This window comes from Schistocerca cancellata, chromosome 8 (assembly GCF_023864275.1).
Source record: "Schistocerca cancellata isolate TAMUIC-IGC-003103 chromosome 8, iqSchCanc2.1, whole genome shotgun sequence".
NCBI lineage: Eukaryota > Metazoa > Arthropoda > Insecta > Orthoptera > Acrididae > Schistocerca > Schistocerca cancellata.
This window is the reverse complement of record NC_064633.1, coordinates 7,740,667-7,884,845: the sequence shown is the minus strand read 5'-3', so window position 1 is coordinate 7,884,845 and position 144,179 is coordinate 7,740,667. Positions and strand designations below refer to the sequence as shown.

The 144,179-nt window shown below is 42.2% G+C and overlaps 1 protein-coding gene across 2 annotated transcripts; it reads left to right on the top strand.

The window, feature by feature from the left end:
- The first annotated feature begins 59,073 nt into the window (after positions 1–59,073).
- LOC126094541 (protein roadkill-like) lies at positions 59,074–133,672 on the top strand. Of its 2 annotated transcripts, none has more exons than XM_049908972.1 (2): positions 59,074–59,224; positions 131,004–133,672. In XM_049908972.1, exon 2 carries the CDS (start codon positions 131,015–131,017, stop codon positions 131,381–131,383), a length of 369 nt encoding a protein of 122 aa, XP_049764929.1. In that variant the 5' UTR covers positions 59,074–59,224; positions 131,004–131,014; the 3' UTR covers positions 131,384–133,672. The 2 variants fall into 2 exon arrangements, with proteins under 2 accessions (XP_049764929.1, XP_049764928.1); XM_049908971.1 differs by lacking the exon at positions 131,004–133,672 and adding an exon at positions 107,917–108,409 and having other exon boundaries at positions 59,129–59,224.
- The last annotated feature ends 10,507 nt before the right edge of the window (positions 133,673–144,179 follow it).

Genomic DNA, 144,179 nt, shown 5'->3' with positions numbered 1-144,179 from the left:
AAGGCAGAATGGGGAGTTAAGTGACAAAAATGAGCATTTACGTAAAGAATTAGCTAACACCAATGCACCAGATGCACTGGAATGAATTCATTGTCTGGAATCAGAAATAACCAGTCTCAAATCAGAAAATCAAAGATTGAGAACCGAAAGAAAGTCAACACCACTGTCCTTTGTGGCAGTTGCGGCTACTGGCTTAGTTTCAAAACTGAAGATCAAAGTAGGAGAACAAATAGAGCAAGCCAAATCAAAAAAGTCGAGTGTTGTCTTCTTCAAATTGGAAAACAATACAGACGACAAGATTATACGTGAAACAAGCACTGAAACAATCAGTCCCAGACGAGACAAAGTAAAAATAAAAGCAATGAGATCCACAGCAAACAGTCAGCTTAGAAACAGAAACACAACCACATAAAAGGAAAATCATAGAAAAGACAGCCCAACTATAAGATATTAGATGTGAAGAGCTGAGAAAATTCTGACCTTTCCTTGCAGTATATCAGGTCACAACTACTCTAACTGAGCAGGACTTCCAGGAAGAACTATATGAGATCAAATCTATAAGGAAGAGTTCTACGAGGAAGTCAAAATAAAGTTCAAAACAGGCCCAAAAGGTAAATGAACAGTTAATAACGTCATAGAAGCTACTCCAAAGATTCGTTTTCTGCTGCTCCAAAGGGAAAGAGTTTATATTCAATTTGAGTCATGGTACATCAAAGATTTTTTGGCTGTTCAGAAATGCTTTAATTGCTGGCACCTAGGTCACCCACCAAAATGTTGTGATAAAAAACCAGGCTGTGGAAGATGTATGAAGTCAGGCAACAAGAAGTCAGAAAGTTGAGAGGAAGCCACAGTTGGATGTATACCTTGCTAATATAGAAACAGAACATATGATAAGGCAGGGGGCCTGACTGCTCTGCCTACAACCAATTGTACGAGAGGCAAATAGAGCGCACTGAATATGACATTGCCAACAACGTTCACTACCACGGAGTACAACTACAGTGGCCAGACACTAAAGCCCTCCTTAAATACAAGTATAGGTATGCAAAGAAACATTACAAGCAGATGCAAACCTAAGTCTCCATCAACTAAAACAAGAGACTAGTGACGTGCACTCGCTTGGTAACAACATGTAGGTATAGAATGGATCTAGAAATAAACAGTCTTATATAGTTGCAAATGTGTGACACAATGCAGCAAAGATACTTTAAGATCACTAATTACATAGATGATGTGTGTGCAGGGAGCCTTTGACTACCAAGTAGGAAGGCAGATAAAACATGAAATGTTCCAGTGGGCAATCTTCCAGACCAGACCTGCTACGAGTGGAAGAACTGTAAGAGGATGTTTTATATCAATGTACCATGGAATGTAACAAAACAAGCAGAAAACAAACACAAAGTGATACCATAGGTTTAAACATAGATTTTATAAAGTTTATAAGGACATTGTCAGGGTGCATGGACATATTTATTATGACACTAAAGGGACAACACCCAAGTGTTATGCCTTTACTAGTTACCCCCCACAGTAAACATCTTGCAATTTAACTGCTATGGGAGCACTTTGGTTGGAGTGGGACTGGGTAGACTTCTGAACAAAGTACAGGCAGATATAATCTGTCTCCAAGAGCCATATATGCAAGGTGAGAGATTCCAGGCCTTCCCAAACATCTTATAACAATTACCAGGACCCAAAATAACAATGACGATGATGACGACAATGATGATGTTTGGTTTATGCGGCACTCAACTGTGTGGTCATCAGTGCCCATACAAAGTAGCAATTTTTACACAGTCCAATCTAGACACTATCATGAATGATGATGATGATGAGAACACAAACACCCAGTCCCCGGGAAGAGAATATAGCCAACCTGGCCGGGAATCGAACCCGGGACTCTGTGATCCAGAGGCAGCAACGCTAGGGACCCAAAATGCCAAGACTGCAATTGTAATAGGGAACATAAATTACACAGTCACGAAAATAACACAACTTTGACCTGAATGTGTAGCTGTAGCTGGAATTACACATGGAGACATTGGAGTGTCACATCCACAAATGAATAGTATTCATATGATAAAGAGCCTTTTGCTGACCAAATGAGAGATATAGCACAATTTTCTAGGGACAAAAGATTACTCACACACAGTGACGTCAATGCACGGTCAACTCTATAGCACGCAGATAGAACAGACAATAGGGGACAAATCATAGTTGACACAATAAATGAATGCAGCCCCTTTGTTCTAAACAAAGCAGGACACATGTCTACATGCTGCAACAATGCTGGAGGATCCAGCAATATTGACATCTCACTAACAAATGTGAAATCCATAATATACATCAACAAATGGTAAGTGCTAGAAAATGCCACACATAGTGACCAAAATGCCATACTCATCCACACAGACACATAAACATGAACACACAAACTTCATATCAACAAGAAAATGTCTTCTTATAAACAAGGTTGACTAGCAAAAATTAAGGGACATGGTTGAAGAACTTTCCCTCCATATAGTCAGTGGAAGCATAAGCTATAAATCTCACATTCTGATGCATCTGCTTCAAAAAGCACAACAATTAACTATTCCAAAGACCAACTGTGCACCGAAACAGAAACTCCCCTGCTCTACTGTGTTGACAAAACTAAGGAAAGATGCTAGAGAAAAAATGGAACATTGTCAAAAAGCAAAAACAGCACAAGAATAGCAGTTAGGTTGGAACTATACCATGACGCATAGCAAAAATATAAAAACAAATTATACAAGACCAGACAGGATCACTGGAACAATTTTATCAAAATTCAGTTGCAAAACAATACATGGGGGAAACCATTTAAATTTCTAACAGATAAGGTAAAGATGCTGACAGTACTGTCAACTCTTAGGTGCACAGACACCACTTCTACATAGGGCTGCAGATGTTCACAGAGTACCTGCTGAACCAGCTTCTCCCTGCTGACAAAAAGGTGAATGACCAGCAACATCACACAGGCTTATGAAGACAAATGGACCACACTTACACAAATGGTCCCATTACTGTCTCATTTTCCCAAGAAGTAGTAGCAATAGCAGTAAATAATTAACGAATAAGAAGACTCCTGGACCAGATGGCATACGCTCAGAAAAACTAAAAAAATAATATTGCACAGGTCACCCCCTTCCTAACAGAGTTACTGAATGAAGCACTGCTGCAAGGTAGAGTAATCACCAAAAATTCACAGGATTGGGACCCAACAGACCCAAAGACTTACAGGCCCATCTGCTTCTTTATCACATTGGCTAAGGTGCAGGAGACACTCCTGTGTAATCAACTAGTCACACATTTGGCCTTAGTACACATCAGTATGGTTTTAGACCAAAAAACTCAGTAGATGATGCAGTTAACTATGTACTGGAAATAACACAGGACACACAAGAAATATACGCAGTAACAGTAGCAATAGTTACAGCAAACGCCTTTGACAATCTCTGATGGCCTGCCTTGTTTGCAAGACTATGAGGGATACAGACACCAACACTCTTATACAATAGCTTATAATATTATTTGTTAATGTTTCATTTAAATTTTTATAATTTTTTTTCTTTAAAATTTTCGCATATTTGTACTACATCTTCTGTACATCTAAAGTAATGTGTGCTATACCGGAGTTTGAATTTCTTTGCATTACGTGTGAGTAATGTATGTAAAATACTATGTAAATTGTTTATTACATTAAATAATTTTCTGATGACATTTTGTATTAAAAATATTTGTGTGTATAAATTGTTCACGTTGATGTAAATTTGACAATTTAAGAAATGGTCCCACTTAGGAATAATGTAAGAAATAGGTGTTATGTAAAAGCCAGTGTGCTTTTGTTTGAAACGAAAGTGGCTCTGGAGAGTGGAAAAGGTGGCAAGGGTGAACTGGTGCAAGTGTGGGAAGTGAGCCACACAGTGAGTAGACAACAGTGATTGAGGCGACACCTTTGTGGAGCAGGAGAAGCTTTGCCTGCAAATTTGCACAAAATTGCCTCAGATGAAGACTGCAAATGGCTTACTGTTAAATCTTCAAATTTAACACATATTTCGGACAACACAACAACACATATAAGTCACTGAGTAAGTTGACCTGTGTACAAGTCGGCATTCGATTAAACACTGTATCTCAGTCTAGCGGCCGCTGCTCGGCTGGCCGCTTAGGTGGCGCAGCTGCTGCGTGGCTGGCAGACAGCGCCGCACGTAGAGGACGTGCGTAATTGCGCGGCGGCACTTTGAATAATCGGCGAGTCACAACACTTACAGCATACCTTCGAGTTGGTGGGCTACTGTATGTAAAATTGAATGACACCAAGAGACCAAGAGAGAAATTGAGCCCATACACCAAGATATTTGCAGGTCGTACTGTGGGTAGTGTAGCCATCATAATTGTTCATCACACCCAAGCCTACAGCCACCAGATGAGATTTTTTTTGTATTTTTTCTTTTGTACAGCATGAACTATTAATTTAAATTGTGTTTTAATAATCATTCTTGAACTTTAAAGAAACTGGTTCGCCCTGTTATTTCATCCTAATCATACACCTATATAGGGTTCCTTCCTGGAGTTTGTTAATCCAAGTCTCCTGTTTTACAGACTTATGAAGTGCCAGTTTAATATAAAGAGGCACTATTTAAATTATTTTTGTGTTCTTAACTACTGCAATGTGTTATAGTAAAAGTTTCATTATGCAAAATTCAATCAGAATGTAACCAAGTTACTAGAATCTGTTAAATAGCTATACAGAGTTAGTTCAAAGAATAATAACTTTTGAAAGTAAATTCCTGTAAGAAAGAGGTTTTCTTGAAGTGAAATCTTCAGTATAAAAAAATGTGTGCTTTAGTATTTAAGTTTGTTGATTATGGAAAGTGCTTTTCTAAAGGTTCCCCCGGGCCAAATTTTTTTAGCTTCCTTGAAGTTATCTACTGGGTTTTTTCTCTTTTAAAAACATAATGTACAAGGGTGTAGTCCAACAGTGTTTAAGTGGAGTAATATTTATTTGAAAAACCAAAGTAAACAGTAGCAAGAAAGTAAACAAAATTCATACTTCTGCTTTTCCAGTACTTCACTGTTTCATTGCCTGGTTAGGCTGATGACCATTAGTACATATTTTAAACCACTAAATGAACTTGGAACTGAGTTGTCCTAGCTTCAACGTAATACTATTCATACTGCATTTCTTTCTAACTGCTGGGTAAGATCTTAGGAAAAGAATTGAATACGCTGATTTACTTATGATTAGACACAACATATGGTAAAATCCCGTAATAGGGTAACTCTATTGATTAGCTTTCCTGTTAACAGGACTATCCTCCCATAATGTATTTTATTTGGAAACTACGCTAAATTTCAATAAGAGGGTATAGTATATGTGGAAACATAGAGACAGGGTTTCTGTTATTTAGGTAAAAGCATACTAAATTGCAATAGTAGTTGTCAAGTTATATGTGGCGCCTGGTGACAGGACCTGTTACAGCAGTTAAGAGTCCCTCCCCCATGAACCATAGACTTTACCGTTGGTGGGGAGGCTTGCACGCCTCAGCGACACAGATAGCCGTACCGTAGGTGCAACCACAACGGGGGGGTATCTGTTGAGAGACCAGACAAACGTATGGCTCCTGAAGAGGGGCAGCAGCCTTTTCAGTAGTTGCAGGGGCAAAAGTCTGGATGATTGACTGACCTGGCCTTGTAACATTAACCAAAACGGCCTTGCTGTGCTGGTACTGCGAACAGCTGAAAGCAAGGGGAAATTACAGCTGTAATTTTTCCCAAGGGCATGCAGCTTTACTGTATGGTTAAATGGTTTAATAATGAATAAAAAAATAGGAGTTCGGGTAAGCTACTAAAAACAACATAATGAACGCATTATTATGGCCAAGACAGACATGAAGCCCATGCCTACAACAGTAGTACAAGTCTATATGCCAACTAGCTCTGCAGATGACGAAGAAATTGAAGAAATGTATGATGAGATAAAAGAAATTATTCAGATAGTGAAGGGAGATGAAAATTTAATAGTCATGGGTGACTGGAATTAGAGAGTAGGAAAAGGGAGAGAAGGAAACATAGTGGATGAATATGGATTGGGGGACAGAAATGAAAGAGGAAGCCGCGTGGTAGAATTTTGCACATAGCACAGCTTAATCATAGCTAACACTTGGTTCAAGAATCATAAAAGGAGGTTGTATACATGGAAGAAGCCTGGAGATACTGACAGGTTTCAGATATGAAACTTCCTGGCAGATTAAAACTGTGTGCCCGACCGAGACTCGAACTCGGGACCTTTGCCGTTCGCGGGCAAGTGCTCTACCATCTGAGCTACCGAAGCACGACTCACGCCCGGTACTCACAGCTTTACTTCTGCCAGCACCTCGTCTCCTACCTTCCAAACTTTACAGAAGCTCTCCTGCGAACCTTGCAGAACTAGCACTCCTGAAAGAAATGATATTGCGGAGACATGGCTTAGCCACAGCCTGGGGGATGTTTCCAGAATGAGATTTTCACTCTGCAGCGGAGTGTGCACTGATATGAAACTTCCTGGCAGATTAAAACTGTGTGCCCGACCGAGACTCGAACTCGGGACCTTTGCCGTTCGCGGGCAAGTGCTCTACCATCTGAGCTACCGAAGCACGACTCACGCCCGGTACTCACAGCTTTACTTCTGCCAGCACCTCGTCTCCTACCTTCCAAACTTTACAGAAGCTCTCCTGCGAACCTTGCAGAACTAGCACTCCTGAAAGAAAGGATATTGCGGAGACATGGCTTAGCCACAGCCTGGGGGATGTTTCCAGAATGAGATTTTCACTCTGCAGCGGAGTGTGCGCTGATATGAAACTTCCTGGCAGATTAAAACTGTGTGCCCGACCGAGACTCGAACTCGGGACCTTTGCCGTTCGCGGGCAAGTGCTCTACCATCTGAGCTACCAAAGCACGACTCACGCCCGGTACTCACAGCTTTACTTCTGCCAGCACCTCGTCTCCTACCTTCCAAACTTTACAGAAGCTCTCCTGCGAACCTTGCAGAACTAGCACTCCTGAAAGAAATGATATTGCGGAGACATGGCTTAGCCACAGCCTGGGGGATGTTTCCAGAATGAGATTTTCACTCTGCAGCGGAGTGTGCGCTGATATGAAACTTCCTGGCAGATTAAAACTGTGTGCCCGACCGAGACTCGAACTCGGGACCTTTGCCGTTCGCGGGCAAGTGCTCTACCATCTGAGCTACCGAAGCACGACTCACGCCCGGTACTCACAGCTTTACTTCTGCCAGCACCTCGTCTCCTACCTTCCAAACTTTACAGAAGCTCTCCTGCGAACCTTGCAGAACTAGCACTCCTGAAAGAAAGGATATTGCGGAGACATGGCTTAGCCACAGCCTGGGGGATGTTTCCAGAATGAGATTTTCACTCTGCAGCAGAGTGTGCGCTGATATGAAACTTCCTGGCAGATTAAAACTGTGTGCCCGACCGAGACTCGAACTCGGGACCTTTGCCGTTCGCGGGCAAGTGCTCTACCATCTGAGCTACCGAAGCACGACTCACGCCCGGTACTCACAGCTTTACTTCTGCCAGCACCTCGTCTCCTACCTTCCAAACTTTACAGAAGCTCTCCTGCGAACCTAGCAGAACTAGCACTCCTGAAAGAAAGGATATTGCGGAGACATGGCTTAGCCACAGCCTGGGGGATGTTTCCAGAATGAGATTTTCACTCTGCAGCGGAGTGTGCGCTGATATGAAACTTCCTGGCAGATTAAAACTGTGTGCCCGACCGAGACTCGAACTCGGGACCTTTGCCGTTCGCGGGCAAGTGCTCTACCATCTGAGCTACCGAAGCACGACTCACGCCCGGTACTCACAGCTTTACTTCTGCCAGCACCTCGTCTCCTACCTTCCAAACTTTACAGAAGCTCTCCTGCGAACCTTGCAGAACTAGCACTCCTGAAAGAAATGATATTGCGGAGACATGGCTTAGCCACAGCCTGGGGGATGTTTCCAGAATGAGATTTTCACTCTGCAGCGGAGTGTGCGCTGATATGAAACTTCCTGCAGATTAAAACTGTGTGCCCGACCGAGACTCGAACTCGGGACCTTTGCCGTTCGCGGGCAAGTGCTCTACCATCTGAGCTACCGAAGCACGACTCACGCCCGGTACTCACAGCTTTACTTCTGCCAGCACCTCGTCTCCTACCTTCCAAACTTTACAGAAGCTCTCCTGCGAACCTTGCAGAACTAGCACTCCTGAAAGAAAGGATATTGCGGAGACATGGCTTAGCCACAGCCTGGGGGATGTTTCCAGAATGAGATTTTCACTCTGCAGCGGAGTGTGCGCTGATATGAAACTTCCTGGCAGATTAAAACTGTGTGCCCGACCGAGACTCGAACTCGGGACCTTTGCCGTTCGCGGGCAAGTGCTCTACCATCTGAGCTACCAAAGCACGACTCACGCCCGGTACTCACAGCTTTACTTCTGGCAGCACCTCGTCTCCTACCTTCCAAACTTTACAGAAGCTCTCCTGCGAACCTTGCAGAACTAGCACTCCTGAAAGAAATGATATTGCGGAGACATGGCTTAGCCACAGCCTGGGGGATGTTTCCAGAATGAGATTTTCACTCTGCAGCGGAGTGTGCGCTGATATGAAACTTCCTGGCAGATTAAAACTGTGTGCCCGACCGAGACTCGAACTCGGGACCTTTGCCGTTCGCGGGCAAGTGCTCTACCATCTGAGCTACCGAAGCACGACTCCCGCCCGGTACTCACAGCTTTACTTCTGCCAGCACCTCGTCTCCTACCTTCCAAACTTTACAGAAGCTCTTCTGCGAACCTTGCAGAACTAGCACTCCTGAAAGAAAGGATATTGCGGAGACATGGCTTAGCCACAGCCTGGGGGATGTTTCCAGAATGAGATTTTCACTCTGCAGCGGAGTGTGCGCTGATATGAAACTTCCTGGCAGATTAAAACTGTGTGCCCGACCGAGACTCGAACTCGGGACCTTTGCCGTTCGCGGGCAAGTGCTCTACCATCTGAGCTACCGAAGCACGACTCACGCCCGGTACTCACAGCTTTACTTCTGCCAGCACCTCGTCTCCTACCTTCCAAACTTTACAGAAGCTCTCCTGCGAACCTTGCAGAACTAGCACTCCTGAAAGAAAGGATATTGCGGAGACATGGCTTAGCCACAGCCTGGGGGATGTTTCCAGAATGAGATTTTCACTCTGCAGCAGAGTGTGCGCTGATATGAAACTTCCTGGCAGATTAAAACTGTGTGCCCGACCGAGACTCGAACTCGGGACCTTTGCCGTTCGCGGGCAAGTGCTCTACCATCTGAGCTACCGAAGCACGACTCACGCCCTGTCCTCACAGCTGTACTTCTGCCAGCACCTCGTCTCCTACCTTCCAAACTTTACAGAAGCTCTCCTGCGAACCTTGCAGAACTAGCACTCCTGAAAGAAAGGATATTGCGGAGACATGGCTTAGCCACAGCCTGGGGGATGTTTCCAGAATGAGATTTTCACTCTGCAGCAGAGTGTGCGCTGATATGAAACTTCCTGGCAGATTAAAACTGTGTGCCCGACCGAGACTCGAACTCGGGACCTTTGCCGTTCGCGGGCAAGTGCTCTACCATCTGAGCTACCGAAGCACGACTCACGCCCGGTACTCACAGCTTTACTTCTGCCAGCACCTCGTCTCTTACCTTCCAAACTTTACAGAAGCTCTCCTGCGAACCTTGCAGAACTAGCACTCCTGAAAGAAATGATATTGCGGAGACATGGCTTAGCCACAGCCTGGGGGATGTTTCCAGAATGAGATTTTCACTCTGCAGCAGAGTGTGCGCTGATATGAAACTTCCTGGCAGATTAAAACTGTGTGCCCGACCGAGACTCGAACTCGGGACCTTTGCCGTTCGCGGGCAAGTGCTCTACCATCTGAGCTACCGAAGCACGACTCACGCCCGGTACTCACAGCTTTACTTCTGCCAGCACCTCGTCTCCTACCTTCCAAACTTTACAGAAGCTCTCCTGCGAACCTTGCAGAACTAGCACTCCTGAAAGAAAGGATATTGCGGAGACATGGCTTAGCCACAGCCTGGGGGATGTTTCCAGAATGAGATTTTCACTCTGCAGCGGAGTGTGCGCTGATATGAAACTTCCTGGCAGATTAAAACTGTGTGCCCGACCGAGACTCGAACTCGGGACCTTTGCCGTTCGCGGGCAAGTGCTCTACCATCTGAGCTACCGAAGCACGACTCACGCCCGGTACTCACAGCTTTACTTCTGCCAGCACCTCGTCTCATACCTTCCAAATTTTACAGAAACTCTCCTGCGAACCTTGCAGAACTAGCACTCCTGAAAGAAAGGATATTGCGGAGACATGGCTTAGCCACAGCCTGGGGGATGTTTCCAGAATGAGATTTTCACTCTGCAGCAGAGTGTGCGCTGATATGAAACTTCCTGGCAGATTAAAACTGTGTGCCCGACCGAGACTCGAACTCGGGACCTTTGCCGTTCGCGGGCAAGTGCTCTACCATCTGAGCTACCGAAGCACGACTCACGCCCGGTACTCACAGCTTTACTTCTGCCAGCACCTCGTCTCCTACCTTCCAAACTTTACAGAAGCTCTCCTGCGAACCTTGCAGAACTAGCACTCCTGAAAGAAAGGATATTGCGGAGACATGGCTTAGCCACAGCCTGGGGGATGTTTCCAGAATGAGATTTTCACTCTGCAGCGGAGTGTGCGCTGATATGAAACTTCCTGGCAGATTAAAACTGTGTGCCCGACCGAGACTCGAACTCGGGACCTTTGCCGTTCGCGGGCAAGTGCTCTACCATCTGAGCTACCGAAGCACGACTCACGCCCGGTACTCACAGCTTTACTTCTGCCAGCACCTCGTCTCCTACCTTCCAAACTTTACAGAAGCTCTCCTGCGAACCTTGCAGAACTAGCACTCCTGAAAGAAAGGATATTGCGGAGACATGGCTTAGCCACAGCCTGGGGGATGTTTCCAGAATGAGATTTTCACTCTGCAGCAGAGTGTGCGCTGATATGAAACTTCCTGGCAGATTAAAACTGTGTGCCCGACCGAGACTCGAACTCGGGACCTTTGCCGTTCGCGGGCAAGTGCTCTACCATCTGAGCTACCAAAGCACGACTCACGCCCGGTACTCACAGCTTTACTTCTGGCAGCACCTCGTCTCCTACCTTCCAAACTTTACAGAAGCTCTCCTGCGAACCTTGCAGAACTAGCACTCCTGAAAGAAATGATATTGCGGAGACATGGCTTAGCCACAGCCTGGGGGATGTTTCCAGAATGAGATTTTCACTCTGCAGCGGAGTGTGCGCTGATATGAAACTTCCTGGCAGATTAAAACTGTGTGCCCGACCGAGACTCGAACTCGGGACCTTTGCCGTTCGCGGGCAAGTGCTCTACCATCTGAGCTACCGAAGCACGACTCCCGCCCGGTACTCACAGCTTTACTTCTGCCAGCACCTCGTCTCCTACCTTCCAAACTTTACAGAAGCTCTCCTGCGAACCTTGCAGAACTAGCACTCCTGAAAGAAAGGATATTGCGGAGACATGGCTTAGCCACAGCCTGGGGGATGTTTCCAGAATGAGATTTTCACTCTGCAGCGGAGTGTGCGCTGATATGAAACTTCCTGGCAGATTAAAACTGTGTGCCCGACCGAGACTCGAACTCGGGACCTTTGCCGTTCGCGGGCAAGTGCTCTACCATCTGAGCTACCGAAGCACGACTCACGCCCGGTACTCACAGCTTTACTTCTGCCAGCACCTCGTCTCCTACCTTCCAAACTTTACAGAAGCTCTCCTGCGAACCTTGCAGAACTAGCACTCCTGAAAGAAAGGATATTGCGGAGACATGGCTTAGCCACAGCCTGGGGGATGTTTCCAGAATGAGATTTTCACTCTGCAGCAGAGTGTGCGCTGATATGAAACTTCCTGGCAGATTAAAACTGTGTGCCCGACCGAGACTCGAACTCGGGACCTTTGCCGTTCGCGGGCAAGTGCTCTACCATCTGAGCTACCGAAGCACGACTCACGCCCTGTCCTCACAGCTGTACTTCTGCCAGCACCTCGTCTCCTACCTTCCAAACTTTACAGAAGCTCTCCTGCGAACCTTGCAGAACTAGCACTCCTGAAAGAAAGGATATTGCGGAGACATGGCTTAGCCACAGCCTGGGGGATGTTTCCAGAATGAGATTTTCACTCTGCAGCAGAGTGTGCGCTGATATGAAACTTCCTGGCAGATTAAAACTGTGTGCCCGACCGAGACTCGAACTCGGGACCTTTGCCGTTCGCGGGCAAGTGCTCTACCATCTGAGCTACCGAAGCACGACTCACGCCCGGTACTCACAGCTTTACTTCTGCCAGCACCTCGTCTCTTACCTTCCAAACTTTACAGAAGCTCTCCTGCGAACCTTGCAGAACTAGCACTCCTGAAAGAAATGATATTGCGGAGACATGGCTTAGCCACAGCCTGGGGGATGTTTCCAGAATGAGATTTTCACTCTGCAGCAGAGTGTGCGCTGATATGAAACTTCCTGGCAGATTAAAACTGTGTGCCCGACCGAGACTCGAACTCGGGACCTTTGCCGTTCGCGGGCAAGTGCTCTACCATCTGAGCTACCGAAGCACGACTCACGCCCGGTACTCACAGCTTTACTTCTGCCAGCACCTCGTCTCCTACCTTCCAAACTTTACAGAAGCTCTCCTGCGAACCTTGCAGAACTAGCACTCCTGAAAGAAAGGATATTGCGGAGACATGGCTTAGCCACAGCCTGGGGGATGTTTCCAGAATGAGATTTTCACTCTGCAGCGGAGTGTGCGCTGATATGAAACTTCCTGGCAGATTAAAACTGTGTGCCCGACCGAGACTCGAACTCGGGACCTTTGCCGTTCGCGGGCAAGTGCTCTACCATCTGAGCTACCGAAGCACGACTCACGCCCGGTACTCACAGCTTTACTTCTGCCAGCACCTCGTCTCATACCTTCCAAATTTTACAGAAACTCTCCTGCGAACCTTGCAGAACTAGCACTCCTGAAAGAAAGGATATTGCGGAGACATGGCTTAGCCACAGCCTGGGGGATGTTTCCAGAATGAGATTTTCACTCTGCAGCAGAGTGTGCGCTGATATGAAACTTCCTGGCAGATTAAAACTGTGTGCCCGACCGAGACTCGAACTCGGGACCTTTGCCGTTCGCGGGCAAGTGCTCTACCATCTGAGCTACCGAAGCACGACTCACGCCCGGTACTCACAGCTTTACTTCTGCCAGCACCTCGTCTCCTACCTTCCAAACTTTACAGAAGCTCTCCTGCGAACCTTGCAGAACTAGCACTCCTGAAAGAAAGGATATTGCGGAGACATGGCTTAGCCACAGCCTGGGGGATGTTTCCAGAATGAGATTTTCACTCTGCAGCGGAGTGTGCGCTGATATGAAACTTCCTGGCAGATTAAAACTGTGTGCCCGACCGAGACTCGAACTCGGGACCTTTGCCGTTCGCGGGCAAGTGCTCTACCATCTGAGCTACCGAAGCACGACTCACGCCCGGTACTCACAGCTTTACTTCTGCCAGCACCTCGTCTCCTACCTTCCAAACTTTACAGAAGCTCTCCTGCGAACCTTGCAGAACTAGCACTCCTGAAAGAAAGGATATTGCGGAGACATGGCTTAGCCACAGCCTGGGGGATGTTTCCAGAATGAGATTTTCACTCTGCAGCAGAGTGTGCGCTGATATGAAACTTCCTGGCAGATTAAAACTGTGTGCCCGACCGAGACTCGAACTCGGGACCTTTGCCGTTCGCGGGCAAGTGCTCTACCATCTGAGCTACCGAAGCACGACTCACGCCCGGTACTCACAGCTTTACTTCTGCCAGCACCTCGTCTCCTACCTTCCAAACTTTACAGAAGCTCTCCTGCGAACCTTGCAGAACTAGCACTCCTGAAAGAAAGGATATTGCGGAGACATGGCTTAGCCACAGCCTGGGGGATGTTTCCAGAATGAGATTTTCACTCTGCAGCGGAGTGTGCGCTGATATGAAACTTCCTGGCAGATTAAAACTGTGTGCCCGACCGAGACTCGAACTCGGGACCTTTGCCGTTCGCGGGCAAGTGCTCTACCATCTGAGCTACCGAAGCACGACTCACGCCCGGTACTCACAGCTTTACTTCTGCCAGCACCTCGTCTCCTACCTTCCAAACTTTACAGAAGCTCTCCTGTGAACCTTGCAGAACTAGCACTCCTGAAAGAAATGATATTGCGGAGACATGGCTTAGCCACAGCCTGGGGGATGTTTCCAGAATGAGATTTTCACTCTGCAGCGGAGTGTGCGCTGATATGAAACTTCCTGGCAGATTAAAACTGTGTGCCCGACCGAGACTCGAACTCGGGACCTTTGCCGTTCGCGGGCAAGTGCTCTACCATCTGAGCTACCGAAGCACGACTCACGCCCGGTACTCACAGCTTTACTTCTGCCAGCACCTCGTCTCCTACCTTCCAAACTTTACAGAAGCTCTCCTGCGAACCTTGCAGAACTAGCACTCCTGAAAGAAAGGATATTGCGGAGACATGGCTTAGCCACAGCCTGGGGGATGTTTCCAGAATGAGATTTTCACTCTGCAGCAGAGTGTGCGCTGATATGAAACTTCCTGGCAGATTAAAACTGTGTGCCCGACCGAGACTCGAACTCGGGACCTTTGCCGTTCGCGGGCAAGTGCTCTACCATCTGAGCTACCGAAGCACGACTCACGCCCGGTACTCACAGCTTTACTTCTGCCAGCACCTCGTCTCCTACCTTCCAAACTTTACAGAAGCTCTCCTGCGAACCTCGCAGAACTAGCACTCCTGAAAGAAAGGATATTGCGGAGACATGGCTTAGCCACAGCCTGGGGGATGTTTCCAGAATGAGATTTTCACTCTGCAGCGGAGTGTGCGCTGATATGAAACTTCCTGGCAGATTAAAACTGTGTGCCCGACCGAGACTCGAACTCGGGACCTTTGCCGTTCGCGGGCAAGTGCTCTACCATCTGAGCTACCGAAGCACGACTCACGCCCGGTACTCACAGCTTTACTTCTGCCAGCACCTCGTCTCCTACCTTCCAAACTTTACAGAAGCTCTCCTGCGAAACTTGCAGAACTAGCACTCCTGAAAGAAATGATATTGCGGAGACATGGCTTAGCCACAGCCTGGGGGATGTTTCCAGAATGAGATTTTCACTCTGCAGCGGAGTGTGCGCTGATATGAAACTTCCTGGCAGATTAAAACTGTGTGCCCGACCGAGACTCGAACTCGGGACCTTTGCCGTTCGCGGGCAAGTGCTCTACCATCTGAGCTACCGAAGCACGACTCACGCCCGGTACTCACAGCTTTACTTCTGCCAGCACCTCGTCTCCTACCTTCCAAACTTTACAGAAGCTCTCCTGCGAACCTTGCAGAACTAGCACTCCTGAAAGAAAGGATATTGCGGAGACATGGCTTAGCCACAGCCTGGGGGATGTTTCCAGAATGAGATTTTCACTCTGCAGCGGAGTGTGCGCTGATATGAAACTTCCTGGCAGATTAAAACTGTGTGCCCGACCGAGACTCGAACTCGGGACCTTTGCCGTTCGCGGGCAAGTGCTCTACCATCTGAGCTACCGAAGCACGACTCACGCCCGGTACTCACAGCTTTACTTCTGCCAGCACCTCGTCTCCTACCTTCCAAACTTTACAGAAGCTCTCCTGCGAACCTTGCAGAACTAGCACTCCTGAAAGAAATGATATTGCGGAGACATGGCTTAGCCACAGCGAAAGGCAAAGGTCCCGAGTTCGAGTCTCGGTTGGGCACACAGTTTTAATCTGCAGGAAGTTTCATATCAGCGCACACTCCGCTGCAGAGTGAAAATCTCATTCAGTTTTCAGATAGATTATATAATGGTAAGACAGAGATTTAGGAACCAGGTTTTAAATTGTAAGACATTTCCAGGGGCAGATGTGAACTCTGACCACAATCTATTGGTGATGAACTGTAGACTAAAACTGAAGAAACTGCAAAAAGGTGGGAATTTGAGGAGATGGGACCTTGATAAACTGAAAGAACTAGAGGTTGTAGAGAGTTTCAAGAAGAGCATAAAGGAACAATTGACAAGAATGGGGGAAAGAAATACAGTAGAAGAAGAATGGATAGCTTTGAGGGATGAAATGGTGAAGGCAGCAGAGGATCAAGTAGGTAAAAAGACGAGGGCTAGTAGAAATCCTGAATTTAATTGATGAAAGAAGAAAATATAAAAATGCAGTAAATGAAGCAGGCAAAAAGGAACACAAATGTCTCAAAAATGAGATCGACAGGAAGTGCAAAATGGCTAAGCAGGCATGGCTAGAGGACAAATGTAAGGATACTGCCTACAGGAAAATTAATGAGACCTTTGGAGAAAAGAGAACCACTTGTATGATTATCAAGGGCTCAGATGGGAACCCAGTTCTAAGCAAAGAAGGGAAAGCAGAAAGGCGGAAGGAGTATATAGAGGGACTATACCAGGGCAATGTTCTTGAGGACAATATTATGGAAATGGAAGAGGATGTAGATGAAGATGAAATGGGAGATATGATACTGCATGAAGAATTTGATAGAGCACTGAAAGACCTAAGTTGAAACAAGGCCCCTGGAGTAGACAACATTCCATTAGAACTACTGACAGCCTTGGGAGAGCCAGTCCTGACAAAACGCTACCATCTGGTGAGCAAAATGTATGAGACAGGCGAAATACCTTCACACTTCAAGAAGAATATAATAATTCCAATCCCAAAGAAAGCAGGCGTTGACAAATGTGAAAATTACCGAACTATCAGTTTAATAAGTCACAGCTGCAAAATACTAATGTGAATTCTTTACAGACGAATGGAAAAACTGGTAGAAGCCGACCTCGGGGAAGATCAGTTTGGATTCCGTTGAAATATTGGAACACGTGAGACAATACTGACCTTACGACTTATCTTCGAAGCTAGATTAAGAAAAGCCAAACCTACATTTCTAGCATTTGTAGACTTGGAGAAAGCTTTTGACAATGTTGACTGGAATAATCTCTTTCAAATTCTGAAGGTGGCACGGTTAAAATACAGGGAGCGAAAGGCTATTTACAATTTGTACAGAAACCAGATGGCAGTTATAAGAGTCGAGGGACATGAAAGGGAAGCAGTGGTTGGGAAGGGAGTGAGACAGGGTTGTAGCCTCTCACCGATGTTATTCAATCTGTATATTGAGCAAGCAGTAAAGGAAACAAAAGAAAAATTTGGAGTAGGTATAATAAAATCCATGGAGAAGAAATAAAAACTTTAAGGTTCGCCGATGACATTGTAGTTGTGTCAGAGACAGCAAAGGGCTTGGAAGAGCAGTTGAACGGAATGGACAGTATCTTGAAGAGAGGATATAAGATGAACATCAACAAAAGCAAAACGAGGATAATGGAATGTAGTTGAATTAAGTCGGGCAATGCTGAGGGAATTAGGTTAGGAACTGAGACACTTAAAGTAGTAAAGACGTTTTGCTATTTGGGGAGCAAAGTAAGTGATGATGGTCAAAGTATAGAGGATATAAAGTGTAGCCTGTCAATGGCAAGGAAAGCGTTTCTGAAGAAGAGAAATTTGTTAACATTGAGTGTAGATTTAAATGTCAGGAAGTTATTACTGAAAGTGTTTGTATGGAGTGTAGCCATGTATCGAAGTGAAACATGGACGATAAATAGTATGGACAAGAAGAGAATAGAAGCCTTTGAAATGTGGTGCTACAGAAGAATGCTGAAGATCAGATGGGTAGATCACATAACTAATGAGGAAGTATTGAATAGGATTGAGTAGAAGAGGAGTTTGTGGCACAACTTGACAAGAAGAAGGGATTGGTTGGTAGGACATGTTCTGAGGAATCAAGGGATCACCAATTTAGTATCTGAGGGCAGCGTGGAGGGTAAAAATCATAGAGGGAGACCAAGAGATGAATACACTAAACAGATTCAGAAGGATGTAGGCTGCAGTACGTATTGGGAGATGAAGAAGGTTGCACAGGATAGAGTAGCATGGAGAGCTGCATCAAACCAGTCTCAGGACTGAAGACCACAACAACAACAACAAGTAGTTAAGCACAGTTATACATTTTACAGATAGGTAGGATTCTTTTTGAAGAAGGGGCATGAATTTGTTAAAGCAGTTAGGAGAAAGATACAGCAGTATAAATTGTTATACATATGGTTAAGCAATTATTAAAATGGATAAAGGTAAGTATATACAGTATAGAAAAGTAAAGCAGGATGATAAGAGTGGTGACACTTCTGTAAACAGTGATCAGGAGCAGGACAGAGAGGAAATGAGTTTACTGATGGAAAAGCAGGTAGAAAATATTGATTTGGCAAATGAGACTTCTATGCTGTTGAGCCCATCTCATATGAATAGAGAAGTAGATTCAGTGGAGGAAGGTAAGGGGGTAGACAATAATCAACAAAATGAACAACAACCTATTGATTTGTGTGCATTACTACACAGTATGCACACACAGCTCATAGCACAAAACAAGAACACTTCAATTTTAAGCAAACAAATGTATGCTCAAAATGAAAAACTTGAAAAAAGTCTATCTGAAAAAATGGAAGCACAGTCTAAAACCACTGCCAGTATAAATGTAAAACTTAAGAAACAGAGTGAACAAATGGAAAGGAATAATCAAAAGTCAGAAAAAGTTAATAATAAAATAGGTTTTCTGATTGAGGAACTTATTAGTATGAAGAAAGATGTGAAAGATTTACATGAAACTGTTAGTAATATAAAGGCAGTAATTGTGGACACTGACAAGTTTGAAAACAAAGTAGGGAAAATACAGGAACGGGTCGAACCTATGGTAGAGTCAAAGGTTGAGGAAAAGTCTTCCAATATTAAGAGAGCAATAATGAAAGCGAATGAAGAACAGATATCTCAACTGAGAATGACTGTTGAAGAGACTGAGAAAAACCTAGAGGGGAAAGTAGAGCATTGTGAAGATGGTATACAAGAAATAGTTAGTAGCCTAGAAAGAAAGATTACATGTAATGACCCTTATGTGGTAGACAGAACACCAATTTACAAGTTACTAGAGGGCGAACAAAAATTCGACCCTTACTGAAAACACAGTGGATTATCCCCTGTGGAATTTATTAAGAACTTTGAAAGGCTGTTTCCTGAAAATATCACATATCAGTAAATATCATAATTAGGGGTTTAGCTGGAGATGCTAAACGATGGGGAATTAACTTAAGCATGGAAGCAATGATCTTCAGCGAATTTAGACAGAAGTTCTTGGACAAGTATTGGTCTGAGCAGATACAAAATAGCCTCTGGCATGGCTGAATGAACATGAAAGAATTTTGTGAGTCATAGTATAGGAGACTGGCTCACTTAAGGAATCGAAGGAGTGATTCTGAAATTATATGGCAACTCTGGAAGAAATTACCCGAAGATTCCAAAAGACATGTAGGCAGTAACCACTGTACATTATCTGCATTTTTAGAAAAAGTGATTGATGAAAACCACTGGCGAGAAAACAACTTCCATCAGAATAATAACTGTCAGAATGGAAGGAACGATTGGAATAACAGTAATGATGAACAGAACTATAACCAGTATCAGGTTAATACTGTTTAAAGAGAAAGAGGCAGAGGAAGATTTTCCTCTAATCATCATGGAAGAGGACCTAGAACATGGAATAACTCACATAGAAAGGAGTTAAACTAAATAACACGAACATTACGGGTTGGATGGACGCAGGAAATAGATATGGGAGGCCCAAGAAATATTCTCGACATAGAGAAGCTTCAATACACTGCAGTATAATGCAGATGAGAGGCCGAGCACTAGGCCTGCTGCAACAGATGGTACTGCAGGTGAATGACAGTCAGCTAGCAATGGACGTATTTCATGCACTAACAAGTCGCTGCAGCGGACCGCTTTAGTGAGAATTAATTCTATAGCAGTGCAGATGGAGAGTGACGTCACAGGGCAATCAGCTGAAGCTGTGAATAAGCCAATAGATGGGGCACTGCCCACTGTAACCAATTCAGAAACTACGGACAGACAACATGCAGTAACTGAGATGGAGGAGAGTTTGTACGAAATTGATAAATTGGTGTAGACAGATGAGTAATCTGTATGACAGTATAAAGCAGTGTAATGAAAAGGAAGATAATGATACTAAAATGTAAACTTTCACGGCCGGAAATATCATGTCCATTATAATTATCCGGGCTGTTATGCCATGGTCGGTTGAAGAATGCTGTGGTGATTCCCAACGTTTCGTCTCCGACTGCGGGAGACATCTTCAAGGGGGTCCGTAGCTTGATGGAAGGTCCAACACACACATGTCAATAGTGAGCCAGTGTGTGTGTTGGACCTTCCATCAAGCTACGGACCCCCTTGAAGATGTCTCGCGCAGTTGGAGACGAAACGTTGGGAATCACCACAGCATTCTTCAACCGACCACGGCATAACAGCCCGGATAATTATAATGGACAAGGAAGATAATGTTACTACAACTGGAAAGGAGGTAAAGGACAAAGATTTATTGTCTGGAGCCACGCAGAGTACATGAGCTGCCAATGTAGTTGAATCAGAAAGCACTGTGCAGAGGATGTGTTTCACTAATGATAGGGAAAATGAAGAGGTTGTAAGTAGACACAAAGGAGTAGATGCAGATTTACACTTTGCTGAAGAATCAGTCTGTGAAAATGAATCTGCAGATAATGTTTCTGTCACCTATAAGCCTGATTTGAAGGAAAATGAATTTGTGCGATTGATAGAAATCCACAAAGATTAAAATGTTTATGAAGTGCAAGCTGATGACATCAGGGAAGATAAGGAAGACAGTTCTGATGAAGAAGAACTACCAACAGAGGAAAACAATCTGCCTGCTACAAAAGATAAACAAGAGGAACTCGTTACTGTAGAACGAATCCAGAAATGCATGAATTACAAGACTAGTGACAATCTAGAGTTCTCAAAGAAATTAAGAAGGGTATTCATGTTAGAAGCCAACAGTGAAAGCGAAGATGCCGGCTTAAATGAAAATTAAGAAATCAATCAGTCTCATGATTCAGAATTGGAGGAAACAAAGCTTACTGAAAAACTATCTGATAGAAATGAAAATACCAGGAAATGAAAATATTTTATGTGAAAAGTTGGCGAAACTGGGCAGTAAACAGGGAAAAGAAGTTAGTCAAGAGGAAATAAAATTTGTAAATGACGAGACCTGTGAAGAAGTAATAATGTCAATACAGGATCTGGAAGACATAACGGAATCTAAGAAAAAGGAACCACACGACAAAATGATTACTAAGCAGCAACAACTAAAGATCATAAAGGATTTTGCGATCAGAAAGAAGAAAGAACCACCAGACTTAGAATGTAGAGAGATGAATACCACTTCATGGGAAGATGTAATGGCAGACCAAGACTTATTGTGGGAGGAACAAGAGGACAATGAAGTGAAATTGATAGAAACCGATGAGGATGGAACTTTTAAAATGTTATACTTAAAAGAGGTAACTGGTAGTAAAAGAATAGCCAATATATGTAAAAATATTAGGAGATTCCAAAACGAAGGTGAAGTGTGGAAATTAGTGAAGGTCAAATTTGACAGTAATGATTGTCCACAGACACCAAAATTTTACAAAATATTTAAAGGGGTACTGTTTATTATAAAAGGGAAAAATAGTGAAGAATGGCAAATCTGTTGGTCATCTCAGTTTGTAATAGAATTAAATAATAATTTTCATTTGGCATATGCACATTGTGGGGTGAAAAAGTGCCATGAGAAAGTTGCAAGTATAGTCAAAATTGGGAGTAATGCTTTGAAAATGGTTACAGAATGTTAAAAGCAATGCGATGTTTGTCAAAGGGCTAAAGTGGCCAACAATACCAACAAAGGTGCTATGCAGAGTCTCAAACCATTAAATAACTTAAAGCTACTGTCTGTGGACCTATATGGGCCCCTTCATGAAACCACCGGAATTTTTCCTACATTCTAGTTATTTTAGATGTATTTTCAAAATTTATTAAACTGTATCCAATCAGGAAAGCCACAGCTAAAGTGGTTTTCCATAAAATGTTGGAATACTTTAATGAGATAGGGATACCAAGGAGAGTACTATCTGACAATGGTCCACAATTTATTGCAACATTATGGTTAGAAGGAATGGAGCAAAAAGGAATACAAGTCACACACATTTCAGCATACCATCCATCTAGTAAAGCATGCTATATGCATGAATTAGGAAGACTATCCAGGAGATACTGTCACCAAAACCATAGAACCTGGGGCAAATTTATTCCAAAATTTGAAGTAATCATGAATTCATGACAACATGAAACCACTGGTTTCACACCGGAAGAAATTATGTTAGGTCATAAAACTAAAAGTTTGATGTAAGAAGTGTTAGAATACCCACCCAGTAAAGAAATAGATTTAGTAAAGAAAAAGGAACTGGTGAGAGAACTACGTAAACTAAAAGCAGAAGCAAGAGCCAAAGGCACAATGAAAAGATGAAAAGGTAAAATTTTCAAAATTTAACATTGGTGAACTGGTACTTGTTAAAGCTCATGAAAAATCTAGTGAGGGAAATCACGAAATTTCAATATTTAAATATGTTTACTATGGTCCTTTTGAAATTCAAGAAATACCACACCCTAAGGCATACTTTCTGGTTTATCCTAAATCCAGAAAACCACTAGGAACTTGTTGACATATTTTAGGTTCTGAGACACTTTTGTATAAATGTGAAATGATGCCAAATTGAAACAAATGTGTCACTTAGAGGACAGTTAAGTGAAATAATGCAGCCTAAGGAGCATAACAAACCCATGGTTTTTGACGAAAAAGTAGTGTCAAAAATTATGTCAAAATAAAAGGGGCAACCCACAACGAAGAATGCACAAAGTATTCTTAAAGAAAATGTAAAATGGGCAGCTTTTGATGTCATAAAGAGGCAGCCAAAAGAAAAGCTTATGTTATTGGTTCACATGAGCCAAGAAGGACTGCCATAATACCCACACTGGGGGCAGCAAATTGTTCTATTAAAGTGTAGTAATTTTGTGTTATTAATGTTAAAATGTTAATGTGCAAAGTGTGTTTTTATTATGTAAGTTCTAACAGACTTAAGTGTATGGTATTTGTTCAGGAGGACAATACTTTAATGTAAATGAACACTACCCACAGTATGGCTTGCAAATATCTTGCTGTATGGCATCAAGTTCTCGTCTTGCCATCATTCAATTTGACATACATTTACATACAGCAAGATATTTGCTGGTCATACTATGGGTAGTGTAGCCACCATAGTTGTTCACCACATGCAAGCCTACAGCCACCAGGTAAGATTTTTTTGTATTTTTTCTTTTGAACAGTGTGAACCATTAATTTAAATTGTGTTTTAATAATCATTCTTGAACTTTAAAGACCCTGGTTCATTCTGTTATTTCATCCTAATCATACACCTATATAGGGTTCCTTCTTGGTGTCTGATTAATCCGAGTGAACTGCGAATTTACTTTCTTCAAGAAAAACTTTTCTTAAAGAATTTACTTTATTTACTAGTGATTCATCAAGAACAATAACACATTTAATCACACTATGTGAGCATGGAAGTAGTTGCCGGTGGGTAACTGATGGAAACAAATTTCTTTCAACAACTGGAAATTTTATTCCTAAAAACCCTTTCTTTTAAAAAAAAAAATTAAAATTATAATCAGGAAGCACCCTCTAAATATCAAGTTACAATTTATTCGGAGGCAGAAATAAGAATTTATTTTTTTGACTGTATGAACTTTTGGGCTGAGAACCTTTCCACTCCCTTTTAACACGGCTGTAGTCATGACCACTCACAACAACCTCTGAAAGACTACACTGCAAACCTGCAACACACCAGATTACTTTAAACTAAAAATTTTAGCAACTCACACAATCACACAAACTATACACTCGTAAGAGAGATTGAAATGGTAAAAACACTCACATTAAAAAAATACTTGCCACCGAAGGTGCAACTTGTTTTTAAAAGAAAACTCTTACGGTGGAAGGGTGGCAACTTTATATACTAAAATGACCATTTAAATAAAAACCCATTAAATGCAGTCTTACATAAAATGAACAAACATGCTCTACATTACACATATACCACCTCTCAAGATGATAGGCAAGATAAAAACATATTTCAGGAATTCGGCCTTTACAACTTAAGCAATAAATTCGTTAACATCGAATCCGACAAACGTGACAGAGGCAGCTATTAACATACGGCAGACCAACAGAGAGACACTAACTGCCTAACAAATGCAGACAGGAGACAGATGAGCAAGCTGGGGATGAGAGACTGACCATGCAAGTAGAATCTAACAAGTAAATGAAACAACATATCACAAATCACTTAACTTCTAATAAACTATGACGTCTGGTGAAGACCTGGCGCAGCCCCCCCCCCCCCCCCCCCTCAAAACACTCTCCCGAACCGTCTGCTGCCAGCCACTTGAACGGACGCAGGAAGGCACGCCGACTTCCCGCCTCACGGTATCACAGCTCACGCCGGCCAGACCGATATCGTGGGTTGACTCCTGTTGCTCTCGTGTCAGCCACGAAGCCACTACCCCTCGCTATACAGTGCAGCCCACTGGACTCACGTGGCAACCTCACATGCGCCGATGCTTAAGACAGACAAGTCATCTTGTGTCTCAGTGCACGATTGACCAACCAATTCATGCAACTGCCAATAACCATTGCCTGAACGAACTCAAGCAGACTGGCGGCCTAACACATACTAGCACTCTGGACGAAAGACAGACACTGACTGCCCTACACCGACCCAGCTGACCAACTGTCTAGACTTGCTGCCTAGTGAGCTCATAGTGCCCGTAAATGCACGTGAGCAGGCTACCTTTCCCCTTTCCAACCAGAGGGAGACACCAAAGCTGCAATTGCCACAGCGGCGCCACCGCCAGAAACGGAGGGCGATTGCTTCACACAACGCACTGCGGCATGCTCTTCAAAACAGCAATTTTTTCCGTGGCTCACCAAGTGTCCTGTTTTACAGACTTATTAAGTGCCAAGTTAATATAAAGAGACACTGTTTTTGTGTTCTTAACTACTGAAAAGTGTTCTAGTAAAAGTTTGCTTATGTAAAATTCAATCAGAATGTAGCCAAGTTACTAGAACCTGTTAAATGACTATATAGTTAGTTCAAAGAATAATACCTTTTGAAAGTAAATTCCAGTAAGGAAGAGGTTTTCTTGAAGTGAAATGTTCAGTATAAAAAGTGTGTTCTTTAGTATCTAAATACACACATCACAAAAAGTTTTGCATCACCCCGGTTCCCAGGGCTCCTGAAGACAGACGTTGCCTTTGGAAATTGTATCACAGACACAGTCCATTTGGCTGTTCAGAGATGTCACTCAACCCACCCAAAGATGTAAACAACCATGCATGAGCAGCACCTATTAGATGGAGGGGTTCCGACAGCTGATCAATTCTACTCATTCCACCAGGATGAAGGTATACGGCTCGCATTATCTGTAGTTCAACCATGCCTAGCCAGTCAATACCACGGTTCTATCGTGTCCATATTGTTACTTTGTGCCAGGAAGTGCTCTCAACAAGGGAAGTGAACCAAAGCAATATTGTTCAGACATGAAGGAAATACAGAGAGACAGGAACTGTCGATGACATGCCTCGCTCAGGCCGCCCAAGGGCCACTACTGCAGTGGATGACCACTACCTATGGATTATGGCTTGGAGGAACCCTGACAGCAATGCCACTATGTTGGATAATGCTTTTTGTGCAGCCACAGGATATCATGTTACGACTCAAACTGTGCGCAATAGGCTGCATGGTGGGCAACTTCACTCCCGATGTCCATGGCGAGGTCCAAACACGACACCATGCAGTGCGGTACAGATGAGCCAACAACATGCCAAATGGACGCTGAGTATTGTCTTCATATTGTCTTCACCGATGAGTGTTGCATATGCCTTCAACCATACAATTGTTGGAGAGGCCTCAGACACACTGTCCAGCAAGTGAAGCAAGGTGGAGGTTCCCTGCTGTTTCGGGGTGGCATTATGTGGGGCTGACGTACGCCACTGGTGGTCATGGAAGGCACCATAACGAATATAAGATACTTGAATGCTGTCTTCCAACCGACAGTGCCACGATATCGGCAGCATATTGGTGAGGCACTCCCCTTCATGGACAACAATTCGCGCCCCCATCGAGCACGTCTTGTGAATGACTTCCTTTGGGATAATGACATCACTCGACTAGAGTGACCAGCATATTCGCCAGACATGAACCCTATCGAACGTGTCTGGGATAGATTGAAAAGGGCTGTTTATTGACAAAAAGGGCTGTTTATGGATGACATGACCTACCTGTCACTCTGAGGGATCTACGCCAAATCACCATTGAGTGGGACAATCTGGACCAACAATGCCTTGATGCACTTGTGGATAGTATGCCACAATGAATACAGGCATGCATCAATACAAGAAGACATGCTACTGAGTATTGGAGGTACCAGTGTGTACTGCAGTCTGGACCACCACACTGAAGGTTTTTGCTGTATGGTGGTATAACATGCAAATGTGGTTTTCATGAGCAATAAAAAGGGCAGAAATGATGTTTATGTTGATCCCTATTCCAATTTTCTGTACAGGTTCCAGAGCTCTCAGAACCAAGGTGATGCAAAACTTTTTTTTGATATGTATATTTTAGTATTTAAGTTTGTTGGTTATGGAAAGTGCTTTTATAAAGGTTCCCTGTGGCCAAATTTTTTTAGGTTCCTTGAAGTTATCTACTGGGCTTTTTCTCTTTTAAAAACATAATGTATAAAGGCATAGTCCAACATTGTTTAAGTGGAGTAATATTTATTTGAAGAATCAAATTAAACAGTAGTAAGAAAGTAAACAAAATTCATACTTCTGCTCCACCAGCCTCATACTTTTGCTCACCAGCCTCGATAGGCTGGTGACCAATAGTACATGTTTTAAACCACTAGGAACTGAGTTGACCTACCTTCAACATAATACGATTCATACTGGGGTTCTTTCTAACAACTGAGTAACAGCTTAGGAAAAGAATTGAATAGTCTGATTTACATAACTATTAGACACAACATATGGTCAAATCCTATAAAAAGGGTAACTCTATTGATTAGCTTTTCCTATTAACACGACTATCCTCCCATAGTGTACTTTATTTGGAAACTGAACTAAATTTCAGTAAAAAGGTACAGTATATGTGGCAACATAGAGACAGGGTTTCTGTTATTTAGGTAAAAGTATACTAAATTACATTAGTAGTTGTGGGGTTATAAGCTTACTTGACTGCTGCTAAGATAGGGTTGTGTAATGGCAAGCAGGAACACAAAAGGTTATGGAGAAAATAACAAAGGATGCCCACAATGCTGAATTTGTGGGACAATTATCTGGGATATTGCCACAGAACCGCACTTAAACAGTCTGCATGAAGATGATAGGGTGAAGGGTATAGTAGCCTATGCTGACGACCTGCTGGTGGTAATAACTGCAAACTTGAGAATGCAACTCGAAAGCAAGGCTACATGACTCCTTATAAAAATAAGTGACTGGTGGAGCTGTAATGCACTCACAATTGCAGCAAACAAGCCGGTATATTTACTGATCAAAGGAGCCCTGCAGAGAAACTCCACCATCAGGCTGAACAACAAACCAAAAACATCACAGGAGCTAAGTGGTTAAACCATAAGCATAAATGCAGACACCTGCATAATGACATACTATGTCACCATTGCTGTTCTTGTTTAATACTTTTCTTATGAGCCACACTTCATATGCTCACTACCATTTAAGTGTTAATTTAGGCTTGATAAGAGAAATGGAGATGCATAAAAACTGATGTTACAAGCTTATTAGAAGTCAGCTCAGTGAATTTCTGTACACTGTGTAAAATGTAAATCTGAAAAAAAAGTGCTACAGTTTTGCTTCATGTCCTCTATCTCTGTTACCAATCTTTACAATATACAGTGTGTGGTGTGCGTGGTGCAAATTATACACATGAGTAGTATATGTAATTGTTGCAACTGTATCATGTCAGATATGAAAATGAAAGTCATTAAAATATGCTAGCACAAAGCCCTTGTTCTATTTCCATGCGACATCTCTGTCATAGCACATCGTCTGTAAAAAAGTATATTTTCAGCACTTCACAAAATGCTTTCACTGCTACCTGCACTCCCATCACTGAAGGGCCACTCCCCCTCTCCACACTTCCAGTGAGTGAGCTCTTTTTGTGTGTGTTAGTGTGGTGTGGTGGCTGCCCTGGCTATTGGGTGACTTAACAAGTCCCCAGCCAATAAGAGTTAACTAGCAGGAAATGGGAAGCATTCTCTCAATTATAACCGAGCATATTCTTCAAGACTCAGTGTTTGAATTTAAAAGGTTGACAATATTGTTGCTGAATACATTACATTGGAAATACATGTAAAAAAATAAGTCTGAACTGTAAATGACACAAGAAAATGTGGTGGCTGGGCCTCTTCATCACATACTGGCTCGGTTTGGAACTCTTCATGTTGACTGTCTTGTTTTTCCATTACTGCTGCAACCTAACAGTAGATGTATCATAATTGCTTGGTGGAGCTAAATGTTCCAAGTTGTGTTGGCAACACCGATCATGGATTACATCAGCATTTCCTCTCTTACACCTCCGCTCTCCACATCGGCCTAAAATATTCCCTTAATTCTGCCACCACCTGTGATGTGAACCATCTGTCTTGTGAGCTACTTATAACTTGTTCACTCACATTAAGTGTCAATGTTGAGTAAGAACTTAGAATTAAGATAAACCTTACTAGGAAGAAATGTAAAATTGGGGAATTTTTAGCAGTAATCTTATGGGTTTTTCGCAGGGAATTGGTGTAGAACTGCAAAAAACATAAAATTTGGAGAATGTGAAATTGAGGTTCTACTGTATACACTGCAGTTAACAGTAAACAAGAGCTCACTCATGGCTTGAGTCCAAAAACAGAGTGAGAGCAGAAGACTTTCAAGAACATACACTCTTGGGACGCAATAAGAAGTTTAATGTATTCTCAACTAAGAGCCAGGGTGGACCTAGCTTACTCACTAGGAAATTTCAGCCAGTTCTCTCATAATCCAAGCATACCCTACTCTTGACAGCCAATTAAAAGGTTTTTTAAGTATCTAAGAAGTATCTGGGATATAAAGCTACTGCCTTAAAAAAAAAAAAGAAAAAGAAGGTGGAGGACTACCACATAATCAATTACTGTGATGCTGACTGGGCTGCAGATTCCAAGAACAGAAAGTTGACAGCTGGATATCTGATTAAACCTCATGAAGCAGTGATATCCTGGCAGAGTGTAAAACAAACCAGCAGCTTCATAAAAAATTGAGGCATAATAAATGGCCCTAATGCAGCATGTCAGGAGACTCTATGGCTTCATAGGTTAGATAGTGAAATACCTCTGAACTCCTAGAAGAATCCATTCATACTACCTTGCTGTCAAGGTAGCAATTTACTTGTTTAAAACAAGTGGCTACAAGAGTCAAACTAAACATATAGACACAAAAAACCACTTTATAAGACAAAGCAAAGTCAGCCAAGCAAATGTGCAGTATGTACCATTAGGCCAAATGCTGGTAGACACAATGACCAAACCTTTGCAAAACCTCATAATCATCTGCTGCTTCAAGACTATGGACTGATAAATGCAGTTTTTGGTTTGTTTTGTGATTTTTTGCAGCCAGCAATCTAATGGTGGTGCAAGAATTTAGGATCTACGGTTCACTTGTTAAACAATCTTTTGCATTGCTGAAGTGTAACTATGGATGCTTTGACTTTTTTAATCCGCATAATATCTTTAGTTACAATTTTACTATGTTAATTTTTGTGCAATAAACGTGTTCATTCCAATCAGATATATCTGTAAATTACTTGACTAACCATTGTATATACATATAAATGATACATTTTGGCTCTGAAAACATAAATGTTAACAAACCTAATGTAGTGAATGAAGGAAACCATGTAATCATTAAAATTAAAACCATAAAAAAACTTAATGCTATGAAGAAAAAGGAACTGAATAAGAATGATAATTAAAAAAACTTAGCAACATAGTCTATGCTAAAATAATATGTAATTATATTTAAACCAGCATAAGAGTAAACATAAACTATAAAAAATAGAAACAAAAGCTACAGAATATACCACTCATCAAAATTTATTTAATAAAAACAATGGGATAAAAACTGTTATAACTGAATATTTTCACAAAAAATAAACCAAAAGTTTTTAAAATCATTACATCTACATGTATATTTTAGAAACCACCTTGAGGTGCAGGGCAGAGAGTATGTTCAATCATAACAGTTATTAGGGTTTTTTCTCATTCCATTCATGTATGGAGCATGGGAAGAATGATTGTTTGAATGTCTCTGTGCATGCAATAATTATTCTAATCTTATCCTCTTGATCCCTATGTGAGCAATATGTAGGGGATTGCTGTATATTCCTAGAGTCATCATTTAATGCCAGTTCTTTAGACTTTTTTAATAGACTTTCTTGGGATACTTTACATCTATGTTGAAGAGTCTTCCAGTTCAGTTCCATCAGAATCTTTGCGACACTCTCCCACAGATTAAACAAACCTGCGACCATTCATGGTGTCCTCCTCTGTATGTGTTCTATATTGTCGTCACAGGACACAATGTTTTTTTCATTTTCTGGAGTGCACAGTATTACATTTCTGAACATTTAAAGAAAGTTGCCAATCTTTGTACCACTTTGAAATCTTATCAAGATCTGACTGAATATTTCTGCAGCTTCTTTCAAATAGTACTTTACTATAGATAACTCTATCTTCAGCAAAAAGTCTGAGGTTACTATTACTATTGTCTGCAAGGTCATTAATATACAAAATGAATATCTAGGTCCCAACACACTTCCCCAGGGCACACCTGAAGTTACTTCTACATCTGAAGATGACTCTCCATCCAAGATAACATGCTGCACCCTCCCTTACCACAATGTCCTCAAGCCAGTTACAAATTTCAATTGATAGTATGATCGTACTTTTTCCAATATGTGTAGGTACAGTACTGAGTCTAATTCTTTCTGCCTTAATCCACAGCTTTCAGTATATCATGTGAGAAAAGTGCAACCTGGGTTTCACATGATTGATGTTTTCAGAATCTATGTTAGCTGGCATTGACATGGTAATTCTGTTCAAGAGAGCTCATTAGATTTGAGCTCAGAATATGTTCTACAATTTTACACCAAATTGGCAGCAAGGATATTCAGCAATTTTGTTGTAAATCACTTCTATTACCGATTTTTCAGACAGGTGTGACCTGTGCTGTATTCCAAGAACTGGGCATGGTTTTTTGTTTGAGAGATTATGATAGATTATAGGTAGAAGAGGGGCTAACTCACCTGAAAATTCAGTATAGAATCCGACAGAGAATCTGTTGGGCCCTGGTACTTTGTTCAGTTTTAACAATTTCAGCTACTTCTCAATGCAAATTCAAACACTTATTTCACTCATCTTTTCAGTGGTATGAGGATTCAATTGGGGCACTTCTACTGGCATTTCCTTTGTAAAGGAACTATTGAAAACAGAGTTAAGCATTTCAGCTTTTGCTTTGTGACCTTCAGTTTCAGTTTCTGCCTCATTTGCTAGGGACTGGACACTAACAGCCTTAAATATGACCAGGATTTCTTTGGGTTTTCTGAGATGTCATTTGACAATATCATGCTGTGGTAGTCAGTGAAGCCATCATGCATTGCCCTCTTGACAGCCAATTGCTTTTCATTCAGAATTTCTCTATCTGTAGCCCTATGCTTTGTTCTAAAGCTATTATGCAGTAACTGGAGTTTCTTTAGATGTTTCTTTACAGTGACTGTATAACACAGACCATCCCTCCCATTATGAACTGTTATACTGGGTACATATCTATCCAATGCATGGTCAACTATTCTTTTAAACTTGAGCCATAGTTCCTCTACATGCTCTTGTTTCAAGCTCCTCATTGAGATATGACACTACTGATTTTTCATCTATTTTACTGAACATACAACCTCTCACAATAAAGTTTGCTGAATGAAGTCAGAACGGTTGATCGGGCAACACTGGCGACTCACAATACTGCATCTGCATTGTGGGTGGTGTTGACAAGCTGTCCCCACCACAGTTCAGTTGAGCATCGTGTGTGTTACATGTTGGATATGTTGGACAAAGTGCTTGTTTAGTGCATTGGTTCTAAACTGAGAACAGGACACTGGACGAGCAAAGGATAAATTTAAAGTTTTGTTTTAAGCTTGGCAAGACACCAAAAGAAATGATACAATGCTGTTATGTGTTTATGGGGATCAAGCACTGTCCATGAAGTGTGTGTACGAGTGGTTCACCCATTTTCAAGGAGGCCGGGAAAGTGTTTCTGATAATCCTCATAGCAGATGACAGGTGACCACCATCAGTGACAAAAACATTGAGAAAGTGAGGACATTAATCACGAACAACCATCGATTAACTGTACACATGATAGCGTATGAACTGCAGATGAACCATGAATCTGTGTGACAGATCCTTGTCAAAGAGTTAGGGAAGGGCAAAACGTCATCTTGTGTCACATCACTTATCTGACAATCAGAAGCAGGCACGTTTAGAGGCATCATAGGATTTTGTCGAAATGGTGGATGGGACACCCAATTCCTTGAACCATATTGTCACTGAGGATGAAACCTGGTGTCTCCAGTACAACCCTGGAATGAAACAGCAAAGCATGGAATGGTGTTCTCTGATATCACCTCATCAGAAAAAGGTCAGAGCCAAAAAATCATGCATCAAATCGATGCTCATCACCTTTTTTGATAGGAATTTCTACCAGAGGAAACGATGTTGAACACTGCACGGTACACTGAAATTTTGACCTGTTTCATGCAACGTCTATGCAGGGTACGACCCCAGTACACACAACAAGGTTCCTGGTTTTTTGTTCGCAACAGTGCTCACCCACACAAAGCCAATATTGTGAAAGAGTTCCTGGCAAAAAGGGGGTGGGGCAACTTGAACATCCACCATACTCGCCAGATCCCAGTCCTCCAGACTTCTTCCTATTCCCCTGACTCAATCTCGCGCATCAAAAGGAAAGAGATTTGACGATATTCCTGACACCCAACAAAACATGACTTGGTTTGTGAACATCATCCCAAAGGAAGACTTCGTGCAAAGTTTCCAGGACATGTATCACAGAATTCAGTGGTGCATAGTTATGGGAGGTGACTATTTTAAATTACAGTAAGGTAACTGTAGTTCATAGTTCATCTATGTAAATGTTATAGGACTATTCACTGATCTTTATTGTCAGAGGTTATACGTATTTGGGCCGGCCGGGGTGGCCAAGCGGTTCTAGGCGCTAAAGTCTGGAACTGCGTGACCACTACGGTCGCAGGTTCGAATCCTGCGCCTTGGGCATGGATGTGTGTGATGTCCTTAGGTTAGTTAGGTTTAAGTAGTTCTAAGTTCTAGGGGACTGATGACTCAGAAGTTTAGTCCCATAGTGCTCAGAGCCATTTGAACCATTTTTTGTACGTATTTTTCTACTTGTTTTAGTTGTCCTTTGTACTCTGGTAATCATTGTTGCCACAACCATATCATGGTCACTGATACCAGTTTCTATGTGGACATCCACAAAGAGGTCAGGTCTATTTGTTGCCATTAATCCAACATTCTTCCATCAAGGGTGGGGTTCCTAACAATCTGTTATAGGTAGTTTTCAGAGAAGGCATTTAGTACTGTTTCACAGGATGTCTTATCATTCCCACGACTAACATAACTGTAATTTTCCCAATTAATTGTTGAATGATTAAAGTCTCCACCAATGATTACAGCATGATTGGAGAAATTATGTAAAAGTGAACTGTATTTATTTATTTATTTATTAAATTTTTGGTTACATCAGGGGATGAGACTGGTGGATGACAGAAGGATCCAATTATAACCATTTTATGCCAACTCCTGATACTGAGTCTTGGTCAAACAATCTCGCATGCAGCTACAATTTCCATACTGGTCTATCTGAGTTTCTCTTGCAACAAACATACAACCTCCATTTTCCATTTGCCTATCCTTTCAATATACACTTACATTTTCCCCAAAAATCTCACTGCTATCAACTTTAGATTACAACCAGCTTTCTGTACCTAGTATTATGTGAGCTTCACTGCTTTTTGTGAGTGCTTCAAACTCTGGCTCTTTGTTGTGAATGCTTTGGCAGTTAACAATCAGGATTTTAATACTCTCACCTGTGGGAGGCATTTCTTTTGGTCTTACACTGTTACTTATGGGTTTCCTACAGTTATTGTTATCTGGATTGGACAGAGAGCTGCCTAATCTAAAAAAAAAACCTTTTGTGCATCCCACACACAGCCGGCTACCCGAGCAGCTGCCTCTAATGTTTAGTGTACACCTGACTTATTTATGAGGGCCCTTCATTACTCAACACTATTGTGTGTGGCACCATAGTGAGACAAAATAACAGAAAAACCTAAGGCCTACCCACAAACAGGGAAAAAACTAATGAATAACAAGAAAAAATAACCTTACTCAAACTCAATAAGAAAAATAATAATGCAAATAATGAAAGAACATTAAACTCCATTAGTAACAGAACCATCAACACCATCTATATTTTGAAGAAAAAATTAACCAACTGCAAAACAATTAGTAACAGAGTAAAAATAGAAAAACATAAACCAATCACAAAACCAATATTTTAGTAAAAGTAGCCTCTGAATTGCTTGAAATAATAAATGCACAATCAGATATTATAGACATAACAGTTATTAGATGAAATACAATAGATATTTCTTTAATTTTATTAAGATATATAAATAATACTTTTCATTGCTTTAGAAACCTTCCTAATTGGATTAATATTGGGAACAATACTAGAAGAAATTGTATCAACAACTCTGAGTGGTACATTACTTTTGATACTTCAAGTTTTCTCAGCATGCTTAATTAATGATGTGTTTTTGGGTGTTCTGCAAAGTTATTGTTTCCATTAGATGCACAATATTTTGATGAGTGACCCAGCCATATTCTTCAGGAGCTGTAAGTATTTGTGTTGTGTGTTCTCACTGCAAGGACTGCAATGAGACTAAACTATTGTTGGTCTCATGCTGCTATTCGTAGCCAGTTATTGACACTCCCTACACCCACTGGCACTCTTATTTCTCAGAGCTCCTATTGGAAACTCAAGGTAGGAATATCAAAAGTGTAGGAAAATATAGATTTTTACTTAGTGTAAAGAAGACACATTAAGTGGCAGACAGACACAATTAAAAGACACTCATACATACCTTCGGCCACAGCCTTCTTCAGTAAAGCAGTAAAGACACACACACACACACACACACACACACACACACACACACACACACACACACACACACACACACACACACACACACACACAACTCGCGCATATGTGTGTGTGTGTGTGTGTGTGTGTGTGTGTGTGTGTGTGTGTGTGTGTGTCTGTGTGTGTGTGTGTCTGTGTGTGTGTGGTTTTTTGTTTTGTTTTTTTGTTATCCATGGAGCTCAAACACTTTCAAGCAAGGGTAGCCTTTTCTAAGGAATTGCAACACACACAAATAGTGCCTTGAAGAAACTGGTACACAGATAGTCAAACTGAATGGGCAGTGCAGTTAATATGGAAAATGCTTGAGAAACAAGCTGAAACTGAGACCGAGGAAGAGAGGTCCACAACGCTTATCTGCCTTATACTGACCCAATTTCCAAAATGATTGGTAGACTCCTATGGAAACATGGCATCCAGTATATTTCCTCAATTCAGCTTTGTAATGTTAAAGATGCCATAGGCCTCTGGAAGCCAGATCTGTGCCACATTCTGTGCAAATGTGGCATTTCTTAGGTATGGCAGTTTATTAGAACAGTCAAGGAGACATACAAATAACATGAGCAACAGACCCAACTACAACAGCCAAATAAATCAGTTCTTACAAGAACTCCCTGAATATAGTTGAGAAATAAAATATAATAAGAGCAGTGTTATAGTTCAAATACCAGATCCTTGTACAGCATAATTACGGGGTCTATGGAAATAAAAATGTCTGAAAAACCAATAAACAGGAACAGAGGTTTCTACTCTTATAATACTTATTGTTCTTCACTCAATTTATTAAAATCTCACTGGCCATCACATTCACAACAGCAGGAAAATGTTGAGAGAATTTGCGTGTTTCATGGAATATCATTGTGAGCGCTCAAGGAAAAAAGAATCATAAGATGTAGGGAGCATCAGGATTAGAACTCTATTAATATAGTTCACATTCTGATTGAGTTCAGGTGGTGAGCACACCTAACAGCAAAGCTTATACACTTGAGAAGGTGGTTGTGTGAGTCATCAAAGTATCTATGACGCGTATAGCCCTTGTGAGGCATTTCTTAATGCCGTACACCGGCATTAAAGGACGAATGTTGGCTCACTGCTTTACAGCTTATGTTAATCTGAAGATGCTCCACAAACGTGAATTGCGTCACTGTCATTAAATAGATAAAAACAATTTGCAAGCAAGACTGTCTTATTTTAAGAAATTCATAAACGGTTGCTTTACCAGGTGCCCAACATGGAGTGGAACTAATTTTACGTGAATACTTGTGTTGGGAACTTTTTGTTTTTCACACTGTTCGCGAGAAATTATGCTAAGTTCTTGCTGCAGAGGTAGTTGCGGCGCTATTCTGCAGTCAAGGTGGATGCGAACCTTTACAGAACAGTGCTGAAGTGGTGTCACCAATCTTATCTGTAAGTATTTCTGGCACAGCTCTTTTTTGAGCAGCAGAACGAGCCAATACAATATACTGGACTGTTGATTCGAGTAGTACATAAACGCAGTAGCAGTATACGTACCTATCATCCATCCCCAGTTACATCAAAAAATCCCCCGGGTCAAGTGAAGTGTCCGATTCCTGTAGATTTTGTTGGTTTAGCGGAATGTTGTAATGTTTTTGTTTCTTTTTTTATTCGTCTTTGTGTGTGTGTGTGTGTGTGTGTTGTTGTTTTACTGTTATATTTAGACAAAATTTTTGAAATACACTGCCCTCAGTTGCGAACACAATTAATTTGTGACCTAGGTTTCGGCGTCACAAGGGACACCTTCTTCGGACAAAATTAAAACTAAGTGTTACAGCATAACGTACCAAAAAATACGAGAGCTACAGTCATACCTGACAGCGTCAGATAGTCAGGATTAAAATAAATGCAACAGAGGTGCAAGCCACTAGGGGCTGCCATGAGTCCTCTGCTACAGCCAACACAGTTTCGTGTTGAGTGTAGCAGAGGACACATGGCAGCCCCTAGTGGCTTGCACCTCTGTTGCATTTATTTTAATTCTGACTATCTGACGCTGTTAGGTATGACCGCAGCTCTCGTATTTTTTGGTACGTTATGCTGTAACATTTAGTTTTACTTTTGTCCGAAGAAGGTGTCCTTTGTAACACCGAAACGTAGGTCACAAATTAATTGTGTTCGCGACTGAGGACTGTTTTCTTTCAAAAATTTTGTATTATACAACATTCGCTGATTGACAGTTAAAAACTTTGTTATATTTAGCTTGTTCCCACCCTAAAAACCCCCAATTTCCCACAGTTGTCCCGTTACTTTGATTGTATTTTTGGAGGGAGATGTTATTGTCTTATTTATTTATATGTATTTTCATGTTTGTTGCCGTGTGTGTGTGTGTGTGTGTGTGTGTGTGTGTGTGTGTGTGTGTCGTTGGCCTCGGTGTGTGTGTAGTGACGTCATAGATGCCATATTGAAGACGCTTTGAATAGCCCATGGAGGTATGGAATAGCCATTTCCGCCATATTGATGACGTCACAGGTCGAAGCAGAAGAGGGTGGAATCGGACACTTGCTGCACAATTGAGTTTCAATGGTAGTTTACTGTTTGTGGACAAAGAAGACCCTTGTTTGCTTGCAAATTTTACACTCAGTTTTACAAGGAACAGCTATTGCAGTAAACTCTGAAGAATACAGCCGTCTGTAGTTTGTCTAAGAGTCCAAACACTTCAGTCGAAATAGGAAATACTATTTTAAGCGCTACAGGAGGGGAAAAAGAGGAAACTTTCAAGGTTTAGAAGATGTCGTTCTCTCCAGGGATAGAAAACTCAACTCTGTACGATCCAACACAACGCCAGATGCAGTCATAAAGCTACGAATTATGCAGTCCATTTGGGCTCATTTCACAACAGTAGACGCGAGAAATGGCTTGAATGTGAATCAGTCCAAGGCCGTCAGATATCGATTCTACCGGCCACTTTCGACGTGCCCTTGAAAGATTTCTCACGTTCATATAGTCGGATACGTGCCTCGCTTACATCTCACGTCCCGTAGACAAAAAAGTAGGTTTGAAAACACACTTTGTATAATTTTAGTTACGCGAGACAGTATAGAACAAATTAAATAGCACGAAAGTGGTGCAATGAATTCATTGTCGTGTTCAGATGTGTTTTGTAAGCAACGAAAGTATTTTAGATCAAATCTATTAAGACTTTTTTCAAAGTTCACAGCCTCTCCTCCACATCGATAAGTATTAATGTCAATTATTTTTGTTGGTATTCAACTGGATTTTCTTAATCCTACTGACTTTTACCTGCATCAGATTCTTAATTTTCTCGTCCTACCAAGTTTAGGAGTCATATATTTTTTTGTGTAAAGATCCAAGATTTATTTCATAACTCGTTGGGTATGCTGGATTTAAACACATGAGAATGAAATTTTTTACTGTTGAATCAAAAAGGTAGCATCCACATTCCTATTAATAAAGTAAAAGATGTATTTTGCATATACGTTTGAATAAGCTTACTGCTAAAATATCAAAATAATTTAAAGTAAAAATATTAATTTGATAACTATCAATCCCTTGAGTTACAATAAGTTCTGTGTACTTCTTGTCAAATACTTTCCCTTGGGCGCCGAATCAGTTACATAAATATGGCAATTTCTAAATGTTTCCTTCCCTTGGAAACATTTCTGCGGACACTCATGCTTAATATTTGTACCATTTATTGAACATAATTATTTTGTTCTGCTTTCGTATGTATGCATTTTTACTGATTGATTGAGCAGCTGTATGGTATCTTTTAGACTAGAAAGTCTTCTCTGTAATTACCGTTGTTATTGTATTTATTTCTAAAGGTTACATTTCCACTTTCACTAATCGCACTCGATAGAGGCCAACTTGTCCGTTTACCTCTCTCGTCAACCGGCGCTCTGCACTGTAGGTTCTTGCGACAGGCGGTCGCGCAGCTGTCAGCGCGCGATCAGCTGATCGCTTAGTATGCGTCAGTTGAATTCGCGCGCTGACCGCTAGGAGCGCTGACATGTGATTACCCCTTGCTGCGGCGCACTGACGTTCCGTGGTTTTCCAATGTTATATTTTAAATTATTCACTACTTAACTGAGACGCTTGCCCTCAGCATATTTAAATGAATTCTTCCTTCCAGGTATGTTAATTCTATTTTACTGTTTCTTGTGGTGCCTATACTTTGGAAGCACTCTAACTACGGAAATAATGTGCGTTGAAGTTCAAAATGGTTCAAATGGCTCTGAGCACTATGGGACTTAACAGTTGAGGTCATCAGTTCCCTAGAACTTAGAACTACCTAAACCTAACTAACCTAAGGACATCACACACATCCATGCCCGAGGCAGGATTCGAACCTGCGACCGTAGCGGTCTCGCAGTTCCAGACTGAAGCGCCTAGAACCTCTCGGCCACACCGGCCGGCTAAGATGCGTTGAGGTGCATGAATGACACACCTGAACGTAATTCTTCCACAATAAGAACATAATACACGCATCAAAAAAGTTTGGCATCACCCCGGTTCCCGGAACTCCTGAAGATAGACGTTGACTTTGGATATTGTATCACGGACACAGCCCCTTTGACTGTTCTGAGATGTCACTAAGTCCGCCCAAAGATGTAAACAACGATGCATGAGCAGCGTCTATTAGATGGAGGGGTCCGACAGCTGATCATTTCCAGTCATTCCACCAGGAAGGAGGTACACGGCTCGTGTTGTCTGTAGTTCAACTATGCCTAGACGGTCAATACTGCGGTTCGATCGCGTCCGCTTTGTTACCTTGTGCCAGGAAGGGCTCTCAACAAGAGAAGTGTGCAGGCGTCTCGGAGTGAACCAAACTGATGTGGTTCGGACATGGAAAAGATACAGAGAGACAGGAATTGTCGATGACATGCCTCGCTCTGGCCGCTCAAGGATTACTACTGCAGTGGATGACCGCTGCCTACGGATTATTGCTCGGAGAAACCCTGACAACAACGCCACCATGTTGAATAATGCTTTTCGTGCAGCCACAGGACGTCGTGTTACGACTCAAACTGTGCGCAATAGGCTGCAGGATGCGCAACTTCACTCCCGACGTCCATGGCGAGTTCCATCTTTGCAATCACGACACCATGCAGCACGGTACAGATGGGCCCAACAACATGCCGAATGGACTGCTCACAATTGCCATCACGTTCTCTTCATCGATGAGTATTGCATATGCGTTCAACCAGGCAATCGTTGGAGACGTGTTTGGAGGCAACCCGGTCAGACTGAAAGCCTTAGACACACTGTCCAGCGAGTGAAGCAAGGTCGAGGTTCCCTGCTGTTTTGGGGTGGCATTATGTGAGGCTGACGTACGCTGCTGGTGGTCATGGAAAGCACCGTAATGGCTGTACGATACATGAATGCCATACTCTGACCGAACCGTATCAGCAGCATATTAGCCAGGCATTCACCTTCATAGACGACAATTCGCACCCCCCATCGTGCACGTCTTGTGAATGACTTCCTTCAAAATAACGCCATCGCTCGACTAGAGTGGCCAGCATGTTCTCCAGACATGACTCCTATCGAATGTGCCTGGGATAAATGTTTTATGGACGACGTGACCCACCAACCACTCTGAGGGATCTACGCCGAATCGCCGTTGAGGACTGGGACAATCTGGACCAACAGTGCCTTGATGAACTTGTGGATAGTATGCCACGATGAATACAGGCATGCATCAACGAACGAGGGCCTGCTACTGGGTATTAGAGGTACCGCTCTGTACAGCATTCTGGACCACCACTTCTAGAGGTCTCGCTGTATGATGGTACAACATGTAATGTGCGGTTTTCATGAGCAATAAAAAGGGCGGAAATGATGATCATGTCGATCTCTATTGCAATTTTATGTACAGGTTCCGGAACTCTCGGAACCGAGGTGATACAAAACTTTTTTTTGAAGTGTGCATTAAGCCGCAGGTCTCGTGCATAGCACGACTTGCAACAGTATACACCATCAGGGTGAAACTCTGACAACATGACTTTGAAGGTGGAGGGAGGGGGGAGAAAGGAAGGTAAAGCAACGGAACTACTGACGTCAGTTGCATCGGGACTTTATGCATATTCAGCGGCGACGAGTGAAAATGTGTGCCGTCCGGGATCACCTGCTTACTAGGCAATAGGGTTAAGCACTGCATCACCTGGACAGAGTGTTTATTGCAACTGCACGGACTCTCTGTGCTCGCTTCTCTGTCGACCCACAATCCCACCTAGCGCCACCTATCTGCGGTACCTGTCCATGTCCTTTCCACACTTTCGCCTCTAGTCAGCTCACGTTCTTCCGAACATGTCCGGAATAACGGACACCTCGCATTCATATAACTGATGCGCCTCGATGGGCAATGAATCCACCACCACCAGTGCGGATCGTATTTCGGTCGACCTCCTGCGAGAATCTCAAAGTAGCGAGAGTGGAGGACATGTTCGGGGTGTGTGGATAGGTAGCGCTGGGTGGGAACGTGGGTCGGCCAAGATAGTCCGCGCAATTGCAATAAACACTGTCTTGATGGCGCAGCGGTTAACCCAGCTGCCTAGTACAGTCCGTGCAGGATACGGTGGCTAATGTGAAGACCAGTTTTCGTCCAAAGCACTGGACGAGTTTATTCATTTGTTCTTTAAGGGGAGGCCGACAAGTGTTGGCCCCATTTCGGCTGGTCGGCAACTGAAGAATGGAGGTGCATACCCTGCAGTCTGTCTCAAATGATTTCACAGAAACTATTCAGTAAACAAATTTCATTTTTGCGTTGATTATAGCTTTATATGTCTGCTTCCTGTTGAAGTGTTTATCATTTCGTTAATGGTCATAGTTACTGCGACATTTGCTTGGAAGTAAGGCACTGTGTGAGATTAGAAAAAGTTTGCAATTAAAAATAGGGGTCGCTATAAGCGTCTGGTGCATATTACATATGTTGCTATGGATGAAATTTCGCTAACATACTGAATTTTTTTTTTACATGTAGATGGAGGTACCTGTCATTAATCTCGAGAAAATTGATCTGATGTAGCACACACATTTTAGATTGCCCTCCTAGCGGTAAAGCCAGAATGAAATATCAACAACATTCTTCATATTTCATAAACGGTTTCAGATATTGAAATGATAGGATACGAAGAGGAGACTATTTTAACATATGGTTATTGTGCAAAATTTTATTATCTGCCGTGTTATTCCACTAACTACAGACGTTTCACCAACTGCGACATAATCGCGTGTACAAACAGCGATCCAATGCTGTAAAATGCTTTTTTATTCCAGTCTCTGATCACAAATGAATTCTATAGACGATGACCGGTTTCAGTCTGTAATGACCATTTTCAGATCTAAAATATATAAATATATACATCTAGTGAGCAGTGTGTCTTTTAACATAAAACAGCAATATGCATCACAATATACTGTCATACACCAGGGAAATGTACAGATAAAATGTGGTATAACGTACCTTTTTTACACCATGTCCTAAAGTGATACGGCCATAATGGCATCGTCACATAGATTTAAAATAAGGTGTAGAATAGGCCACATCGTCCATATCGTGATTATTGCCAACTAGCTACTGAGGTGGAGTAGCATCCAGAAACCTGTTTGCCTACACCCTCCCTAGATGTCGCTACTGTGGGCTTGCTTATATGTAGTCATCATTTACGCAAAAACATAATCTGATAAAAGCACATTGGATAAAATGCATGTGTTGTTGTTGTCTTCAGTCCTGACACTGGTTTGCTGCAGCTCTCCATGCTACTCTATTCTGTGCAAGCTTCTTCATCTCCCAGTACTTACTGCAACCTACATCCTTCTGAATCTGCTTAGTGTATTCATCTCTTGGTCTCCCTCTACGATTTTTACCCTCCACGCTACACTCCAATGCTAATTTAGTGATCCCTTGATGCCATCTAATCTTCAGCATTCTTCTGTAGCACCACATTCCGAAAGGTTCTATTCTCTTCTTGTCCAAACTATTTATCGTCCATGTTTCACTTCCATACATGGCTACACTCCATACAAATATTTTCATAAACGACTTCCTGACACTTAAATCTATACTCGCTGTTACCAAATTTCTCTTCTTCAGAAACGCTTTCCTTGCCATTGCCAGTCAACATTTTATATCCTCTCTACTTCGACCATCATCAGTTATTTTGCTCCCCAAATAGCAAAATTCCTTTACTACTTTAAGTGTCTCATTTCCTAATCTAATTCCCTCAGCATCACCCGACTTAATTCGACTACATTCCATTATCCTCGTTTTGCTTTTGTTGATGTTCATCTTATATCCTCCTTTCAAGACACTGTCCATTCCGTTCAACTGCTCTTCCAAGTCCTTTGCTGTCTCTGACAGAATTACAATGTCATCGGCGAATCTCAACGTTTTTATTTCTTCTCCATGGACTTTAATACCTACTCCAAATTTTTCTTTTGTTTCCTTTACTGCTTGCTCAATATACAGATTGAATAACATTGGGGAGAGGCTACAAACCTGTCTCACTCCCTTCCCAACCACTGCTTCCCTTTCATGCCCCTCGACTCTTATAACTGCCATCTGGTTTCTGTACAAATTGTAAATAGCCTTTCGCTCCATGTATTTTACCCCTGCCACCTTTAGAATTTGAAAGAGAGTATTCCAGTCAACATTGTCAAAAGCTTTCTCTAAGTCTACAAATGCTAGAAATGTAGGTTTGCCTTTCCTTAATCTATTTTTTTAGATAAGTCGTAGGGTCAGTATTGCCTCACGTGTTCCAAAATTTCTGCGGAATCCAAACTGATCTTCCCCGAGGTCGGCTTCTACCAGTTTTTCCATTCGCCTGTAAAGAATTCGCGTTAATATTTTGCAGCTGTGACTTATTAAACTGATGGTTCGGTAATTTTCACATCTGTCAACACCTGCTTTCTTTGGGATTGGAATTATTATATTCTTCTTGAAGTGTGAGGGTATTTCGCCTGTCTCGTACATCTTGCTCACCAGATGGTAGAGTTTTGTCAGGACTGGCTCTCCCAATGCCGTCAGTAGTTCCAATGGAATGTTGTCTACTCCGGGGGCCTTGTTTCGACTCAGGTCTTTCAGTGCTCTGTCAAACTCTTCACGCAGTATCGTATCTCCCATTTCATCTGCATCTACATCCTCTTCCATTTCCATAATATTGTCCTACAGTACATCGTCCTTGTATAGACCCTCTATATACTCCTTCCACCTTTCTGCTTTCCCTTCTTTGCTTAGAACTGGGTTTCCATCTGAGCTCTTGATATTCATACAAGTGGCTCTCTTTTCTCCAAAGGTCTCTTTAATTGTCCTGTAGGCAGTATCTATCTTACCCCTAGCGAGATAAGCCTCTACATCCTTACATTTGGCCTCTAGCCATCCCTACTTAGCCATTTTGCACTTCCTGTCGATCTCATTTTTGAGACGTTTGTATTCCTTTTTGCCTGCTTCATTTACTGCGTTTATATATTTTCTCCTTTCATTAATTAAATTCAATATTTCTTCTGTTACCCAAGGATTTCTACTAGCCCTCGTCTTTTTACCTACTTGATGCTCTGCTGCCTTCACTACTTCATCCCTCAGAGCTACCCATTCTTCTTCTACTGTATTTCTTTCCCCATTCCTGTCAATTGTTCCCTTATGCTCTTCCTGAAACTCTGTACAATCTCTGGTTTAGTCAGTTTATCCAGATCCCATCTCCTTAAATTCCCACCTTTTTGCAGTTTCTTCAGTTTTAATCTACAGTTCATAACCAATAGATTGTGTCAGAGTCCACATCTGCCACTGGAAATGTCTTACAATGTAAAACCTGGTTCCTAAATCTCTGGCTTACCATTATACACTCCTGGAAATTGAAATAAGAACACCGTGAATTCATTGTCCCAGGGAGGGGAAACTTTATTGACACATTCCTGGGGTCAGATACATCACATGATCACACTGACAGAACCACAGGCACATAGACACAGGCAACAGAGCATGCACAATGTCGGCACTAGTACAGTGTATATCCACCTTTCGCAGCAATGCAGGCTGCTATTCTCCCATGGAGACGATCGTAGAGATGCTGGATGTAGTCCTGTGGAACGGCTTGCCATGCCATTTCCACCTGGCGCCTCAGTTGGACCAGCGTTCGTGCTGGACGTGCAGACCGCGTGAGACGACGCTTCATCCAGTCCCAAACATGCTCAATGGGGGACAGATCCGGAGATCTTGCTGGCCAGGGTAGTTGACTTACACCTTCTAGAGCACGTTGGGTGGCACGGGATACATGCGGACGTGCATTGTCCTGTTGGAACAGCAAGTTCCCTTGCCGGTCTAGGAATGGTAGAACGATGGGTTCGATGACGGTTTGGATGTACCGTACACTATTCAGTGTCCCCTCGACGATCACCAGTGGTGTACGGCCAGTGTAGGAGATCGCTCCCCACACCATGATGCCGGGTGTTGGCCCTGTGTGCCTCGGTCGTATGCAGTCCTGATTGTGGCGCTCACCTGCACGGCGACAAACACGCATACGACCATCATTGGCACCAAGGCAGAAGCGCCTCTCATCGCTGAAGACGACACGTCTCCATTCGTCCCTCCATTCACGCCTGTCGAGACATCACTGGAGGCGGGCTGCACGATGTTGGGGCGTGAGCGGAAGACGGCCTAACGGTGTGCGGAACCGTAGCCCAGCTTCATGGAGACGGTTGCGAATGGTCCTCGCCGATACCCCAGGAGCAACAGTGTCCCTAATTTGCTGGGAAGTGGCGGTGCGGTCCCCTACGGCACTGCGTAGGATCCTACGGTCTTGGCGTGCATCCGTGCGTCGCTGCGGTCCGGTCCCAGGTCGACGGGCACGTGCACCTTCCGCCGACCACTGGCGACAACATCGATGTACTGTTGAGACCTCACGCCCCACGTGTTGAGCAATTCGGCGGTACGTCCACCCGGCCTCCCGCATGCCCACTATACGCCCTCGCTCAAAGTCCGTCAACTGCACATACGGTTCACGTCCACGCTGTCGCGGCATGCTACCAGTGTTAAAGACTGCGATGAAGCTCCGTATGCCACGGCAAACTGGCTGACACTGACGGCGGCGGTGCACAAATGCTGCGCAGCTAGCGCCATTCGACGGCCAACACCGCGGTTCCTGGTGTGTCCGCTGTGCCGTGCGTGTGATCATTGCTTGTACAGCTCTCTCGCAGTGTCCGGAGCAAGTATGGTGGGTCTGACACACCGGTGTCAATGTGTTCTATTTTCCATTTCCAGGAGTGTATAATCTATCTGATACCTTCTAGTATCTCCAGGATTCTTCCATCTATACAACCTTCTTTTATGATTCTTGAACCAAGTGTTAGCTATGATTAAGTTATGCTCTGTGCAAAATTCTACCAGGCGGCTTCCTCTTTCATTTCTGTCCCCCAATCCATATTCACCCACTATGTTTCCTTCTCTCCCTTTTCCTACTCTCTAATTCCAGTTCCAGTCACCCATGACTATTAAATTTTTGTCTCCCTTCACTATCTGAATAATTTCTTTTATTTCATCATAAATTCCTTCAATTTCTTCGTCATCTGCAGAGCTAGTTGGCCTATAAACTTGTGCTATGGTAGTAGGCATGGGCTTCGTGTCTATCATGGCCACAATAATGCGTTCACTATGCTCTTTGTAGTAGCTTACCTGCACTCCTATTTTTTTTATTCATTATTAAACCTACTCCTGCATTACCCCTATTTGATTTTGTATTTATAACCCTGTATTCACCTGACCAAAAGTCTTGTTCTTCCTGCCACCGAACGTCACTAATTCCCACTATATCTAACTTCCACCTATCCATTTCCCTTTTTAAATTTTCTAACCTACCTGCCCGATTAAGGGATATGACATTCCACACTCTGATCCGTAGAATGCCAGTTTTCTTTCTCCTGATAGCGACGTCCTGTTGAGTAGTCCCCGCCTGGAGATCCAGATGGGGGACTATTTTATCTCCGGAATATTTTACCCAAGAGGACGCCATCACCATTTAACCATACAGTAAAGCTCCATGCCCTTTGGGAAAAATTACGGCTGTAGTTTCCCCTTGCTTTCAGCCGACTTGTAGCATTTTTTGATTTTCCCTTTATTGATTTTCAATTCCCCCCCGAAGGGGGCGGGCTGGCAACAGCTTAGTACGCTGCTCTACAGCCTACAGAATTTTATTTTAAAAAATGGAAGAAGAAAAGAAACAAGACAAACAGGCGATGAAATGGTGACGTCTAGTGTAAAATGGCGGAAAAATGCGGAAAGTTAAAACAGAAAGCAAAAGGGGTTGGCAACGTTAATAAAAGACACAGGAAGCAGACAAGTAGCATAGTACACACACAATTAAAAAAACACGGCGACATTCTGGTTTCTGTTCGCAAGAGATAGAAGGCACACCCAGCGAGAGTATGATGGCTGTTCGCAACACTTCCAAAAAAACACAACACGGAACACTCACTGTAAAACACTCACTGTAGAACACTGCACGAAAGTGGCGGCACAAAGATGACACTCCCGAGCCAAAGGCAGATGGAGGGGAGGGGACCTGGAGGAAGGTGAAGAACAAGGAGTGAGTAAGGAAAAAAACGAAAAAGGGGGGGGGGAACCAAGGAGGGAGAGGACTAATAAAGGGGGAGAAGGGCAGACGCGAGAGGGAATGAGAGGAGGCAGAGGAGGGAAATATAAAAGGACTCGGGGAGAGAAGGGAGCAAAGAGAGGGGAGGTGGGGAAGAAAAGAGGATGGAAGGAGGAGCCCGGGAAAAGGACGGAGGAAAGGAAGGGGAGTGAGGATCAGAGTTGATAGGAGGGATAAATGGAGGGAGAGAGGGCATCATCCGGGAGGGGGAGTTGATGGAAGCCACCTTGGTAAAGGAGATGTAGGGTGTAGGGTGTAGAAATGGAGGGTAGGGGGGACACAACAGTGAAGACGTGACAGGGGGCGGGGATGGGAGAGGAGAGGAGCAACCAGGGGGTGAGGGGGTTCAAGGCGGGAGGTGTAGACGATGCGGATATGTTTGAGGAATAGGAGCAGATAGTGGAAAGGAATGAGATCATAGAGGATCCGCGTGGGGGACAGGAGGCGTATACGGAAGGCGAGGCGGAGTGCATGACGCTCATGGATCTGGAGGGACTTATAGAATTTGGGGGAGGGCAGATATTCAGGCAGGACTGGCATAACAGAGGATGGGACGGATTAAGGATTTGTAGGTGTGGAGAGGGAATAATAAGAGTGGACGATCAAGAACGAAGTGCTCGTATTAAGAAGGGTGTAAGACAAGGCTGTAGCCTTTCGCCCCTACTCTTCAATCTGTACATCGAGGAAGCAATGATGGAAATAAAAGAAAGGTTCTGGAGTGGAATTAAAATACAAGGTGAAAGGATATCAATGATACGATTCGCTGATGACATTGCTATCCTGAGTGAAAGTGAAGAAGAATTAAATGATCTGCTGAATGGAATGAACAGTCTAATGAGTGCACAGTATGGTTTGAGAGTAAATCGGAGAAAGACGAAGGTAATGAGAAGTAGTAGAAATGAGAACAGCGAGAAACTTAACATCAGGATTGATGGTCACGAAGTCAATGAAGTTAAGGAATTCTGCTACCTAGGCAGTAAAATAACCAATGACGGACGGAGCGAAGAGGACATCAAAAGCAGACTCGCTATGGCAAAAAAGGCATTTCTGGCCAAGAGAAGTCTACTAACATCAAATACTGGCCTTAATTTGAAGAAGAAATTTCTGAGGATGTACGTCTGGAGTACAGCATTGTATGGTAGTGGAACATGGACTGTGGGAAAACCGGAAAAGAAGAGAATCGAAGCATTTGAGATGTGATGCTATAGACGAATGTTGAAAATTAGGTGGACTGATAAGGTAAGGAATGAGGAGGTTCTACACAGAATCGGAGAGGAAAGTAATATGTGGAAAACACTGATAAGGAGAACGGACAGGATGATAGGACATATGCTAAGACATGAGGGAATGACTTCCATGGTACTAGAGGGAGCTGTAGAGGGCAAAAACTGTAGAGGAAGACACAGATTGGAATACGTCAAGCAAATAATTGAGGACGTAGGTTGCAAGTGCTACTCTGAGATGAAGAGGTTAGCACAGGAAAGGAATTCGTGGCGGGCCGCATCAAACCAGTCAGTAGACTGACGACAAAAAAAAAACAAAAAGGTGTGGAGGATGGTAGATGGGTGCAACCCCCATGTCCGGCCAGAGAGGAGTTTGAGGAGTCGGAGGTGGTTGTGGGCTTTGGATTGGATGGAGCGGAGATGAGAGATCTAGGTGAGGTGACGGTCAATGGTGAGGCCAAGGTAGGTGAGGGTGGGGGTGAGGCGGACAGGACGGGCGCAGACAGTAAGGGAGAAATCCAGGAGCCGGATGGAGCGAGTGGTACGAGCTACGATGATTGCCTGGGTCTTGGAAGGATTGAGTTTCAGGAGTCACTGGTTACACCATGCAGCAAAAAGGTCAAGGTGATTCTTGAGAAGGCGTTGGGACCGTTGGAGGGTAGGAGCAAGGGCGAGGAATGCGGTGTCATCAGCATATAGCAAGAGGTGTACTTGCGTGGGGGTGGGGGGGTTGGGGCATATCTGCCGTGTACAGGAGGTAGAGGAGAGGGGAGAGGACAGAGCCCTGGGGCACACCTGCAGAGGGGTAGAAGGTGTGGGAATTGGCATTATGGATGATAACATTGGAGGGGCGGTGGGAGAGGAAGGAGGCCATCAGACGGATGTAGTTGATAGGAAGGTTTCGAGGTCAAGGGAGACAAAAATGGCGGAGCGACGGGAGTTAAGCTGGAGGGAGAGGAGATGAGTGAGGCGGAGGAGTTAGTCATTAGCAGAGAAGGAAGGTCGAAAGCCACATTGGATGTTTGGGAGGAGGTGGTTTTGGCGGAGGTGGTGATGGATACGCCGGGTGCTGAACACCGATGTGAGACAGATAGGACGATAAGAAGAGGCATCAGATGGAGGCTTGTTGGGTTTGGATAACATCAGAATACCGGAGGTTTTCCACAGGGCCGACTTGTAGCAGACATAATAAAATTGATGTCTATCATAGAAACAATTGTGATACATTAGAAGATGAATGCAGTTACCCATGTAAAATTATTAAAAGAAAAATATATGAAGAGTATAGGTCCGACCCTTTTTTTATGGTGAATTTACGGTCAACAATTAATATAGCGTAATATATTGCCTGTGGCAACCTATAAATTACTTATGAAAGATAAAATGTCTATATGACGGCTGAAAAGGAGACAGATCAATGAACAACGCCCTCTGTTGGGTCGGCCGCTAGGATCTTACGTAGGCGCGCACCGATCGTAAGAACATAACCAATAGAGGGCTTTACATACATCGTGACATGTCTCCCACACAAAACTTTTAAACAACATGTAAGCACTCAATAAATAAAATTATATAGTTTGGCTATACATTCCATGAATAGGTAGGAGATAATCAGATACAAGATTAGAGCGTCTACTGTGGGGAAGTAAAGGAAATGTCATCTGTTCTCAACATAACTCATCAAGTAAGGCTAGGTATAAATACGCGAGGCATTATTTGGTTATCGTCGTATGTTATCAAATAAAGAAAAGTAGCCGTTGGGTACCTTAGTGGGCTTATGGCTTTGTAAATTTCCAACTTCTCTGCCCTGTGTAAAATACGCATACAACTCTCGATATTGTCTACAGTGTGGTCGGTTTCTGCTAAATGCATTCCTAATGCAGTTTTGTTATGTGCTTGTAACTGCTCCCTGAATCTAATTTTAAAAGAGCGGCCGGTTTGACCGCTGTAAAATTTGTCACAACTACTACAAATGATTTTGTAAACCCCAGAACCGTCAAATTTATCAGTCTTTACTCAAACTGTGTTTTAAACGGAGTTTCGGAATGTTGTTAACTTGAAAACCACATCTAACCTTAGATTTATTCAAACACTTTTCTATTTGTTGGGACATTTTTCCGTAAAATTTCATTGGAATAGTTTTCGGGTTGTCTTTACTCTTTCTTTTTTCTAGATGATTGTGGATCGGCCTATTATTTACTTTCTGTTTTTTTATCCTATTGTATGGGTGCATAACATCTTTAGCTGAAAAACTGTTGGCTACTGCAATTTGCTTTAATATACTAAGTTCTTGGCGTATTTCACTATCGGCCAACGGTAATCTAAAAAGTCGGTGGATCATAGAGGTGAAAAAAGTCCTTTTATATCGAGGCGGATGGCATGAACTGACTCCAATAATAGTATCTGTACATGTAGGCTTTCTGAAAATCGAAAATTTATGTCTGTTATCAACCTTCTTAATGGTAAGGTCTAAATAGTTAATTGAGCCCGCGTCTTCTATTTCTGTAGTAAACGCTATTTTTTTGTGCATGTTGCCTATGGCTTGAGTAAATGCGGTAACCTCTTTCTCGTCCCCCTCTAACAGTAACAAGATGTCATCGACATAACGTTTATAATATGTCTTGCCTTTCAGTCGTGGAAACTTAGCAAAGAACTTAAATTCTAGGTCGTTCATGAAACTGTTTTTCACACCGAAATTGGTAGAGAAAGTGTACACCGCTTAAGTTTGTTGTTAAGAAACTTATTTAGTTTACAATATGACGATGACAAATTGTTAACAATTGAACGGACTGGGTACCCTTTCTTATGTATCTTAACCTGCGATCTCACTTGGGGGGAGCTTAGGATTCATCATTTTTAGCGATTTCTTTTCGTAATCGTTAAGCAGAAATTGGGAGCTGTCTATCTTTTTCTGTAAATCTATGTGGAACTTCTGTGTTCGGTCTTTGTGAACTTCTATTATCTCATTTTCAGAGGAGAATTCCTCCGTTTTCTTAATATAGTCCTCTTCATATATAAGGACTGCTGGATTACCCATATCTGCGCGAATGACCATTGCCTTCTCTGTTTTTAACTTTGTATTAAGATTTTTTAAGATGCGACTCTCATGACTGACGGCATTAGAAGATTTGCACTGACTAGATAAAGCTAGATGTATATATTTATATATTTTAGATCTGAAGATGGTCATTACAGACTGAAACCGATCATCGTCTAAAGAATTTATTTGTGGTCAGAGACTGGAATAAAAAAGCAACTACAGACGTTGTCGATGAAAGAACATAATTTTTAAGGGCCATCGATAGCTGGTGAAATGAGAAATGCCGTGGGTTTTGGAACAGCATAAGTGAAGACATTACTCGTTTATTTTTGTTCTGAGTATATGTTTTTTCTTAAGCTATTGACCTTACCTTTCCTCAGTTGCTCACTTCACTAACCAGTTTCAGGATTCTCTCGCAGTTGCGTCTGCACAACATATTAGTGAGGTGATATTGTGTAAATTCTGCTGTGTTTTGGCAAAAGAAGCAAATTTTAACATGGAAAAAAGAGAAATGTAGGTTTTACCCTAAATTCGCCACTCACTTTACTTCTCTGAAAGCTACAAATGGATAAAAACCTAGGCGAAAATAAGTCACAGCTTTTGTCACATTTTCAGCAGAATCCTTTCTAGATACTACCCAAAGCTTAGGTGACAGTAGATCTTTTTGATTGGTCACCACCATCCAAGTGTTGGCGCAGGGGGTCCGCTTAATATTTACAAAAAATGAGAGTGTAGGCTTCAGGTTAGAACGGCATTTCTCCTAGAGCCCCTGGCCAAAATCCCCACCACTACCACTTTTCACTCGTGCCCTGTAGTCTGCACATCTACCAGCCACGTTATTCTGCGTGCACTCTAAGCAGATGATCACAGGTTCGAATCTCGGTCCGGCACACGTTTTCACTCGTCGCCGCTGATTCCGCATAAAGTTCTGATGCATCTGAAATCAACAGATCCGTTCCTTCCCTTTCCTTTCTCCCCCCCCCCCCTCCGCTCTCCATCTTCACTTTACGTAATATGTATCAAGCTGCGGATTCCACGTGATGTCTCTTGCTTCAGACATGCCTAAAAGAACAGACACCACGCAATCCTGATTACGACTTGCTGTGTGTATTACACTCTGAATGACATTGTAAATACAATACTTGTACTCTTCTTGATTTCTGCCCGTATCTGTAATATTTGAAGTAAATGATTCCATATTTGTTTCTGTTCCATGTAACAGGCATTGGTTTAATGGCATGTATTTTTGTTACTGACTACAATGCGCGTGTGAAATGTTCCATTTAGCTGTATTGTAAGTATTTTGCTTTTATTCTACTTCAATTTTGTTTGCATCCGTTTTCTGTACTTCTCGCGTTAAATGGAGTACCGGTACTCTGTTAGCAACTTCTGACAGAATTGTTATTCAACTTTATTACGTCTTGTCATGGAATACGTATGAAATTCTGCTTTGAGCGTTGTTGCCTCTTGCCACTGCCACGCATTTCACAGTGATTTGCAGAGTATAGATGTGGATATAGACGAGTATGGTTTGCAGTCTTAGTGACTAGAGCATTTTTGCCCGCAAAAGCTAAAAATACTACTGTTTTCACGCAAATATGTTCACACGTTATTAACAGGAACCACACACAATAGATTTAGCAGGTATCAGTGTACTAGAATCATCCTCTCCCAACAGTGAAAATGTCAGAGCCCTCCATCAAATGCGAGGAAGTACGGAAAACGGATGTGAACAAAAATAACGTACAATATGATCAATATACAGTACTTATAATGCATTTAAAGCGAAGAGTTCACATATGATTTCGTAAACAGTAACAAATGGACATGAGTCCACAAAATATCATGCAACGAAACCGGTTTCCGTTTTATATGAAACAAAAATGTCGAATCATTTACCCTATCCAGTGCTGTATTAAAGTTGTAAGAAAAATTAAACAAAATACGAGAAACATATTCACAATGCAATTCAAAGAGTGCAGATCATAGTCAGGAACATAATACGATGAAACCAGTTTCTGTGTCATGTCAGACGACTTTTAGATTTTGATAATTGCTAAAGCGAAATTATTTTCACTTGATATGTCCACTCCTCAGGGAGTCACACCTAGTGATACGTGGCTGGCGACCACGGGGCCCCGAGCTGAGTCCTGGCATTGCTTCCACTTACTTATGCCAGGCTCCTCACTTTTATCTTTCCTATCTGGCCACCCTCGGCCAGCTCTTGCTCTTTTCCGACCCTGACGCTATTAGATTTCGAGGGCTAGGGGTCTTTCATTTTCCAACCTATACTTCTCATGCAGCGTCTGACCCGGAGCTGGCGGCTGCAAAAGGCGTCTGTATCCCATGTTAGGGGCGGCCTCCAGAACTGCGGAAGGCAACGGAATACCACCGCAGATTATCTTCCCTGCATAATGCAGTCTCCATTTTATGCACAAAAAATGGCTTCCTCTCATGTTAAATCTGTGTCCGGAGGTAAAATAGTCCCCCATTCGGATCTCCGGGGGGGACAACTTGAAAGGAGGCAAAAAAAATCAAAACGAGAATTGGTACCTGGAATGTCAGAACTCTGCTACAAGCAGGAAAACTAGAAAACCTTAAAAGAGAGATGGAAAAGAATCATATGGACCTCGTAGGAGTTGCTGAGGTAAGATGGAATGGACATGGAGAGTTGCAGTCAGATGAATATGTATTCTACTACTCAGGAGGAGAAGTAAAAGGAATTAATGGAGTAGGAATGATTATGACAAAGGAATTGGCTAAACGTGTGGAATATGTAGACTATGCAAATGACCGGGTTATTGGTGTAAGGCTGAAAGGAGCACAGAAAGATTTACTAATTGTCCAGGTGTATATGCCAACTTCAGAACATGATGACCAAATTGTAGAGGAAACGTACAATGTAATAGAGAAAATAATGGACGAAAATAAAAAAATGCTGCAAAATAGTAATGGGAGACTGGAACGCCATTGTGGGAGAAGGGAAAGAGGGAATCATAGTAGGCAGTCATGATCTTGGAAAGAGAAATGACAGAGGTGAATGGTTAATTGACTTCTGCAGGGAAAGGCAGCTGATAGCGGCAAACACATGGTTCAAGAACCATAAGAGGAGGCTCTACACTTGGAAATCACCAGGGGATAAATACAGGAACCAAATCGATTTTATACTGGTAGAAGAAAGATACAGGAATGGAATCAAGAAGGTGCACACATTACCAGGTGCAGATATTAATAGTGACCACAACTTACTTATGGCAGAAATAGAAATAAGAATGAAAAAACTTAAAAAGGCGACAATGGTGAAGAAGTGGGATTTAGAGAAGATAAGGTCCAACAAAGAACAAATTACAGAAATGCTGTCTCGGGACTTTCTAAACACATTACGAGACAAAGAAGCACCTGATAATGTCAACGAGTACTGGAATATGCTGAAAGAAGGAATCATTAAAGCAGGACAGCAAAATGTAGGATACGTAAAAGGGAAAAGGTCAAAAAAAAACATGGGTCACACAAGAAATGATTTCCAAGATGGAGGAGAGAAGAAAATTGAAAAACAAGAACACTGAAGATGCAAGAAAGATATACCGAAGGTTAAATAACGAACTGCGAAGGGAAACAGAGCAGGCTAGGAAAAAATGGCTAAAAGAGGAATGTGATGAAATTGAAGAACTGGGCAGGAAGGGAAGATACGACTTACTATACAACAGAGTAAAGACTATGACATGGGAACAAAACAGAGCAGGAAGTGCTACTATGGAAATTTTGAGTAAAGACGAAGAGGTAGTGTACAAAGATCGTGACGATGTCCTCCAGAGATGGGAAGAATATATAAAAGAGCTATATGACACAAATAGCAAACCAGAAACTCTGGAACTTGAATCACACAACAGTGTAAGTGATGAAGAGAAAGGACCGACCATCGTAATGGGAGAAGTAAAGTCTGCCATTGCTGCAATGAAAAATGGCAAAGCAGTAGGTACAGATACAATACCGGAAGAAATACTAAAATGCTTGAACCACAATGGAATAAGAGAAATATTGAGGTTATGTAATAAAATATATGACAGTGGTGAATGGCCTGAGGACTTTTTGACAACAGTAATGATTCCATTGCCGAAAAAACAAGGAACCAAGAAATGCAGCGAGCACAGGACAATCAGCCTCATTTCACATGCAGCCAAAGTGATGTGGGACAAGCTGGCGACTATTATGAGGGAAAAGAGAGTGGACTGGAAAACCAGAAGACTTAAAAACTCATTATACCTTAATCAAAAAGTTTCAGTTAAAGTGAGAGGAGAAAGTACAAACTGGATCAGACTAGGGAAAGGAGTAAGACAAGGATGCTGTTTATCACCTACTCTTTTCAACCTGCACTTGGATAATATGATTGACCAATGCTCATTAGATGACAAAGGAGTAGAAATTGGAGGAAGAAGAGTAGGGTGCTTGAGATTTGCTGATGACATGGTCCTTCTAGCCACAGGGGAAAAAGAATTACAGGATTTGGTGGACACCATTGCAACTAACGAAAAAAAAAAAATGGAATGAAAATTAACACAAATAAAACAAAAGTATTGGCAATAGGAGGAAATAAGGAAATAACAATTGTGCTGAATGGAGAAACACTAGAACAGGTGCAAAATTTTAAGTATCTTGGAAGCAGGATAGACACCGACTGGAAGTGCACCACAGAAATTAAAACAAGGATAGCAATGGCAAAAGAGGCGTTTTATAAGAAAAGGAGAATCTTCTGCAGCGGTCTGGACAGAGAACTCAGAAAGAGACTCATAAAATGTCTTGTATGGAGTGTTCTTCTATATGGCGCTGAAACATGGACTATGAGGAAAAAAGACAAAGGCTGGAGGCTTTTGAGATCTGGACATGGCGGAAGATGGAAAGAATAAGTTGGATGGACAGAGTAAAAAATGAAGAGGTACTGAGAAGAGTGGGAGAGAAAAGACAGTTACTAGATGTAATAAAGAGAAGAAAAAGAAATTGGATTGGGCATATATTAAGAAAGAATGACGGACTGATAAAAACAGTTTTAGAAGGTTATGTAGAAGGGAAAAGGAAGCGAGGAAGGAAGAGATTCCAGATACTGGATGACATGATGGACGGTACAACATACAGCAGCCTTAAGAAGGAAGCAATGGATCGCAGAAAATGGAGAGGCAAAGGACCTGCTAATATAGCAGATAACTGATGATGATGATGTCCACATGGCCGATTTTGCGATATTAGGTTTTACAAATAAATAATTTTACGGTCAAGTGGTGACCACAGTGACATTTACGAAATTTTACATGACTGAACACCAGCTACGAGACATTATTATTATTATTATTATTATTATAAATTGAGATTTCTGGGATACCTTTCTTTGCAATGTCACAAAAACGTTTGAAGTGCACACTTTACCACCAGACTACAAGGCACACCAATAAAGTGTAACTGGAAAATATTATCTAATATAGTACATATTGAGCAAAGTAGGACTGCTGATTTTCGTGCCATATTTTCGCTATTCGAATTCACTACCAGGCCACTATGAACGCTGTCGTTTTCTGTATCCGTATCGAAACAAGGACCATGCACTTTTCATATCTGGTGTTCCGTAGTGTACAGAACCTGTGAAGTTGCTTGGCTCGCTGTTCGCCGTGCTTCTGCCAGGCGGTCGACAGAACGTTTATAAGATCGTCATGTTCTAAGTGTTGTCTTTACTGTTAAGTAACTATATTTCTTAAAGCGTATTATTGGCACAACTCTGTAGGGATCTGTTATGAAGCCAGCTGTCAGTGTGAATTGCATATTGTTTATACGAGTATGCTGCAATAGCTTTCATCCCAGTTTTAGTTTTGTTTAAATGTAGGTAACATGGTGTTTTGAGAGAAACCAGCCGCGACGACAGCAATGTGTATGAATACAAATAAGAATGCCATGATAAATGTGTAGTGGTTTCTTATTACTATTGACAAGAATCAGGTGTGAGGCGCGTATCTCTTTTTTCTTTTTTAAAAAAAAAAATATGGAGTTCATTGTAGCAACAGTAATGTTCCCACAACCCTGTGGGAAGTAAAACAATTCGCTGTGAGACCTGAAGGAATTCTTTGCACAAATCGGTAAGTTTAATCGCTGGGTTTCAACCACACAGTTTCATGCCAGAGATCTGAAAACCGATTACGACCGTCTTTCGACTGATAACAAACAAGACCTGTATTGTTTGAACAAAGCTCGACTGCGATGAATTAAAATACACGCAAAATGAGACTTTTATTTATAGACTATTCTGTAATTCAGTTTATATACGAATCTCGTACCGAATGCGTTAACTAAAACTTGATGAGTGAAGCATTAAAAATCAACTTGCAAATTAAATCATTTAGAATACAGACGCTGTGCCTATTTATAATTGCAGAACTATCGTGATTACGACGAAAGTGTTCCGTTTCCTTTAAAGAAAGCAGAACAGGTACTGGAACACAAGAAGTTAAGGTTTACGGTGACTGACGTAAAGTCTGTAGCGGCCTGTAATTGCGCGGCAGCAAGGACAAGAGAGTATAAATATTATTGTATACTCCATGGAGCAATCAAGCTGCACGCCGCTGTGTTGATTCTTTTGTCGCGTGGCTGCAGACGCAGGGTTGTATCAGCAGCCCTTTGGGGGTGCTGGTTGTACTTAGTCACATTTATTGGGGAGCGCGTGCGGAAGGGTCAGGCGGAGCTGATCTGGCAACAGCGCTCTGTGACGTCAAACCAAGGTCGAAGCAGCTGCAGGCTTCGTGGCGCAGACCGCAGAAGCTCCGTAGCAGCGAGACCGCGAATACCGCTATTTGTTCGAAGGTAAGGTGGCTGATGTGTGACCTATTCTCGAGATTCTGGCAGCGAAGACTGTCTTACGTTGTCGTGTTTGTGATTTGTTGTTAGCTCCTACCACAGGAACGTAGAAGTGCTGTTACTAGATTACAAATTAAGAGTAGGATCGTTACGAAAAGCATATAAGATTGCTTGTCATGCGTTTAATAATTCATTAGTGAGTCATCACGTATTTAACGCTGAAAATGTAAGGAAGGTAAATATGGAAAGAACGGAAAATGGCGCTGTGTTCAGTTGCGAAACATTCAAATCAGTAGGCGTTTCGTTCTTTCTCAAAATCGCAAATACAGGTTTTCTTAATATGTTCAATGGACCACTTTGTTGAAACGTATTTTCGCCGGGCGCAACTTTACGAAAATGACTATTTCATATACCTATTTCGTTAAAAATAAATTTCGAAATTAACACGGAAGTTATTATAATAATTTAAATTAACATGAGTAGGACTTTATTGCTTAAGAATGGGAAAGGCAACTATTAACATGTAGCGGACTTTATGGTGTGGAGCATAGAAACACGTAACGGGGGAACAGTATCCACACAAGCTTCAGAGCTTTTCCTCGTTCTGTATGTAGTAAAAGTATGTACATGAACCCAAATACATACGGACTGGCCGCAGGGGTGTAAGTTTGTGTGTGTGTGTGTGTGTGTGTGTGTGTGTGTGTGTGTGTGTGTGTGTGTATTCATACTTTTACTGACCCACCTCTCACTTAGATATTTAATCTGTTCATGTAGAAAGTAATGACTGAAAGGTACGTTCAAATTTTTGTGGTGCTGAGTAGTGTATACATACCTCCATTCCAGCCTCCTCCGCCTTCTAAAATGACTTGTAATGTGAGTAAGCAATAAAGCTCATTTGAATGCATGCAAATTGTCCCGTATGCTCTTTTCCTCGAAAGCAAAAATTTTTTTCGTGTCCAATAAATATATTTGATTGCTCTAAAGGTTTAATATTAGTAAAAATATTGCTTAAATAGGTAATAGCCAAGGTCTGTCACCGTTGTTTTCAGTTCGAAATTATTCTAAGAAGAAAGCACGCGCCTCTTCCCACACTTCGGTGATAGACTAATTTTCATGAGATAATCTCGTAACACAGTGAGTTAAAAATGTGTGTGCACTTAGTCATGTCCTCGCATTTCTCTTGGACTCTTGAATAAATTATTTAGTGGGCGAAGTTTTATGTATGTGATTGTGATGTCATTAAGAGCATTTTTTATAACTTAGCAATAATTGTTCTGCAGGAAATGCCATCAGTCAGTGGCTACTAGAACACTTCCTTTAAATATTTTTGTGTACAGCCCAATTATGTTACTCATGACCTATTGGTATAGGTATGAATGAAGGTGTCACATTGAATTTTATCTTCTAGAAAAGAATTTAGGGGACAAAATATTTCAAAGCAGACACTTTATAAAAAACCGCATAAAAGATCCTCCACCGTTTTTGTTCTACCAAACTATTGCACTTAAACTTAAGAGTCCAGCTTCATTGTTATATTCAGCCATTCGTAATGGAAATTTGCATTATTTGAAACGAAAAGATTATTCTTTATATTCCGTAAACCAGAGGTATGTTGATTCGAAAGTGGGATCTTAGGTATTTCTTTTGCTGTCTGGTCTGCGATAAATGCAGCTGTACTCAGTATGTGCCTCAATCGTACAAACGATCAGATTAACGAAAGTCAGGGTCAGCTGTTCAGTTTTTCGATAGAGGCGTCAGTTTTAACGTTTCTAAGTTTCGGAAAAAGGCATGAAAGTTTGATGAAACCCGTGAATGATCTCAGCGGAGCACACAGTTTAAGAAACATTGTTTTATCCTTGCACCACGTTTTCCATGATGTGTAATACCAAGGCGTTCCATATATCCCACAAAAAATTAAGAAAGAGAAATTTCAATTGTCGACTTTTATTCACAACACCCATAAAAAAAAGATATTGCGTGCGTGTGTGTGCGCGCGCGCGCGGTGCTGTCACTGACATAATCGAAGATCGTGCATTGACGATACTGATAACCCCACATATCATAAACCACTGGTGCGATATTAACCAAACTTGTACTCGTATCCTGTTCTGTCTTGCAACAATCGCCGTGGTGGTAAGAACCACCTACCTAACATCCATCGGGAGAGAAGTCATAAACATTGAGATGCGTGAATATTTTCCGCGTCTGACATGAATTTTTGATACACACGCACACTTTTTCTACTGGGACACAAAACAGTTGAATCAGCTTAAGGAAATACTCCACACGTAGCAGCGTTTTTGACAGTTTTGACAGCTTTCAGCTGCGAAGCACAAACGGCTGTAAATGAAATAAATAGCCGTCTATTTGCTATGATGAGGCAATACCATAGACTATAACAAAATAGCGTTCTAGAGACGCGAAGCAGCTGTGAAGTCACATTTTTCAACGCTGACTCAGGGCTAATTTTTACTGAAAAAATTGAGTTACTGGATCTGTTGTAAGAAATCATTAAAAACAAGTTTTCGAATTTTTAAAATACACACCGACAGAAAAAATCAACACCAATAATAATAATAATAATAATAATAATAATGAAATTCCGGAAATACATTTGTTTACGTAGCATATTTAAGTGATTAACATTGCAAAATCAAGTTAATGAAAGAACGAGATAAGCCATTGCAAATGTGAAATTCTGGTACGTTAATAACCGGTGTAACCGCCAAAATGTTGAATACAAGCATGCAAAAGTGCAGGCATTGTGTTGTAGAGGTGCCGGATGTCAGTTTGTGGGCTGGAGTTCCATGCCTGTTGCACTTGGTACGGTTAATGCTGGTTGTTGATGATGCTGTAGTTGTCATCCGATGATGTTCCATATGTGCTCGACTGGAGACAAACTGATGATAGAGCAGGCGAAGCGCACATGTCGACATGCCCTAGTGCATGTTGTGTTAAAACAGTCGTATGAGGGCGGGCGTTATCCTGTTGGAAAACACCCACTACAGTGCTGTTGATGAATAGCAGCACAACAGATCGAATCAGCAGATTGACGTACAAATTTGTATAAAGGGTGCATGGGGTAACCGAGTGTGCGCGCCTGCTGTCATATGAAATCGCACCCCAGGCCATAACTCCAGCGGGAGGTAAAATCTGTCTAGCACACAGACAGGTTGGTTGCAGGCTCTCAACTGGCCTACTTGTAACCAACGCACGGCCATCACTGGCACCGAGGCAGAACCAGCTTTCATCAGAAAACACGTGAGATCCCCACAGTACCCTCTAATGGGCTCTCGCACCATCAAAGTCGCAGATGGCGGTGGTTTGGGGTCAGTGGAATGCTAGCAACAGGGCGTCTTGCTCGGAGCTCTGTTTCAAGTAACAGATTATTAACAGTTCATTGTCACTGTGGTGCCAACTGCTGCCGTAGATGCGTCAGAGCCACGCGCCGAAACGATGGTCTTCCGTATCGGTAATTCTAACTGGCCGTCGGGAGCCCGGTTGCCAGTTGTCGGGTACAATGGCCGCATTCCCGCCGAGTGTTTCTGCGATATCGTAGGCGCATCGAGCTTCTCGTATCCGTCTTATATGACCGTTTTCAAAGTAAGATGTTGATAATGGCGTCTCATTCTCCTTAAAGGCACTCTTGACTAACATCGGCTCGCCATGTCCAATCTCAAGCCTAACTAACGCTCACGACGGTTACGTCGTGTGTGTAAAGCAAACTTGACTTGCATCCTCATAACTGCGCTGCTAGCGCCACTTTTATGCGAGACATGAATAGCCGTCATTTTTCAGATGTGGAAACACATCTACCAACTTTCGTTATTTATTTATTTACACGTCAAGTTCCGTAGGACCAAATTGAGGAGCAAATCTCAAAGGTCATGGAACGTGTCAGTACATGAAATTACAACATAAAAGTAATAACAGATAAAAATAAAAGTTTATGAACCCGAAAAAAGTGAAGCCACGAGTTTAAGTAAGCGCAGTCAACAATACAACAAGAAACAGTTTAATTTTTCAAGGAACTCCTCGACAGCAGTAGGAGTGAGCCATCAGGAAATTATTCAATTTAGATTTGAAATCGCGTGGATTACTGCTAAGATTTTTGAATTCTGTGGTAGCTTATTGAAAATGGATGCAGCAGTATACTGTACACGTTTCTGCACTTGTCAAGGAAATCCGATCGAAATGCAGGTTTAATTTCTGCCGAGTAATAATTGAGTGAAAGCTGCTTATTCTTGGAATAAGCTAATGTTGTTAACAGTTGACAGTAGGGAATATATATGTTGAGAGGCCAATGTCAGAAAACTCACTCGTGAACAGTGATCCAAGAGGTTCGTGAACTTACACCACTCATTGCGCGAACCGCCTGTTTCTGAGCAAAAAATATCTAAAAATGTACCCTTTTAGAATGGGAAGAGTTACTCAAAGATCTAATACCATACGACGTAAGCGAATGAAAATAAACAAAGTAGACTTAATTTTCGTGTCGAACGATCACTTACATCAGAGGTCGTTAGAATAGTAAAAGTGGCAGCATTAAGTCTGAACAAGATCCTGTACATGGGCTTTCCACGACAGTTTACTATCTGAACACCTATAAATCTGAACTGTTCCGTTTCACTAGTCATGTACCGATTCTGTGAAATTAAAATGTCTTTTTTTTTAAATTGTGTGTTAGAAACTGTAAAAACTAAGTCATACTGTGATTTAGCGTTAGTTTATTTTCTAAAAGCTCTGTACTTATGTCATGAACTGCACTATTTGAAACAGAGCCAACGTTGCACAAAACATCATTTGCTATCAAGCTAGTGTCATCAGAGAACAGAAATATTTTAGTGTTACCTGTAAGACTAAAGGCATATCATTTATATAAATAAGGAACAAGTGTCCCAACGCTGATCCCTCGGGCACCCTCCATTTGACCGTACCCCACTGACCTCACATCACAGCCATTCTTAACACTGTGAATAATAACCTTTTGTTGTCTTTGATAAAGTAAGAGGTGAACCGATGGTGAGCTACTCCCCGTATTCCGTAATGGTCCAACTTCTGGAGCAATATTTTGTGATCAACACAATCAAACGCCTTAGTTAAACCAAAAAATATGCCTTGCGTTCCACCTTTTGTTTAACCCATCCAGTACCTCACAGAGAAAAGAGAATATTATCAGTTGTTAGACGACTTCTAAAGCCGAAATGTACATTTGATAGCAAATCGTGTGATATACAGTGATCAATTACCCTTACATACGTAGCCTTTTCAGTAACTTCAGCAAACACTAATGTCATAGATATAGCTCTGAAATTGTCTGCATTATCCATTTCTCCATTTTTATAAAGCGGCTTTACTACTGAGCACTTTAATCGTTGGGAGACTGACCATTCCTAAAGAAAGAATTAAAACTCCGTGGTGTTATTTTCTTCCGTCAGTGTGTAAAATACACGACTAGATTACAATAGTTTCAAAAGGTGACCATGAAGTACTCCCCCTTTCCCTTGGTATTGCGAGGTTAGGAAAGTTGTAACTATATGGCGTTTTTGGCTTGTTTTTATCAACCAATCACAACACAGGGCACGTGACATGCGAACGATTTTGTGATGGAGAAACTGAACAACGACCTTACTCCATTTTTCAGTTTTCTGTAATTAAGTTTGTAGCAGTAATTTAGTACCTGATGGACCAAGAGTGATTTCATAAGAGTCTGTCATGCGATTCGTGCAGTATGACATAAATTCTTCAGTGTGTCCTGTGGTGACGTGTGCCCCGTATTGGGATGGGCTGATGAACAGCTGGTGTGCTGGACGCAAATTATGTGAGCACAACAGCTCCACAAATGGCACAATAAAATCACTACAAGAAAGCGGCACTTGCGTGCAGATCATTTAGTATTTGGTCGCTATCCTTTTGATACTCGACGTGTTTCCCCGGATAAGTATAAATTCCACATGACCAACGAAAAAAATTGCACACAATAGTTAGGTACATCCAGGAGATTCGTCACGTTCCTATCTTCAGACTGCTTGATCATTGCGATCAATCAGCGACAGATCGCTCCGATCTGAGATTTGCCGCCAAAGTGCGAAATTTGGGCATATCACGCGACATGGCGACGGATTCCTATGATCCATCGCACGTGTTGAGACCTCACGAGAAACCTGTCTGCCGTTGATACATGGTGTGGTACATTCGTACTACCTACTTCTAAATGTCACAATATCGGCATCTTCAGAAGAGATAGAGATTGAAACTAAATCAGGAAGGCGATTAGCGCTGTCTGTTGCACGCTTACAGAACCCAGCAGATCACAACTTAATCGCAAAGTTTGACTGTTCGGCGTATGCACTCGGCGAAAGTAGAAACATTGTTCCGAGTTTTACAATTATGAGGCTAAATATACCGTTGGCAATGTGCAAAAGGTAGGTAGTAAAATTGACGTTCAACATTTGGTAAATTATAAATTCGTACCATTCGGTAGTTCCAGCCTACATACAAGCGTTAGAGAAACTGTGGACATCGTGAAGAATTTAATAAAGTAAGAAATAGAACAAGGCCCAAATACGTGAGCTCATGGGCTTGTTAGAATTCACCATACAGTAACTTCTAATATCAAAACTAAGTATGTTCTCAATGAGATGGGGTTGCTATGGAGAACGGTGTGACGTAAACAGTAGCAGTTATATTCGTAAACGACCTGGAATGTGGATTTTTAACAAGTTTGTATCAGGTCGCTATCTTGCCTGTCTGTTAGATACAAATTTTGCAATTGGTTTCAAACTCTGTTCCCAATGAAAGGCGTCACACTTTTAGCATAGCTCAGAACTGGGTTACCGTGCAGTGTGAACTTTCTTGTCCGGTGTGTGGCGGAGGGTACTTTGTGTGCCACTACTTGTCTCTTCCTGTTCCAGTCGCGAATGTTTCGCGGTAAGCCTACGTTCGAGCTAGACTTCCTTCACTAACAGGGGAACCTCCCCATCGCACCCTCCTCAGATTTAGTTATACGTTGGCACAGTGGATAGGCCTCGAAAAACTGAACACAGATCAATCGAGAAAACAGGAAGAAGTTGTGTGGAGCTATGAAAAAAATAAGCAAAATATGCAAACTGAGTAGTCCATGTGGAAGATAGGCAACATCAAGGACAGTGAGAGCACCGCGGGACCGTGGTTAGCGTGAGCAGCTGCGGAACGAGAGGTGCTTGGAAATTTTAAATTTTAATTTTTTATAAATCAACGTCGCTCTCCAAACTTCCAGGACATGTTCAGATTTGCTTTGACATATGCAGGATTTGACGGTCTACGCACGGAAAAATCTGAAAACGTTAAAAACATGTGTTTTGACAGAGCACAGGGAAAACTGTGCGACTGTGAAACTGTTGCAGTCATTTGTTGCAGTTTGTGACAAACTCTTGTTTTCATCACATTTTTGGGAGTGATTATCACATCCACAAGAAAATCTAAATCGGGCAAGGTAGAAGAATCTTCTTACCCATACGCCAAGTGTAAAAGTTAGGTGGGTCGACAACATATTCCTGTCATGTGACGCACATGCCGTCACCAGTGTCGTATAGAATATATCAGACACGTTTTCCTGTGGAGGAATCGGTTGACCTATGACTTAGCGATCAAATGTTTTCGGTTCCCATTGGAGAGGCACGTCCTTTCGTCTACTAATCGCACGGTTTTGCGGTGCGGTCGCAAAACACACACTAAACTTATTACAGTGAACAGAGACGTCAATGAACGGACAGATCATAACTTTGCTAAAATAAACTTTTCACTCGCCGGAGTACTTGAACCTAGGACTCTCGTATTGCAGTTACGCTAACCATGGGACCACAGCGCTCCTGAGCTCACATTATCTTTGATGTTGCTTATCTTGCACATGGACTACTCAGTTTGTATATTTTGCTTATTTTTTTCATAGTTCCACACGACTTCTTCCTGTTTTCTCAATTGATGTATATTCAGTTTTTCAAGGCCTATCCACTGTGCCAACTTATAACTAAATCTGAGGGGGGTGCGATAGGGAGGTTCCCTTGTAAGTAATTTGTACTGGTATCTATGGTAGTAATATCTAGGCTAGCTAGATATGTCACTAGTAATAACAACCATATGTAAGTGGCCCATGAGTTCATACTTTCTTTTACGGTGTAGGTAGTAGGAAATTGGTAATGTTTGCAGAAAAAACGGTTCAGCTCGTTAGCTAGCAATAATCCAGGGAGCCAGTGCTGGTAATTACCGCTCGTAGAGAATAATTTGGTTTATGCACCTTAAGGGAACCTCTTAGCGTCGGAATTTTCTGATTCATTGCTGTAAACATTCTTTAAATGGTGCAAACGTTATGTATATTACTGAATGTGTTTTGATGTCAGCTTCGAATTAAAGGGACACGCTAATACAGTATCCCCACAAAGAAACTCGTGGGCTTTCTGTGTGTAACAGGTCTCTTAACTGTCAGGTCTGTCCTTTATCAGCCAGTGTGATAAGAGTCTGGTTATCTTTGAGTCTCTTATTGACGTTCCGTACTATCTGCTGGTCTTTTGTGCGAGCGTGTTGACTTTTTTTGTTTCCAAGTTACCACGAAACTGTGCGTCCTGTTCAGAAAATTCCGTTTCTGGCCGTGCTTAAAGGTAACGTGATTTTTGTTGGAAGCATAAAGTTTAGACTGGTCAAGGGCAGTAGTAGTTTAAGCCGGTAGTGTAGTTGGAGTTTTATAATCAAAAGTGGAGGGCGTATTGTAAGACACGGCCTTATCAGCTGGTCTGTTTCGTCACAACGGAAATAAATATTGGTATGGTTGTCCATCTTATTATAAAAAGTGGGAATTACTAGTAGGCGCATCAAACGATTGTGGTCTGTAAATTCTCCGGCCCAGTTTTCTAAACTTCCACTCATATGTAGCATTATATTTCTTCCCTCTTCTCCTCTGCATGTGTTTTGTACATCTAAAGATGGGATTTTAGTATTTCTAAACCGGTCGTGGTTTGAATAAATATTTAGTAAAACGGAAGTGGATCTCTTTAAATTCAGTTGCGAATGCCTTACATGACAGATCTTGGTCAGAACTAAATGCAGTTCCGGATCTTAAACAGTCTGTATATGGGAACATCGACAGTTTAATAATTTTCATTGCGGTAGGGTCTGCAGCGCTACGGCAGATTTTCTGAATATGTCATGATGCCTTCAGCTGCCATTCTCTTTATTTCATGCATGCCAAATAAAGAAAATGGCAACCGAAAGCATCACGAAATCATTAAAAAATAGATTAAATGTGTTGTTCGTATAATGCCAAGCTGAAGTTGCGTGCTTTTAATTTCCTCCTTGACTGACGATGTGTATCGTACTAATAACGAATTCCAATCAGAATTAAGACTGTAAAAGTATTTACACTGACAAGGATAGGTACCGTTTATAGAATAGTTTCTGTTGGATAATAAGTTAGTTCATTTGATGAAAGAACAGAGAAATTGGAGTTATTGTAATGGGTGAAAAATATATTTCCGTTACTTGATCGCAGACATGTCGAGTCACATTGTGACTGTCAAAAGCATGAATAACCACATTCCGCAGTGCCAACCGCTGCAAGACGTGCAGGAACAGTCAGGTTCTGCAAGGTACCGTGCCATACCGACTTAGGTAGCACCGTTATTTCCCATATTAACGCAATGATCACATTCGGCACATTTAGCTGAAACTTTCGTCCAAATATAAAGCATTGGTATTTTGTTTCTTTCTGAGAACTTACATTGCCTTTTTCTGCCGTCAGTGCTACACTGCCGGGAAAAAAATTAGTACACCTGGAAAGACGTAGATTTTGATTGGCATACGCTACGTGGGGATTAGTAGACGTACTGATAATGGTTTCAACGTCGTCCGCCAACAGATAACGTAGTGCCATAGATATGAGCCCCATCTGGTTCTACCCTTTAATAGGGAATGCTCGCAACCAGGAGGCTCAATGTGGTGAAAAATTGTGAAGCAAACAGGTAACCATGCCACAGAGATGCATTCGTGCTTCCTACAGGCAACTGACAGACTTGGAAAGGGGTCAAATTGTGGCCTTCAGAATGGCGGGATGGTCCTCCTTTCGGAGAACTGCCACAGAAGTTGGACGTGCTGCGTTAGTTGTACAACGATGCTGGTATCAGCGAACATTCTCGCTGGACGTGGTTCTGGACGTCCACACAGCACTGAAACTCGCCACGATCGTCGTATTATTATGGCAGCTGTGGCACATACCACTGCACAGTGTGTTTGTGAGCCAAGGCATGTCAACACGAACTGTTGCGAACCGGTTTATTAGCAGTGGGGCTACGGGGACTTACTCCTCTAACCCGTCTTCCACTCTCGCCACAGCATCAACGTGCACATCTCGATCTGAGGATCGCCTGGAAGATGGAATGGCGTGCCGTGGTCTTCAGCGATGGAATCAGTTTCTGCCTGCAAGCAAGTCATGGTACTTCCTGGCAGATTAAAACTGTGTGCCGGACCGACACTCTTACTCGGGACCTTTGCCGGTCACGGGCAAGTGCTCTACCATCTGAGATACCCAAGCATCCTCACAGCTTAACTTTCGCCAGTACCTCGTCTCCTACTTTCCAAACTTCACAGAAGCTCTTCTGCGAACCATGCAGAACTAGCACTCCTGGGAGAAAGGCAGTTTTAATCTGCCAGGAAGTTTCATATCAGCGCAAACTCCGCTGCAGAGTGAAAATCTCATTTTGGAAGTCATGGTACAGTACATATGCCTGGTGAGCGCTATTTCGTTGACCGCATTCGTCCAAAACACACTGGCCGCCCCCAGTGCTTACGGTCGGGGGTACGATAACCTGCAACTCTTGTTAACGTTTGGTGTTTCTGGAGGGGGCGCAAACCAGCGTTCGGGACGTCGAGAATGTTATTAGACCCATTCTTTAGCCGTTCTTGCAACAGGGAAGTGATGTGGTATTCCAACAGGATAATGCTCGTATTATGACGACGAACGAGTCGTCGCAAATGTTGACTGGTGGACAATGCTAAATAGAAACATATAAATCACAGGAGGTTTGTCGGTAACCTTGACAAGGTGCTGGCTGCATGGTCTGGATCTGCAACGGCTAAAATCATTAGAAGTCGTTGGTAAAAAATAATATATATTGTACTTCACTGGTTGTACAGGATTCTTCTTGGCTGTATACATATAATTGTAAACAGATAGCTATTGAGGCCTCACCTAGGCCATACGTGACTAATCGCCTTGTTAGAGGTTGTTTCCTATCAGCTGAAGGCTATGCTACTTTACTAATCGACGTCCCGAGCAAGAGTGGACGAGAGCTTGCTAGAAACTTGATACAAGCGGGGCTGGTCGCGACTCGCGGGTCCAACGATACTAATACGGACCGCGGTCGATAACTGCAACCCCTAAAAAGTGTGGTATCGAACGTTGACACCACAATTTGCCCACACACTGCCCGTGAAACTCAACTTGCTCTCAAAGACGTGGAGCAACTTCCTTGACCAGTGTGGTCTCCAGTCGAGAAAGCGTGGGAAACAGGTTGAGCAGGCGTGGCATAACGTAGCCCAGGGGAGTATTCAGCATCGGAACGATCGATTGGATGGCAGTCAGCGCCTGCAGGAGGTTACAGCACGTACCGATACGGGTGTTTCAGCGTGGGACGATACCTGGTACATCGGAACAGCCTGTGCTTACTGATCTGTACATGTAATCATTTGATGCATTGTTGCAACAATAAAACTTGAGTGAATTGGGAGACTTAAGAGTGTACTATTTTTTCCGGCAGTGAATGTAACTTAGAAGACGACATACTTCAAATCAGAATTAACTAAGAAACTTTTGTTTCAGACCGTGGAAATATGAAGGCAGTGCTACATAGACTGAAATATCTCGAATCCAGATATTGCGTACATACACTATGAAAATACCTCGAATCGAGATATCGTGTACGTCTACTATGAATGGAACGTTTCTCAGACAATTACGCCATTGTTAGTAGTGCTTGTGAAAAAATACACAGCCAATTGTGTGCAGCTTATACTTTAGTCCAGTTCTGCAACACTGAAATTCGTCAGATTATGAACTTGTTGCCAAAAAACAGGACATTTTCAAATAAATTCCGGCCGGACATTATAAAAAGCATCGAAAAGCCGGACGGTTAGTAACCATAGTTAGTCAACGCCTCTGGGTTCCTGATGCTAGGTGGTTTTGAGTGCACGTGACACAATACAATGTTGCGGTGAATGATTAAATCTTTGACAGCTGTGACAAATGTAAGGATTGTTATTTATATGTATCTGTCCGCTCTGTAGCATTACCGCCTACCACGCAGGGGGGCCCGGGTTCGATTCCCTGTAGGGGTCTGGGTGTTGTGTGTCCATTACCATTTTCATCAACATTGACACCCAAGTCGCCGAAGTGATGTCAACTAAAAAGACTTGCAATACGGCGGCCGAACCCCGAAGGGGGTATCACGGCCAATAAATGCCATACGATCATTTCATTTCATTTATATGTATCTACAGTTACAGTCGAAAAGTGATATCTTCACGGTAAATGATGACAGCCAAAACAGTTGCAGGATAAAGATTTATTAAAAATTCTTGACCAAGGTTTCGTGTACTTCATCAGAAGTAAAAAATCTAAAATTACATCCTGCAGTGGAGATTAATGAAACAATTGGGCCAAAAGCGTCGTCAGTAGTTAAGACATCTCTATTTGTACAACATGATTATGGACACAGGGTCAATGCGAAAATCTTTATCCTGCAACTGTTTTGGCTGTCATCATTTATCGTGAAGAATTTTAACAGTTGCTGTTTCAGCCATGTTTAAAATCCTGAAATGTGATATAACTATTGCCGGCAGTATGTGTGCAACATATGCACTTCGTGTTAATACGTATCACCGCGCACCGCGCGGGTAGCACCGAGTATCCACTGCCGGATGACTTGTCTGGTACAGTAGTGGTAAAAATTATACAGACGTTCCTCGTCAGACTGTCAGCGAAAAAGATATCAAAATTCCGACAGTAGTTCTTGAGATCAGCCTTCCAATTTCTGATATGTATAGCTGCAAAGGATACCATCGTTCGTCATATCGCGAGGGCATTTGTACTAGAGAACGTATGTCCTCGATTTTTAAACATGTCCTCGGTTGTTGTGATTGGTAGGACACTTACGATTAATTTCAGAGGTCTATTAGTATGACTAAATTCGAAAGTATTGAATTCGGCATGGTTCTCTTCCAAGCAACCAACAAAATTTTCTGTAATCGTTAAGCGGGTCTGTCGGAATGCTTACCGCATCACGTTGTGATCTAACCAAATACGGATGGAGCAAGTATGCTATCTATAGTACGGTTTCCCAAACCGGGAAGTGAACAGGTGCTCCACGAAAAACTGTTAATACCAAGGCTGTTTTTCGGCATATTTCTTTTTTAAAAAATTGTCAGTTAAGATTTAAAATTGAAGGAATCACTCCATAAAAGTTTTTCATTTTTTGAAATTTTATTGTTTATTAACTTTCAAAATAAAGGCATGCCATCACATAACCAGGATTCTCGAAGCTTTGTCAGACGAAAAGTGAGGGAATCCCTGCTCTCGAGGAGGGCTCGGCAAGTAGAACGAGCCGGCGTGCGGGCGCTCGCAGAGGCTGGCGGTGCCAGCCCGCGACTCCACCCCCCCCCCCTGCCCACGCCTCCTTCCCCCGCCCTCGCCTCCTTCCCAAGCCACACACACACACGTGCGCGCGCGCGCGCGCGCGCGCGCACACACACCTTCACCCCTCCTCTGCAGCTGCGGATTCCCCCTCCGGCACCCGTACCCTCCAACCACCACGCATCTAAAACCGACACGCGTGCAGCAGTGCTGCCTGTTGACTGTGAGGCGTTGAAATTGTCTATGTTAAGATCTCGTTTGTAGTAATAAGACATACGTAATGAAAATAAGTCGCTAAAGAGCGAAGAGCCTAAAAACGAAAATCTAATAAATTCTACGGCCACATGTGCTATTTTTGCAGCGGATTACGAGCTGGAAAAATGCGTCAAGAGTCAAACCCAACATTTCTGAGTGTAATAGATGTTGGGTAGCAAGTCCTCTCAATCCCCCCTCCCCTTGCCCCTCCACAGTATCCCAGCGCCCATCATCACAGTTTTAAAAGAAAAACCATTTTCTTTGAACACATTTATAAAATGACGAAAGATGAATATTTAGTTTCTGTAGTGCCTTACGAAACCACGAAATGAGTCAATGAGAAAACTGGTATTGCTTATTTCTAAAAACCGTTTTTTTACGGAATTATGCCGTAATTCTCAGCCTATAACGAGTACCACCTAAAACTACTGTGGAAAAAAAGAAAGCTATCCACACTGAGCGTAGACACTTGCAACAAAACATCAATTCTCTCTCTAGCGACATGTTTCATCCTCATCCTGCACCGCTTTTAAAACCAACCAAATTAAAATGTGTGCGCAATAGTTAGGCCTACTGTCCGTAAATCACTTGACTGCACTCCTTACTTGAGAAATGGCAGAAACTGGAAAACGTTTGGCCGTCAGTGTATTGTCTGACCACTGGTATTAATAATAATAATAATAATAATAATAATAATAAACCCCGTGGAGGCCCGGGAAAAGAATAGGCCTCCGGTATGTTCTGCCAGTCGTAAAAGGCGACGAAAAGAACAAACCACTAATAGGGCTAACCCCCCTTTTAGTGTGATTACTTGGTTCAGGACAGAACTAAAGAAGCCTCGGACAAGCGCCGTCATGGTCGGGGACGACGCTTGAACCCTATGCCCGCCCACAATGGTAACGACACTGCTAGCCAACTGGAAAATGATTTAAATCCGAATAGAGGTGTTTTGCAGGATATGCTTCCTGCAACCACCCTAGAAGGAAAACAGACAGAGGATGAGATGGTCAGATGAAGTTAATCGACACCTCATGTTCTGTTATTACCAAGCAACAAACCTAGGAACCAACACAACTGGATACAGATCACAAGTATACACAACATTTATTACCAGATACCCGGAATTAAAATTAACAGAACGACGACTAGCTGATCAGATCCGTGTAATAACCAAAAATAACAGGATACCCCAGTCAGAATTAGAAAACATCAAACAACAAGTACAACAAATACTGGAACAAAATAATGTACAATCAGAAGAAGAAGAAAACACAGTAATGGACTCAAACATCCCAGAGCAAACAAACAAAGACCAACACGCATCAATTAAACAATCAGAGGAAAACAAAATCTTAACACAGCCACCAGAACAAGCACAAATAGAACACGAAGAGACACATGTGTTAGATATAGAAGAGAAATTTCAGCTGACATATATAGAATACAAAGACACAAATACAGACATTAGACCATTCTTGCATAGACCGCCAAATAACCCACAAGTCGAAACAACAATAAAAACTATCAACACAATCATACACAACAAAATAAATGAAAACACAACTATGGAAGAGTTACAACTACTGGTTTATATAGGAGCACTCACTATACTAAATATACACACTAGGCAGAGATCAGAACAAACCAACACACAGAAGAAACCCACAAAACCAGCATGGCAACACAGGTTACAGATCAGAATATAAAAACTGAGAAAAGACATTGGACAGCTAACACAATTTATAAGAAATGAAATATCAGACAAAAAACGAAAAAGGTTAGGTAAAATCTCACAACAAGAAGCAATAGAGCAATTAGATGAAAAAAAGCAGAAATTGCAAGCATTGGCCAAACGACTTAGAAGATACAAAAAAAGTGAAAATAGAAGGAAACAAAACCAAACATTCAACACAAACCAAAAGAGATTTTACCAAACAATGGATAACACACACATTAAAATAGACAATCCACCAAACATAACAGACATGGAACACTTCTGGAGCAGCATATGGTCAAACCCGGTACAACATAACAGGCATGCACGGTGGATACAAGCAGAAACAGACACATACAAGATGATACCACAAATGCCTGAAGTGATAATTTTGCAACATGAAGTCTCCCGAGCAATTAATTCTACACACAATTGGAAAGCCCCTGGAAATGATAAAATAGCAAATTATTGGCTAAAGAAGTTCACCTCAACACATTCACATCTAACTAAGTTATTTAACAGTTACATTGCAGACCCATACACATTCCCTGATACACTTGCACATGGAATAACCTATCTGAAACCTAAAGATCAAGCAGACACAGCAAACCCAGCTAAATATCGCCCCATAACATGCCTACCAACAATATACAAAATATTAACTTCAGTCATCACACAGAAATTAATGACACAACACAGAACAAAATTATAAATGAAGAACAAAAAGGCTGCTGCAAAGGAGCACGAGGATGTAAAGAGCAACTGATAATTGATACAGAGGTGACATATCAAGCTAAAACTAAACAAAGGTCCCTACACTACGCATACATTGATTACCAAAAAGCCTTTGATAGTGTACCCCACTCATGGTTACTACAGATATTGGAAATGTACAAAGTAGATCCTAAATTGATACAGTTTCTAAACACAGTAATGAAAAACTGGAAAACCACACTTAATGTCCAAACAAATTCAGATAACATCACATCACAGCCAATACAGATTAAGCGTGGAATATACCAAGGAGACTCATTAAGTCCTTTCTGGTTCTGTCTTGCTCTGAACCCACTATCCAACATGCTAAATAATACAAATTATGGATACAATATTACTGGAACATACCCACACAAAATCACACATTTGCTATACATGGAGGATCTAAAACTACTGGCAGCAACAAATCAACAACTCAACCAATTACTAAAGATCACAGAAGTATTCAGCAATGATATAAATATGGCTTTTGGAACAGACAAATGTAAGAAAAATAGCATAGTCAAGGGCAAACACACTAAACAAGAAGATTACATATTGGATAACCACAGCGACTGCATAGCAGCGATGGAAAAAACAGATGCCTATAAATACCTAGGATACAGACAAAATATAGGAATAGATAATACAAATATTAAAGAAGAACTAAAAGAAAAATATAGACGAAGACTAACAAAAATACTAAAAACGGAATTGACAGCAAGAAACAGGACAAAAGCTATAAATACTTATGCTATACCAACATTGTCCTACTCATTTGGAGTAGTGAAACGGAGTAACACAGACCTAGAAGCACTCAATACAATTACACAATCACAATGCCACAAATATAGAATACATCACATACATTCAGCAACAGAAAGATTCACATTAAGCAGAAAGGAAGGAGGAAGGGGATTTATCGACATAAAAAACCTACATTATGGACAGGTAGACAATTTAAGAAAATTCTTTCTAGGACGAGCAGAAACTAGCAAAATACACAAAGCAATCACTCACAAATACATCAGCTACACCACTGCAATTTCACAACCACTTCTACAACCATTTAGATCACAGATACGAAGAAAGTAAATTGGAAAAAGAAAACACTACATGGCAAGCACCTGTATCATCTAACACAGCCACACATCGATCAAGACGCATCCAACACATGGCTAAGAAAAGGCAATATATACAGTGAGACGGAAGGATTCATGATTGCAATACAGGATCAAACAATAAACACCAGATATTACAGCAAGCATATTATTAAAGATCCCAATACCACAACAGATAAATGCAGACTTTGCAAACAACAAATAGAAACAGTAGATCACATCACAAGCAGATATACAGTACTAGCAAATACAGAATACCCCAGAAGACATGACAATGTAGCAAAAATTTTACATGAACAGCTTGCCTTACAACATAAACTTATAAAACACGTTCTCACATACAAGTATGCACCACAAAATGTACTGGAGAATGATGAATACAAATTATACTGGAACAGAACCATTATAACAGATAAAACAACACCACATAACAAACCTGACATCATACTCACCAATAAAAAGAAGAAATTAACACAACTAATCGAATCCAACTGGCTGAGGAAGTCAAGGACATGTGGCATCAGGATAAAGTTGACATACCAATTATACTATCAACTACAGGAGTCATACCACACAATATCCACCAGTACATCCAAACTTATATATACAACTACAGAAATCTGTAATTATTGATACATGTTCAATTACCCGAAAGTTCCTAAATGCAATGTAACATATACCGTACAGTTAAAAGGAAGTCACGCTTGATCAAGGTCCGCATCACTTTCCATTTTTGATTAGACATAACGTCTGAGAAAAGCAAGAATAATAATAATAAGGAAACAGTGATAATAGTACAGATCTATTATAAATAATTTGCGTTAATGATTAACATATAGGTCAACCTTTCTGTTTCTACCTCTGAAGCAACCACTGGATTACAGTGGGGAATGACTGCCGGGCGTTGGTAATCAGACGAGTTTGTGACACTTGTATTTGTTGACATTTGTACGGAGCCCGGGACAATGTTGGTAGTGGACAGGGTGTTCCAGAAGTAGGATGCAACGGCATGTCCGCCGCTGTCTGCGACGTATTGTGGACAAGGCCAAAGCCAATTTCCTGGGCAAAGTTCCCTGTCCCCGCACCAGTCCGTAGTATGCGTAGCTTTATCTCAGATTTTAGAACTGCAGTTGACCTGTGTACTGTGCTTTAGTGCCGAGTTAATGTTCACAAACACCACCAAACGGAAGCCTTTAGTTATTTACAACGGACACCAGTATATGGTGGAGTATGCAACCAAACAAGAAGTGACTTAAAGCAATTGTTTAAACTTTAAAAAGAATATATGCACAAAGGAAGCTATCCACAAAAATTAAGTTTTAGGGAAAGGTAGACATGTTCGTATTCCGGATGAGGCAGCAAATGAAGTGAGAAAATGTTTTGTCAGATCAACGAAGCGGGCAAAAGAAACAGACGCTACAGTTTCAGCAGTGCGACTTGAAGACGCAGAGCAGATCTTCGATCGAGGGTACAACTTAGTAACATCGTTACCACCACACAAAAGTGCGAAACAATCGTGACCTCGAATTAGACGAAAATATCTGGGAACTACACAAAATCCTACAGATTCAGGAGGAATATTCTTCCAAGAAAATAATTTACTGATGAACGATGGTAATACTTCTCTACTTCCACATAACAGGGGACCGGATGACAGAATACTGGTGTTTGCCAGCGAAAAGGGAAAACTGTGTTTAACACAAAAAAATAGTTCCTCGGAAGAAACACACGCAATTCCAGTTGTTTACGCTTTGTTGTCAAAAAGCAAGAGACATCATGCATGGAGCAAGGAGTTCGAAATCTCCATCTTCCAAGCAGTTTGTTTCCTGGAACAGAGGTTACTGTTTGCAGTTATTTTAATCTATGTTTGTGGAAACTAGTTCAGTGTTGTGGTCTGGTTCCACCGCACACGGAAAAAAGGAAACACGCTGTCACATAAGAGTGTGTTCTGCTCTAGCACATTTTCACCTGGAAATCTTAGGCGATGATTGGCTACACATTCAGAGGAGTACGCCTGGAGACCAAAAGATTCAGGACTTTCATTTTGGGACCACTGGCTCGATAACGAATATACGAAAAAGAGAGATGTGGAAGATGTCATCGCACTAATGTCTCACAAGGATGGAACCGAAGAATAAATACATTATCAAAACTTCATGCGAATGTTTGCTCAATAGTGAAAAATCTTAGAGAAGATGGATACTACGGCCACCAGTTTGACCGACTAATTTTAAATCTTGATAGGAACAGAAGAAAAAGGTCAGCAATGACGAAACGAATGCAAAAGGTTTAAAGAAAGTCCAGACTGACAGGAACTATTTCTGACTTATGCGGCCTAAGCACAGAAGTTACGATGAAGAAAAGTCACACTCATTGAAAAATTTGTAAATGTTGAAAAGTAGTTTAATATAAACACTGTCAATCTTGTAAATGAATTTAATGTGGGTCGGAAAGAACGGCACAAAGTCGGCTACATGTATTTTGAAATTTATAAAATACTTCCTAATGAAGGCTGACGAAACTATCTGAAAGGCGGAGATTTTTCTGGGGAGTAATTACAGCGTTCGCCTTAATAGGTTCTTAGAATCAAAATATGTATCGACAGACAACGAATATAAAACCTTTGTAGCGGAAACCCAGGCAAATGATACGCAATTAAATCCAGATACCTTCTTCCTCCGTTCGAAGATGGCAGACAAACATGAAACAGGTAAAGACAAAGTACACTATGTGGCCATTAAAATTACGACACCACGAAGATGACGTGTTACAGACGCGAAATTTAACCGACAGGAAGATGATGCTGTGATATGCAAATGATTAGCTTTTCAGAGCATTCACACAAGGTTGGCGCCGGTGGCGACACCTACAACGTGCTGACATGAGGAAAGTTTTCAACCGATTTCTCATACACAAACAGCAGTTGACCGCATTTGCCTGGTGAAACGTTTTGATGCCTCGAGTAAGGAGGAGAAAGGTCGGATTGAAGCCTGTCGCGATTGCCGTTTATCGCATCGCGACGTTGCTACTCGCGTTGGTCGAGATCCAATGACTGTTAGCAGAATATGAAATCGGTGGGTTCAGGGTGGCAATACGGAACGCCGTGCTGGATCCCAACGGCCTCGTATCACTAGCAGTCGAGATGACAGGCATCTTATCCGCACGGCTATAACGGACCGTGCAGCCACGTCTCGATCCCTGAGCCAACAGATGGGGACCTTTGCAAGACAACCATCTGCACGAACAGTTCGACGTCGTTTGCAGCAGCATGGACTATGAGCTCGGAGACCATGACTGCGGTTACCCTTGACGCTGCATCACAGACAGGAGCGCCTGCGGTGGTGCACTCAACGACGAACCTGGGTGTACGAATGGCAAAACGTCATTTTTTTCGGACGAATCCAGGTTCTGTTTACAGCATCATGATGGTCGCATCCGTGTTCGGCTGCATCGCGGTGAACGCACATTGGAAGCGTGTATTCGTCATCGCCATACTGGCGTATCACCCGGCGTGATGGTATGGGGTGGCATGGGTTACACGTCTGTCACCTCTTGTTCGCATTGACGGCACTTTGAACAGTGGACGTTACATTTCAGATGTGTTACGACCGTGGTTGTACCCTTCATTCGATCCCTGCGAAACCCTACATTTCAACAGGATAATGCAGGTCCTGTACGGGCCTTTCTGGATACAGAAAATGTTAGACTGCTGCCGTGGCCAGTACATTCTCCAGATCTCACCAATTGAAAACGTCTGGTCAATGGTGGCCGAGCAACTGGCTCGTCACAATACGCCAGTCACTACTCTTGATGAACTGTGGTATCGTGTTGAAGCTGCATGGGCAGTTGTACCTGCACACGCCATCCAAGCTCTGTTTGACTCAATGCCCAGGCGTATCAAGGCCGTTATTACAGCCAGAGGGGGTTGTTCTGGGTACTAATTTATCAGGATCTATGCACGCAAACTGCGTGAAAATGTAATCACATGTCAGTTCTAGTATAATATATTTGTCCAATGAATACCCGTTTATCATCTGCATTTCTTCTTGGTGTAGTAATTTTAATGGCCAGTAGAGTATATTAAACAAGTGACTGGTCGCAGTTTTGCAACCTTTAAATATACGTTAAAACTAATTTATAGGAACACCTGTCGCAGATTACATCAGGCCTGTTGAGGATGCGGTTACGCGGGCCAGAGCGCTCACGCTCGCTTGCTGCCTGGGTCGTGAGCGCAATACGATCACACGTCATTACACAGCACGGCCGACTGGGAGCGTAGATGTGCAAACAATGTGTTGCGTTCAGAGGAACGACCACAGTTAGGTTCGGCGCAGCCTTAAATACGAACGTATACGCATTGATAGGCGAAAATATTATGACAACTGCCCACCGCGATGTTGGACGGCGCCTGGTGGCCTTGCGGGCACGTGACACGGCAACTAAGGTATCTTAAGCGGAGGAGACTCGGACGTGGGCTCACCCTAGCGAAGATACGAGCTGCAAATGGGGAAATCCATTGAGATAAGCGATTATGACGAAGGGTAGATTATTACTCCGCAGAGCCTGTAAATGAATATCTCGAAAACGGCGAAGCTGGTAAATGTTCACGTGCTATTGTCGTGAGCATCCACAGGAGGAGGTAGGACGGTGAAACTGCAACTAGGCGCTATTTATGTGCACTCTTCGCAGAACAAGGGGTTTGGAGGCTTGTCGGCCATGTAAAATAGGAGAGACGGTGATCTGCGGCATCTCTGCCGAAAGAGCACAATAATGGTGCACGCAAAAGTGTTTCGGAGCACACATCGTACATGACGAACGTGGATCTCCGCAGCAGACCACTCCCTACATGTTCACATGTCGACCCAACCACATCGTCAGTTAAGACTGCAGAGGGCATGGGGGCCATAGAGATTCGATCGTCGGTCGGTAGAAACACGTCGGCTCTTCGGGTAATGACATTTTTGCTACACTAGATCTATTGCAGTTACCGCTAACGCCGTCATCGAGGTGCACGGCGGCTCGAAACGTGTGGCGCGCCGCGCACCCAGGCTGGCGGGAGGAGTATTACCACAGTCTAACATAACAGTCGCGACACTCACTGCTGTAAAAGTTGTTGCCGTTTGACAGATGGAGCGACACTAGCGCTCCAAGCGGCAGGTAAGATGAACATCAGACGCGTTGTAAGCATACTGTTTGTTTACATCCATTTCCTACGTAATTTTTCGAATTATTCGAGTTATTTTCTTGCCTCCAAGAGTTTGTTTAGTATCGGAAGGCATATATGTTTCTATTAATGATTCTAAAATAAGCGCAAGTATGGACAAAAACCATGAATAGAGTGGCAAGCTAAAACACATTCGTGAAGAAACACTTGACATTGGACAGAATTGCAGCTTACCACGTTGATATCAAAAGAATATAAACACACAGATTCACATGTAAGAAGCACAGACATGTACCTCTACATGCAAAAGCGATCGACAGCTCGTTTATCGTTCTGTAGGCCTACTGTGTGTGTCATTGTTGTCTGTTACCACAAGTACGACCTTAATCTTTATACTATTCAAAGTGGGGAAAGCAACTGCCAAATAGTGGCAGAAATATGCTTAAAACATTATAATGAGCTGATTCCATTACATTTCACGAAAAACCAAATATTTGAATAATTTTCAAACAATGTCTGTAGGCACTTTCCTTGTCCCATAATAGTTTCGCTCGATCTGCACATTGACACTTCACACGCTTTTGTAAGACATGAACAGCTGCACTTAATCTAACCACTTTGTCGTCAAAGCACGTCTGTGGTGACGATTCGCACGAATCTGGCACTGATACTTGGAGAACTGAACTGGCTGCTTCTGTGTCATACGACTGTTTTACAGCTTTAGATTGACTGTCGAATCTTTGTGGCAGTTTCCTCTTCGTCAGTTGAGGTGGCTTATTTAGGATGTCAGTGTGGGTACTGCATTCCACACGAGTTTGTCTGCGTTCATGAACTGGCTTTCTTCGAAATGTAGCGGACAAAACCTAATATTATTACACAGGTAAACTGGGTCTTTCTTCATAAGGTCTTCTCGTCTGCTATTAACAAGCCATTTTCTGCTCCTAAAACGATACATTCATCATTTATACACATATAGTTTGCAAGTGAATCCTGACGATACAGTTTAGTAACATGATGGTATATACCTCTCAGGATCCTTAGGAAACCTACAAAGAGACAGCTGTGGTGTCTTCTTCCTGTTGTTGCTGCAATTTATTGCGCTACAAACGCTCCCGATGGTAAAAACCATTGTATAAATCAAAATAATCAATCACTATTCGCTTTCACGATCGCGCCGAACTCACAGTTCAACCTACCAGCCGCTTGGGGCGCTGCTGGTGCTGTAGGCAACAAAATCGAGGCGAAGTGTCGCGACTGTTATGTTAGACTGTGGTATTACGCTGTGGGAGACATTGTCCGCCCTTACATGGGCCTGTGCTAGTACTCGAAGACGCGCTGGCAGCTGCGAACCACCTGCACACCTTCATGAGTGATGTCTTCCCCGACGCCGATGTCATCTTAGTCCAGTATAATTGTCCATGTCTCGGAGCCAGACCCGTGCTACAGTTGCTTGGCAAACATTATAGTGAACTCACTGTGATGTCTTGACGACCAAATTCGCCTGATGGATGTAAATACTGTGGAACCCACCTGTGTCGCCATCGGGCGCCATTACCGCGTCCGCAAAGCGGCCCGTTATTTACTCGCGAATTACGCGACCTGTGCGTACAGATCTAATGCCACATACCTCCACAGACCTACCAGCAAACTGTCGATCTGTGAAGTATTTCGCCAGCCGGAGTGGCCGAGCGGTTCTAGGCGCTACAGTCTGGAACCGCGCGTCCGCTACGATCGCAGGCTCGAATCCTGCCTCGGGCATGGATGTGTGTGATGTCCTTAGGTTAGTTAGGTTTAGGTAGTTCTAAGTTCTAGGGGACTGATGATGACCTCTGAAGTTAAGTTCCATAGTGCTCAGAGCCATTTTAACCATTTATGTGAAGTATTTCGTTCCAAAGACAGACCATCTGTTAAGCAGGTGGTCAGGATGTTTCGGCCTATCAGCGTACGGTGCAGTGCATAAGTGGAGACACTAACCAAAAATTCAATTTTTCTTCTACTTTGCCAGTAGTAACCAAATTTTAAAATCGTGTCTATTATGTAAAGTTGTTGCAGTACCCAAGTTTTGAAGGCCGTAATTTTATTGATTTTGGAGTTTGTAATATGATTTTAATGGTATTCGTGAAAACTACAATTTTCACACGCCAGACTTTAGACTTTGTAGGTACATTCACAAGACACAGTTAAACGGTTCTGTGCATTCGTTTTATGAGGCATATTAATTTATCAGCCTTAAATTTTCTTTATAGGTACAAAATTTGATGATAAAATAGACCAGTTAAATTTTCGCTAACGTTAATGCATAGAAGTATGCAAACATATCATGACTACTTCTTATAAAAACTTCATTAGGACTGGTTATAATTTTTCATATAATTGGCATAGAGCTAAGAAAAACTTACGGTAAAAAGGATTTTAACATTCTATAAAAAATGAATCTTACTACAAGACATAGACCCGTTAAAATTCACCCGCACCATAACGTTTTCCCTTCCTGTTTGTATTAGGCTGGTTGTTATTTCGAAATCAGGGTAGCATTTTTCTTAAATTTTCTGAATTAAAAAATCTACTGTCCTCTTGAAGAGGTGCAGGGTTAGGAATATTTGATTATAAGCCAGTGCCACTTTCCTTGGGGCTTGCTGATTGTACTGAACAGGACTTCACTGTATTCCCTAAATTCATATTTACAGTCAGCAGACAAAGTAATTGATTTCCAACGACTTGTTTCACTTCAGTTTTCGTGCAAAACTTGCAGCTCGTTTTTTATCGGAATAAAGATGGCTCTGTTCGATGACAAATCAAAAATCGTCTTTGGTATCTTTTGGTGTGCTACAGACCCTTACGCAGTCGGTATTTCAAACATTTCTTAGATGTACTTGTAATTCGAATACAGCCATATCGTTTTGGAATCTAAGAGTAAATACTCCAAAGACGTAAAGTAGCCATTAATTTTTTTTTGAAAAAATGAAGTTTTAGGGTGGCGTCTCTCCTTAAAATGGAGGGTAGCTGTTTTTAAAGGGGTGAAAAGTAGCACGATGGTCAGGCAAGGAACCTCAATCGGTCAGATACATAGGTTTATCGTAGGCAATGGTGTCTTAGTACGTTTAGTGTTTTATTAATGTGCTTCACAACTTTGAACACAAAGAAAAAATTCAGTTTACAGCAACATTACAATGGTCTCCACATAAAACTTAATGGACACCTGGAAGGCGAACAGCGAGAAGCCGAGGTTTGTGGGGAAAAAAGCAAACGCTTTTAAGCGATATGACTGAATAAAGTATTCGTCACATGGGACTAGAGAAATAAACGTGTCAATAATTCTCTAGCACACTGGATTCGCATTCAGGACGACGGCGGTTCAAACCCGCGTCCACCCACCCTGATTTAAGTTTTCCGTGATTTCCCTAAATCGCTTCAGGCAAATGACGGGATGGTTCCTTTGAAAGGGCGCGGCCGACATCCTTCCCCATCCTTCTTTAATCCCATGGAACCGATGATCTCGCTATTCGGTCCCCTCGTCCCAGGTCAACTAGCCAACTTCAATAATTCTCACTGTGAAAATAAATTGTTGTTCAGGAGGGCCATTCAACGAATACATATGCAGTTAAATCAAGTTACCATACTGCTTTTCAGCTTGCAAAGGTTTGTACAGTTTCACAGATTTTAGGGTTATGGTGACATTGTGGAAATTCGGCTACAACTAGAACTTTTACACCTACGGTGTGACGTTTGCGTGATTAGTTTCATAGCAAAATTAGTCTCGCAAACTTCTGTTTCTTCAATATAAATTTTCACGACTTTACAAGTCCGCAGCTACGATTATGTCGATGTTTGCACGTACTTGGGGACATGCTGCTTTTTTACGCAATGAAGAGAACGAAATCCAACCACAGAAACTCACTAGCAGACTTCAAACTTAAGATCTTGTCTTTGAATTAGGATTACTCGAAAAGTGGTACAAGGCATTGCTCCTTTAGTAAAAATCAACTGCGTTTTTACTTTAACGTTTAAAGAAAATGGTAACGGTATGTAATTTTGTCAATTTAAATTTCCTCCTTAAACGGAAGTCGTAAGGGTGTGCTACAGTTGTAAGAAATACCTTGTTTTTCACTTAGTTGCTCTCGTTCTTTGCATCGTCCAAACATTAAAAGAGATTGACTCCAGTTGTCAGTTCTCATTAATGCAGTCTTAATAAAATTTGCCATAAAACGGTTTAATGAGGCACCCTGAATCGAAACATGGTTGCTGACTGCTGTGGTGTGAGCGCGAACCAGCTCGCCGAGTAGCTGTGCTGGGCTGCTAGCCTTCTTAATGCACCTGCACCTGTGAAAAGCCGGATAGCCCGACAAGAGCCCCAGGCTTCGTGCAAGTGTAACTCCGTGCAAATGTTGCAGTCATACGGCGAGGTACACGCGCCGGAGGCAAGAGCAATAACAGATTTTTGTTTGATAGCAGTTCACTTTTCACAATAAGTTTATTACTCGCTCGATGTTCTGCATTTAAAAAATCGTGAAACGTTTTTCGCTGTAAAAAGCTCTCGAATGTTCGAAAATACGTGTAAATCATATTTTCAGCAATGTGATATAGCTACGCCACTCACTCACCTCTTTATTGAACACACATTGGAAAAAATTCATAAAAGTAGGAGAAACTCTAGAACTTCCTAGAATGTTCTAGATTATTCGAAAATGTCAGCATCTCAGGACAATCTAAGAACCTTCGTTAACAATTCAAGAACATTCGTAAAAGCTACATAAAGTACGTAACGTCGAATTTTGCCCCCTGAAACAGATACTGATGCGGAAGGTGTTCTTATGATCATAATAAAATTCTGAAACATTCTAAAACAATTTCGAAACTTCTGGAGGATTGATTTAAAACTGATTCTTCACGTGTAAAAGCCGTGCTCCAAATATCGGTCTAAGATTATAGAATTATTTTAGATGTTTTACAGTGTGTTCTTTTCTTATTAACCTATGCACGTGTCTTTTGTGACCTGAACTTAAAAAATGTTAAAACGTTTTCAAAGTGGTAGACGAAAACTGGAGACCTAAATAGGTACGTGTCCCCCCCCCCCCCTTCCTTTAGCGACGACGACGACCGCTGCTGTAACTGGAAAGTTCCTCCCGTGACGTAATACGCTGCGTTAGCAAGACGCTCAAGGGTTCTGCCCGCGAACTGTCAAGCGGAAACTAACGAGGCCAGTCCTGCAATAAAGTCGAAGATTTTGATATCTTCACTTTAGTTGCATTTGTAAGTACAGAAGCGATCTTAATTTTTGCAACTGGTTGTAGAGGGTATTACTTATGGGAGATGCACTTTCACTGGCACGCAAATTAACGATAAATTCTAATGTATTTTGAACTGGTAGACTGTACGGCACACCGTGATGCTAGTATCATTGCACACCTGTCGTATGAATAAGTTCTGCATCCCAGAAAGTCATAGAGTAAAACAAAAGTAATATCTGGCGTTTCCCTAGGAAGTGTTGTAGGCCCTTTGTTGTGTTCGACGTAAACGATTTAGGAGACAATCTGAGCAGTCATCTTAGACTACTTGCAGATGACGCTGTCATTTACCGTCATGTAATGTCATCAGATGACCAAAACGAATTAAAAATGAATGACAAGATGTCTGTATGGTGCAAAAAGTGGCAACTGGTTTAGAAGCCATGTAAGGTACGAAGTCATTGGAACGATCACGTGAATAATGTTATAGGGAAAGCAAATCAAAGACAGCAGTTCAGTGGCAGGATACTTAGAAATGTAGCATCTACTGGACACCCTACACTACTCTTGTCCTGCCTCTTCTGGAGGATTACTGTGCGCTGTGGGATCCGCATCAGATAGTACTGACGGACGACAACGGAAAAGTTACTGGGCAGAGTGCGGGCATAATAGACGAATTGGGCTGGCAGTCATTCAAACAATACGCATTTCTCGCCGTGGCAGGAACTTCTCATGAAATTTGTCACCGATTTTCTTCTCAGAATGTGAAAATATTGTGTCGGCGCCCACCTAGCTAGCACTCAAGCTTATTTCAAGGTGGATATTGAGTTTACGTTCAGTTGAAAATTCAAGATTGAAAAATCAACCTGTTACACAGCTTGTTTCAAGGTGGGTATTGAGTTTAGGTTCAGTTGAAAATTCAAGATTGAAAAATCAACCTGTTACACAGTTTACATCAAGCTGTAAAAATTTAGCTTGAATTAAAATAATTTTCCCAAGCTTGAAATAAACTGTAATTTCCCTGGAAGGCTGTACAGCAGATGCGCGCGCAGCATAGCTTCCATAGCCGTCCACGGGAAGCGCCACAAGAGTTTATAAGCCGTGACGTAAGGGTGTTGTCGTGTGTGACGTCATGACGGCGCGGAGTTTGGTTTGAGTGTGGCTGTTTCCAGTTCTGTTTCATCTTATTTTATTTACTTTTCTGAGCCTTGCTATGTTTACGGCCATTTTACCTTTGTGACGCGCGTTAATGGTTGTGGTTTGTTGACAAGTTTGTTTTATACTAGAAAACAGTTCGGTACGTTAATGTTACAAATGTTAAACATTACGTAACGTAAAGTTACGTTTACGGCCATTTTACCTTTGTGACGCGCGTTAATGGTTGTGGTTCGTTGACAAGTTTGTTTTATACTAGAAAACAGTTCGGTACGTTAATGTTACAAATGTTAAATATTACGTAACGTAATTAATTCGGTTCAATAAATTCAGATTAATATTTATATAGCTTAAAACAAGCTGTAAATACCAGGCTGTATTCCACGTGTGTAGATACAGCTGGAGCCAAGCTTGATAAGTCAAGCTTGAAATATTGCTTGAACTCTGCCAACTTTGATGTTTATTTCAAGCTAGAATCCAGCTAACAGGCTTGAATATTCCAGCTTTGATCAAGCTTATATACTTGAACTTTACAGCTGGAAACAAGTTTGAAACCGGCTTACTGTGCTATCTGGGGCACCTACATAGGGAGAAATGATCATAATAATAAATCACAGCTCGCTCGGAAAGATTTAAGTTCTTTTTTTCTGGCACTGTCAGAGTGAAACGGTAGAAAAGTAGCGTAAAGGTGGTTGACGAACTCTCTGCCCTGCACTTAATTGTGAGCTGCAGAGTAATCATGTAAATAGAGGGTGAACGTGAACACGCTGGTAGTCAGCATTAATTCTTACACTAGTAACATGTATACAGCAAGTAACTTCGTGAACACATTCCCGTGCATGCTCTCGTCACAGAGTGGACGATATACACCGTACGGCTGCTAGATTGGGACTATGAAGATTGTCTGCTTGTTCCAGGAATCCCATGATATAACAGGCAGTCAAGTGAAAAAGAGACGGATAGAAAATAAGTAAACCTGTTAGTACAGGGCGTTTCAAAATACGGTAGTGTTATTTTGCATGGAAACACACAATTTTTTTTACCGTAAACTAAAGATGATGTATATGGCATCCGTTGGTTATCCTGCACACATCCTACCGAAGATGATGTATGTGGCATCCGTTGGTTATCCTGCACACATCCTACCGGAAGTCAATTTCTCCTTGGACGACCTGTCGATTTCCCATGTTTACGCTGAACTGTTGTCGCAGACTTCGACTCTTCAAACCAAAACACACAGCTAACAAGCACGCTCAGGCAGCCATCTTTAACACAACTGCCACTAGCGCTCCTTACGGACGACGCTGTTTGCACTGACAGTCGACTCAAAATGACGTATACGTGTTACATCGATATCGGCAGGGGCCGTGTATCGACTTCTGTGGTCGTTAGCCACACTTTGTCGAGATGTGATTATGTAGTAAACCGTAAACTGGTAGCGAGCCAATGTAGCCATCATTTCAGACGACGACATGAGGGGAAGTAGTTGCTAATGTTATATGGTGTTTGTAGAACGTAAATTGTCAGTTCTAGGCATGCTGTCACTGTGCATTGAATGAACGCAGGATAACTTCGCCATTGACTTCCAGCCGGGTTTATAAGATGACAGGAATATTATAGACGGTATTAGCGGCAGAGGTGTATGTCGGAATGAAAAAGAAGAAGAAAGTAAGACATCGCCCCAATTGCTTTTAAGAATACGAAGATTTAGAATTTATATCTAGAATTCATGCTCCGAAGAAAGCCATACTTTGCGGTGTACCTTGTTTTATAGACCTCGTAAGTGAGAAACTGCAGCATATGACTGACAGATGACACTGTTTTTATGTTTCCTAATATACCGAATGCGGTTTATTTTTAATATGCATTTCGTGAATAATATACTGTCATCTTATTTATATAAACTTGCTACATAAAAAAGGGAGTCCTACCAAACTGTCTCCATCTGCTGTGTGCTGAAACTGCAGCCGTATTCGAAAGTAGTACGGTACTTCGTTTTATTTAGCACACAGTGTCAAAATAAATCTAATCAAATTAAATTGAAAACCGACACCAGTCATTGGTGCCATTTGTGTTAACACCTTATTCATGTAGCAAAATTTTTGTAGAGCACTAGTTTTCCATTTATCAGCCATGTTATATCCGTAGCGAAGAAAATATTGTCTCAGAATAACTTATGGTGAAAATAGTGGAGCCATAGGCCCTTCGAAACTGTACAGCAATAAGTTTCTCTCTCGCCTAGCATTATTCTCAAACATGTGAACTTTTTGTGCTTACTCAAGTTTAACACAGAAACATTATTTGGAAAGTCGGTCCTTTTTCTCTTTTTTTAAAAAGGAACATAATACATCATCGGCTACAGAATTGTCCTTAATTATTAGTATTATCCAAATAAACACATTCATAGTTATCATAAAGTAATAGTTCACCAGTGTGTTACAAGAGCATAGGTGCTTGCTGTTCAGCTATCAGGAAACTTCAGTTTTTTGAATCCACTTAATCATAAATGTGGAGTGACTGACTGGAAAGCCTTGTTTTTAAAAATTTCTCTTCAATTGTCATGCAAATGTCTCCTGAAATTCTTTCTTTCAGAAATGACCTTTCCACCAAGAAATCAGCTATTATGACACCCCAAATACTTCGTTGTGATTTCCTTCTGTCCATTGCAGACTTTATCAGTACTGACAAGGGGTCAGTCAGCAGGATTATTGTGTGTTTTACAGGAACTCAAATGCAGGGCTATTAAGAGTGGGGTTATTAATAAGGATGTGTATGACAGTGGGCAACATGCACAAGCGCTTTGTTAATTATTTCAGTCCTATGTTGAAGGTAAATGAAAATAAATGGATGTATGTGGATTAATACATTTTCATTCTGAAATCATTTTAAATGCTGTTTTCTATTCCTAATTTTGTATTATGTTCTTTTTCAAACTGATACAGTTCACTTGCCCTCCTTGTGTGCTAGTTTTGCTACTTATGAAGTGGCACATTTTATAATCATATTTTTTCTTACATTTTACACACCTTTATTCCAAAAACAAAATTGACAAGTTTAAGTTGAGATGTATAAAATGGGGAAGCACACAGTGAAGTGTTAACGCTCTCGATAATCTCCCCCCCCCCCCCCCCCCTCACCAATTGTAAATGTTGGCAACTTACTCTTGATATGTGTCTCCGATGCAATTGTTAATAATAGTCACACAGAAACATGGTTTGTATATACCCAAAAACTGCAAATGTAGATGCACACTCTTCTGTTAAAAACACACACTGCTGATATGATGGATTATTTATTCTAAGGCATAAATAAAACAGCAAGCCACCTAGTAACAAACCTCGTAACTGCAGTTAAATCTCTCCCCCATATTGCCTGTGTTGTAATTTTATTGGTAACTATTTTACAAAGCACGGAGCATTTTAAAGTTGCTACTTTATTAGTTGCGTAACTCATTTCGTCTACTATACAGCTACATTCGATGGAATGTATCTTGAATAGAAATGTTGCATCTGAACCAAATTGACTGGTGTTCTTTTAACAACTGTATAATATCGTGAATTTAAATATCCGTAACTTGGAATATATGTTACATGCATGGACCACCACCAATCTGTAGCCTCTGCATTATGGAGGTAGTCTCAATATTCATCACTATTGTACGATCTTAGGGTATTACTAATGACTATGTAATTAAGCACGACACATTAGTCTGCCCCATCACATCATGCGTAATACAGGCCTACAGCTCTGACACAGGACACTGCGTACCATAGATATTTTTCCAAACACTGTAAAATCTTCATCACATGTTACTTAACTGTCAACAGGTACATAATTCAATCCAATATTCATTGTCATTTTTAGTCACTTCAGGAAAGTGCTATGTTAATTTTCAAATGTGTGGAAACTCAGATGAGAAAGTCATCAAAACACATTTTACTGATTAAAAAACCATTTGCAAGTATTGCTGATATAGTCACTTGAAACTGGTATTTGAGAAACAAGTTACTTGGTCAACTATTATTAGCAAATCTGCCATACTAATCGTGTAAACAAACTAAATGAGGAATTAACTGCATTATAATGTGACTTATGTAGGCCAAGTCATGGTTTAGTGATGGAATATTGGAGAAATGCAGTCAGTCAACAGGGGAGATTGGTTACAAATCACTTGTGCCACCCATCCTAGAATATTGCTGAACTGTGTGGGACATGTACTAAATGGGATATTGAATGCAAGAATGGTCACAACTGATCTGTGGGGGAGTCCTGAAGAGATGAAGTACAAGGTGTACATAAAGTCCGGGAACACTTGCAATTATTTATTGCACAGGAATTAAACATTGTACAGCTGTCATAAGTACTGCATTTTGAAGAGAAACTTTGAAAGTTTTTACAAACATTCGGTATGTGAACCATGAGTGAGCCGACAGATGTCAATACGGCAATAGAATTCTTGCCATATGCATCCCAGCATGGCATCGTCAGCTGTGGCAGTCTCTTCCTGTATTCTCTCCCGGAGCTCTCCTACATCATGTGGCAGAAGCATTACATACACCACAGCTTTGTGACCCCACAGAAAAAAGTAACACAGAGTGAGATCTGGTGATTGGGGAGGCCATTTCATGAAACAGCTGTCTGCTTCTGTAGCACGGCTGATCCATCTACGCAGCAGCTCCTGTGTTCAAGTACCCATGAACTTCATGATGAAAATGGGGTGGAGCCCCATTCTGCTGAAAGATGAATGGAGAGTCTGACTGCATTTGAGGCATCAGCCATTGCTGCAACATGCCCAAGTAGTAATATCCAGTGACAGTGCTCTTGCTGAAGATGAATGGCCCCTACAGCTATAGACATGACAAGGCACAAAAACATTTACCTTTAGGGAATTGTGCTCAAATTCAATACATTCATGTGGATGCTTTATACCCCAGATTCGACAATTATGCCTGTTCACTTTCCCATTAGTGTGAAAAGTGCCTTCATTGCTAAAAATTAAGCAATCGACAATGCCATCTCCATCTTCGGAGTCCAAGCCAGGATTACATAATCACAGTGAGGCGCTCATCAGTCCTATATTAAGACTGACTTTATAACCCATCAGGCTTTGCAGTAATCTGAATATTGATCAGAATTCGTTTTTCAGCCTATTCTGTTCTACACAACTTGTGTGTTTGTTCGTACAAAGCGAATTCCTGACAGCTACACATCTGGCTGTATCCTCCAACTTCACTGGGAAAATCAGACTAGATCTTTATGAAAACTATGTTTTATCCCTCAGACAAAACCATTTTTAATCATGTACATGAATCAGTTTGTAAGATAAGAAAGACTCAAAACTGATCATGATTCTCTGCAGAATAGTCAACGAGAGGAAACATGAATCCACAAGTAACATCTATTTCAGACATTTTTCAAAGAAATAAAGCCACTTCTTTTGCTATGGCACATATGAAACCATCAAATATAACATTCCATTATTTTTAAAACCATGATTTATTTTTGTTCAGGTGGCAAACATGAGCTTAACTTCTGAAACATTAAAGATTTTCAAGGACTGGAACAGACATCAAGCCTACATACTGGGTTACTCAGTCCAAAATAAAAGCAATTTAAATGTTTCCCTGTCTATCTTTGTCCATTTCACACTGAAGGGGCCAGATATGGTTAAAAATATGCCAATTTAACAATAGCAGCTGACACAGATACAATTCTGGATCCGCGAGGACAGACTGCACCATCAGTATCCTCTGAACTGTTCAGAAATACAAATACAAGTGATCAGTACTGGAGAAGTTTGATGAAGGTTAAAAATGGTATCGTATAACACATAGCTGTACAACTTACTTTCTATTAGAATCTGACCATCTTTGGGTCCCAAAATAGTAATGAGATGAAGATGCTAAGATTGATGACAAAAATCAATTTTCTTTAATAGAAAGCTGTACATTATACAGTGCAATTTTTGATGTTTTAGAGATAATGTAAGAAAGTTGAGATGTAATGAGATGTTTAATAGAAATCTCTCTGCCACTTACTTTAAAAATGAATGTGCTAGTGCCTCACAGGTAGGTTAAATAATTTGGGGACAAAGGTGATTTGCCAGCATAAATACAACAAAGGCACCTTCACTTTCTCAGAGTCAACATTTGACAGGTCGACTGTAGTTAATAAGTATCTCTAGCCCTATCCAGAAATTTTGTAATTTAAATTCCCCAGTTAAACCCTATAACTACAAAATCCCTGTATCCTTGCAGCACAGGAAGAAGTAACGAAGCAAGACGGTAGAAATTTAATGTAGTACAGAATGTAAATCATGGTAGATGAGGGGTTATTATGTGTGAAACGCACAGTAATTGAATAGTTGTCATTTATATAATAAACTTTGCAATTCTGATTTGGAAATCTGGACATTTACAAAGTATCGTTACAAGCACTTCTGTGCTATCTTTCAGTTCTTTTAATGTGGGTTTGACAAACTAACTTTAAGCTATAGGACTAGCCTATTAATTTACTTGTCTGAAACACTTGGGTGTGTGACAAGAAGTGAACAGATTAAACAACACGTAGCTAACAGGGCAATTGTTAAACAGTGAACAGCACATTATTCCTGAAACATCAAGCTCTAATTCAGCATTGCATCAACTGGCATGAGATATATGAGAATTTAATAAATCTGACTTCCTGTTGTAATGAAGTTAAGCAAATTTTTTATAACCTTCCAATCTTGCAGAGTGATGAATTGATGAAGGCTACACTGACTTCAATTAACAATTGTCTGCTACCAAAATACAGAAACGTACTTTTCAACAGTGATAACACTTCTCCAGCCTCCCGGGAGGGGATTGTGGTCTGTTTTCCAAGAACTTACATTGCTGTAGTTTATTTCTTATAATAAAGACACCATTTTATCTATATGTCCAGTTGCTTCAGCACCAATTCATCCATGAAGCAATCTCAGAGTCTTGAAATGTCTTTGGATTCTTCATTTACTCCAATTTTTTCTTCAGGCTAAAAATACCTGTAATACAATACAAAAGTTCTAATTAAGCTAGTTAGAAACAGTTAAACAACATGGAAATATGATGGCTAATGTTCTTCAGGAATGATTCAGACCAGATACTCACTATGTTTAATTTTCTTAACTCTCTCTGAAAACGGCCAGCATTCACAACACTGTCCACTCTGAGCACCCTTGGTTCACCAGCCTAAAAAATACATACAAAACACTTAAAACTTTACAATTTAACAGACTAAGTTTTCTGGAAATTAAATAAATTTTAAACAAAATTTGCTGTCATATACCAGGTTATGTGCAAAAGTAATTGCCTTTTCCTCTGATTGGGCCTGAGATTGAATTACCAGTGTGTGTTTCAAAAAAGCATTACTCCAATACAGATGGCTGTATTTCGTATTAGAAATGCTAGAAGATGATGTTGTCTTCAGTCCTGAGACTGATTTGATGCAGCTCTCCATGCTACTCTATCCTGTGCAAGCTTCATCTCCCAGTACTTACTGCAACCTACATCCTTCTGAATCTGCTTAGTGTATTCATCTCTTGGTCTCCCTCTACGATTTTTACCCACCACGCTGCCCTCCAATGCTAAATTTTTTGATCCCTTGATGCCTCAGAACATGTCCTACCAACCGGTCCCTCCTTAACTAAAAAAAGTTTCCATAAGATAGACTGACATAGGTAGATGAAACATGTTTAGTAAGATATTAAAAATACATCCTTTATGGATTCATGCTCAGCCTTAAACTAACACACACAACACTTACGTAAAATTATTTGCCGATTAATTACAATTGAGATCAAATATTTCCTTCTCCTCACAGTGTGGACAAAACCTTTAACCCAAAACAAAAATGATAAATCTTCCTTACAAAACTATCTCAGCACTTGAAAATGACTGATCAGGGATATATCACACACAAACTTCACTAATCTATAGGGTGTATAGAAAGGAATCACCTCAACAAAAAAGTATTGCTCAAATGTAGTTAACTGTCTCTGGCATACAAACTATGCACAGACCTATACTCTAGTCTTTCATAAAATTTTAGCATTAAAGAAGATTGCAATTCCAACCACCATAGACTTAAAAACTCCTGATATTTCGCTTGTATTTAAGATAGCGACCATGATGCAATAGCAAACAGACTACAAATAGCACGACATGATCAATGACAACAACTACTAACAGAACAACCATGTAAAATAGGGGTTTTTCGGCAAGGACATTCTAAACAAACAACAAACATGCTCCACACCTAAAAAAAACCAACACTGACTGAATAACAAATATTTTCAACAATAAATTAACCAAAAGAACTTTCAGCAGCATCCATGAATCTGCAACATCAGGCTGAAAACACAACCTAAACAAACACACAGTCTTAATTCAAAGTTTCTGTTGTTTCCTTTGTGGAAGATCTCAGCAGGCTTAAAAGTAGTGTTTGATGGAAGAATGTATCATAAGCACATATGGTACTTCATGTAGAAAATCAATGAACAAGAACTAACCAAGTCTATACATGGACCAGAGACCAGATTTAACCATCAGTTAGACCTTAACAGGAAAAACAAAGCTACAGTGTGAATTGTGTATTACCTGAAGAAATCATTTTGTCTAACTTCGAAATGAGATCAGAGAAAACAAATAATTTTGTATCTATCACAGAAGAGTAGGTATACTTAAGAGTATTACATGAAGTGGTATGCTGTTAATGAACCCAGCACAATTAAGACCATATTGAGTGATGCATAGCTTAATATATAGTAGTAGAATGAGCAATGAAAAATTCTACATTGGGTCTATAACAATTACCTTAAGAAAACTCTGGGTTTTAAACTATTTAAAATTTTAAGATATCTATGATATTAAAAACCGAAGTTTGCGTAATTAACTGTTACTGTCATGACTGCATACACAAACCAATTTTAAGAATCAATGCAAACATTTAACTTTCGTAACCAAATACCATGATATAATAAATGATGTGAATACTTTCCTTGGTCTCTGCTATATTCTACCAATTAATATTGCATATCGATGACTACACTACACAATTTGATGTTACAAAACAACGTGATCTGCAATAACATTCGTAGTGCTCTCTCGGTACTTTGGGCCGAGTATGCACTCTCGGTGGCTTATACCTTCCACTGAGAACAGAGATCCACAAAATCTGATTTTCACACTCCCTTTCATGAGACTAAAGAAGAATATTTGAGAACCTGCAACAGTAGAAATGAAATGTTTCTAACGAAGAGCTCTGAAAATGAGACAAAACTACGATTAATTACTTTATTATTGCTGAAGACAAATAGATTAACCACGTAAAATTCTGTTTGCTCTTCTGGGTATAGCAAGTAGCCTTTGTTCCCGTATTGAAAACACAAACTTTCAAGACCACAAGGTACGAGAACCGGCGTACACTGTAAAGTTTTGCGAAAACAGTTGTTACGCTACTGGTTTGCTGAGGAAATAAAATTAAACACCAAGCCACTTATTCACTTTTATCTGCATCTGAATGTCTGCTGCTCCTTACAGAGTAGGAAAATCCAATCATCTTCAGACGAGCCAGAAGTGCCTCAGTCTCTTCTTTGGTGTCGCACTGACCACGATATTGGCCGCGATCATTTATGCTGAAATCTTTGAGAGTTTCTTTCAACAAACTCTCAAAAGTTGAGCTCATCCTAAAATATGAATATATCGTATGCAAGCTAACCAGCCCGCTAAAAGACGAACGGCAGATTGACGCTAACTCGCAAAGTAGTGGTGGGCAGGAAATCGCAGTGACTGAGAAGTCACAGATATCACAGTACCAACTTTACAGAATCTAACTGCGATTTCAGTCACAGTTAGCAGTCGCAAGTAGTATTTCATATTCAAAGACGTGAGCCATCGATTGGTCGAATTTAGCACTGCTTTCTGCGATGTCAGTGACAAGTCGCAACTAAGAGTCGCAAGTAGCAACTAAAAAGCGCGGTTAACAGTGGCATCTGTTGGCCAAAGTTCGTACTACGTCCATCTCTGCGATACGGTATCGAGTCTAACTGCGATTTCCGTGACAAGTCGCAACTACGAGTCGCAAGTAGCAACTAGAAAGCGCGGTTAGCACTGCCATCTGTTGAGCAAAGTTCATACTACGCTATTCGGTACCGAGTCAAACTGCGATTTCTGTGACAAATCGCAACTAAGAGTCGCAAGTAGCAACTAAAAAGCGCAGTTAACATACTTTTCCTAGTGTCATCTGTTGACTGACGTACGTACTTCGTTATGAGAGCCTTGTGCCTCACGAGATCGATGTGCTGTGTGTGCACATCAAGGGCTTATTTCAATAGTGGTACAAGTCCACTTTTGTTCATTTTGAGATACAGAGTCGTAAAGTTAAATGAGCGCTGACAAATCTGCATTTGAGATACCAGAAATATTCAAGCATATGGCTTCTTGCTAGAGATGAACCTTTATTTGTTTGTTTGGATCACTAATTTCAGAAGCGTTATAGACAGAAAAGTGGAGGTAATGGACTTGTACCACTATTGAAATAAGCCCTTCATATTATATGACGACATGCACATTCAGCATCAGTTATGGTTGGTCAAATACTGCTGTGACTCTGAATGTATTATATTAATAAGAAGCAACATTGCCTTTTTCTCCTGAAAATATGAAGTAACATAACAAATGTGTTTGATTCTGCTTCCAATATGACAGTTTTGGTTAATACTCCACATGCCTACAGGACTTTGCAATCTTAACACAACAGAACTCAGACATCTGTATAAGTGTAGAGAAATGAAAACAGTCATATGAATGCCTCACTTTTGTTCCGACACAGTTCAAGACTCGGGAGAAAAGTTTTACACCTGGTGTTCTACATGGCAACTTCACACACAAGAACTTTTTGCAGACACTACTACCACCTATATGAGTAAGCTTTTCCTGTGTTACTTTCAAGTAATGCACCTAAGCTATTCCTGATTTAACTGGAAGATTTGTACTTCCCACTTTCACATCAACAGCCTCAAAATGCATATTGTAGACTTCGGGACATGTTACAGGTCAGTGTCACACCAAGACTGTGGAGAAAAGGGGGGTGGGGGCGGCATGTCACTCTCCAACAAGTGTTAACCAATAAGTAAGTGGCGGAAAATTATGGGTATAGGACGGCTTAAACATGTGGAAAATGAGATTATTATTCACTCACTGTATTTGACATTTATTATTCCTTTAAAATCTCACAACAACTTCAATAAAACACAGTTTAATCATTCACACACTTATTTCACTTTTACACTGCAAATCCTCTAAGAGCTGCCTTGGATCTTCACGAGTCTCTCTCTAAAACAGCCTTGATGTGGATAGATACGTACAACAACCAGTAATCAGAGTCAGAACTGTCTGCAAAAACACAAGGATTATTAAACAGTTTTTGCTGTCATTAATTACTAGCAATATAATTGAGAGTAGATTGCTAATATTTGCTATAATGAATATCACATTTGCAAGAACGATCTCACTGAAGTAATTAAGTCCATCGAAACGCTTAGAAACTAACCTCTCGTCTGACGAAAACGGTCTAAAGACGCAGTGGCAATTTCTTCAGATCTGTTGACAATGATATTTTGAGTTATCACTTTACTGAGTGACTGAAATGTAGTTCAGGTACCTGTGAACATAACAATATGTTAGAATTCATTTTCTAAATACGAACTATTACGGTACTGTACGGCTACTTACATATTAATTACACTATTAATATTTTCACAGTTGTTTCTTTAATACAAAATTAAAGCCAACGGAAGAAAAAAACGTAAAACATACTTTCCAATGACATGTTTGTTGAGATGCAATTATCTGTGTTGACAGATGTAACTTTTTCATACGGTGGTAAGTCGCAGGTATCAGAGAAATCGCAGAAGTAGCAGAAGTCACAGAAATCGCGGAAGTAGCAGAAATCGCAGAAATAGCAGTGGCGGAGGGATACACGACCTATGTTCCTTAACTGCGACTCTTAACTGAGACAAAGCACAGTTAAGAATAACAGATACTGAAAAGTAGCATTCACAGAAATCACTGATATCGGAAAATCGCAGTTTCGCTCATCACTATCACAGTGTCTGTAACGACCACTGAAGTCGATACACGGCCTCTTTAGATTTCGATACAGCATGTACACGTCATTTCGACATCACGCCTGACTGTCGAAGTGCCAACAGCGTCTCCCGCACCGTTTGGTGCGGTTCAGCACTAGCGAACTACGCGAGACAAAACTTAATGCAAATCACAGTTCATTGCCTGGCAGAAGTTTCATAGAACCACTTTCAAAATAATTCTCTATTATTCCACTCTGGAACAGTGCGCAGAAAGAACGAACTCCATTATCTTTCTGTGCGACCTCTGATTTCCCTGATTTTATTATGATGGTCGTTTCTCCCTAATGTAGGTCTGGTCAATAAAATATTTTCACGTTCGGAAGAGAAAGTTGGTGATTGGAATTTCGTGAAAAGATACTGCCACAACGTGAAACGTCTTTTAATGATATCCTCACCAAATCCTGTATTAGGTCCGTGACACACTCTTCCCCCATTTCTTGCTAGTACAAAACGTGCTGCCCTTCTTCGAACTTTCTCGATGTATTTCGCAAATACTATCAGGTAAAGATACCACACTGTGCAACAGTACTCCTAAAAGAGGATGGACAAGCGCGGTGTAGGCAGTCTCTTTAGCAGATCTGTTACATCTTCTAAGTGTTCTGCCAATAAAATGCAGTCTCTGGTTTGCCTTCTCCACAACATTTCCTAATGTTCTTTCCGATTCAAGTTGTTCGTAATCGTAATTCCTAAGTATTTACTTGAATTTACGGCCTTTGTATTTCACTGATTCATCGTGTAACCGAAGTCTAAAGGATTCCTTTTAGCATTCATAAGGATGACCTCACACTTTTCATTATTTAGGATCAACTGTCAATTTTTACACCCTGCAAATATCTTATTTAAATAGTTTTGCAGTTGGTTTTGATCTTTTGCTTTACTAGATGATAAATTACAGCACAATCTGCAAGCAACCTAAGTCAGCTGCTCAGATTCTCATAAATCGTTTATACAGTACGGAACTACAGGGGGCGTATAACAGTATCTTGGGGAATGCTAGAAATCGCTTCCCTCACGTCTAATCACGAAACTATTTACCATCTACATTGTAACATTCACTTAAACGAGCATAAGTTGCAATATCAGCACCAACCACGCAGGGCACGCTCTACACATTCAGAGAAACCGAGCGAGGTGGCGCAGTGGTTAGACACTACACTCTCATTCGGAAGGACGACGGTTCAATCCCGCGTCCGGCCATCCTGATTTAGGTTTTCCGTGATTTCCCTAAATCGCTCCAGGCAAATGCCGGGATGGTTCCTTTGAAAGGGCACGGCCGACTTCCTTCCCCATCCTTCCGTAATCCGATGAGACCGATGACCTCGCTGTCTGGTCTCCTTCCCCAGACAACCCAACCCATTCAGAGAAATCTCCGGTGCGAGAGTGACAGGTATACTTATTAGCTCTTGGTTCTTCAAACAAGAAGCTGTACGTAAGAGTTAAGGTCTTATAATAAATTTTTAAGCAAACACAGTGGAACACTGGTGCACTCTATCACAATATAGTGAAGCAGTTCGTATTTATTGGAGCCAGTTCTCAGTCCGCTGTAAGATAGTGGTATTTAAACAACTACGTACTTTCCCTTCTCGAGACACACACACACACACACACACACACACACACACACACACACACACACACACACACTCTTCAACAAAACGGCTGAGAACCAAATTACCTCTGGCCGAGCAGCGACCACTAATTGTACAACACGGACAGGATATCGGTTCCACCTATTCCTAAAACCTCAGCACCTGTAATCTACTTCTCTCTCCAACCAGGCTCACGCTGGATTTACCACAGCAAACTTTACGACCGAAACTGTCCACAAAACGACATTCAATTGATAGCCCGTGCACCTAAATTCGCCAAAACCAGTGTATCACCAGCGACTATTCAGAAAATCCCACAGAATCTCTGTATATTTCGTCATTCACCGTTGGGAGGAAACAACCGTCACAGCCATTTATATGAGCAGGGGCCTAACAGACTAAATAGCCATGCTGCCTCCGTGAACTGTACCCAAATTAAAGTACTGGTACTACCAATCTAGACTCCTTTCCCTCTCCCAAGCCTTAACCGCCAGCTGCGGTGCCTCACTACTCCACTCAGTAGGTCGCCCTACTATCGGACCTAGACGCACACTGATGTATCCACGTAGTCGGTGAGAGGTCTACATGCGAATCTCTGTCACACCATAGGAACCATTTAGAACGCCACTTTTGGCAGTTGATTAATTATTCGTTGCTGCTGTCTGTTCCCTACGACAGCGGCCGGCCACTTCGCGTCACTCAGGCAGCGTCTCTGGACCCAGCGAAGGCGAGCTGTTGCATCGCTGAGTCGCGCGCGCTCACCTACAACATATTTCTTTTTCTTAATACATCGTACACGTATATTTACAGTAACCACCAGGTGTTATTAAGTTATCATGTAGGATGCTCAGCACTAGTAAGGTCAAACGTAATCCGTGCTTTGTGACACAGCACAAGGTGTCGAGTCTTGAAGAACCTCCTGATGTCTCAGGAGCTGTGCGTCCTCAATACAGTGTGTCCCACTCATTTCTCAGCTGCTGCTGTATCATTCTCAGCCATTTACCTCTTTCTGCTCTCCCACCATTGCAAACTCAACTATCATTCCAGTGACCATTTTCCACTGTGGGTCGGCCTACTGAATGAGGAATTCCTTGAAGAGAAGCCACCGAAATTGATCAGCAGGGCTAAATGGACACTGATCAGCCATCTGGATATGCTTGGACACCACAATGGCATCGAGGAATGGGTGAAACAAATCCTATAAGTGATCTGTCATGCCACTGACTTGCCCATCCTGAAGTCTTCATGCCACTTTAGGAGACAACAAGTTCCTTGATGGACTGGTGAATGTCGCCCAGCAATCCCGGGCGTGCTGCTCTTTGCTGATTTAAATGCTGCCCAACAGCAGACATTTAGAGTAACGAGAGCCAAGGCTCTATGCGTAATTAAGGAGAGCAAGAAGAGTCCATGGCAAGCGTTCCTCGAGTCTGACAGCCACTCCACTTGTTCTACAAAAGTACAGGAAGCCATCTGGAGGATTTCTCAGATGACTGCAGAGCATTTTGCAGCGACTACTGCCAATGCCAGCCAGGATACACCATTTCGCCACTACTGCGTGACTGCAGAGGGGGTCAAGTTGGACTTCAGATCCAATAATTCTGTGTCTTACTACTGTCCTTTCTCCCTGTGGGACCTGGAATTGGCACTGTCTGAGACTCACGATACTGCACCTGGTCACAACCAAATGCTAAGACATTTGCCGTTAGCATCAAAGAAAATCCTCCTTGAATGTATGCTTGGTATGACAAAGAGGAAACTATCCCAGCTCTTGGAGAGAGGCAGTACTGGTACCTCTCCTCAAATCATGAAAGGGCCCCACATGTCTCAGTAGTTACTGGAGCATCGGCTTAACTAGCTGTGTAGGAAAGACCCTGGCGTGAATGGTTAACTGTTGCCTGGTCCAGTTCTTAGAGACAGCGCAACTCCTTAGTTACACTCGGAGTGGATTCCGTGGGTATTGGTCCACTATCAACAACCTGACCCAGGCGACGTGGCTATTCAGCAGGATTTCCTGCATAAATATCACTGTTTTGGCGTATTCTTCTAGCTCAGTTGCATATAAGGGACACCATTCTGCGTTTTAAAGACTCAGGTTTGTAGGCGTCATTTTTGACTTCAAACTATCATGGTTACCACACTTGAGAACCTGAAATGATAAAGTGCCTTAGCCACAGGTCTTGGGAGGGCAGAGCGGGTGCATCTGCTCAAATTTTATGTAGCTTTTGGGTGTGATCACGAATAGACTGTGGATGTGCAGTGTACAAATCAGTGAAGCCTTCTTACCTTAAGGTTATTGACACTACCCACCACGAGGGAACTAAGCTGGACACAGGTGCTCACAGGACAAGCCCCAAACCCAGTCTCCTTGCTGGTGCTGGGGAGCCACCAGTCAACAACCGGCGGCAGCTCCTTGGTGCGTCAGGCATGAAAGTTCCTCACAGCTCTGACTTCACCCGCATACAATACTATTGTCCAACCACCGCTGCAATGACTTTTGTCCAATCCTCCACAAACAGCAATGACACTTGGGATCCGCATGCAGCATGTGCTGGAGTCGCTGGGAGTGGAGTAGGTACAACCCCAAATCCAGGGTTTCAACTGTCTGCCATCATAGTAACTGCAGAGCCAGAGTGTTATTTTAGATTTAGTGCAGTACCGGAGGGGTTGAACTCCTGCATATGTTTTTAATACATTGTTTAAGGACATTTTTAACTGGGCACCACACCTTTACAGCTGGCTTTACTGATTTTTCCCTGATCATGTCCTCAAGGTTAGACTGCCTCAAGACTTAACTGTCTTTAATGCAGAATTATATTCGATCTTGCAGGCTCCGGAGCAGATGAGATGGGATTAGAGTACTAAGTTCCTCGTCTGTTTAGATTCTGAGTGCCCTTACTTTCCACAACGCTTGTACCCAGCAGATATAGTCCAGGATACCCTCGTCCAACTACAATGGCTGGGAAACGTGGTGTCTTTCTGCTGGATACCAAGCACATGGGCATTGCAGGGAATGAAAGGGCAAATGTAGCAGCCAAGGAGATATACCGCAATTCCCAGATAGTTCAATGTGCAATCACCTCGCATATTATCGCCTCACTTGTGAGATTGTCTTGTGTCAAGGGAAGAATGAGTGGGTGGAAGTGACAGAGAAGACGTGGCCATGGCATTTCCTTCCAGCCACGTCGATGAAACAGGGTCCTCCTTACTTGTTTTCGCATAACAATAATGTCGTGTGACTAGGGCCTCCCGTCGGGTAGACGGTTCGTCGGGTGAAAGTCTTTCGATTTGACGCCACTTCGGCGACTTGCACGTCGATGGAGATGAAATAATGATGATTAGGACATCACAACACCCAATCCCTGAGCGGAGAAAATCTCCGACCCAGCCGGGAATCGAACCCGGGCCCTAAGGATTGACATTCTGTCGCGCCGACCACTCAGCTGCCGGGGGGGGGGGGGGGGGGGGCGCGGACGTTTTCGGATATGCCACAGGTCTATGACGCATGGCTTCTTGCTCTGGCGAGAGGACTCTGTAATCTCCCCCACTCTCCTTCTTCCACCTATTGTCTACATTAAACAATGCCCAGTCCAAGTAATTAATAAGCAAAGTCTTTTATGAAGATTTGAGAGGAGCGAAGATTACAATAAACTTTAAAATTCACGTAGCTTGTCATGTTGAGACGGCTCCGCTTCTTGTCTAGGGGTCTGATTCTTGAAGCTGAATATGTAACATCAGGTCCTCACGGTTGGTTTGAACTAAATAATTGGAAGATGGTTGTTGCAGAATTTTTTACGTAAATATATTTTCCACTGATTTTTCTCACATTTTAGTAAATCAGTGTTTTTCTTGATTTTTTTTAACGTCAACAAAACCGAAATTACGTGGTTTGCACCTATTATACAAAAATCCGTCCGATCACATCAGAGGCAAGCTTAAGACTCCCACACTCTGCGGAAATAACTATTCCAAACGGTTTACAGATTTTCTTAACAAATTAATTTCTTCTAGTTGTCCTTACATTATTAATTTCGATTATTCTTTCATAAATGAATCCAGAAGTAAACATAGTAAACAGTACCGATTGCATAATTAATAATAGAAATTTTAAGTGTGCAAATAATTCGTAATTTCAAATTTTTCCAAAAAATAATTTTAGCTGTACATTCAGAACTATTACTTACTGATTATAACATCCAAACTACAATATTTGATAAAGTAATTACTTTTCATAAATTTTAGCTTGACATAGAGCATACTGTGTATAAAATTATATGAAAATTTTGAGAAAAGTAACTGAGATAGTATTAACCTGTCCAAAATCGAAAAATAATTCTGGTATCGACAACTACTGTTGACGAAAAGCAATGTGTGGTGCTTCTGGCGTAGATACCACTATGCACCACATTTTATTAGATTGTTTTATTTTCTGATCAGAGGGCGGCAGCAGATTTGATAACAGATCTGCCCTCTCTTTTAAGTAAAGTTCAAACAAATGTGAGTTTTAAGGATACGTGATTCGTCCCACATGTTTCCGAAAATTTTAGGGAGATATTTTTAACGTGTTAACGGGGTGACTGGTTCAGGTGATCAGCCGGTCAATGTTCCCTTTGGCTCTTTTTTAGCTCCTCTATTTTATTTTTTAATCCCAGGTACAGCACCTTTCACCCTTTCTCTGTTTTAAGACGTGACAGATAGTGATTATATGGTTACTACAAGCGAGGTGGGAGTGCATGAGTGTCATTTTCTAGGTTTCACCTCACTGTGTGATAAATTTTCGTAATTTTATCCACATTCGTTTCTTTTAATGTGTGTAAGGGCGCTGATACTATCGCCACTGAGTACCCATAAGCTCTAAAAAAACACGAACACGCACATATTTAGTGCTTTTCACATTAAGATTGTGTTATGATACATTTGGATAGTAGTGTATCCTTTTTTTTCGTTTCTCATCTGCCTGCACCGTAGCAACAAATCATATTGTTTTACAGATAGCACCCATGACAGAAGGGCAAAGATTTTGATTACTCTAAATTCTTTTGTCTGCCTTTGGATATGCAGATGGCAGAAGTAAATTCTAGGATATGCATTTTGTAATTAGTTCTGCCACTGAGATTCGTGATTATGTGCAGTGCATCAATTAGCTGATATAGTAAACGTAATTACGTCAAAGGAAATGTAATGTATGTGGTTAAAAGTGAATGCTTGGAACATTACTATGTACAAAGGCTAGTAAATGATGTCATAACAGAATTTGGCAGTTTTGTGTCTTCTGTATATTATTATTATTAGAAAGTTATGTATGTTCCTAGAATCCTATCCACTGTGAACTTAAAAATTATCATCTTCAAATCACAAAAGTTTAAGTAATGTTGGTGGAACAGAGTAATAGAGTAGTGGATAGAGGCGGAATGTGAAGGGGCTTATATATTACTTCGTAAAATACTGTTTGTTTTTATTCGTATTTTCCTTAGGTTTTCTTCTTTATTTCATGTAGGTATACGTTCAGTGTACAAATAAGACGACCCTATGTTGAGGGCGAGGTGTTAGTTTTTGTGAAGTAGTCGAGGAATATGGACCAGTGACTTGCAAAATTGCTGTTGTGTACATTGGCAGATGACTAGCACTCTAGGACATTGTGTACTACAGAAAGAATAATACGGGTAGTCATTTTTCATAAGTGAATTGTGTTCACTGGCCACCAGATGTAGCAGACAATTGGCTCTGGAGAGAGATGCACTCCGGTATAACCATACAGAGCAAGTGCAATGTGATTTACCAAATTGTATTTAACGTGAACCAACTGCATTGGAATCCATTTTTGGATGATTCACATTGAGAAAAACAGCCTGTGTGTGGATGGAATAAGGATACAGACCTGCTCAATAACGCTGTGTTTCAGGTTCATCCAACATGTCACCAGCAAAGACGATTAGTATGAGTGAATGTAAGGACCTGGGCTCTCTGCTAGACGCTGATTTCGGCATGGTGACGCTAGTGTCCGGTAACACGCGACTGGTGGTGCACAAGGCCGTGCTGGAAGCTAGGAGCCCTGTGTTTGCTGCCATGCTGCAGGACATGCTAGAGGACGGCAGTGACCAGCTCTCCATCCCTGACGTAGAGGGCCCGGTGCTGCAGAGGCTGGTGGGCTACATGTACACTCTTAGGCTCTCCCAGCTGCAGGGCCTGGGCCCTCAGCTGCTGGCCGTTGCCGACCGGTATGGCGTGGTTGGCCTCAGGGCTTTGTGCGAACAGCTGCTAGATGTGGAAAACGAGGATGACTGACATATGTGAAATAATGTGAAATGACTGACACGTGTGAAATAAATCTTAACTGCTTGACTGCATGTGTGTTCGCTAAATACTTGTAAATAAAGAATTAAATGAAGAAAGACGCCACAACTGTTAATTTGTACCCACCAGTGTACAGTACATTCAATTAATAGTTAAATCACAGTGAATGAGTGGGGAGAGAAAGAGAGAGAGAGAGAGAGAGAGAGAGAGAGAGAATCATGGGATGTGACTTGTCCTCCTGGCCTCAAGCGTAACCATGATTAACCATGATACCCTCTACATGACGATTGAGTGAAACTGCAGTGGGTTTCCCTTTCTCCTGAAAGAAAAACTTCCTTTTGTTCCACAAGAGACAGCTTTTCGTCAACAATCTGTGTGAAGTATGTAGCACTAGAGTGCATCTGGGGAATCTGTATATTATTTTGCACAAGTGTCAATAGTGAGTGTAAGCAATAGCAGTGAGAGTGCGAATGATCCTGGTGATCATTTGTAACAGTTATTTACCACCGGGCAGGTTACATGTATTCTGTGAAATAATGTTAATCCAACAACTATCGACTCTTCCCCTTTTCCTCCTACTTGGCCATTAATAATCATACAGTGCTCTGTGGGGAAGTAATTCATCTGGTGGGGGCCTTCTGATTTAACAATTACCTCCTGATTCGTCGGTTACCTTCTGATTTTTGAGCTGCATGTCCCATTGGCAGTACTTGCATCCACTATAGTTATGCCCATGGCACTTTCTTGGCCACTGACCAGACAGCTATTCAGCATTGAGGAGTCGTACAAAGTTTCATGCAACATCCTTCAGACAAACCTCATCACTTTTAAGTGGCTCATTGCTGAGGCTTACTATCTGCTTTAGTGCAGTATGAAGGAATGGTGGGAGCGCTATGTCCTCTTGTGAACGTAGGCCTCCTCCCTTATTCTATTTGTGAGGGCAACTTGCATAGTCTGCTTGGCTACCAAAGACAAACACCTGTCCTATGTCTCGTCCTTCATGGTGGTATCTCTCTGGATACGTCTGTTCCTATCAGTGATATTGCAACCTGTGTTGTGACTGTGTGAGTGTATGCATCTTACCCTGCCACTTTTCGAGAAGAGGTGAAGACAGGCAATTTTACCATTGTTGGAAAACTCAAAATAATGCTGTAACTTTAGAATCGGTCATTACGATCAAAAATTGCCAATCTGGGAGTACTGGCCCAGGCTGCATGATTGTCAGATTTCCCAGCTCACTGGTGCTGCTTAAATGTGTTCAGAATCCTGTCCAGAATGTGAAATAGTGTCACACTGAACATTTAGTGTGTGCTTGTGTTTGCATTTCTGGGGGCTCCTCCACTGTCCTGTGACACTATACACTGCTGTCACCCCTGCACATTCATATGTGGCTGAAAAGAGCTGTGTGTCAACAGATGCAGTTCAGGAAGCAAAACGCATCAACAGTGGCCACTCCTGTCACCAGCCACCTTGTTGCACTGGGTATGTGGCAGACAACTCACCACAACGGCAGTCACTGCTTGCTATGGGAACCACTTGGGAACCTAGTGTGGAATAGCTGTAAGGGCATGTCTGCAGATGGCACATCACATGATGTTCAGATCGCATTTACCAGTGTGATGCAAATGGAACTAGAGATGCTTGGCCACGTCATGTGTTTTGGAATGTTAATAAATGCTTGTCACCTACAGTCCCCTAATGGCAGTTCGCCACCACGACAGCTGGCATGCTCTCTGGGTGCACAGCTTTACACTTAAACTGAACCCTAGGCTCAGTGGACTTCCAGTTACTGAATTATTTCCAGAAATGTGATGTTAGCATTCCAGCACTCTGACCTACTTACCTGCTTCCATGTATGCTAATGGGTCCACATACAGTGGTCACAAACTTTCAGGAGATAAAACTGCAGTGCAGTAAGTGCATAGGAACTGCAACGAAACGCGATTTTTTTATATATGACAATATTGCTCTTTAACTAGTATCTATTTTTTGTTGTATTTAGGCGTTGGATACAGGCAAATCTGTCGCACCAAACCAGAATTCTGTTTGGGTAGTGTGGCTCATGGAAGTGAAGACGTCCTTAGTAATGTGTTGCTGTAACTTTTACACAATACAGCAGGGGTTCCGCATGTACAAGCCCTTGGTATGTTCCCAGGCATATAGCACCAAAAATTAAGAAACTTCCGTCGAATCCTGGTCCAGCAATTGCGATTTATCATTGTTCAGACTTAATTTACAGTAACTTCCAAAAGTTGGAGAATGGTTGTCAGTGAAATGCTTTTCTCGGAGCACACAGCAGAACGGAAGAAAATTAGTAGGTGGTGTTAGACAGATGGCAGTAGTATCAAAAGAATGATGTCCTAGTGAGGCGTGAAAGGCCCACAGCACAGATCATACCCTTGACAATAACTCACTGATTTTGTTCCATCATCTTTCGGGCGTGCACTCGGGACAGCGACAATTCTTCTTGCACATTATGTCCGCCGGGAAAACTTCAAGAATCACTCACTGATTTGTTTTACGCAAACTCTGATGACCCAGTGACAGCAGAAGACTACTGCTCTAGGAGGGGTGGAGCAACACCGAATGACAAGAGCTGCATGGCATTCCGAGCAGAATGCTGTGGTGCTGTGGTGCTGCAAGCAGAGCAGTATGGAAGGAGATGGTGTAGACCAGTGCTGAAGAAATGAAGTTTGTTTCTTAGAGTGAAGATAGAGCATTTGACTGACTCTGGCTGCTTTCGATCAATGCCAGAGCATTTGGCTGTTTCTGCAGGTAGCGGTATACATTTTCTTAATTTTTTCTGCAATCGCCTTAAAACGAAATGCGATAATAAAGTTAAAAGTACCGTATGGCAAATACATGAAAATCATTTTAATCAAGCGAGACAAAGTTTACAAAAGCGTTGTTATTTGGACAAGTTAATTTGTAACTTTGTTAATGCTTCGTCCTGTTTCATAAGTGCCTTGTATAGATTCCTAGATTTCTAATGTATGTTGCTCATAGACACTTAGGATCATTCTAGGTTAATGTGTGTTGTGCAGAACAGACATTTTGGTGTTGTCAGCACAAGTGTGGTGACGTTTCTGTTGGCATCAGCGCACATTATTCCAGGAGCCCATTAAATTATTTTTTGTGCTGTCGAATGAAATTCTTTGAAATATTCTATCTCTGAATCTGAAACATGGCGACTGTAAGGTCTGATACAATGTCACAACAATAAATACACCTCTTCTCCACTGAATACAAAAGGCACAACTATTACCCTTGACAGTGGATAGTCGAGCAGTAGCTTATGTCCGATTCTTGCACCAAACAAAATACGTTAGAAGAATGAGTATTCACTCTCAGGGACTAGACATTCATTTGCTGAGTAAGGCCTTGGTCGCCTTGGATACTGAATTGGGGCTGGTAAGCACTGCCAGTCCTGTCACTGTAAGTGCTGGGCCTGCTGCAGTAACCACCACAGAGTGCAACAGCAGAATATTGTGTGCACAGGTGAGGGGATCTTGGCTTGACTGAACACAGGAGAGTGGATGAGGAGCAAAGTATGCATAGGAATAATGGAGAAATTAAGAAAACCACCACCTAAGTGTGACCTTCAGTTCTTCAACTCTACCAAACCACACCATGGCAGGATTCCTCAGGCTTAAGGTTAGCGTTATATGTCTAACCCTATGCAGTGCTACAAATGCCATCATTTTGGCCATACAATGCTGAGTTTCAGAAGCAAAGTGACCTGGGGAAAGTGTGGAAAGGCCCCATGAATCTGACTGACTACCCATCTCCAACAATCAGCATTAACTGTTCTTAGAGGCACCCAATAGAGAGATGGGACTGCCGTTTTTTTTTTGCTGAAGAATTCAAAATTCAGGAAGTGAAAGTGACCAAATGGGTCTCCTATGCAGAAGGCAAAAAGGAATGTAAGATGCCACTTCATATTTTCCTTGGTGCAGAAACCTGTTCCCAAGGTCGTAACTTCGATGGAAATGACATCCAGCATACAGTTATCAACTACTAGGACCTGTACATGCCAAAGCAGGTCAGTAGTGACATAGTGATCCAGGCAGCTACACCGGAAGAGACCAGCAATGTTTCTGCAGTGAGCATCATGAATGCTCCACAGAAGCAAGAGTGCCTCTCGGCGCCCACTTCCGTAAGAGCAGGGTGCCTCTCGGCGCCCACTTCCGTAAGAGCAGGGTGCCTCTCGGCGCCCACTTCCGTAAGAGCAGGGTGCCTCTCGGCGCCCACTTCCGTAAGAGCAGGGTGCCTCTCGGCGCCCACTTCCGTAAGAGCAGGGTGCCTCTCGGCGCCCACTTCCGTAAGAGCAGGGTGCCTCTCGGCGCCCACTTCCGTAAGAGCAGGGTGCCTCTCGGCGCCCACTTCCGTAAGAGCAGGGTGCCTCTCGGCGCCCACTTCCGTAAGAGCAGGGTGCCTCTCGGCGCCCACTTCCGTAAGAGCAGGGTGCCTCTCGGCGCCCACTTCCGTAAGAGCAGGGTGCCTGTCGGCGCCCACTTCCGTAAGAGCAGGGTGCCTGTCGGCGCCCACTTCCGTAAGAGCAGGGTGCCTGTCGGCGCCCACTTCCGTAAGAGCAGGGTGCCTGTCGGCGCCCACTTCCGTAAAAGCAGGGTGCCTGTCGGCGCCCACTTACCCCTCATCCTTGAAAGGAAGGGGAGTAGGGAAGGGTCTCAGTATTAGTCAAGAGCTGCCCTGGGTACCATCAGATGTTATTCTGGCATGTCTGTCAGATGATGCCATGGGTTTGATGCCTGATAACTGTACCCAGACAGCCCTTCCACTCCCCAACACTCTAACACTGTCTCACCCCCCTGATGGAAGTATAGAGACAAATCAAAACCATGTTAATGAAATGGCTTCCATACTCGTGGAGTATGAGTGGATACAGGACTTGTCTGGAGGAATTGACTCTTTGTACAGGATGTACCTTTTGGCCTCTCTCTTCAAGAGACTCAATTTAAGCATGGATGCACATGTACCTCGACGCTATTACCTTCCAGAAAAGATTACCTTACTGGTGACAGACTGAAAGGCCAGGTAGAAATGTTCATTAAGGACACTTTCCACTCCTCACCTCTGTCCATAACCACAACCCTACCAGCGGTTGCCATTCAGATTGTGTCCTATGTTGCTGTCACTGTGTTCTGTGTACCAACATGTCTATAAGGCCATTGACAGCAAGCCCATTACGTATCATCTTTAACTAACCCATCCCTTTTTCGTTTTAGGTGGTCTCCCAAGGGGATCACTTTTCTTTTGCGAGTTTGTGAATGGCGCCCACTGGGTCCCAAGCTACTGCAGCCCATCCTTCCTACTCAGACTGCATTTACTTCCCTGTGCCCCTCCCTCTCCATCCTCACTCCTTCCCTGCTACCTCTTCCTCTGTGTTCTTACTTATGTTGACCTGTCTATCCACCTGGTTTCCTTTATTCGTGCAGTTTTGTTTCCCTTGCCTTTTCTCTTTCATTGGTTTTGGGTCTTTGGGGTTTGACATCCACTTAAAAATTTTGTCTGTAGTGTCATTTGGGTAAGAACTCCCTCCCTTGTGTCTAGGGCATGGATTCATCTCCTCCGTTCCTTGTCTGCTGTAGCCCCCTCATCCCTGCTTGGTTGCCAGCACGTGTAATCAGCCAGTGTGGTGAGGCTGTTATGTATGCATCTGGCTGAGTCCCAACAACACAGGAATCACACTTTTGATACCTGAGCTTCTGCCTCCCAAAGTATGCATAGGAGTGGTTGTTTGTCATTCCAGAGCATCTGGACTCCCGTCAACAGTCACCATGCCAGAAGGCCCTTGCTGTGCCAGGGTGGCGCCCATGGAGAGGACGCCTGATCAGAGTGGGTGGTATCAGGGCAGATGCTTTCTGCATGAAACATATCAAGCTCCTAAACTTTGGCTATTCTCCTACAGCCATCTCTTAAGAGTGGTAACAGATCATTGAATGCTGCTTCTTATGACCCTGCGGCCTTCCCTTCTCTGGCTACACCCCGGAAGGAGGGTCAGGCACACCATCTTGGAGTGAAACACTTTCTCCGCTGTCAGGTCTGTACTAGGGTGGATGGGGACGGCATCACCGCCGCAAAGCCGCTATTTTCAGTAGAAAATGTCGAAAATAAGTTTGGCGATGTGGAGTTCTTCAGTAAGACATGACCAGGTTTCCTGATGACAAAAGCTTTTTCTGTCACCAAATCTGCAGCTCTTTGTGCTTGTGATCATCACGGTGACGACTGGTTGTCTGTTACACTTCACCATTTTCAGAATATGATCCAGGGAGTAATTTTTCATCGGGATCTCATCCTCCAACCTGAAGAACTCCAGGCTAATATGGAATGAAGGGGGTGCTCATTTAATTCAACATGTGCAGAAAATTCGTAAGGACAAGTGCACCGATACTGGCGCCTTTATTCTGGCTTTTGTGGCAGATATCCTCCCAGAGAAGGTCAATGTTGTGGGTTGTCTATGTGACATGATGCCGTACATCCCACCACCCATTAGGTGCTTGTAACTTCCCAATGTACAGAGGATGCTCTATGTGGTGACTATGGCACCCAGTCCATGAGGGGAGCCAGTGTGTTCCGCCACCTGTGTGCGTAAAAATTGTCATGACTGTCACTCTCCATGCTCAACAGATGACCCGGCTCACAAGAAAGAAAAGAAGATACAACATGACTGACTCCACCCTGTATTGACGTCTTCTACTATTGCATCTGTTATGCTCTTTTCCCCTCCTCCCTCTTCCTTACCCCAGTTCCACCCCCTCTCCTCTTGCCCTCCATTGGAGTGTCCCATTTCTTTGGCGCCCACCAGCGATGGGGGTCATATGTGGATTGCTTCCCCTGGAGTGTCCAGACCAGAGCTCTGCTACCACAACTCGGCCATGGGACAAAGTCTGCGTGCCCCATGGTCACTGCTCTCTTTCAGTTTCAGATCTTGCGGAAGCCTTCTCTCTCTCTCTCTCTCTCTCTCTCTCTCTCTCTCTCTCTCTGTGTGCCCTGCCCTCTTGAAAGAGGAGGATGAGGAGGAGGAGGAGGAGGAGGAGGAGGAACGTAAGCCCCAGGTCAAGGCCCCTCTGGTGTTCCCAGAGGTCTGATCTCCCCCTAGCAACCTGAGTCTGACATCTTATTTATAGACGTCACCTTGTCGTTGTTGATCAGTTGACTCCAGTCTATTCATCTCCCACGTGGTCACCCACTCTGTGATTATTCGATGGTATTGTAATGGATACTACCGTCCTCTGTGATTAGTCGATGATATTGTAATGAATACTACCGTCATTTGCCAGAGCTGCAATCCCTTATTGTCTTTTACATGGCAGCCTGTGTTGTTGCTCTTGAAGAATCTCATTTTACTGACCATATCAGGCATTTGATGGCTTACTGTGACGTCTGCACATTGGTCCATACAGATATTGTTAGTACATGGATCCCGATTCATACAACATTGGAAGTGGTTGCCTTTTGGGTCCACTTGGACTCTGCTGTCAATAGAATTCCCTCCTGAAAGGCCACCTGCATCTGCTGCCCTAACTGATCTCCTTCAGCAACTCACCCCTCCCTCCCTTCCTCCTCCTTTGGGATTTTAATGCTCATCAGCCTTTGTGGGGTAGTGCGTTTTCATCTAGTCGGGGCTCCTCATTGACCATTTTCTTGTGGACCACGACCTGTGCCTGCTTAATGTTTCACTTATTCATTTTAGTGCTGCATATGACACTCTCTCTGCCATTGATCTTTTCTCTCTTCCCCTTCCCTTCTTCCTTCTTTACACTACTCGCCACATTACCTAAATGATGACTCACTATTGTTTCTCTTTCTCTTCCTGCCTCCTGATGTTTCCCAGATGGGCTTTCCACCATGCTATTTGGCCTCTATATACCTTCTTCGTAAGGTTTCATTGATGAAGTCGTGTGTTACATGTCTGATAAGATAATCCACACTGCTGACATTGCCATTCCTCAATTGATGGGGCCCGTTCACCAACTGCCTGATCCATTGTGGAACAACCATTGTCACTGCTTGAAGGCATTTTCCCCACTAAATAGGGAGACAGTATTGTGGTACCTGTCCTTAAGCATGACAAGGATCCATCGTCCCTTGATAGTTACAGGCTGATGAGCCTGACAAATGTCCACTGCAAGTTACTGGACTCAGTTGGGTCCTTGACTCTTGGGACCTTTCATCTCCTTACCAGTGTTGCTTCCAGGAGCGATGGTCTATCAGAAACTGCAGTTTCTCAGCACCTCTGCCCTGTCGCGGTTTTCTTTGACCTTTGTAAGGCATACAACTCAGCTTGGTACCATGACATCTTACTTACACTCCATGAGTGGGGTCTTCGGGGTGCCCTCCAGTCTTTATTCAACAGTTCCTGTCTGATCAGACATTCAGAGCCTACAATGGCACTGTTCTGAGCTAACTTGGATCTAGAAGAATGGCGTTCCATAGGGTTCCATACAAAGTGTCCTTTCTGTCATTGCTACTAATGGATTTGGGGTCTCTGCAGGATTGGTGGTCATCCCTGCTCTGTATGTGGATGATATCTGTATATTGGCTAGCTCTGACTCGATGGCCTCTGCAGAACAGCAGCTCCAGGGTGCCATCTGGCATGCTTCCATGTGGACACGCACGCACTGTTCTGTATTCTCTCCCCTTAAGTCAAGGATGGTGCATTTCTGTCGCCGTATTATAGTCAATTCTGACCCAACGCCTGACCATGGCTCCCATCCCCCCCCCCCCCCCTTTCCGTTTCTTGGGTCTTCTGTTTGACAACAAGCTTCCACAGCCATCATCTGAAGGTTGACTGTTTTGGTAAATTCAGTGTTCTTCACTTCCTTCACATGTCTCTTGGGGTGCAGATTGTTCGACCCTTCTCCACCTTCACTGGGCATTTGTTGTGTTCTATTGGGTCTATGGTTGTCAAGTTTATGGATCGGCTGCCCCTTCCATGCTACTCCTCTTGTACTCAGTTCACCATCTTAGTATCTGCTTAGCCTCTGCTGTCTTTCACACAAGCCATGTTTACAGTCTTCTGGTTGACACTGTGATCCCTCCCCTTTAGATTCACCAGTCCCAGTTCTTGGTTTCCTATGCCGTCACTATCTGCTCTTTCCCTGCACACTCCTCCTATTCTGTTCTTTTTGGGGTTTTGGAATGTCACCCACATGTTTTCCATCCTTGGGTGGGTTTACTGGTTGGGCTCCATGTCATGTCCCTCTGCTGCAACTTCCAGCTCCCCTCCTTGTCTCCCACATTCTCTTCCAGCCACCACTCCATGGTTAGTTCCTTGGCCACAGATTTGGATGGATCTCTTCCAGGGACCAAAAGCCTCCATCACTCCAATGGTGTTCTGTTGCTTGTTGTGATGGCTCTTATGGGAGTTTCATGTTGCCATTGTCTTTTTACACTCATGGCTCCAAATCCACCGATCATGTGTGATATGCCTACACGTCTTCTGTTGGCACAGAACACCATCTCTTGCCTGATGTGTGGGGTGTTTACTGTGAAACTGATAGCCATCCCTTGCGCCTTCTGTTTAATAGTCCTCTCCGACCCAATTTTTTACATACAGACTCAATAGTGGTCTTGAGGCTATCACTCAGTGTTTTTCCTGCCACCCCTTGGTTGTAGCTATCCACGACCTCCTTGCTAATCTTGGTGACACTGCTTGTTTGGTTGATTTCCTTTGGGTTTATGGCCATGTAGGTATCCCAGGAAATGAACTTGCTGATCATCTGGCTGTAGCGGCGACCACTTGCTGCTGTTTTCCTTGACCCATCCAGGGGTGAATTTGTGCCTTACATGAAGTTCGTTTTTGCTCAATCGTGAGATGACTCTCAGAAAGCTACCCCTCTATGTATTAAACTTCGCACCATCAAGGAGACTCCCGTCATGTGACATTCCTCCCTATGCCTTTCCCAGAGGGAATTACCATCCTCTGCTATCTTTGTATTAGCCATACTAAGTTGACCTATGGTTTTTTACTCAGCAATGATAGCCCCACCCCCTATTCCCCTCTGTAGTTGTGGGGCTCCACTCACAATGATCCGTATTTTGCTGGATTACCCCAACCTTCTTTGTCACAGGTGTCAGTGGATGACCATTGTGTGGTTATGTCTGTCCTCAGTTTTCTTCGCGAAAGTCGTTTGTACTCTCGAGTAGAAGTTCTTGAATTTTCATCTGGAATATGAGTCCCTCAGTGTAGATGTTGGTTATGGAGGCCTTGTCCTTACCTCCATACTGACTATGTTCTTCCACCATTTCCCTGTATTTTATCTAATCTGTTGTGCTGTTTTTCCCCCTTGTCTTCTTTGCCTGGTTTTGTCCCCATTACGTTGTGTTGATGGCATGGTGTGGATGTCATGATGGGTCAGTGTCAGTGGTGGTGCCTCCACCACATGTAGCATTTCTGGGGCACCCCTGCTCTCCCCATTTCCACCCACCTCCTTTTGTTCTTTCCACTTCCTGCTACCCTGATGTCCCTATTCCCTCTTTGTTTGGATGTTATCCTTTCCCCTTGACTGGGCTGTGCTGTTTGTGTTGTTCCTCTCTTGATTCCTGACACCCTAGATCATGGAATTGATGAGCTTCCTGTTTTGTCCCCTTCTCCATATCAAAGAACCAATCATTACAGAGGACTCTAATGCACACAGTGCACCATGGGGCTCTTAACATCATTTGTCCCAAGTTTGGATATTTAAGGATTGGACATGCACTACAGATATCATACTGATGAAAACGGGTGAAGCTACACATTTTAGTGCTGCTATGGGTTCATCTACTGCCATGGACCTCTCTGTGCCTGCCCTTGCAAACAGTACTCAATGGAGAATCAACGACAATCTTCATGGTACCAACCACTACCCTTTCAGAATCCTTCTAACTGATGGAGCAGGTCCTGCAAGAAGCTGCTGAGAAGGTTGTTCAGAATGGCTAATTGGATGATTGCAGAGAGTTTGCTGTTTTTTGAGCATCAGGACAATGTCCACGACTGGGTGGATCAAATTGGTCATGATTCACCATGCCAGTGATGAATCAGAGTGTCAGTGGAAACAGGAGGGCAGCTATGCACAGTTTGTTGGTGCCCTGCAGGTGCAAATCTTGCAACCTTTCGAATGGTGTGGGCAAAGGTGAGGAGAATAATTGAGAGTAAGCAGAAGTGTCGATAAAAGTTCCTAAACTCCACCACTAGATCTATGTCCACAAGTAAAGTATGGGAAACTACCAGGAGGAACTCAAGGTGCAACTCGTAACCACCAATAGCAGCTCTAAGAAGAGAGCACTGGTCTCTACTAACATCACTGAGAGACAGCTCATACAAAGGCTGAATCATATAAGTCCCTTGTGACCAATTCTAGCGAGAATCGACTTCCTCTCGATATTGGGAGACACCAGAGAAGGCTGATTTGATTTCAGTTCCATCAACATAGAGGAATACAAGCAGCCTGTATTCTGCAAAAGGCCTAAAATAATACCTAGAGGCATATTATTTTGTTGCAGCTCTTACAGTGGGGGTTCTGTTGACATATGTTTTAGATATGAGTTTTGGAATGTCCCATCTGTTTTAAGCTGGGTAATGGTATCCCTCAAGGGAGTGTTTTAAGTATCATGTCATATGCCATTGAAATAATCAGTATTACATCCACAGTTCCATGTCCTATGTGTTCAGCGCTTGTGGACGACTTCTCCATGTTCTATGTATCCTCCAACCTAGCAAAAGCTGCTAAGCAATTGCAATTGACCATCAGGCGATTGGGGGAATGGTCTTACACCACAGGTTTTAAATTGTCCTCGGAGAAAACTGTTTATGTTGGTTTTAACTGCTCCTGCTCTCTTTTTAATTTATCTGGTTTTAAACTAGAGGATACCATTCTTTGATGTTCAAGCTATTAAACATCCTTAAAGGCAGGAGTCATAGGTCTTGAGGAGGCGACAGGACACGTCTGCTCCAACTTTATAAGGTCTTTGCGCGACCCTGGCTTGACTATGGACGCTAGGTTTATGGATCAACAAGGCCTTCATATCTGAAAATGCTGGATGCGGTTCATCACAAAGGTTTTCGGTTGTCAACAGGGACCTATTGCACGAGCCCTGTCACTAGCCTGTGTGCCGAGGCTGGAGAGCCTCCATTGTCTGTTAGACATCTTTACATGGCACACCAAGCACATAGGCTTTGTTCATTCCTATATCACCAGCATCCAGTTCTGTTGCGTAGCCGCCACTGGAATGGCTGTTCAGTCACTGGCCACAAGCAACGAGACCATTTGGGATCTGTGCAAGGGAGAACTTTGAGCAATTACAGGTTGGGGCGTTAAGGTTTAAAACGAGACGTGGAGTAGAGTATCCACTGGATACTATTGAGGCGCAGATTACTTTTTAACTGATTGCTTACAGGAAGCGTTGTATCCCAGACTATATTTTTACATTTAAATTGAACAAGATTTTACATCACCAGCAAGATTTTTACTGTTGCACAGATGGGTCTAAGCAGGGAGATTTATCCATTGCTGTTGTGTTCCCCATCATCATCATCATCCTAAGGTCAGGGCTTTCAGAGTTGTTTTCAGTTTATTATATGGAATTGTTTGCTAACCTGAGGGAAATGGAGCAGATGAGATGACGCCATGACAAGAAATTCATCTGCACAGATTCTCAAAGTGCCCTTCTCGCTACTGGTCAGATGTACCCAGCAGATCGGATGGTGCAAGGAGTACAGGTCCCTCTCGTTTGCAAAGCCAAGACAAGGGAATAATTTTCAGCTGGTTTCCAGGACACATCAGGATTTGCTTAGAGTACTATGTTGCCAATTGATACATGGCTTTCTCTTAAGTTCCAAAGAGCTCCCAGTATGACACAGATGCTGGCCACAGGTATCAATATGAGAAATTGTATACTAGTGTGTTTCATTATGATGACCTGATGGTTGATCTTGATCTCCTACAGGACTTACCTTCTGTTTAAATGGCAATGAGACGAGAGTGGTTAATGTTTTACGATTTTGTGTGATGTCCAGAATTCTTCCCAAAATATTGTGTTTGTGATTTTAATGTGTCACAGTGCGTCTCGATCGCTCATTATTTAAAACTGGCCATCCAGCCAGTCATCTGTCCCCATTTTAAGTGTCGTCACCAGTATTTTATCCTTGATTTTTATCTGTAGTTAATTCATTGTGTTTTATCGGGATTTTGTTACAGACCCTTCTGATACCCACCTTATTGTGGTTGCTGTTCAGCTCTTGTGGGAAAATACAACTTGGGTTTCCATTTTATTCTTATTTTAAAACAGATTTTCACCATGCTCGATATCATTCTTAACCATCATCACGACCACCACGAAATATACCATCATCACTTTGCTTCCCATATGCTTAAAGATCGATTACTATGAATTTATAACGAGTTCCTGCAACTGCTTGTGCTATGATTGACTGAAAATAATTATAATACAATACAGTATCTGAGTTTTCTGAGCAATATAGGAGAATGTTTTTCTCTCACAGTACCAGATGCATTTCGAAATATTTGTATTTTATACAAATCATTTTCAGTCTTCAGAAAATCATCTTCAGAAAGCGTTTTCGTGTCATTTGGCTGGAGGCAATCCCTAAACACTTCAGTAGCCAACTCTACAATTCTTAATAGTGGTTGTGAATTCTATTCTGAATGTCAGCACCATGCCTCTAAAAATTAAGTTGATAGGAACCTCTGATAATATAGAATTAGTTAAAAGTAATAAGTAATGTAATTACTTAAATATTGTATTATTATTATTATTATTATTATTATTATTATTATTCAGAAAAAGATGTATGAATAAATGGAAACACCTAAGAGACAAATTTCGCAGAGAAATTAAAAAATAGAACCTCAAGCATACTTCTAGTAATGGACAGTGATAAGTGTGTCAGACAGTAACAAATTGGCGAGGGGGGGGGGGAGGGGCGGCGGCGCAGTTGGGGATATGTATGTGAAACAGCTGTGACTGCTTGAGAGCATTAAATTATTGACATCAGTTTACAAAACGCAAAACAGTCTGTTTACCATCAAATATCGCCTATCTTGCTACAATGAATCCAAATGAAGACATGTTTTAGTATCAATGACAATTTAGTGACAATGATGCTGTTCAACGTGATCCGTATGGACGCTACACAGGTTGACAGTGACTTGGTAACAACTGGGAACAAAACCCTGTAAGTGAAATGAACTTGCGAAATGAACTACAGGAAGCAGAGCATCTGAACCTAGGTAGGTATGCACACAATGGACTCAGCACATGTCTGGCCTGGACGCCTAACGACTGATACGATGGCTCTTCGCAAAAGCTCAAGACTAGGTCCATGGCAGTCAGTCCCTGGGAAGAACACAGGCATGCTTCACTTACTGCCACTTACAAATATACACTTCGATCAATGGGCCTGCCCATACATGATGCATGTGCCCTTGATGGCATCTTTCTGAACCGGTCGACTGTTCTACCCATGCCAGCTCGTCTGCTTACATCGGGATGCCTGCCGGTGGTCATAGTAAACATCAACAAAATGTTAGCCTGTTCAGTTTTACCATCACCTCATTTGTATTTGGTTAGTAACAATTTCCTTGATGGCAGAAGCCATAACGGACATAAATCATAAAAGAGACAGTTAATGACAGTGTTCAGAATAAATAGACTGATACTGAGAAAAACTTAAACTACTGGCTGAAGACAAGGAGACGTGGCTGAAGACAAGGAGACGTGAAAGTTTCAGGGCTTTTTAGTCTCTAATGTGTATCAATGTTATTTACTGTACATTATGTTGACCCTAAAGTTTCTATCTAGCAAAAATTAGCCAAATATTTTTAAGTTCAAATTTACGTAGAAAAAAAATTCCTGTAAATGGTAAGAATTTGAAAATCAAAAATAAATTAGATTTTAATAATAAAGTATAAAGTTTACTTACACTAGCATAACTGCTAAATGTTCTTCAGAACTGACGAGATTACATATGACACTATTCAAAGGAGGGTGTAATTTGTCTCGATGGTTTCCAAATTGACATTTGGAATTTTACATGTTGTAAGTGTAATCGTGAGTACAAATGATGAAAAGTTCCAGTTTTATGGCTCTTCAAGTTGATCAGTTAGAGTGATCACATTCTTGCCGCCTGCATCAATGTCTATCAACGAGAAGATTATACGGGGTGGTCCATTGATAGTGACCGGGCCAAATATCTTACAAAATAAGCGTCAAACGAAAAAACTACAAAGAACGAAACTCGTCTAGCTTGAAGGGGGAAACCAGATGGAGCTATGGTTGGCCCGCTAGATTGCGCTGACATAGGTCAAACGAATACCAACTGCGTTTTTTTAAAAATAGGAACCCCCATTTTTATTACGTATTCGTGTAGTACGTAAAGAAATATGTTTTAGTAGGACCACTTTTTCACTTTGTGATAGATGGCGCTGTAATAGTCACAAACGTATAAGTACGTGGTATCACGTAACATTCCGCCAGTGCGGACGGTATTTGCTTCGTGATACATAACCCGTGTTAAAATGGACCGTTTACCAACTGCGGAAAAGGGTGATATCGTGTTGATGTATGGCTATTGTGATCAAAATGCCCAACGGGCGTGAGCTGTGTATGTTGCTCGGTATCCTGGACGACATCATCCACGTGTCCGGACCGTTCGCCGGCTAGTTACGTTATTTAAGGAAACAGGAAGCGTTCAGCCACATGTGAAACGTCAGTCCGACCTGCAACAAATGATGATGCCCAAGCAGGTGTTTTAGCTGCTGTCGCGCTTAATCCGTACATCAGTAGCAGACAAACTGCGCGAGAATCGGGAATCTCAAAAACGTCGGTGTTGGGAATGTTACATCAACATAGATTGCACCCGTACCATATTCCTATGCACCAGGAATTACATGGCGACGACTTTGAACGTCGTGTACAGTTGTGCCACTGGGCACAAGAGAAATTACGGGACGATGACAGATTTTTTGCACGCGTTCTATTTAGCGATGAAGCGTCATTCACCAACAGCGGTAACGTAAACCGGCATAATATGCACTATTGGGCAACGGAAAATCCACGATGGCTGCGACAAGTGGAACATCAGCGACCTTGGCGGGTTAATGTATGGTGCGGCATTATGGGAGGAAGGATAATTGGTGCAGTGTATGCTGATTTCATACATAATGTTCTACCGATGTTACTACAAGATGTTTCACTGCATGACAGAATGGCGATGTACTTCCAACATGATGGATGTCCGGCACATGGCTCGCGTGCGTTTGAAGCGGTATTGAATAGCATATTTCATGACAGGTGGATTGGTCGTCGAAGCACCATACCATGGCCCGCACTTTCACAGGATCTGACGTCCCCGGATTTCTTTGTGTGGGGAAAGTTGAAGGATATTTGCTATCGTGATCCACCGACAACGCCTGACAACATGCGTCAGTGCATTGTCAATGAATGTGCGAACATTACAGAAGACGAACTACTCGCTGTTGAGAGGAACATTGTTACACGTATTGCCAAATGCATTGAGGTTGACGGACATCATTTAGAGCATTTATTGCATTAATGTGGTATTTACAGGTAATCACGCTGTAACAGCATGCGTTATCAGAAATGTTAAGTTCACATAGGTATATGAATCACATTGGAACAACCGAAATAAAATGTTCAAACATACCTACGTTTTGTATTTTAATTTAAAAAACCTACCTGTTACCAACTGTTCTTCTAAAATTGTGAGCCATATGTTTGTGACTATTACAGCGCCATCTATCACAAAGCGAAAAAGTGGTCCAACTAAAACATTCATATTTCTTTACGTACCACACGAATATGTAATAAAAAATGGGGGTTCCTATTTAAAAAAACGCAGTTGATATCCGTTTGACCTATGGCAGCGCCATCTAGCGGGCCAACCATGGCGCTATCTGGTTCCCCCCTTCAAGCTAGACAAGTTTCGTTCTTTGCAGTTTTTTTGTTTGATGCTTATTTCGTGAGAGATTTGGCCCGGCCACGATCAATGGACCATCCTGTATAACAGTAATGCTTTCAAAGTACATAAATTTGTGAACCTTTAATCATATCTTTCATTGCTAGATATAGCAAACTGAGTATATTTCACTTAAGTATCGTGAAGACGAGAGAAATCGGAGCTTGTATGGAAGCACAGTGTTCTTGCAGTGCTGTGTTTGAGAGTGGAATGGGAATAACGAGTAGTAGTAGTAGTAGTAGTAGTAGTAGTAGTAGTAGTAGTAGGGCCCTCGACTATACACCATATGATGGCTTGTGGAGTGCATATGTAGGTGCAATTTGAAATGAGATAAAGTAAAAACTTGTAGTGACACTGAGAACGACATATCGAAGACCACTGATCGGAAAACTTTGAGAAAATGACAGAGTTGTTCCAATATTGGGAACAAAGTGGAGTCATTTATACAGAAATACAAAAATATACGACCAATCAACCGTGCTGATAAGTCAGAAATCGTGCCGTTCATGTCACTGTAATCACTAGCAAAACAAGTGTTGTGAAATCACCTGTGGGAAATTTGGAAGAATTAAATATCCAAGGGAAGAGTTGGGATCAATATGATAGTTCCACACATTCAGTGGTACTTCATCTCAACTACACTGTTCGCATTTCGAGCCTTTCTATCATTTTAACCAGCGCATCCAATGAGCTGAGATCTACCCAATGTGATGAAACAGAGTTCCTTCTTGGAAATACATGTGCAGGGTATCATCATTTGAGGTCTGAAATAAGCAGTATGTTTGTAGTAACATAGAGAATAGGAATGGAGTAAAACATTAGCTCATCTTGATCCCTCTTCAATTACTGTCAAGCAAATCCTAGAGAAATGTGCATAACACCGAGAGAATCGTCCCATTTCGGTGACCGACTTGAAATTGTTGTAGCTATGAACCTGAACTACTTGATGTTCAAGGTGCTGGCAAGTATACCAGTTTGGAAAGTAGTGGCATAGTTCACAACCCCCATTTGTTTCTTTGTTAATCAGTCTGTAACATCAATGGGAAGTGCAACTTTATTTTTCAGTTTTGTGTTATTCCAGTGAATTATGCCCACCATCAAACAATGACAATTCAGTCCATGTACCACAGTCAGTCGTCATGCTGGAAAACAGAATACAGTTCGTTACTCAGGAATCTGAATGCCAAAAATTTTAGTATGCATAAACGGTTTAGCTTAGATCATCAGTACTATAAGACTGTTAGTAGATGCTGCTGCATGGAGGAAAGTATCACTGGCCAATCGTGAGAGATTGTAGAAAACAAAGGACAAATCTTATTATAATGGGTATAGTGTAGAGAAAGAATCTGAACATGGGAATTCAGTACATAAATCACCATTCTACAGCAAAACTGTAACATACTGGTAGCGTTACAGCCAAATTGTATTCCATTACTGCATTATAACACGACTGGGAACGTGGTCGCTTCAGTCTGGAACCGCGCGACCGCTACGGTCGCAGGTTCGAATCCTGCCTTCAGCATGGATGTGTGTGATGTCCTTAGGTTAGTTAGGTTTAAGTAATTCAAAGTTCTAGGGCACTGATGACCTCTGATGTTAAGTCCCATAGTGCTCAGAGCCATTTGAACCATTTGGTAAGGTGGTTACATTGTGATGTTACTGCTCCCGTCTCCCCCCATTTCATGAATTTAAAGGACGTCTACATATTAATGGACGTGTACATTACTGATAGTTTAAAGAAACAATGATTGTATCGATTAAGAATGTTTATTATTAGAACACCGACAGTAAGATTTATTACTTAAAAATGACACATTCCAGACAATTTTGAAAACGATTATACACTGTTTACCAATATTCTGTATGCCACCACATTGCAATGATTGGTTCACACTGTAACTCTTGGTACAGTCTATAGTGATATCGAATAAGAACTAGCAATTTTATATAAAGTCGGCTGTCAAGCACATCGGCTGAGATCCACTAAAGTTGTGGATTTCAAGCTCTGTTCTCCACTAGATTCGCACATTAGGTTCTCTCACCCAACACCAATCGCACATTTTTCAAGGCATTGTCGGCAGGTAGCGATTACCTGGGAATTCTATATTGGCAAGCACTTGGATAGGTATAGTACACGCTCAGCAATAAAGCAGACACATAAATTTACAATCGAATGTTACACATAATGAAAACTATCTTAACGTGTTACATACAGAATACTCACATATCCCCAGATCCAGAGAAATCAATTTCACCCAGAATTTAGGCGACAAAGTTTCAGAGCAAACTTGATCACTTAAGAAGAGCCCAAATAGACAGACAGAAAAGAAAAGGAATTCATAGTGTTAAACTGACAAGCATTTGGATTACAATCAATAACTGTCATCACATGAAAATGAATCTTTTAAAGTTGAAGTACATTATGTATAATATGGGCACACAAATATCGGAAGAGAAAAATAGAAGCAAAAGATTTGACAGTAGGCGTCTGTGACAAACAGTAGTAATTAACATATGTTACGATTACTTAACTGGCAGATTTTAGTGCACAGCTGCTGCTTCTGTCCATAAAAATTATATACTTTGTTTTGGCAGCAATGTAATTAAATCAATGAAACGTGCTGTATACTAATGAAGCATCAACTAGTTGCCATTAAATGTCTTTCAGAACATACTCTGTTTAGTCCATTATAAAGGAAAATCCGTTAAACTTAGTCACTTACCGATTTTCTCGTTCATGTTATTACATTAAGCCTATACTAAATGCTTGTGTTGTGGGTGAATCTAATCAAGAAAACGTACATACAAAATGGATAAATTCCCTACATTAAGACTTTCGCCGCGGCTGACTCTTATAAGCGTCACAACAAGCCACGAGCCAATGGGGTTGGCGCTGATACGCGTCCGCGCTCACCGTCTGATTGCTCAGTCTAGTTGCAGCGTCTAAGCCAGCATCAAAGCGTGTAAACTTTTGTTTTGTGTGGTCAGTTATCGAACGTATATTGTTGGTAATGGTGGCTAATGAACCAACACCTGGACCTTCCAATGTGAAAAGGAGCAGAAAAAAGTGTTAAACTGACAGAGGAATAATTACTTAGTGTACTAGACGAGAGTGATTTTCTGTGTAGTGAGGACGAGGCATACCACGGAGATTGTCATTCAGAGGCTGCAGAAGAATTGCAGAGTGATGATAGATTCGAAAGCTGTGCTTCCACGCTGTTTCGTGACAGTTCCGAATCTGACGATACGAATCACGACGATTGTGTGGAAATCGACGACGGAAGAGAGCCCGACCTGTCACACGGAGATAATCCAGGTGTGTCCTGGCATAAAGAACGACACAATATGCAGTATCACCCATTTACGAAGGAAATAGTTCTCCAAATTCACCCTGCTGGCAGTTCTCCTATGGATTTCTTCAGATTATTGGTAAAGTACGATTTTTTTGCAACTTGTAGGTGACGAGACGAACGATAACGCAGTCAACATATTGCTGAGCGAAAATACAAAAGAGGGATCTAGGATCTGTAAATGGAAACCTCTAAGTGTAGGCGTCATCATTAAGTCAGTATAGAACATAATCCTACAGACCTTACAAGGTCTTGACGTCGGTCTATAACTCAGGAGCGTCGGCTCCGAGCGGTACCTGCTCTTCCAGAACGTTACCGGCACGCACTCGCACGTTGCCGGGCCGTACTGAGGAGTTGCGCGCCTGCACCGATGCCGCAGCGAAAGTGTTAAATACGGTAATGTAAAAAAAAAGAATCACTTTGCAGAGCATTTCCAAGTGTCAAAGGTAGGTAGAATCGGATGCATCCGATTTTTGCTTTAAGGACAGGAATGAGACGAGTGAGGTCCAAAATTCCTGTATGCTACAGGCGAACTCGGGAGACGCCATTTAAATTTACTTTGTTTGCAGTTGAATCACATGTTTGGTGCTTTTTGTATAAGTGAAACTACGAAAATATTGTTTATATTACTGGTACATCAACGATCTCTCTGTTCTTGGTATGATTTGTAGTAACACACTGCAATGATATTGATGGTTAAAAGCTTTATAAATTGCATGCTGTGAAACAGTACGGCATTTCAAGGCACCAGTCCATAGAAAATTGATCAAAAACGCATTGTATTTCGTGAAATTTGTTCAAGGTAAAGACACATAATTGGTAAATCCCTTAGGACCTCTTAAGATCAGAAACATTTAAATAGCATCAATGTATTGTAGAGTAGGGTAGCGGATGTAGGCTGGCTCTGAAATGAAATATCGTCAGTTTCTGTTCTGCTTTCTGCGAATATTCTGTTTATTTATCCATGTTTCCTGGGGTTTCCTTATTAATTTCGTAGAACTTTGTGGAATATTTAATGCTATGCACAAAGTTTGTTAGATATTGTTGGACCAATGAACTGAGATTTTTTTTTTTACTACACACACACACACACACACACACACACACACACACACACACACACACAGGCTGATTCCCCTGCATTGCAGTACGCTGTGTGACACATAGATAAACATGAGTCATTTTCAGCTTGCACGTCAACAGCTGCCACTGGAGAGTGCTGTGCTAGGAAATAACAGTGAGAAGAGAGATCCGTGTGATGCACCAGCTCGTTTCTGAGTGGCTACCGTCCATGTAGGAAACAACGTTTGGATGCTCGACATTAAGGAAGATATCCCATGGGAACCTGGCATCGGCATGCTGCGACACATGAAAACAGTTACCCAATCTACTACTCTGCTGATTTGGCAGAAGTGTTTATAGGCGAATCCATAGGAATTTCCTGTTCTTCGTCTTCTACTTCTACTACTACGACACTACCACCAATGTGATAATACAGGTCGCCAGCTTTGTTCTGAGCTGCATTTATCACTAATCCAAAGTCAACAAATGAAACTTCCGTAGTTACTTAACTACTCTTGTGTATATTCTGAGATACAGACACTGGACTTGAATATGTACACTGCCAAAAATTCATACACCACATTTGTCTCGTAGCAACTTTCGCCATTTGTTTGCCCAAGGGAATATCCTGTTCCTGTGGAAAATGGAGTTTATTTTATTTAGGTGCACTTTATTCAACGAAAACAATCAAGAGGTATCTAATGAATCCACAATGTGGTAAGATACCTCTGACTATTGTACACTTGCACACTCACTAAGAAGCAATAGATAGCTAGAAATTGGGAAAAGGTCTAAACAACATTCCACTCACTGGAACACACTTCACATTCTTTCTGCACTTCCATAATTTAAAAGTAATTTTATTAATGATCATGATGAGGAGCAAGTTCTGTGTGGTGTACCACGTCGTTTCTGCTTTATGTTGAGAGAGACGTCCTGTGTGAGTCTTGTGGTCTGTTGTGAGCATTCATGGAAGTCATCTAGAGAACACTTCTGAATGTCAAACAGTCTGTCATTCCACAGAGTCTTCAAATGCTTACCAATAACTGTAGAACCAATTAAATTTTGATTCACTGGTCACCACGAATAATAGCACTTGCGTTATTCACTATGTTTGGAACAGGGACTGGTGACATGGTGTTCCAAACGTGGTGGATTGTACACCTCAGTTACGCAATTCCTGATGCTTCAACTCTCTCTTTACCCATAGCGCAGAAGTACTCCTTTCAACTGCATCTTTGCCATAAGTATACAGAAGTAGTGAAGAACACTGTGTTTCAGGTTCTTCTGGCATGTCACCTCCAGAGACGGAACAGGGGGGGGCAACTGTGTACCTGGGCACCCTGCTGGACGCAGACCAGGGCATGGTGGAGCTGGTGTCTGGTAACACGCGGCTGGTGGCGCACAGGGCTGTCGTGGCGGCCAGGAGCCCCGTCTTAGCCTCAATGCTCGACAACGGCAGTGACCAGCTCACCATCCCGGATGTGGAGGGCCCCGTGCTGGCAATGCTGGTGTCCTACATGTACGCCTTCAGGCTCTCTGGACTGGCCGGTATGGGTCCCCAGTTACTGGCCGCCGCTGACCAGTACAAAGTGGTTGGCCTGAGGGCTGCATGTGAACAGCTCATGGCCGCAGAGAACACAGCTGACAGACAGATGTAGTACCATGTGTGAAATAAATCAACTTCGCTTCAAATGTGTTTAATAAATATTTGTACACAAAGAATTCAAATGAAATAAGATGCCATTACCACTCACTTATACCACCAATATGTAGGACATTTAACTAATTGATTTAGGTACCAACAGAACAGAAGTAACAGCACATTAATGTAACTTAAATTAGCTGACAGTAATCTGAAATACCGAGATCTTTCAATAACTGACGGTCCAAAATTTTCTTGTCGGAAGATGTTTATTCTCAAAAGTTAAGGATCGGTGGCAATATGAATCAATATTTCTTTTATATATATTAATTTTTCTACATATTCTATGACGTTGTGTATTCGCTGTTGGTGTGAGCTCCGGTCCTGTGCTTATAGCCACGTTTTCACTGCATGAATTACACATTCATCTTCTTCAAAGATCATCCCCACATACAGAATTCTTAAATGACCCAGATGGGTAACAGTCTAAGGGCACCTGGTCTGGGTTGCAGGGAGGATGAAGCAGTGATGTCCACCCTAATATGTGATGTGTTCTTGAGTTCTGGTAAGTGTTTTCGTGTTTCAGCAAGATTTCTTTTGGATTCTTGTCAAATCCAACATGTCAGAAATGGTTACAGAGTTCGTTCAGTCGTTACCGTACCTGTGAATTAATGGTTGACCCAATTCACAATACATTTTCGAGACTTTGCCAGCAGAGGAGCTTCCTAGAACTTATGTTTAGGTTATTGTGAGCTTTACCACTCAAGTGCCTTTTTGTATCCTGCTCAAAGTGGCGCACCCAGGATATATCACCTGTGATGATCTATGATAGGAAGGCCGCTTCATCGGTATCAAACTGCCCCATTAGTTCAGATAAAATGACTTTTTTAAAAATTTTGTTGTCTGTTGTGAGGATTCATGGACGTCACCTCTGAATATTCAATAGTTTGTCATTCCACTTCAAATGTTTACCGACAGCTGTAGAACCAACTAATCGAATTGTGATGCACTTGTCTCAATGAATAATGGCATCTGCGGGATTCACAATGTTTGGAGTATGGTTGTGGATATGACATTTCAAACGTGGCACATTATGGAAGTCAGTTTTTGCAATTCTTGATGCTTCAACTCTTCTTATCCATAGCCCAAAAGTAGCCCTACAACTGCATCACACCATACACACCACAGAAACATTTATTAATGTTTACCCTGGTTTATTTTTCTGCAACTAAGAAATCGATTACAACACCTTGGTTTTAATGGCTCGCTATGCCTCTTCCATATGCTGGAATTGTAATCTATGCACACATCCAGGAAAAACATAGAATTTAAAAGATCTAAAAGGAAGTTTTCCTATGTATATTAATGGGTGTAAGAAAATTCGATGTTTGTTTACTGAACAACCCTCACATATTTACAGCACAATTTTTTCAAAAGTCTGTGGGGGGCGAACATATACTCAATTTGTTAACAAGGAATACACCTCCTCTACAATGCTTTATTTCGTTACCACTAGTGTTAAAGTATTTCTTACCAGTTTACACGATGCTACATGGACCTACTGTGCGTTACATGTCACCTATATTACTTCCCTATTAGTTCTGCGGTTAGAATCTTACCATTTTGTCTGGACTCATACCGAATTTATCTCCATGTCTGCAGCAAAGCTACAGTTTCCACTAGACTGTTGTGACAGTGGAAATATTTACATCAAGTTTTGTACTTACTTCTTACTTACAATGTTCACATGTAAAGTAAGTGGAAGAGGGGTATCTAATGTATGTTTCCAACCAGTGATCTTGCAAATACCCATTTTCTTTGTAACATTTATGCCACAAGCATAGGTGTCACAGAACGTAAATATCCCAGATATACTACTGTACAATTGTAATTCCGTAGTTGTACAGGAGCTCACTGAATCTTTAACAAAATAACACTGTTCTACAGATACTGGGTACAAATAATAGTTTTCATGTGGAAATCATTTTGGTGCATCAAACACGCTGAGTGCTGTAAGAAGAGGATGAAGTGTCGTTACAGAAGTAAATGACTGAATAAAACTACGCAGAATTTGTCTGGAGCTCTTCGCTGGCTCTTTACTATTTGCCTTGTTTTACTATTACTCGCGTAACAATTAATATATGAGATAAAATATGTTGCTACGAAAAGAGCCCCGAAATACCTTTTAGTGATGCTGTGCTATGACTTTCTTTAGATCATTAATTTTCAACAAAACAAAATATATTATGTTCTTATTATTCTGGATCTGACTTTCTATTAAAGGAACATTTTTTCGTTACTGTAACTCGCCATAAAATTCAACATATCTTCCTTACTTTATAGTTATTGAAAAGGTTAATGAAAATTACTTCGTTATCAATACTGATGTTACAGTACGCAATGATTGTTCAACATCAAAATTTTGCAGTGGATTTTTGTTAACAGTAAAACACCAATAAGTACCACGACTAACACGAGAACATGAGACTATGAGACTATCGTCATAGAAAAATATGTTTTTACTATAAGGTTGGCCAGACCAGAACTACGCACAGCAAGATTTGTTTTATGTTATGAAGGTAAATTATCTTTTTGCACTGTTAATAATACATTATCAGCAACCCGCGTCAACCTGTAAAACACATCATAAAATCTGCTGCTCTGCTCTGCAATTCCGAAAGCTGAAAGAAATAATTTTACTTCACCTGCCCACTTCTTTGCGGTATGATTGATTTCATTTAATGCAGTTTAAATGCGCCGTGGCAGCGGCTCGTTCGTTCGTAGCGCAGCTCTGCACCACGAATAATATTTAAATAACTGAAAATTTCTTAAAGGGATGGGATAAAATACCACGCAAGCTTATTACAAATCATAATGCAAGGTTTCACGAAGTAACTCTATTCAAAACATTTAAACAAATCAAGTTATTACACACCTTTCCCAAGCTATGTCTAATGGCGTCCCTCTCACAATCTTGACAAAAGAATGCTACGCAAGCGTACAATATAAAGTCACAGGTTCTTCCTACTCACGTAACTACAAGAAGACGACAGAGAAATTAATGTTCGTTCCGTATCATTTATAGCAGTCTCACACTCTCATCTTTGTTTGATATTCAATAAGTATCGTCTGTGGCGGCCCCAGCACTAGCCGACACAGATACCATCTAAATAAAAATCCAGTACATAATTCTATACAAGAATAAAACATGACACATAATGCTTTCTCTTTATTACATAATATGTCTTTTGCTAAGTGACGTTACAAGCTCTGTTAACTGAACCATAGAGAACTTAGAGTTAATCATGAGATACCTAGCAACGGTTGAGTGTTAATAAGACCGCTTCCTAAAAGCAGAATTTCTAAATTTTTGGGTGAAATTCTGGTTGGCTGAAGGTACATAGAAGAGTAAAAATGGTGTACCTTTAATTTTAGAGTTAGTCAAGGTTCGGATTCGTCATAGTTGTAAATACATTTCCTGTAGGTAATTTTTCAACAACACTGTATTAATGTGCAGAACAATCATCATCCATGATATGCATGTAATTTTTAATTAGATCAAGAACCTGGCAGTGCTTCGCAATTGCTAAATATACATGGGATTTGGATATAAGTCCTACTCTCATTTTCCCCCTCTCTCTTTGTCCAACTCCTCGTCCTCCCCATCTCTCGCCAGAAGGCTCAAGGTTATTTCATTAATTCGTGTGTGGCTCACAGAGGGGGCCCGAGCTGTTGCGGCACATTCTTCGTTCCTGGGCTGCATTTCCTTCCCCGTGCCCCTCCCTGCCTGTCCTCGCACCTTCCCCTCTGCTCCCATCTTCCCCTCTCCCGCTGTTAATATTTATGTGGACCTGGCTATCCACCTGGTTTCTTGTATTCCTTTGGCTTTGTTCCCTTTGCCTTTTCCTTTTCCTCCATGCATTTTTGCGTTTTGGTTACACTTTCGGGTTTGACCTCCACTTCCACATTTTTCTCTTTAATGTGAGCTGTTTGGTTAGGAACTCCATCCCTAGTATCTATGGCGTATATTCCTCTCCCCCTCTTCCTCCTCCTCCTTCCCCTCTTCCTGACTCATCACAGACTGCCATCACACCCTGTTAAGAAACCGACACATGTAGTCAGTCCATATTGTGAGGATGTTATATATGGATGTGGTTTGTCCCTCTGACAACACAATGATCACAATTCCGATACATAAATTGTTAATTCCCCATATATGCCTAGGGGCTGTTGCTTGACATTCTGGAGCATCAGAACGCCCGAGAATGGCTGCGATGTCAGACAGCCCTTGCTGTGGCTGGATGGCGCCCATGGGAAGAGCCCCTGATCTGATAGAGCTTTGAATATGAAATCTGGGTTTTCTTCCACGGCTGTCTCTTTGGTTGGTAGTGGATCATTTAATGCTGCTTCTTATGACCTTGCATCCTACCCTTCTCTTGCTACACCTGGGGAGGAGGTTTAGGCTCGCTAGCAATGTCCATTACTTCTCACCAGCCTTTGAATTTGGTTCAAGAAGTCATATTTCATAGGGACCTCATCCGTAAAACTGATGAGGGACTCTGGGACAATCTGAAATGATGGGGCATTTATTTTGTTCAGAAAGGTCATGAGAACAATTGCATCTATACTGGCGCTTTTATTCTGGCATTTGAGGTAGATACTCTCCCATAGGAGGTCCAGGTTATGTTTATTGTAGTGACATGAGGCTGTACATCCTGCCACCTATGCAGTGCATTCGGTGCCTCTGCTTTTGGCTGCCTAGTGTACAGCGGACCCTCTGTGGCAAATGTGGAAAACTAATCCATGAGGGGAACCCTTGTATACTGCCGCCTGTGTGTGTGTGTGTGTGTGGGGGGGGGGGGGGAGGGGGGGTGCGTGTGTATGTGCGTCTTATGTCCTTCTCCCCCCCTTTTCTCTCCTCCTTATACCAAGCCCTGTCTCCTCTCCCCCTATCTTGTGTTTCTCTCCCTCACCCCTCTTTGATCTCTAGGAGTCTCATTTTACTGATGCTCACTCACCAACCATTTTTGAGCTTTCTGTTGCAACTGGGTTAGCCCTTTGAGGGCTTCCCATGGAAGTTGAACGTTGGTTCATATGGACGCAGTTAGTGCATTGATCCCAATTCATACCACACTGGAAGCAGCTGTGTTCTGAGTTCACTTGTACTCTGCAGTCACCGTCTACAGTTTGTATCTCGCGCCCAACAGGTCACCTACACCTGCTGCCCTAACAGCCCTCTTTCAGCATCTCCCCTCTCCATTCCTCCTACAGGGAGATTTTAATGTGTACCACCCATTATGTGGCAGCGTTTCTTCATCCAGTCAATGGCTCCTTGTTGATCACTGTCGTGTGGACCACTACCGGTGCATTCTTAATGATGGTTGCCCTGCTCATTTTAGTACCACAAATGGCACTTTCTCTGGCACTGATCTTTTGGTCACTTCCCCTCCCCTTCTTCTTCCTCACACTGGTCATCATGCGATGGCTCTGCAATAGTGACCACTTCCCATTGATTCCCTCATTCCTGGCCTGCCTCCTGATGGCTTTGTTGTCCTGCAGGGCTTTCCATCGTGCTGATTGGCCTCTATATACCTCCCAGGTCGTGTTTGCAACTTCTTTGTCAGATTGTATTGATGAACTCGTTCCTGATCTCTGTCTGATAGGATAATTCACGCTGCTGGCACTACTGTTGCCCACTAGACAGGACCCGTTCACTGCCGGCCACCACAATCCGTGATCATCATCATGCCTTGCAACATCTTGAGTGGCACCTGTCCTCTGTTGGTCTAATTGTCTTCAAACAGCTTCACGCCAAAGTCCATTACTTAATGAAGCCGAGCAAGCAGGTGTGTTCAGACAGTCACACATAGATGATCTGCTTCTATTACAAACCGCAGTTTGGCAGGCATTTACTTAGTGCCATTATCTGTTTGTAGTTTTCTTCGATCTTTGTGAGGCTTACAACACAGCTTGGCACCATCACATCCTATTTACATTCCACGAGTGGGGTCTCTGGCGCCCCTCCAGATTTATATTCGCTAGTTACTGTCCCAACGGTCATTCAGAGTTTGGGTTGGCACCATTCTCAGCTCTCCACAGACTCAGGAGAATGGCGTTCCACAGGACTCCATATTAAGTGTCCTTTTTCTCATCACTGTTGATGGACTTGGGCCTCTGCCAGATCGTTGGTCACCTCTGTTCTGCTTGTGTATTATTTCTTTATTTGGGATTGCTCCCACTCAGTGGCGTCTGCGAAACCACAGCTCCAGTGTGCCATCCAGCGCACTTTGCATTGACTCTCACATAGTTTTCAACTCTCTCATTAAATCGAGCGTGGTGCATTTCTGTCTCCATAATATGGTCTATCCTGATCCAGAGCTCTACCTCCAAGCTCAATGCCAGACCTTATCCCCAGCTCCATTTCTTGGGTCTTCTTTCTGACAACAAGCTTACTTGACTGCCCCATATCCACCTTCTAAAGGTTGACTCATTGTCATTCACTTCCTTGCCCACACCTCTTTGGGCACATATCATTCCACCCTTATCAGGCATTAGTTCTGTGTCATGTGGACTATGGCTGTCTAGTTTATGGATCAGCTGCCCCTACAAATTGCTCCTTTTGGGCCTTGTTCACCATTGTGGTATCTATTTACCTACAAGTTCATTTCACACTAGCCCTCTCGATTTTTATGTCATCACTATGTGGTCTTTCCCTGCTCACCCCTCTTACCCCATTCTTTCCACAGCTTCAGGACATCACCCTCCATTGCCTGCCCTCGGGCAGGTTTACTGGTTGGTCTCTGCCTCAATTCCCTCCGGCATGATTTCTTTCCCCCCTCCTTGCCCTCTTCCCCATGTTCTCTCCTCATCACCTTCCTCTTCCCCCTTCCCCCTCTCCTCCCACTACGTGACCCTTGGTTAGTTCCTTGGTCGTGGGTTTGGATGGATCTCTTCCGGGGGCTGGAAGCCACCACTGATCCAATGATTTCTGTTGTTTGCACCGCCTCCTCTAACAGAAGGTACAGGATGCCACTGTTTTTTTACACTGATGGCTCGAAATCTTCAGATCTTATGGGGTATGCTTTCAGATCTTCTGTTGATACAGTGCATCATTGTTTGCCTGGCATATGTGGGGTGTTTACTGCAGAATTAATGGTCATCTATCGAGCCCACTGCTTCATTAAAGTGTGCTACCTCACCTGAGTGCTGTTAATTACAGACTCAATGAGTCGCCTTTAGGCTCTCGCTCTGTGTTTTTCCCGCCAAACCTTCATTTCTCTCATCTGTGACCTTCTCACCAATCTCAGCGATGCTGCTCGTTCAGTTGAATTCCTTTGTGTTCCCAGCCACATGGGCATTTTGGGTAATGAACTTGATTGTTGTCTTGTTGGGTTGGGGGGAGCCACATGACCTCTGTTCTCCATGGTCCTTCCAGGGGTTGATTTGCAGCTTTGTGTTAAATCCGTTTTTGCTCAATTGTTGACTCCTGGGGGCTACCCTCTTGTCTAACAAACTTCGTGCAGTCAAGGAGACTCCAACATATGATGTTCTTCGCTGTGTCTTTCTCAGCGGGAATCTACCATCCTCGCCATCTTTGTATCAGCTGTACTAGATTGACCCATGGTTTTGTACTCTGCAATGAGCCCCCTCCTTCCCCCTTTGAAGTTGTGGGACCCACCTCACAGTGATCCATATTTGCTGGACTGCCCTGTTTTGGCCTTGTAAGCTAAATATGTCCTCCCATCTTCCTTCCTTGTCTGAGGCGTTTGCAGACGACCCTCACACAGTTACAACTGTCCTTGGTTTTCTTCTGAAAGTGATTCCTGCTTCCAGGTTTAAGTACCTGAATTTTCCTCTGTAACTGGTGTCCCCCAGTTAGCCTTGGCACATGGGTATGGAGGCTTTGGCCTTGCCTGCACACCCCTTTTCCCTTACGTTCTGTCTGGTCTTTTGTGCCGTTTTATTTCCTCTTTTCTTTCTCCTTCCCTGGTCTTGTCCCCACTGTGTTGTTATAGTTAGGAGATCGGGAAATGTTTGTTGCTGTGCTGGTGACACATTGTGTGTTGTGTTTCTAGGTCACTCTAGCCCCCACAGTTTCCCTCTCATCCTCCTGTTCCTTACTCTTCACAACGCTCCAACCTTCCATTGCCTGTTTTCCCTTCCACTTGACTGGAGTGTGCTGTTTGTTTTGTTCCTCACTTGGCTTCTGTCATCTTAGATCATGGGACTGACTTTGCTGATCGGCTCCCTCGCCCAATTAACCAACAAGCCCATCTCCCTATCCATCGTCGTCGACCTCTTTTTCTTTCTATCTCGACCTTCCTGCTCTCCCTGTGTCCATTACCTCACCCTCTCTCAGTCTACCTCATCTTCCCCTTCTCTCTGACCTTGAACCTTGTTTATTGTTACTGCCAATGAAACTTTGATCTGGAACTGAAGTAGCTGAAAGTAAGTGGCTAAATTCGTTATGGCCATTCGTATACAGGGTATGAGAGATCTCTGCTGCTGCTAGGTCTGTGAGGGTAGTAGCTTCAATGACAGTATTTTGCATGGTTTTAATCTGCCAATTGGTAGGATTATAAAGTTTTGGTCAGTTCAGATTTGCAGTAGTAGTAGTAGTAGTAGTAGTAGTAGTAGTCTAATCATAAACTGTTAAGCCATAAATACACCTTTCCTGTTTTCTATTAAAATCGACTGCCAGGAAGACAACAAAACAGCATTGCACATAATCAGAGCGAATATGCATGGGAAAAAACAATTTGTCGAACACACTCAGACACAGACACAGACACACACACACACACACACACACACACACACACACACACGGATAGGCTATGTCGCTCCAAGTGTGAATAGCGTATCATCTACATACCATAAGTAAATCGCTCAAGGACAACTACAAACAACTATTTCTTTTTTATAGTTGTACAGATAAGTGGTGTTAAGGAGCTACTGATGATTACAATTTGATTCCTCTCATGAGGCTTAAGAACAATTTGCCTCTATACAAAATTTGTAGTCACATAATTAAAGACAAAACATATTTATTTGTCAACACACTAACTATTAATGTACGCAAGAAAATGACTGAAGGCGTGTGCTGTCAAACGAAAAAAAGTAGACTGAGATCAGGTCCACCTAGCAGTAGTTGTTGAAGCTCTTGGATAGAGGGGAGCGATAGGGTAAAAACGGTCCATAAATTACATGGTTTTTATCATTTCTGGCGGTCCGTTCTGTTGGTATGACACTGATCTGTCAGCGTATTTCCACGGTCCAGTTGACTGGCGGTGGTGGTGGTTGTTTGGGGAGAAAGTTTTCATTACCTGTGGAGGTGGGACAAAAAGCTACAGTGCCTTCACTGTACTAGCCACATATAGTTTTACACAACCATGAATTTTCAACGTGGGAGCTGCGAGTGCTCTCAAACAGAGTGCCAGATTACTAGAATGCATGTCTGGTTTCATGTTAAAAACAAAAGTGTTTTACTTTGTAAGAACTGCAGTTGTATGATTGTCATATGCACACAAGAGTAAGTCTATAATATTGCCACGTAGAAGAAGGTGTAATTAGATGAATGACGAGCACTAGCTTCACTTAACGAAGGTTTATTCAGCACTTGCACATACAAGAGCGCGGAGCGAACTGCCTCCGGCCAGAACACACATGGTATATATACAGGTACAGAACATTCCAGTACAATCATTCTTGACATATGTGGATACTTCTAGAATGTACTCGAACCGAATATAGAAATTAAAATTATACTGTCCAGGTAAGTTTTGAACTCACGGCCCTTCAGGAAACAGTTTAGTATCATAATCAATTTTTTTGTTCTCATTTTGTTCGATATTGGTCGGTGCATTTGTTCGGTGTGGATTTCCCGTGACACCCATTCAAGTTCAGTGTTGAGCCATTGACTCAGTTTCTTTTATTGCAGAGGGCAGCTAACCCTCTGACCGAACATGGTGAACTACCGAGCCGGCGCCACTAAACCACGGCGCTATTGGATTTTTCTGCGACAACATTCTGTAGATTTATACAGCGACAAATTTAACTTTGGTTAAAATTCAGCTAGTGGCTATTTAAATCGAACATTGTAATACACAAAAATAGAAGAGATTCTACTGGGTGGTTATAACTGAAGTGTGGCTACTCACAGAGATCCAACATGGTCTGTTACTATCGCATAACAGCAAAACTTGGTAGATACGATAACGCATAAAAGCAGAACCAATTTATTCTTCAGGTTTGGCCATCAGGTGCAAATCTGGCAATGCGACTACAGGTAAGGCATGTAGAAATGTTTCCATATGTAATGAATTAGGAATGGGACGGAGGCGAAAAGGATAAAACAAGTAATAAAGCCATACTGTTCCACTTACACTGTTTGTTCAGTAAGAGCTCTGGAGACATGGACGAGATGCTGCATCCATAAAACGACGTGATCAATAGCGCCAAATTTATGTCTGGTGGCCAATATAGGAACTATTTTTTCAGTGGTAATTCAGTTTCGTATTAACGCATTAGCATATCTATCGAGTTCATCTGTCACCCTAATTACAGACCGAGCGAGGCAGCGCAGTGGCCTGCATACTGGACTCGCATTTGGGAGGACGACGGTTCAAAACTGCGACCAGCCTTCCTGCTTTTGGTTTTGCGTGATTTCCCTAAATTGCTTGAAGGAAACGCCGGGATGGTCCCTACGAAAGGACATGGCCGACTTCCTTCTCCATCCTTCCCTAATCCGATGGGATCGATGACCTCGCTGGTTGGTCCCCCTCGCCAACCAACTAACCAACCAATGACTATGGCCCACCATACAGCTCTGTGAGTAGGTTCATTTTAATTATTGCCACCCAAAGAAAGTCAGGTGTATGGTAAGACGTCATGTTCGAATTCGCGCCCGCACACACATACATACACACACACACACACACACACACACACACACACACACACTCACTTATACTCGCCACCGCAATTCCTCACCGTGACAACGTATCACTGTTACTCTTACCATTTAAATGGAGAAGGGTGGAATTTTAGAAATAAAAAAAAAATTATACACAAAAAAGTGCAGCTGTAAGGCATAGGACAACAAGAGCAAAATGCATTTAAGTGACACACCGAAAAATGTTTTCAAACCAACTTCCTATGAAGTGTTACATGTAATAGGAATCAATTTTTTAATGATTCAGAACAATTTGAATGTACATTCCACAGTGTATACTGAAGGAGACAGTAGGTTGGATATTTTGTAGAAAAAACAGTGGGCATATGTTTGATAGATTTTCTAAGCTTTATAAGTCCATTTACAATTACTCAAAAGACTCCAGAATATTAGGAATTGCATGCACAATACCATATTTTCTTAATTGGGAGAATCGACTGGCAAAAACCAGTCATATATGAAAGAGCAAAGCATAGATAATATCACATCACTGTACAGTTAAATTTTTTTCCTCTTGAAATGCTTTTCTCTTCTGCATACTTCTGTTTGCTATTTTCTTGACACTATGTTATTGTCTCTTTGTTTTAGATAATTATCCAACAGAATATTTGAATGTGTATTGGTTACATCTTCATACATGTCAAATGGAGCACCATGGCACAAACAAGTTTCATGAATCAAGAAGTGTAGACTCCTGTCTGAAGAAACGACCCTTTTCAAAATTAACATGAAACTTTATGTCTTCAACAATTCAAAAAAGTCTGTTCATAGTAATCTGATATTGGTACACAGACAGTACTCCAAGCTAGATGACCACGCTTCATAAAAGTTGAGGTTGGAACAGTTAAGTCATCTTCATTTAGAATGTCGAAATACTTAAAACTGTAAAAAACATATCCCAGATGCTGTGTGTGTGTGTGTGTGCGCAGCATTTGTGCACCGCCGCCGTCAGTGTCAGCCAGTTTGCCGTGGCATACGGAGCTCCATCGCAGTCTTTAACACTGGTAGCATGCCGCGACAGCGTGGACGTGAACCGTATGTGCAGTTGACGGACTTTGAGCGAGGGCGTATAGTGGGCAAGCGGGAGGCCGGGTGGACGTACCGCCGAATTGCTCAACACGTGGGGCGTGAGGTCTCCACAGTACATCGATGTTGTCGCCAGTGGTCGGCGGAAGGTGCACGTGCCCGTCGACCTGGGACCGGACCGCAGCGACGCACGGATGCACGCCAAGACCGTAGGATCCTACGCAGTGCCGTAGGGGACCGCACCGCCACTTCCCAGCAAATTAGGGACACTGTTGCTCCTGGGGTATCGGCGAGGACCATTCGCAACCGTCTCCATGAAGCTGGGCTACGGTCCCGCACACCGTTAGGCCGTCTTCCGCTCACGCCCCAACATCGTGCAGCCCGCCTCCAGTGGTGTCGCGACAGGCGTGAATGGAGAGACGAATGAGGACGTGTCGTCTTCAGCGATGAGAGTCGCTTCTGCCTTGGTGCCAATGATGGTCGTATGCGTGTTTGGCGCCGTGCAGGTGAGCGCCACAATCAGGACTGCATACGACCGAGGCACACAGGGCCAACACCCGGCATCATGGTGTGGGGAGCGATCTCCTACACTGGCCGTACACCACTGGTGATCGTCGAGGGGACACTGAATAGTGCACGGTACATCCAAACCGTCATCGAACCCATCGTTCTACCATTCCTAGACCGGCAAGGGAACTTGCTGTTCCAACAGGACAATGCACGTCCGCATGTATCCCGTGCCACCCAACGTGCTCTAGAAGGTGTAAGTCAACTACCCTGGCCAGCAAGATCTCCGGATCTGTCCCCCATTGAGCATGTTTGGGACTGGATG

Excerpts from the sequence above, each read along its gene's own strand:
- LOC126094541 (XM_049908971.1), top strand. The coding sequence starts at position 107,928 with ATGTCACCAGCAAAGACGATTAGTATGAGTGAATGTAAGGACCTGGGC.